The 144,179-nt window shown below is 42.2% G+C and overlaps 1 protein-coding gene and 1 long non-coding RNA gene across 2 annotated transcripts; both read right to left on the reverse strand.

The window, feature by feature from the left end:
* Positions 1-12,956: 12,956 nt before the first annotated feature.
* LOC135504977 (cadherin-11-like) lies at positions 12,957-90,485 on the reverse strand. Its single transcript, XM_064923963.1, has 12 exons — positions 90,036-90,485; positions 32,746-33,257; positions 31,605-31,899; positions 30,802-30,921; positions 28,268-28,435; positions 23,455-23,642; positions 20,467-20,720; positions 19,908-20,044; positions 19,169-19,290; positions 18,863-18,980; positions 15,031-15,282; positions 12,957-14,598 (listed from the first exon to the last, which is right to left on the reverse strand). The coding sequence occupies exons 2-12, from the start codon at positions 32,983-32,985 to the stop codon at positions 14,102-14,104; spliced, it is 2,391 nt and encodes a 796-aa protein (XP_064780035.1). The 5' UTR covers positions 32,986-33,257; positions 90,036-90,485; the 3' UTR covers positions 12,957-14,101.
* Positions 90,486-109,557: 19,072 nt separating this feature from the next.
* On the reverse strand, positions 109,558-113,620 carry LOC135554170 (uncharacterized). The gene is made up of 3 exons (XR_010457660.1): positions 113,451-113,620; positions 113,293-113,313; positions 109,558-112,324 (listed from the first exon to the last, which is right to left on the reverse strand). It is a non-coding gene; the product is annotated as an uncharacterized LOC135554170 (long non-coding RNA).
* Between the last annotated feature and the right edge of the window lie 30,559 nt (positions 113,621-144,179).

Raw genomic sequence — 144,179 nt, forward strand, 5'->3', positions numbered from 1 at the left:
TTCCCCCCCAAGCAGACACATCGATGGCTCTGAACGAACTTTATTTGACTCTTTGCAAACTGGAATCCATACATCCTGAGGCTGCATTCATTGCAGCTGGGGATTTTAACAAGGCTAATCTGAAAACAAGACTCCCTAAATTGTATCAGCATATCGATTGCGCAACCAGGGCTGGCAAAACCTTGGATCATTGTTATTCTAACTTCCGCGACGCATATAAGGCCCTGGCTCGCCCTCCTTTTCGGAAAAGCTGACCACGACTCCATTTTGTTGATCCCTGCCTACAGACAGAAACTAAAACAAGAAGCTCCCACGCTGAGGTCTGTCCAACGCTGGTCCGACCAATCTGATTCCACACTCCAAGACTGCTTCCATCACGTGGACTGGGATATGTTTTGTATTGCGTCAGACAACAACATTGACGATTACGCTGATTCGGTGTGCGAGTTCATTAGAACGTGCGTTGAAGATGTCGTTCCCATAGTAACGATTAAAACATTCCCAAACCAGAAACCGTGGATTGATGGCAGCATTCGCGTGAAACTGAAAGCGTGAACCACTGCTTTTAATCAGGGCAAGGTGACCGGAAACATGACCGAATACAAACAGTGCAGCTATTCCCTCCGCAAGGCAATCAAACAAGCTAAGCGTCAGTATAGAGACAAAGTAGAATCTCAATTCAACGGCTCAGACACAAGAGGTATGTGGCAGGGTCTACAGTCTATCACGGATTACAAACAGAAAACCAGCCCAGTCACGGACGAGGATGTCTTGCTCCCAGGCAGACTAAATAACTTTTTTGCCCGCTTTGAGGACAATACAGTGCCACTGACATGGCCTGCAACGAAAACATGCGGACTCTCCTTCACTGCAGCCGAGGTGGGTAAAACATTTAAACGTGTTAACCCCCAGACGGCATCCCCAGCCCCGCCCTCAGAGCATGCGCAGACCAGCTGGCTGGTGTGTTTACGGACATATTCAATCAATCCCTATCTCAGTCTGCTGTTCCCACATGCTTCAAGAGGGCCACCATTGTTCCTGTTCCCAAGAAAGCTAAGGTAACTGAGCTAAACGACTACGCCCCGTAGCACTCACTTCCGTCATCATGAAGTGCTTTGAGAGCCTAGTCAAGGACCATATCACCTCCACCCTACCTGACACCATAGACCCACTCCAATTTGCTTACCGCCCAAATAGGTCCACAGAGGATGCAATCTCAACCACACTGCACAATGCCATAACCCATCTGGACAAGAGGAATACATATGTGAGAATGCTGTTCATCAACTACAGCTCGGCATTTAACACCATAGTACCCTCCAAGCTCGTCATCAAGCTCGAGACCCTGGGTCTCGACCCCGCCCTGTGCAACTGGGTACTGGACTTCCTGACAGGCCGCCCCCAGGTGGTGAGGGTAGGCAACAATATCTCCACCCCGCTGATCCTCAACAATGGGGCCCCACAAGGGTGCGTTCTGAGCCCTCTCCTGTACTCCCTGTTCACCCACGACTGCGTGGCCACGCACGCCACCAACTCAATCATCAAGTTTGCGGATGACACAACAGTGGTAGGCTTGATTACCAACAACGACGAGACGCCCTACAGGGAGGAGGTGAGGGCCCTCGGAGTGTGGTGTCAGGAAAATAACCTCACACTCAACGTCAACAAAACTAAGGAGATGATTGTGGACTTCAGGAAACAGCACAGGGAACACCCCCCTATCCACATCGATGGAAAAGTAGTGGAGAGGGTAGTGAGTTTTAAGTTCCTCGGCATACACATCACAGACAAACTGAACTGGTCCACCCACACAGACAGCATTGTGAAGAAGTCGCAGCAGCGCCTCTTCAACCTCAAGAGGCTGAAGAAATTTGGCTTGTCAACCAAAAGCACTCACAGACTTCTACAGATGCACAATCGAGAGCATCCTGGCGGGCTGTATCACCGCCTGGTACGGCAACTGCTCCGCCCACAACCGTAAGGCTCTCCAGAGGGTAGTGAGGTCTGCACAACGCATCACCGGGGGCAAACTACCTGCCCTCCAGGACACCTACACCACCCGATGTTACAGGAAGGCCATAAAGATCATCAAGGACAACAACCACCTGAGCCACTGCCTGTTCACCCCGCTACCATCCAGAAGGCGAGGTCAGTACAGGTGCATCAAAGCTGGGACCGAGAGACTGAAAAACAGCTTCTATCTCAAGGCCATCAGACTGTTAAACAGCAACCACTAACATTGAGTGGCTGCTGCCAACACACTGACTCAACTCCAGCCACTTTAATAATGGGAATTGATGGGAAATGATGTAAAATATATCACTAGCCACTTTAAACAATGCTACCTAATATAATGTTTACATACCCTACATTATTCATCTCATATGTATACGTATATACTGTACTCTATATCATCTACTGCATCCTTATGTAATCTTTATGTAATACATGTATCACTAGCCACTTTAACTATGCCACTTTGTTTACATACTCATCTCATATGTATATACTGTACTCGATACCATCTACTGTATCTTGCCTATGCTGCTCTGTACCATCACTCATTCATATATCTTTATGTACATATTCTTTATCCCCTTACGCTGCCCAAGACAGAAGTGCATGCACGCGATGCATGCATACTAACCAAAGCATTGCAGGTGTTCACATGGTTTTGCGCATGTACCTGGTGATAGAAATTTAAACGGCATTGGCGCTCTAAAAAGTCAGGTAAATAATACTTCCCTGGAGATATTTTGTCTCACATTTCAAGCCACTGAAGGACCAACCGCACAGACAACCGGTAGTGTAATTTTATTCAACAGAGGGTTGAAGGGCTGGCCTTTTTAAAGGGTCAGGGCACTCAAAAACGTGATTTCCTGTTTATTTATGATATTTCCACACTTTGAGGTCAAAATGACAATCTGACATTGTGAAAATTATGATAATGCCATTTTAGTGTAAGAGCTTTTCTTTAGAAAAAAAAGAAAACACCTGGAATTTCTGCCTTTTCAAGTGGGCTGGAATTTTTGGCCCGCAGCATGACATCACAATCTGATCTGAGTATTCTGACCAATGAACAGTCATATTTTTTCTATTTTTGCATATGTATCCTCCTACTTTAAAGGATAAGCGGGGTAGGCTCTCTGGAGTCTCGACTCTAGAGGATACTGTCTGCCAATCAGGGCTGTGCACGTAAATATATTAACATTTGTATCAACATGCCCACACCATCAGTCTGAGCATTTCAATTGCATAGGGAGGCTGGAGGAAATAAATGATCATAAATAGTTTTAGTTACTTTCATGAAATAAACACACACAGTGATTTATTATGCATATATTGATGATTGAAAAAATACAATTAAAAAGACTGCATGTGGGCTTTAATATCTTTGGGAAATTCTCAATTGGTTAAAAGTTTTAGTTATATGGAATACAGTTAAAGGTAGAAGTGGCATTGTGTGGCATTGCGTAGCATGTTAGGGGAACTGAAGCAGAAGGTTGGGAGAATTAGGGTATTACGTTAGGAGAATTAACCTATCAGGTTAGGAGAATTAGGAAAAGGGTTAGAGCTAGCTAAAATGCTACAGTTGTCCCCGACCCAACTCTAACTAGCCACAACCTTCCTCTCCTCGACTCCTCCATTGTCGTCTCCTACAAGACCCAGAAATAGATAAATGGTTACCATATGTAGGAGAGAGAGAAAACCATGCACACATTTAAAAACGATACTCTACTTCCATTTTATATTTAAAATCTGGCACAACCAGCTACATTTCTTTTAACCACTTTACAGATATATTTTGTAAATGTGCCTGATGTGGAGAAGGAGAAAATCATTTCATACAAGAGCGTTGGTTTCCACATTTCCTCTCCTTCGCCTCCTCTTTTCGATTTCCTTCAACCTTTTTCAAAAGGAGAAGAGGACAAGAGGAGTTGAGCAAAACCAATTGAGAATCTCATGTCATATTTATACACTTTTATCAAATATTTGCCAGCTTCCATTCTCTAGTCTGTTGTGGTTGCTTAAAGTTAAAGTAATTTCCTGCACTAGTCAGCAGCCATGTCCCCCTCCCCTCTAACTGCCAGGTATTATGTTGAAAAGTATTCCGCTGAATGTACCGAGGGGTTTGAGACGCAAAATAAACATGTGATTGTGGCACCATGTAATGGCATGGAACACCAAATCAACACAGAGAAGAAATTTATAAAGAGAGACAAAAAATAAAACAATCAGCTGACAGTCAGTGTTATGTTCCAAGTGTGAGGTTACTCAGCTACGGTACAATGCATAATTATCTGTGAGCAATTACACACAGACTGAGTCATTTGCCTTGGTCAGATTTCATGTTGCTGTCATGTTGGTTGTGCATAATTTATTACTCTGATCTGCGGCCAGGGACAACTATAAAGATGAGACAAACAGGTTGCATTTGTAGTCTGCAAAACAAGGAGTCCCTCCGCCCTCTTGTCTACAATCTCCCACATATGACTGGATATAAAAGGTCAATTATGGGACTGCACAGAGGGCTGTCCCCTGACCCCTGCAGTACAGAGTTAGAAGTTGTCTCTAATTCCCCAAACTCCGTGGTTCTTGACACACATTTGGATGTTTCAAACATACAATGACATACTGTACTGACAAACAGGGGTGTTTTCACATTCACCTCCACTGCTTTCAATGGAGAATTTACACACGCAGAGGCACGCACACACACCCCACAAACAACAAGTGTAGCCACAAAACAAGATAATTGAATGTGTCAGAGATAGCTAATTTCAGAACTCCCTTTCTCTCCCATTCCTCCAGCCTCAGGTGGTGTTTGGGACCAACACTTAATGTCTGCAGCACCAGTGTCAGAAAGGAACTATTGATTCATGGTTCCTGAGGAAGAATCTGACACTTTTTTATGGATTCCTAGAGATAAGAGACAACCCTGCAGCCTGCTGGAGTGCATCATCTCCTCCCTCTCTGGCGCGTGGAGGAGTGAGGGAGGTCAAAGCCTGCCGCCCAATCCCTGAGAGAGGAATTAGAGAGGCCCTCTGGGGCCTTGAGGTTGCAGGATAATCACCTCAGTGGCTTGGCTAATGGAAAGAGAGTTCGGCGAGGGGCTCTCTTCAGCCTAGAGAGATGGGAGAGGTGGCAGACTGTTGGCAGGGCCACCCACAGACCTGTCACAGGTAACGGTGAGTAGGACCAGCTGCCTACTCTGCCCTCCTCACATCCATACACTCTGACACCTGATCCATACACCTCTCTCTCATACATCAAATGAAGCTTATGGGCCCCATGGTGATATCTATATTTATCCAGACATACACGTACATATTATGCTTAACAGTAGTTGTAATGTCAGGTAACCTTGGTACAGCATGCTGACCTGTAGTCTTTCTTCTAAACATGTTATTTCTCAAGTCCAACAGCATTGCATCCTGAACAGATATGGGACGTTACTCTTCGGATTTAAACAGGGTTGACGTCCTGAAACACTGAGGACACACTGTCATCTGCATTTAAAAAAACAAGGGTTAATCAGTCTCTTTCGTGAAAGGCTAACACATTATAAGGATAATAAACACAAGAAAGTGATTGACATTCATCCGAGGGCCAGAAGTACACAAATTGTAATATCATTGAAGATATTGCCGATCAGTTAACCACGGATGCTGTCTCATGCCGCTTGTACATTTGAGATTACTCTCATGTTATCATCCACTCTGACAAGATGACTGTGGTTAAGGCTTAAAGCAAACATGAAAAAAGCAATAACACCCTTTTTTGCTCTGCTGCTGTCTTCATTCTTGATACAGCTTGATATGCTGGCCTTGTTTTTGCTCTAAAAAGGAAATGGGTCAAAGGTAATCTTGCACAGTTAAAGTTGCAATATGCAGATATCTCTCTGCCAATGGTTTGCCTGAATTCAGTTTATGTGACAAAGCAAGCAGTCATTGTGTAGAGAATCATTGTACCATTTAAACCGCTGTGAAATATATTTTCCAAAACCATAAATATTGTCTTTTAAGCTGGTGTACGAAAGCAAAAGTAAATCGCACAAAAAACAAAAGCATAGAAATAGCACACATAGAACAAATCTTCAGCTTCTTAGACCTGTCGTCAAAGAGAATGACAGATATATTTTTTAAATTTTACTAGGCAAGTCAGTTAAGAACAAATTCTTATTTTCAATGACGGCCTAGGAACAGTTGGTTAAATGCCTGTTCAGGGGCAGAACAACAGATTTGTACCTTGTCAGCTCGGGGATTCAAACTTGAAAACTTTCAGTTACTAGTCCAACACTCTAACCACTAGGCTACCCTGCTGCCCCAGGTTACATATTGTCAGGCTAGGGTCAGTTTGTTATATCTGGAGTACTTCTCCTGTCCTGTCCGGTGTCCTGTGTGAATTTAAGTATGCTCTCTCTAATTCTCTCTTTCTCTCTTTCGGAGGACCATGCCTCAGGACTACCTGGCATGATGACTCCTTGCCGTCCCCAGTCCACCTGGCCGTGCTGCTGCTCCAGATTCAACTGTTCTGCCTTATTATTATTTGACCATGCTGGTCATTTATGAACATTTGAACATCTTGGCCATGTTCTTTATAATCTCCACCCGGCACAGCCAGAAGAGGACTGGCCACCCCTCATAGCCTGGTTCCTCTCTAGGTTTCTTCCTAGGTTTTGGCCTTTCTAGGGAGTTTTTCCTAGCCACCGTGCTTCTACACCTGCATTGCTTGCTGTTTGGGGTTTTTGGCTGGGTTTCTGTACAGCACTTTGAGATATCAGCTGATGTACGAAGGGCGATATAAATACATTTGATCTGATTTGATTGTAGCTTTAATATTATAATGCAAAGCCAAATGGCAATGATAACACTGGGGAAATATATATATTTATCCCAAACAACCATGATATTGAAGTACACACCTTAAGAGTTTAAAACTACAGTAATTCCAAGGTCAAAAGGCTCACATAGCGCTTTTCTCACTCACTTTAGCAAGGTCCCTGTTAGAGTAACTGAGTGTTTCTCAGTGTGTTGCCCCTCCATCAGAGGCTGATTCCCAGGCTCCTGCCAGACTCAGGTAGGGGAGGAGTAGGAGAATGAGACTCACGTAGGGGAGGAGTCTGGGTTTTCGAGGAGGTTGAGTTTCTGTTTACCTCCAGTTACCCCCCAGGGGAAATTGGTTGTAAGCCTCATTCAGGTGGAGGGAAGTAACATTTTATTCCCTCTCTTTGCCATTGTTTTTTAACACTACATATGCAGAGGCAGTCATTTTGACTGCATATGAATTTAAAATGGAAGTATCTCTGCCATTCTTAAAGTCATGCCCCCTCCGTCCTTGACCTTTCCTAAATAAATCTATTCAAGACACATACAGTACCAGTCAAACGTTTGGAAACACCTACTCATTCAAGGGTTTTTCTTTATTTTTACTATTTTATACATTGTAGACTAATAATGAAGACATCAACACTATGAAATAACACATGGAATCAGGTAGTAAACCAAAATGTGTTAAACAAATCAAAACCATCTCAATTGGGTTGAGGTCAGGTGATTGTGGAGGCCAGGTCATCTGATGCAGCACTCCATCACTCTCCTTCTTGGTCAAATAGCCCTTACACAGCCTGGAGGTGTGTTTTGGGTCATTGTCCCATTGAAAAAATAATGATAGTCCCACTAAGAACAACCCACATGGGATGGAGTATCGCTGCAGAATGCTGTGATAACCCTGCTGGCTAAGTGTTCCTTGAATTCTAAATAAATCACAGACAGTATCACCAGCAATGCACCCCCCACCATCATACCTCCTGCTCCATGCTTCACGGTGGGAACCACACATGCAGAGATCATCCGTTCACCTACTCTGCGTCTCACAATGACACGGCGGTTGAAACCAAATATCTCACATTTGGATTCCTCAGACCAAATGAAACTTTTCCACCGGTATAATTTCCATTGCTCGTGTTTCTTGGCAAAAGCAAATCTCTTTTTCTTATTGGTGTCATTTAGTAGTGGTTTACAGTGCCTTGCGAAAGTATTCAGCCCCCTTGAACTTTGCGACCTTTTGCCACATTTCACGCTTCAAACATAAAAATATAAAACTGTATTTTTTGGTGAAGAATCAACAACAAGTGGGACACAATCATGAAGTGGAACGACATTTATTGGATATTTCAAACTTTTTTAGCAAATCAAAAACTGAAAAATTGGGCGTGCAAAATTATTCAGCCCCCTTAAGTTAATACTTTGTAGCGCCACCTTTTGCTGCGATTACAGCTGTAAGTCGCTTGGGGTATGTCGCTATCAGTTTTGCACATCGAGAGACTGAAATTTTTTCCCATTCCTCCTTGCAAAACAGCTCGAGCTCAGTGAGGTTGGATGGAGAGCATTTGTGAACAGCAGTTTTCAGTTCTTTCCACAGATTCTCGATTGGATTCAGGTCTGGACTTTGACTTGGCCATTCTAACACCTGGATATGTTTATTTTTGAACCATTCCATTGTAGATTTTGCTTTATGTTTTGGATCATTGTCTTGTTGGAAGACAAATCTCCATCCCAGTCTCAGGTCTTTTGCAGACTCCATCAGGTTTTCTTCCAGAATTGTCCTGTATTTGGCTCCATCCATCTTCCCATCAATTTTAACCATCTTCCCTGTCCCTGCTGAAGAAAAGCAGGCCCAAACCATGATGCTGCCACCACCATGTTTGACAGTGGGGATGATGCGTTCAGGGTGATGTGCTGTGTTGCTTTTACGCCAAACATAACGTTTTGCATTGTTGCCAAAAAGTTCAATTTTGGTTTCATCTGACCAGAGCACCTTCTTCCACATGTTTGGTGTGTCTCCAAGGTGGCTTGTGGCAAACTTTAAACAACACTTTTTATGGATATCTTTAAGAAATGGCTTTCTTCTTGCCACTCTTCCATAAAGGCCAGATTTGTGCAATATACGACTAATTGTTGTCCTATGGACAGAGTCTCCCACCTCAGCTGTAGATCTCTGCAGTTCATCCAGAGTGATCATGGGCCTCTTGGCTGCATCTCTGATCAGTCTTCTCCTTGTATGAGCTGAAAGTTTAGAGGGACGGCCAGGTCTTGGTAGATTTGCAGTGGTCTGATACTCCTTCCATTTCAATATTATCGCTTGCACAGTGCTCCTTGGGATGTTTAAAGCTTGGGAAATATTTTTGTATCCAAATCCGGCTTTAAACTTCTTCACAACAATATCTCGGACCTGCCTGTGTGTTCCTTGTTCTTCATGATGCTCTCTGCGCTTTTAACGGACCTCTGAGACTATCACAGTGCAGGTGCATTTATACGGAGACTTGATTACACACAGGTGGATTGTATTTATCATCATTAGTCATTTAGGTCAACATTGGATCATTCAGAGATCCTCACTGAACATCTGGAGAGAGTTTGCTGCACTGAAAGTAAAGGGGCTGAATAATTTTGCACGCCCAAATTTTCAGTTTTTGATTTGTTAAAAAAGTTTGAAATATCCAATAAATGTCGTTCCACTTCATGATTGTGTCCCACTTGTTGTTAATTCTTCACAAAAAAATACAGTTTTATATCTTTATGTTTGAAGCCTGAAATGTGGCAAAAGGTCGCAAAGTTCAAGGGGGCCGAATACTTTCGCAAGGCACTGTATTTGCAGCAATTCGACCATGAAGGCCTGATTCACACAGTCTCCTCTGAACAGTTGATGTTTAGATGTGTCTGTTATTTGAACTCTTTGAAGCATTTATTTGGGCTGCAATTTCTGAGGCTGGTAAATCTAACTTATCCTCTGCAGCAGAGGTAACTCTGAGTCTTCCTATCCTGTGGTGGTCCTCATGAGAGCCAGTTTCATCATAGCGCTTGATGGTTTTTGTGACTGCTCTTGAAATGTTTTCAAAGTTCTTGACAGGATTGACTAACCTTCATGTCTTAAAGTAATGATGGTCTGTCATTTCTCTTTCCTTATTTGAGCTGTTCTTGTCATAATATGGACTTGGTCTTTTACCAAACAGGGTTATCTTCTGTATACCACCCCTATCTTGTCACAACTCAACTGATTGGCTCAAATGCAAGGAAAGGAAAGGAAAGAAATTCCACAAATTAACTTTTGACAAGGCACACCTGTTATTTGAAAAGCATTCCAGGTGACTACCTCATGAAGCTGGTTGAGTGAATATCAAGAGTGTGCAAAGCTGTCATCGAGGCAAAGGGTGGCTAATTTGAAGAATCTCAAATATATTTTGATTTGTTTAACACTTTGTTTGGTTACTATATGATTCCATGTGTTTTTTCCTAGATTTGATGCATTTACTATTATTCTACAATGTAGAAAATAGTAAAAAATTATGAAAAACTCTTGAATGATTTGGTGTGTCCAAACTTTTTACTGGTACTGTAGTTCAGTGATGGAACAAAGTAATTAACTACAATGACCATAACTAGTCAAATGATTTTGTTTGACAACTCTACAGCATGCTTAAGCAGACTAGCCTAGCTAAATAGGATGACTAAAGGAATGAACAATAATAAGTAATCATATACAAAATAAGTAACATAAACACTAAAAATTTGTATTTTATTGATGTATATCTAATGTGGATGTATACCTAAGGAGACTATGGAATATTTGTTCACTAATGTTCACTATTTTTGGCTTTGGAATTTCCAATAAAAAGCTCTAAAATCATTTTAATGTCATTATTTCATGATGCATTTAATGTTTAAAAACAATTATCTGAACCAAAATCACAAACCAGAATTTTTTAAATATAATCTAACCAAAACCGAACCGACCTCAAACAGTATTAATCAAAGCAAAAATATAATTTCCAAGAATAACCGCAGTTCCATATGCTCCACACATGGTAATGAAATTGCTAGTGTTCTTTGAAGAAAAAGTGTATCCTAATGTTACCCCAGACCTTCATAAACACAAACAAATGATTATTTGTGTTACACAGTGCTTTCAGAAAGTATTCACACCCCTTGACTTTTTACACATTTTGCTGTGTTACAAAGTGGGATAAACGTTTATTTAATTGTCCTTTTTTTGTCAACAATCTATGAAAAATTATAACATTTGTAAAAGATATATAAAAAATATAACACTAATATATTTTGATTTAATATGTTTTTAACCTCCTGAGTTAATACATGTTAGAAACACCTTTGACAGCGATTAGTCTTTCTGGATTTGTTTCTAAGAGCTTTGCACACCTGGACATTACAATATTTGCAGATTATTATTTTAAAAATTCTTTAAGCTCTTTCAAGTTGGTTGTTGGACATTGCTAGACAGCCATTTTCAAGTCTTGCCATAGATTTTCAAGACGAATTAAGTCAGAACTGTAACTAGGCCACTCAGAGACATTCTATGTCGTCTTGGTAAGCAACTCCATGGTATATTAGGTCTTGTGTTTTAGGTTATTGTCCTGCTGAAAGGTTAATTTGTCTCCCAGTTTCTGTTGGAAAGCAGACAGAACCATTTTGCCTTTGCTTAGCTCTATTCCATTTATTTTTTTATCATAAAAAACTCATCCTTGCCGTTGACAGAAGTGCAAAAGCATACCCATAACATGATGCAGCCACACCCATGCTTGAAAATATGAAGAGTGGTACTCAGTGATGTGTTGAGTTGGATTTGCCCCAAACAAAACATGTTGTATTCAGGACATTAAGTTAATTTCTTTGCCACAAGTTTTGCAGTTTTATTTTTGTGTTTTGGAATATTTTTATTCTGTATAGGCTTCCTTCTTTTCACTCTGTCAATTAGATTATTATTGTGGAGTAACTACAATGTTGTTGATCCAACCTTAGTTTTGACCTATCGCTACCATTAACCCTTTTAGTGACCTGGTGTATTGATACACCACCCAAAGTGTAATGAATAACTTCATCATGCTCAAAGGGATATTCAGTTTCTGCTTTTTTCTACCAATAGACACCCTTCTTTGCCAGGCATTGGAAAACCTCCTTGGTCTTTGTGGTTGGACCTGTGTTTGAAATTCACTGCTCAACTGAGGGACCTTACATGTACTTGTATGTGTGAGGTACAAATATGAGGTAGTCATTCAAAAAAACAAACATGTTAAACGCTATTGCACACAGAGTGAGTCCATCACTCATTATGTGATTAAAAACTTTTTTTTAAACCCTAAACTTATTTAGGCTTGCCATAACAAAGGGGTTGAATACTTATTGACTCAAGACATGAATACTTATTGACTCAAGACATGAATACTTATTGACTCAAGACATGAATACTTATTGACTCAAGACATGAATACTTATTGACTCAAGGCATTTCAGCTTTTTCATTTTTAATCAATTTGTAAACATTTCAAAAGACATAATTCCACTTTGACATTATGGGGTATTGTGTGTAGGCCAGTGACAAGTAATCTAAATGTAATACGGTTTAAATTTAGACTGTAACACAACAAAATGTGGAAAAAGTCAAAGGGTGTGAATACTTTCTGAAGGCACTGTATATGAAATGTACTTATTAGGCTGTTAGAATGTTGCTGTCAAAATGTCTCAAAGTGGGGTCCATCCAGGTCTGGCTTTTTTTTAGTGTTAAAGTGCACATTGACCTTTAGCTGGGAAGCATCCCTTGGAGAGGTTGAATAAGTTCGCTCTGGAGCAACCCTGGGATACGTTCATCTCAGGAAATGGTCAATGTGAACACTGACTGCTGGGTCCATACCAGTGAAACGCTCTATAAAGGATGTGCCGTGTGTGTGTGGGCAGTGTGTGTGGTGTGTCTGAATGTGTGTACATGTTCATGGTGTCACTGGTCTTTCTGTGTCACAGTTTGCTACTGTATATTGACCTCCTTTATTGCTCTAAGTCCTCCCAGCATCATCGAGTAGACACTGTTCAATATCATAACATAGATCACCTCTAGGGAAAGAACAGATTGCTCTTTTGCTCTTACAGATTTATTAACGTCAATCATTTTATAAAAAGCATTTATTTCAAAGTTTTTCGCTTCTTAGATAGAAGCACATAATAAAGCAACAGTACAATGTTCATAAAATATAAGGGTGATGCTGTAACATTTTCTTACATGTTGAAATACTGATATCTGCATGTGTACTAAAATAAGAACATTTTACAAATAGGTACCATAAATTCGACATAGAAATTAGGCATTATTCACTACGACAGGACAGATTGCTATTTTCTCAACGAGGGAGAATAACATACGCCAAACAAAGAAAAGAAAAAAATGAAGAGAACAAAAAAAAGAAAATCATAGTAATCATAACATAATGAAAAAATAAAAAAGATTTACAAGAACCAATAGGCGCAAGTTTGATCCTCAAGAGACATATTTGCACATTGTACTGTACATACGTTATATGGACTTCAGCTTGCTTTAGGATATACTTTTCAAGTTGCAAAAAATGCACTGTGATGCAAGAAAGTCCATTACTTAAGGCGATTTTTGAGCTCACAGGTCTTTCCTTGTGATTGATCATTGGTGAGATTGGGCTGAAAGGGGGGATTTTTCTCTGTCTCTGTTTTTGTTGAATCCATCTTCCTCAGGAAGAGGGATGTGCTACAGGAGCGACCAGTCTCAGTTTGCTGTTACTGTTTTCTCATAGGTTTTTCATTGATATAAGGCAACAATTTTCTCTTCTCCTTTGTGAGCTCATTCACAGTATCAACAATTACATGTCTCTCTGTGACCCACATTCCAACCCCAAACCGTAGTAACCTACAAAATGACTAAAAAAGTGAAATACCAAGTGTTATTTGATCTCTCACCACAAACATTAAGCATGTCTTCATTTCTCATACACACCAGTACATCCCACAGAGGTGATTTTTTAGTTTTTGTTAAGTTTTTCAGTTTTTTTATCTTTCTTTCTCTCTCGCTCTTGTCTCCTACTCCTCAATACCATCTGTCCTTCCTTACCAAACATTCCCAACAGGTATCTAGTATACTGCAAGTATACTTTACACGTACAAATAACAAAGTTTACTATAAATAAAAATGCTTGTGGTATACTTATAGTAAACTTCAAGCACCACACAGTCAGTGGAGGGTTGGAGAAAGGGCGCAAGGAGATGGTCGGGGAAATGGGTGAACGTTAAGAGTTGTCATCGGCCGAGTCTTTGGTGCCGTAAAGGTCGGCCAGCTTCTTGAAGCGCGGGCCCCAGCTTTGGAGGTAGTCGTAGTCTAGGTCTGAATCTGTGGTCACCGATTCCAGGGAGCTGAGGGATCCGGCGATGGAGCCCCGGCCCTCATAGCCATAGATCTGGATGGAGTCATAGGGAGGGGCCGTGGGGTCGCTGTCCGCGTCGTTAATGCGGGTCTTGATGAAATCATCCACGTCCACAGTGTTGGCCACGGGGTGCCCGCCAGGCCTCATCGGGTACTGGAGCTCAGGCTTGATGTCCTTACGGGGTAGGAAGCCGTTGGCACCGTCAGGGTTCTGTAGTGTAGCAATGTCGAAGGCCTCTGTGTCCTCCTCTCCACCGCCTTCATCATCATAGGTGATGATGTTCTCACGGATGTCTTCCTCCTCGAAGACGATGAGTGGCTCCTTCTTCTGACGACGCAGTGCCACAAACAGCACCACGATCGCTGCCATGAGAAACATATCAAATCAGCCAATCATGCAGAACCTCTAGCTCTTACAGCTCTTAAATACCTTTAGCATATCAAATTCCCTAATTAGCCACGCTTTGACAGATGTGGAAAATAAATCAGAGCTGCCCATAATTTGGATTAGAAGTGCAAAAATATACAGTATGTTGAATTACAGGTGGTATGAATCTGTCAACATTTTTAAACAGTGTTAATTGCAAGTTAAATAATCAATTGAGCCTGTGTACATAATCAAAACGCACACTATTAATACTCTGTCAAGCATCTGCCCATAAATACCTAAAACTATTCTGAAAACATTAAGGATAAGCACCACTCAAGATGGTATAAAATATCAAACATGAGTTAAATATTAGATCAACAACAGATTGAATGCAAGTTGATGTTTTCTTTGGCGCTGATGCTCACCCAGGAGAATGACGATACAGGCGAGTATGGCGATGAGAGCTCCGGTGCTGAGGCCTGCAGGCAGGATGTAAGGCTCCACGTTGCAGGACAGGATGGTGTCCTTACTGTCACAGCTGCACACTCGAATGGTCAGCGTGTTGGTGCTGCTCATGGGAGGGATGCCGTTGTCGTTGATCTCAATGGGAAGGAAGTAGACATCCTGGGTCATTCGGCTGAAGCCCCTCCGGGTCACATATATGCTGGCTGTGCTGTCTGTGGTGAACAAGAGGGGAGCAGAAGTGGAATAAGTACAGAGTAAAGAGGGTCCTTCAAAATGGCTCCTCTGAGGGGGGGGGGGGAGACATCTTATAGAGACATACCCCAAGAGACTTGCAGCTGTAATTGTTACAAAAGGTGGCTCTACAAAGTATTGACTTTGAGGGGGTGAATAATTATGCACGCTCAAGTTGTCTAATTTGTTGTTTGTTTCACAATAAAACATATTTTGCATCTTCAAAGCGGTAGACATGTTGTGTAAATCAAATGATACAACCCCCCCCCCCCCCAAAAAAATAATAATATTAATTTTAATTCCAGGTTGTAAGGCAACAAAATAGGAAAAATGCCAAGGGGGGGTGAATACTTTTGCAAGCCACTGTATTCCAGGTACAGACTGTACAAACTGCTTAACACGATCATAGTTATAACCGAAGAGTTTTACTTAGCCTACGAGTTCATAAGGCAGACATATAGCTGCGGGGAGGAGAAGCAATGAGCTGTGATTTTCCAGATATTGCATTATTGTAATATTGTGAACATTTATTAGCTTTTATAAGTGCAATCAAAGCTCTAGTGGAGGTAGCTGTATTGGTTTTACTTGGGGCTGGGTGAGGGTGGAAGGATGCCAAGTGTACTCTCCTGACTCTGTGCAAGGTCGCACTCAGAACAGAGATGGAGTGAGTTCATTTAGGTGCTTGTAGCTTAGTCATTTTCCCTCCCCTCTCTCACAGCGGTGTCCTCAGCCCACTATAGCTTTTTCAGAATAGGTTTCTCATGACAAAAACTATTGTGCATACAGAACAGAAGGGTGAAAGGGCTCTATGAATCCTGCGCTATTCATTATAGGTCGACCTCATAGGTTATCATTGCCTTGGTAGAGTATCTCCTAAGGGTTGAAGTAGAACACAGTCTAAAGCCATGAGAACTTAAATATCCTATATGAACAAGGTAACGTGTCTGAAAGAAGCACGTCATAAGAAGAAGCCGCTTTCAAGGAACATTTTCTTCATAAAATGATACTTATTAAGTGTTCTTACATCTGCAGTTTTGAGAGTGCAAGAAAAAAACGAAATAGCCCCCGCTGTCTCAGACAGACACCGCAAACTCTGAGAATCCAGAGAAAATCCATTGATAAATGTAGATTGGAAAGCTGTCCATTTGAAAAGGAGGCTTTTGGCTCCAGATAAACCCAACAAATCAGAGTGGCTGTAATCTTTTCTGCTCATATTGTGGGCAATTTGAAAACACTGTTGAAAAGCACTCATTTTGACCCCCCCCCCCCCGGATTTTGTGTTAAATGCTCTACAAACAAAGCTTTCTTAGTGTCCAACAAGCTTTCTCTACCCTTAACCTTGTTCTGGACACCTCCAAAACAGAAGAAGAATGCCCTTCTTCCCACAGGTGTTACTACTACCTCTGAGGGTTTAGAGCTTGAGGTAGTCACCGCATACAAGTACTTGGGAGTATGGCTAGACGGTGCACTGTCCTTCTCTCAGCAAATATCAAAGCTCTAGGCTAAAGTTAAATCTAGACTTAGTTTCCTCTATCGTAATTGCTCCTCTTTCACCCCAGGTGCCAAACTAACCCTGATTCAGATGACCATCCTACCTATGCTAGATTACAGAGACATAATTTATAGATCGGCAGGTAAGGGTGCTCTTGAGCGGCTAGATGTTCTTTACCATTCGGCTATCAGATTTGCCACCAATGCTCCTTATAGGACACATCACTGCATTCAATACTCCTCTATAAACTGGTCATCTCTGTATCCCCGTCGCAAGACCCACTGGTTGATGCTTATTTATAAAACCCTCTTAGGCCTCACTCCCCCCTATGTGAGATATATACTGCAGCCCTCATCCTCCACATACAACACCCTTTCTGACAGTCACATTCTGTTAAAGGTTCCCAAAGCACACACATCCCTGGGTCGCTCCTCTCTTCAGTTCGCTGCAGCTGGCGACTGGAACGAGCTGCAACAACGCTCAAACTGGCCAGTTTTATCTCAATCTCTTCATTCAAAGACACTCTTACTGACAGTTGTGGTGGCTTTGCATGATGTATTGTTGTCTCTACTTTATTGCCCTTTGTGCTGTTGTCTGTGCACAATAATGTTTGCACCATGTTTTGCGCTGCTACTATGTTGTGTTGCTAACATGCCGTGATGTCATGTGTTGCTGCCTTGCTATGTCTTAGAACTCTCTTTACGTAGTGTTGTGGTGTCTCTCTTGTTGTGATGTGTGTTTTGTCCTATATTTATATTTTATTTATTCTTCGTCCCAGGCTCCCCCATCCCCGCATGAGACCTTTTGGTAGACCGTCGTTGTAAATAACAATTTGTTCTTAATTAACTGACTTGCCTAGTTAAATAAAGGTACAAAAATATATATTTAAAAAAAATGAAAGCAGATCAAACGGGTAGAGAGCCGGTCCTCGTCATGCTGGCTGCTGTATAGTCACTGCAGCACTGCTTGGAACAGTTTGATATAACTTTATCTGGGGATTTTGATTTTTTTTAAATGATCCCATTAAACTGCAATTAACACATTCATTCCCCCTCATTCATTCTCCTCCATCACAGAAGCAGATATGCTTGGAAGTGGCTTGTGACCACGGCACGGTCGGGAAGAGTATTAAAGAGATGGCTGACGATGAAAAAAAGAGCTTAAGTTTATAGACTGAAAATATTGATGGATGCATGTCATTAAGAGAAGTGTCATGTAATTGCTTGTTCAAAGATGGCAATGCTGACTGAACTACTCGCAGCAGCTGTTGAATGTCTCCATCGTAGTTATTGCAATAGCTTTGTCACATGGTCCTGAGCAATCTCTATGGATATAAGCAAGTCTAATCAAGCATTTTTATGGAGTCAACACTCTGTGATTAACTTTTGCTTCTCATTATCTTTAATCCGAGAGTTTATCAACAAGGTTGATGAATGCTATTCCCATGATGAGTAATTCTCCTCTGATGAGAGATGGCATCCTCTGGGGATAAATACCGCTGTGCCTCATCTGTTGAAATGGAATGTAACAGGTACTCTTTCTGACCAGGATCGCCTAACCAGCCGCTCCATCACTGTGACTGGCAGACTGGAAAGGGCTTTGAGCTTAAGGACAGCTGGGATGAGTCACCAGCCAGGCAGGCCCCCAAACACGGCAGGCAGAAGGAAAGGTGCTCTCTCTCTCTCGCCCTCTCTCACTTCTCCACCCCTGGCTGATCAGACAGAGTGTGATGTAGGGATAACTAATGCAATCACAAGCTCCGCAAACTGATCCAACAGGCTCAGTCTCCTACGCAGCAGTTCACCGATGTAGAGGCTAGGACGCCAGAGAGACACCCATGGTAATTAATAAGTGGGGGAGCTCTATGGGATCTAGCTTCAAATCCAACTTCAGTCTACAAAGATCTGCTGAATCAATTCCGATGCATAAACAGTGCAAATGTAGAGAAACCTGATTTGATGTAAAGAAGGAAAAAGACCCAGAGTTGTTCTATCTCACTGACTGGAGTACTGGACCAAACAGAAGTCGCTCTTCTCGTTGATGGAAATAGAACGTTTGAGCCCACCCACCTCTGTTGTCTTTCAGGGAGAAGTTGTGGTTATTGACAGCCTCTGGGGCGATGCTGAAGTGGAAGTACTGTCGGTGGGCCATCTCATCCTTGTCCACCGCACTGACTGTCTCTATGAGCTGAGTTGAACAACACACACAGGAGTTAGTACAGACCGAGTTCACCAAAACACTGAACATATTCAATATATTCACTATAATATAAATATATTTTTGCACATGGTGGTTACTAGTATGCATAAAGATCTGTCTTTTCTAAATGTGACTTGGGGAAAAGTACAATATACGTTGTGAATGATTAGACTTACTTTGCCAGGGGAGGCATTTTCACACACGAGGATTTCGTTCTGTGTGGCAAACTCAGGGGCGTTGTCATTCATATCTTTGACTTTGATGTTGACACGTACTTTTGTATCTTGGTGATGTCCCCCTGTGCAGAATGACAAAAAGGAATAACAAACAAGTTAGTGATTTAGTGCACATACATGGGATTTGCCTGGCTAGAAAACAAAACCATCTCCCACTGCAAACACAATGAGAAGACAACACAGTATGAGCCTATTTATTGTATAAGAAATGATGTCGGTTGTTGAATGCTTGGAAATGATGCTGTCTGACACGTGTCATGAATAATATAACAGAACTGCTTGATCTCTAAAGTTCCAGACAACATTTTTGATGCATCAAATTATCCCTGATAGGAGAGATGAGGTATATCTGTCTCAAATATTTCCAAAACCAGACATAATCATCTGGAGTAGAATCACACAGACAGAGAACAGCAACTTAAAGATGTTTATTTCTGATTTTTTTGGGGGGGGGGGGGGTGTGGATGTTTTGCAGTAGTCTCTAGCTACTCATTTCAGTTTTTGAAAAGGCACTTTGTGGTAATCGTCTCTTAAAAACATCTTGAGGGGTGGCGACTCTAGGACCACATAAGAGCCGGGTGGGAACACAACAGTTCCTGGATTGGGAGGCATGACGTCTCTGATATTTCCAGCTACCCTCTAATTTGAAACCCGAGGTGGATATTGGAGGGTGGCGTACCAATCTCAGTGGCGCTGACAGAGATGTTGTGCCAGGGTAGTGTCTCCCGGTCCAGCGGTCTGGTGGTCTTGATGATGCCATCCTCCGGGCCGACACTGAAGAACTGCTCCACGTCCGTGTAGCGTGGAATCATGTACCTGCAGTGAACAGTAATGATAAGTAAACACGTATTCGATTAGGGCCTGGTTCCTTAGATAAATCAAAAGCCTAATTATCATTATGCTGTAGGAATGCACGTTTGCATTATTTGGATGAATGTATTCAATGGAACAATGTTTATAGTTACAACAAAGAAATGGCATGTTCATTTAAATATTTACTCCCGCAGAGCAGGAAATAATATAGGCTATTTCTTTTGTTTACTGATCAAGTAGGGCCCTGCACTATTTTATGTTGACAAGACGAGGCCTTTGAAACTGAAATCACCTACATATCAACATAACATTGGCAATTTAAAACAGAAAGGATGTATTATAACACAATGGGTCTGGGTGGGGTTGACAGCGGCGCTAAAAACAAACACAAATGAGTAACATAGAGAGTGTTCCAAGTAGCCTACCTGACAGGGTTGTTAGCCACGTCTGTGTCTTTAGCGTGTACACGGCCCACCACGGTCCCATCGTGGGCATTCTCCTCCACCTCGAAGCTGTAGCTAGTTGCCATGAAAGCAGGCGGCTCGTCTGCATCCTCCACCATAACCTTAACCGTGGCTGTGTCTTTGTAGGGCCCCCAGGCGATGAAGCGGGGGTCCACGTGTGTATTGGATGCCTCTACTCTCAGGGTGTATGCCCTCTTAGTCTCAAAGTCCACAGGCTGGAAAGAGGGAGCAGAGTGGATTTAGCAATAATACATTTCAAACTATATCATCATTAATATCTTGGGACAAAAATGAGAAGGTTGTCTAAACGTAATTCTTTCTATAATACAATTACTGCATCATAAAAATGATTTACTGTAGCTGTACACTGCTATCTAGAACCTTAGAGGGTTCTTCGGTTGTCCCCATAGGAGAACCCTTCAAAGAACCCTTTTTGGTTGCAGGTAGAACCATTTTGGTTACAGGTAGAACCCTTTTAGGTTATATGTAGAACCCTTTCTTCTGCAAAAGGGTTCTGCATGGAACCAAAGAGGGTTCTACTTAGAACCAAAAATGTTTATCCTGCCGGGACAGCCGAAGAACCGACTTGGGATGCCTTTTTTCTAAGAGGGTCAAATCAAATGTCAGTATGGGGTTGAGATGCTAGCTAGAGGGTGCTGTTGCAAAATAAGACAGTGGTTGTGGTCAACGTCAGCATGAGACAACACCAAGACATTCTTTGCTCAGTCCTTGTACCTAAGATGACCCTTGTTTCAGTTTAATGCCTTATCTAAGTCATAGCCTCAAATCACCACCAGTTCATTTACTTGCAAGAAAATGGAAAGACACTCCCAAATCCATTATGCACAAACATAGTTAATGGCCATTTAGTGTGAACAACCCTTATCCCTCTACACCCTCCTACTGCTTTCACACATCTGCATGTTTTCTTATTACCCTGTCTCACATCACTCGCATAAATTACAGAGTGAGACTTTAAAGTACCGACCGGAGTTGAGGGGGCGCCATACCAGGATGCACACACACAAACAAACACACACTTTATCTCTCTCTCTCTGCCTGTGTGGTGATTGATGTGAAGTTGTTTTCCTATCCTTCAGTATATATTTTTTGCATGTCTTTAATGAAGTGGTCAGTGGTAGGAACAGCTATGACCCAGTTCTTTCCTTTAACAGGTCGGTGAATGTTCCTCACTGACGTTGTCTCCTGAAGCTGTGGTCCCCTTGCTCTCTGTCTCACCCCCCCTTTATCTCTCTCTCTCTCCTCTCTTTCTCCCCCATCTCCATTTCTTTCTGTCTCCCTCCTCTCAACCCTCCCCCGTCTCGCTATCTCTCTCTCTGTTCTTTTATTTTGGCACTTAATAATTTGCTGCTGAAACTAATCAGCGACAGATAATATTCACAATAATGCCAGACTTCCTCTTAGCATTCAGCCTGCGCCTGGTAGCCCGCAGTTGAAACAGAATACTTGATTAAAACTCTGGCAATTCCGTCAGTCATTTCAACTTTAATTTTCAACATGTTTTGAAGAGCAAAAGGTGATGATTTCCCAAGAGGTGTATTGTGGAGGCATTATGTTATTGAGAAGAGCAGGGCTGCATCAAACTGATTGTTGTCGGCACGCTGTATTGTCCCCCCCTCCTCCACCTCCGCACACACCACACCCAGCCTAATCAGCAGACAGAATGGTCTCATTTGGGGACCTGGGTCCTGGAATTTGAGATAGCCAAACACTGTTAAGAATTAAGAACTCCCCCCCTCTACTCAGCGTCAAACCATTATTTCCCCTGATTCAATTCTTCCACTTTCCCCAGCTACAATTTCTATTATCCGACGTTCATAAGGCTCATTATTGTTGCACCTCTCTGTTATGGAAATGAGGGGGATATGCACTGAGCAGCGAAGTCTGATCCCACTTGGGTTCATGCGGCCATAGAGGAAGTTGTTTACATGCCCGTTTCCCACATTTCAATGGCCGCTGTCGTGGCTTACCTGGTATAATCCGCAGCCATGATTAATAGAACAGTGCCATTTTTCAGCACGTAGACGACACACTGGTACTCAGACTCCACAGAACTGCCAAAATTAACCAGCTTGCGTAAACCCTTGATAATGCAAAGGCCTTCCTCTCGCAGTTGTGTTATTTTTGGAGAGGAGTAGAGAGGACCGTGAGTGAGATTGCTGCTGAACTGAGTGTGAGGGAGCTTGTGCTTTGAAAGACAGTTGAGGGATTTTAAATAATAAAGCACCACCAGGTGGCAATGCTCCATCTAAGCTGCTGCTGCTGCTGCGTAGGGACTAGGGAGGTAAGCAGCGCCTCTCTCTCCCTCGCCCCTCTGGAGGCCCGGCTAAGCCTAACCATGGCAGGCAGCTCCAGGCGCAGTGGTGCCAGTGAGTACCTAGAGGCAGCCCAGGAACGGTGCAGTGCAGTGCAAGGCTGACCTCTCCAGGTCGGTAAATGTCGGCATAATCCCAGCCCCGGAGCACAGCAGAGCTGCAGCTCCACGCTAGCAGCCGACCCACAGTCGGACTGCCTCGATGAGATTCCTCTCCCAGAGAACCAGCCATGAAAGTCAATGCTCGTAATAAGAAACTGAAGCGGTGTCATTGCAATCACAGAGTGGAACGGTGAAAAATCACTCTCTCTCTCTCTCGCCACTGCTCAGTGTGTGCTTCAGTCTCACACTTTCTTTCTCCCCTTCATTCTCTCTCTACCACACATAAATTGGATATAGCCAGCTTTACACATTCAAACACGCACAGACACACACAGGTGTGTCAAGAAATGTCAAGTATTGAGGCTAGCATTTTAGTCCTCAGAACGTCAGTGAAAGGGCAGTAGCAAAAAAAGGTGATTCAATGCAGACGACCCTATACACTGTCTCACAACATTCCCTTCATTCCTCCACAATGTTTGTGGAATAGTAAATCGCCTTCACTCCCTTTTCACCTTTCTCAGTTTGATGACACCCTCGCGGGTGTCAGTGTCGGTGGTAATCTCAAACACAGTCATCCCATCGCCCTCGATGAAACGATATGACACAAGTCCATTCTCGCCCAGGTCTGGATCTTTAGCCTTCAGACGGCCCACCTCCTCACCCGAAACCTTGTCCTCTGAAACTGACATGGAGTATACACCTGTGGGGAGAAACAACAGAAACTGTTACAACTAAGAAAATATCATTCACACTTGTAGTTGACGCCCGATGCCTGGTTTGACTTACTCCGAGGTACAGAATACCATTCACCCAACTTTTCACTACATTCACGTAATCTTGTTTTAAATAAGCCCCTGCCTATCTTTGTCACTGTGGGAGCAGCTGTATATACAGGTGAAGTCGGAAGTTTACGTACAACGTAGCCAAATGCATTTAAACTCAGTTCTCTGACATTTATTCCTAGTAAAAATTCCCTGTCTTAGGTCAGTTAGGATCACCACTTTATTTTAAGAATGTGAAATGTCAGAATAATAGTAGAGAGAATGATTTATTTCAGCTTTTATTTATTTCATCACATTCCCAGTGGGTCAGAAGTGGACATACACTCAATTGGTATTTGGTAGCATTGCCTTTAAATTGTTTAACTTGGGTCAAACGTTTCGGGTAGCCTTCCACAAGCCTCCCACAATAAGTTGGGCTAATTTTGTCCCATTCCTAATGGCAGAGCTGGTGTAACTGAGTCAGGTTTGTAGGCCTCCTTGTTCACACATGCTTTTTCAGTTCTGCCAAACAATTTTTTTATAGGATTGAGGTCAGGGCTTTGTGATGGCCACTCCAAAACCTTGACTTTGTTGTCCATAAGCCATTTTACCACAACTTTGGAAGTATGCTTGGTGTCAAAATCCATTTGGAAGACCCATTTGCAACTAAACTTTAACTTCCTAACTGATATCTTGAGATGTTACTTCAATATATCCACAGAATTTTCTACCTCATGTTGCCATCTATTTTGTGAAGTGCACCAGTCCCTCCTGCAGCAAAGCACCCCCACAACATGATGCTGTCACCCTCGTGCTTCACGGTTGGGATGGTGTTCTTCGGCTTGCAAGCCTCCCCCTTTTTCCTCCAAACATAACGATGGTCATTATGGCCAAACAGTTCTATTTTTGTTTCATCAGACCAGAGGATATTTCTCCAAAAAGTACGATCTTTGTCCCCATGTGCAGTTGCAAACTGCCTAGTCTGGCTTTTTTATGGCGGTTTTGGAGCAGTGGCTTCTTCCTTGCTGAGCGCCCTTTCAGGTTATCTCGATATAGGACTCATTTTACTGTGGATATAGATACTTTTGTACCCGTTTCCTCCAGCATCTTCACAAGATCCTTTGCTGTTGTTCTGGAATTGATTTGCACTTTTCGCACCAAAGTACGTTCATCTCTCGGAGGCAGAACGCGTTTCCTTCCTGAGCGGTTTGACGGCTGCGTGGTCCCATGGTGTTTATACTTGCGTATTTGTCACGGTTTTCTGTAGGTGAAAGAGAGTCGGACCAAAATGCGGCGTGTCTATTACGATCCATGTTTAATGAAACAAAAGTAAACACGAATCAAATACAAAACAAACAAACGTAACAAGAAAACCGAAACAGCCTAATACTGGTGCAAACTAGCACACGACAGACATAAGGACAAAAAGGACAATCACCCAACAAAACCCAACACCAAACAGGATACCTAAATATGGTTCCCAATCAGAGACAATGACTAACACCTGTCTCTGATTGAGAACCATATCAGGCCAAACACAGAAACAGACAAACCAGACACACAACATAGAATGCCCACTCATATCACACCCTGACCAAACAAAACATAATAAACATACAAAGCAAACTATGGTCAGGGTGTGACAGTACTATTGCTTGTACAGATGAATGTGGTACATTCAGACGTTTGGAAATTACTCCCAAGGATGAACCAGACTTGTGGAGGTCTACACATTTTTTTTCTGACGTCGTCTTGGCTGATTTCTTTAGATTTTCCATGATGTTAAAAAAATGGCACTGAGTTTGAAGGTAGGCCTTGAAATATATCCACAGGTACACCTCCAATTGACTCAAATGATGTTTATTAGCCTATCAGAAGCTTCTAAAGCCATGACATCATTTTCTGCCGTATTCCATGCTGTTTGAAGGCACAGTCAACTTAGTGTATGTAAACGTCTGTCCCACTGGAATTGTTATAAGTGAAATAATCTGTCTGTAAACAATTGTTGGTAAAATGACTTGTGTCATGCACAAAGTAGATGTCCTAACCGACTTGCCAAAACTATAGTTTGTTAACAAGAAATTGGTGGAGTGGTTGAAAAACGAGTCTTAATGATTCCAACCTAAGTGTATGTAAACTTCCGACTTCAACTGTAGCTAGATACATGCACCGACTATACATAGCTCGGTACTAGTAAAGAGGCTCCTAGTCTTCACCCAGTAGCTCATTGTCACATTCCCTTCTCTTGCATGCCTTTAATTCTGACTCTTCCTGTATTTGGCTATAGGCTTGTGTAAATGTATGTTAGAAGAAGTTGAAGTTGTTATGGTTTTGATAGCATGATGTAACTTGCACTTTGTTTTCAGGTTTGATTGAGACAATGTATTCCCCTAACCGTATTCTTTCAATAATATTTTTTTTATTTTTTATTAATATTATATCACTTGTGTATGTCTTTCCTTATCAAATGTAAGACTATATGCCCTCGTAATATATTTTGGTGCTTATACAGTGAGCTCCAAATGTATTGAGACAGGGAAAATGTTTTGTTCATAACACTTATTATGATTGACATTTGTTTGGTATAAGCCTTTTCTTTTAAGAACTTTGCCACCGTGGACCAGTCAAAATACAAAGTGCTGGAGTACAGAGTCAAAACAACAAAAGCATTTTCACTGTCCCAATACCTTTGGAGCTCACTGTATGTGTGTTTAAAATACTATCCAGATATGAAAGTGTCTGGTCATGGAACATTCCATAGAATTCTAGAAAAATACACTGTTCACTAAAAAGGCTGTAACTCATTTACTGGAAAAGGTTTTATTCTTATTTCAGATTATCAATCCTTACAAAATAAAGAACACTAAATATGCTCTAATATTTTCTCTGTTTTCAATGGCAGTTGTTTGAGGAAAAAAAAGCATTTAAGATACACATTTTAACAGGTGTTTTTTTCTTGACTGATTGCCAGTTGATTGATTTGGTGCTATCACATGTCATATCAGTTGAAAGGGCTGTTTCTCAGCTTTCAAAATGTGTATAATGTTTTCATATATGGTTTGACACCAGCAGTCTCAGTAAATTCACAAATTCCTAAACTCTCCTACTGATGATGCAACAATACCAATATGGCGATTTACAGTTACTGTTAGCTGGTGTTCTAAAGCCTAATGTTTCCATTTGCTTTTAATTCTGTAAAACACATTTATGGTATTTTACTGTTCATTCTACAGCGTTTTACTGTTGAAATAAATTAATGGTGTGGTCCATCTTTGAAAGACATTGTATCTTTACCTGTTCTGCATTTACACCTAATTAAAGAGATTCGAGCGAGAGAGAGAGAAATATAAATGGAACACAAGAGATACCTGTGGAGTTTCAGCTGGCCAGCACCTGAGGTCCACAGCCCATGAGCAGACAGTGTTTTGTGTTTGTATTTGCATGTGTGTGTATGTCTACAGGGGTGCATACACCTGCCCATGGCCGAGGCAGAGCAGTAGGGCCATATGCCCTCTCCGCCCTGTCTGCTCCTCCTATTGAAATGTTCAGAGCCAAACACTTCAGCTGCATTTAAAAATAACGCTGACATGGGAAGGAGCCTTTAAAAAAAAGGCCTAATCATATAAAGGGCTGCTACTTCAATCAGACTACATAAAAAAACATAAGGGATCTTTTCATGAGAAAGTTACTGAATCCACCCAGTCTAAAACTGGCTCTGACCATGAGAGTTGGAAATAAATGTTAACATAATATCAGAGGTTGAAACATGTGACAATACTGATGTGAATGTCATCTCAAAAGGTAGGTCATTACTTATTGAACAATATTCCAGTTTTCATCATCTGGGAAAGAGTTGACATTATTGCACGTGGTTGAGTCAGCCCACTGACTCAGTTTTAGAAGTTTCTCACCCCACCCAGGACTAGTTTACCCCAAATATGTAGCTAATTTTCCACCCAAGAGCCGCTGTTAGCAGGGATACATCCGAGCCTCAGTGCTGATAGTAGGGGAAAGATTGGGAGCTCTCTGGGACAAATCTTCACGCTCTGCTCTCAAGAAGTAGGAGGAAATTGATGTGGACCATTTCTACTATATGAGACGTAAATCTGTGTTTAGCTCGCGGTCTAGAGCTACAAGAATCCCCCTCCATTCCCCCTCTCCGTCGAACAGAAATACTGACATTAACACGGTTAATATTTCACAACTCTTTATCGCACTTAAGATACTTGCTGTCATCACAGCTCCTATGAGCGCAATGAAACTGTTTAATAATTAAGATGTAATATCCCCCCTTTAACATCTATACCCTGTACAAACTGCGTGTTGCATGGCCTCTGGGGCCATCAGCCATCCATATTTTGAAGTGTTGAGGCTTGAGGAGCTCAGAGAGCGCTAGACTGGCTTAAAGCAGACCTGTCCCCCGTGGATGATGCTGCTCTTACCTCAGCAGAGAGGGACAGTGACGACGGGAAGAAAGACCATCTCAGGGACTAAGTCAGCTTTAGAAAACAGAAAATAAATTTAAAAAACATAGAAAAAGTGAAAGACATGACTCTTCACTTACTCTGAGGGAACTTGGGCGGGTTGTCGTTGACGTCCGTCAAGGTGATTTTCACTTCTGTTGTCCCTGACAATCCCCCCATGTGTCCCCCCATGTCCTTTGCTTGGATGACGACGTCATATTCCTGCCGAGCTTCCCTGTCCATGTTGGGCAGAGCAGTCCGGATTATCCCTGGGGACAGGAGAGAAGAAAGAGGAAAATGGCTTTAATTCAAGAGGGACCTGCCTGTGACCTTTCAGCAGCCTACTACTATGCAAGGCCTACTGGGAGGAGCAGGGCATGATTGGTCATCACTGACACGTGAGATCACATTGCCATCATCCATCGGGCTCCTTTTCTAATATTGGGGTAATTACTGTGATATGTAAAAGGGGAAAAGAAGTGGCTTATTTTCATAGAAACTGCAGAACACTACTCAGAACAGCAGTGAGGAACTCTTTTTTTAAGCCAGTTGTTTATTTAATTATTTTTTTCTGTGAGGAAACTGGCACTTCTCACATCACAGGAGAATATGATGGGGATGGTTGTTCTCTGGTGATATTTAGATGAGCCTGTGCATGAAATGCAGATAAGCCAAAAACAAATTATAAATGTGAGCATTGGACATGATCCAGTGAAATATCCAGCTTTGGTTTATTAGCAGGATTTTCTCTCTCCGATCTCTCTCTCGCTCTGAGATCTCCCTGTTTGGCTGGGGGTACTTTGGCTCCCAGGATGCTTAGAGTTCAACCAGGATATTGCTTGCCTAATCTGGCCGTGAGTTAATTCTGTTTGGCAAAGGACAGGTACACTCAGACTTTGCCTTGGAGAAATCCCAAAGCACGACAGGACTAATCCTCAACACTCACTTGGCACGTATACAAAATGTGAGAATTGACAGATTATCATAAGATACATTTAAATACATAACATTTTTGATACAAGACATACAATATATATATATATATATATATATATATATATATATATATATATAGTACCTTCAAAAGTATTCATCCCCTGGCGTTTTTCCTATTTTGTTGCATTACAACTTGTCATTTAAATTGATTTCATGTAATGGACATACACAAAATAGTCCAAATTGGTGAAGTATTTTTTTTATTTTTAACAACAATAAAAGAAAACCGCAAAAGTGGTGAGCGCATATGTATTCACCCCCTTAATTACAATATACCAAATAAGATCTGTTGCAACCAATTACCTTCAGAAGTCACATAATCTGTCACATTCTGTCACATGATCTCAGTATATATACACCTGTTCTGAAATATCCCAGAGTCTGCAACACAACTAAGCAAGGGGCACCACCAAGCAAGTGGCACCATGAAGACCAAGGAGCTCTCCAACCAGGTCAGGAATAAAGTTGTGGAGAAGTACAGATCAGGGTTGGGTTATAAAGAAATATCAGAAACGTTCAACATCCCAAGGAGCACCATTAAATCCATTATAAAAAAATTGAAAGAATATGGCACCACAACAAACCTGCCAAGAGAGGGCCGTCCACCAAAACTCATGGACCAGGCAAGGACGGTATTAATCAGAGAGGCAACAAAGGGACGAAAGATAATCCTGAAGGAGCTGCAAAGATCCACAGCGGAGATTGGAGTATCTGTCCATAGGACCACTTTAAGCCGTACACTCCACAGAGCTGGGCTTTATGGAAGAGTGCCAGAAAAAAGACATTGCTTAAATAAAAAATAAGCAAACACGTTTGGTGTTCACCAAAAGGCATGTGGGAGACTCCCAAACATATGGAAGAAGGTACTCTGGTCAGATGAGACAAAAATGTAGCATTTTGGACATCAAGAAAAACGCTATGTCTGGCGCAAACTCAACACCTCTCATCACCCCTGGAATACCATCCCAACACAAACCCAACACCACAGTGAAGCATGGTGGTGGCAGCACCATGCTGTGGGAATGCTTTTCATCAGAAGGGACTAGGGAACTGGTCAGAACTGAAGGAATGATGGATGGCGCTAAATACAGGGAAATTGCTGAGGGAAACCTGTTTCAGTCTTCCAAAGATTTGAGACTGGGACGGAGGTTCACCTTCCAGCAGGACAATGACCCTAAACTAAAGCAACACTTGAGTGCTTTAAGGGGAAATATTTAAATGTCTTGGAATGGCCTAGTCAAAGCCCAGACCTCAAAATACAATTGAGAATCTGTGGTATGACTTAAAGATTGCTGTACACCAGCGGAACCCATCCAACTTGAAGGAGCTGGAGCAGTTTTGCCTTGAGGAATGGGGGGGGGGGTGCATAGTTATGCAATAGTTATTCTGTTTTTTTACTTATTTCTTGTTTGTTTAACATTAACACATATTTGGCATCTTCAAGGTAGTAGACATGTTGTGTTAATCAAATGATACAAACCCCTCCCAAGATCTATTTTAATTCCAGGTTGTAAGGCAACAAAATAGGAAAAAATGCCAAGGAGGTGAATACATTCGCAAGCCACTTACAATAACATATATATATATATATATATATATATATATATATGAAACAAGGTGGGACAGAGAGGTTGGGTACCTGTTTGTGGTTCCACTGAGAAGTAGGGCTGGCCCTGGAGAATGCTGTACACCAGTCTGGCACTATTCCCATAGGTGGGATCATCAGCATCTGTGGCTGTTACCTGCATCACTGAGGTTCCTGGACGACACAAGAACAGCAGGTGTTATTATTTTCAACACCATTTACCCAACATAATACCTGCAATAAGAAAATCATTATGGCATTTAGCTTGAGCCAATACTATGTTTCTAAAATGAAATTCCTGCTATATACCTGATGCTGGAAGTGTTTGCCTCTCTAGAAATTGCTTATTCTTAACCGAAAATGTGGTGCAGTCAGCATCCCTCCCATGGTTATAATGTCCTTAAGTGCTCATGGTTTTGAGAGTCACACAAAGCCTAGCTGTTTCACCAGTATTTGAAATTAATTTGCCATCACAGTGGTTTCTGAACATATTTGAAGCTGGGCTGGTCTAGACTGCCGAGTCTGAGCCCTAGAAGCACCATTTGGGTTGTCAGCTGGTGGAATCGCAGGGAAATAGATTGTTACACTGACAGGCCAGCATTAAGGATGTTGTATTACATGGTGTGATCCCCCCACACATACACACTCACGCAAAAAAAAAACATTCACAAGGAAGAGGGAAATTGCAGAGCCGCAACAACAACAGCTACGCTTCCAACTTTGCCTCCCCCGGTCAGATTACAGTAATTTTGAATAATGCATGGGAAACAAGCTGTTCACTGGCAAACAGTCTGAGGAAGGGAGAATTAGACAGAGGGTAGAGAATCCTTCACGGTCCATTCCCCAGCCAGACTCACCGACGTTGGACATTTCAGGCACCCTGGCATAGTATGGCCCATGTAGGAACTCAGGTGGGTTGTCATTGATGTCCTGGACCTTGACTATGAACTCAGATGGAGGCTCCAGAGGTTTGTTGGTGGCCCTGTCCACAGCCTGGGCTGTGAGGGTGTACTGGGCCTGCTCCTCCCTGTCCAGGGTCTTGGTGGCATGGATGTTGCCTGTCTTGTCATCAATGACAAAAATGGTGCCTGCACCCTCCCCTGAGAGAATGTACTTGCAATTGCCATCCCCAGCATCAACGTCTGAGTGGAGCTGGAAACAAATGGAAAGAAAAATGTCAGCAAAATTACTTTGGAAAAAATATGTTAAAAATCATTTTAAAAATACTACCTTCCAACATGTAGTGTGATCACCAGGAGGAACATGGATAATGAGAAGCACATTCAGCCCAGGCAATCATGTAAATGTGATTACATTTAAATGCATAGCTTAGAGAAAACTGCCTTGAAACCAATATGTTTCAACATAGAGAATCAATCTATATTTACTCTGATGATAAACATTAGGTGCAACACAGCAACATTACAATTAGTGGTCTGTCACATTATCAGACAGTTAGTCACTTAGTTGATTGGTTAATTTCTGCAATTCAAAACACGCACAACTATATTCCCACAAATGCATATATGAATTGTATTTCAATTTATTTTGCAATATCTACAAACTTTTCGTTATATTCTTTGAAATATTGTTCATAGAAACCTGTCCTGCATGCATGTTGTTTTTGTTGTTGATTGATATCCCAATCCAATAATAACAAGGTACCATCTCTGTCACTGCCGGAATTAGAGGCAAATTTAGGTCCCCATTTGTAATCGTCATTTCTGTGGACCCCTAAAATTGCCTGTTTCCCAGATGTCAATGTCTTTGGGGGATGCTTTGATATTAAAAAGGAAATCTAATTTATAATCTTTAATCAAGTGGGCCACTGATTGCTTTGTGTAACAAATTGAGGATATTGCAAGGTCTCCACTGGTAATGAAAACCCCCTGTGACTTTAATTCAGCGATCAACAGATAGAGAGGAGGAAAGAATGGGAGAGAAAAGAGAGGAGAGGTAGGAAGGTGATGATGAAGAATTTAAAAACGGTGACCTTACCCTGCCCACTAACACTGGGTCTGGCCCTGTGTACTCCTCAATGACAAAGAACTGGTTCCAGACCCAGCCTCTCTTGGAGCGGTGTAGGACCTGTCCCTCCTTGCCTGTCCTCTCCCGGTGCCTGTGTAGGGAGAGGCGGCGGCGGTGGCTGTGCTCCAGGGGTGCCGAGGCGGCCCCGGCGCTGCACAGCACGGCGCCCAGGCACATCAGGAACACCTGCAGTCCCAGTCCCTCCCACATCCTGCTGCCAGCCGACCAGTGCTACTCCGCCTTCCTTTGGGCCTTGCTGCACGTGTGCCTGTGTCCCCCTGAGAGGCACAATCCAGAGATAATCCTGGGAAAACCTTCCTCTGAGGTCCTTCCTGGATGGTGGCTTCACTCCACTCACTCACTAGCCTGGGGACTTGGACCCTAAGCCTCACCGGATCCTTTGGTTTTGCTTTGTGCAGTTACTCATCACAACCCCTTTCTTCTTCTCTCTCTTCCTCCTTCTTCTCCTCCCAACGTAGGCCCTGAAATGAAACGAAAATGCACAGAGTCGGTCACAGGGGACAAAACAGTTCTGTGCAAGAGTAGTTATCGTCAGCCCACACTCCAACCAAAGTTTTAATTGACTCCTCTCTAAATCTCGACATATTAATTCATTTTGCGCCTCTGTATCTTGCTCTAATTAAGTGACAGAGGTTGTAAACTCATTTGCTCTTATTTAATTAGACATCAAGCCACTGGTGTTCTCAGATTGAAGTGTTGCCTATGTTTTGTCCCTTGTAGTATTACATTAGGTGAGTAGAGCAAAAGGGAAATAGTCTCCTTCAAAATTCTAATTTGGTACAAAATGCATCACTTCATTTTCATTCACCGACCATGCACTGATGGTCAACAAAGCGACAACGGAGCTAAAAACAGAATAGTCTAATAGTCGATTTGCACAGTCCTAACTGCAAACAAAGCAGGCTTAATCACATGCCAATAGGTTATGTTACACATCCGACAATTAACCAGATGCTGTGTTGTTGTCAGTCCCATGATTGGTTCTCATCACTTCCTGCTTGGCTGCTCATGGATGGACAGGGGAACAAATGGACCTGCGGGAGATTTTCCTATCCACTGAGCCACTAAGAACCTTCAGCCTCAGCAACGATGCTAGCTGGGAGCCCAACCACAACAATAATGCTTTAACACACTGCTTACGGTGAAACAGGGAGGGAAGAGAGAGAGGGAGAGAAGAGAAAAAAAAACAGAACAAATCTCCAGCTTGTGTGGCAGAGCTCATAAATAAAGTCCATATAAAGCACATCCACCAGTGATGTAGGGAAATGGGCACCCTAACTCAGTTGGACCTCTCCACTGTCAGCCCCCATAATGAACGCCTGATAACGCTTCATGCTTTCCAGTGTCTCGGGTTGTAAATTGGCAGCTACTCCAGAAAAAGAAGACATTCTATGCTTTTTTTTCATTATTGACTGGCCACCAAAAATGTCAGCCAACTGTGTGTGTGTAGCAGTGGTTTTATTGCCTCCGATACCCCATCATCTCAAGGGAAGTGTTTCCCATTTAAATGCCTCGGGAATCACAGGCATTCATCCGTCTTGGCTAAGACTGTGGATGTGCTGAATAAGTAGTCTGGTCCAAAGTCAGTCATTGATGGCAAGTGACTCAACAGCGATGCAAAATGTCTCATCTATTACTGTAATACAGTGATTGTGAGTCATGTATTAAGTATTCCAGTGGATGGCTAGACAGCTAAATGTTTCAATGCAGCACTACTGTGGAATGGTGTGAGAGACATCAGAGAATTTGTCAATATGGAAAAATACACTGAATACACCAAACATCTGTCACACGCTGACCATAGTTTGCTTTGTAGGTTTCTATGTTTTGTTTGGTCAGGGTGTGATATGAGTGGGCATTCCATGTTTCATGTCTAGTTTGTCTAGTTCTATGTTTGGCCTGATATGGTTCTCAATCAGAGACAGGTGTGAGTCATTGTCTCTGATTGGGAACCATATTTAGGTAGCCTGTTTGGTGTTGGGTTTTGTGGGTGATTGCTCCTGTCTTGTGTTAGTTTGCACCAGTTTAGGCTGTTTCGGTTTTCACGTTACTTTTGTATTGATTCGTGTTTACTTTGTTTCATTAAACATGAATCTCAATAGCCACGCCGCATTTTGGTCCGTCTCTCCTTCGCATAAAGAAAGCCGTTACAACATCAGAAACACCTTCCTAATATTGAGTTGCACCCCCCCCCCCCACCCCATCCCTCTTTTGCCCTCAGAAGAGCCTCAATTCATTGGGGCATGGGCTCTACAAGGTGTCAAAAGCCTTTCACATGGATGCTGGCCATGTTGACAACAATGCTTCCCACAGTTGTGTCAAGTTGGCTGGATGTCCTTTTGGTGGTGGACCATTCTTGATACAAATGGGACACAGTTGAGCATGAAAAACCCAGCAGTGTTCCAGTCCTTGACACAAACCGGGGCGCCTGGCACCTACCTTTTGTTTTGCCCATTCTCTGAATATTATACATACACAATCCATGGCTCAGTTGTCTCAAGGCTTACAAATCCTTCTTTAACCCGTCTCCTCCCCTTCATCTACACTGATTGAAGTGGATTTAAGAAGTGACATCAATAAGGGATCACAGCGTTCTTAATGATTGTCTGTTCAGCGTATATCAACACTCTATAGCACCTTGTAAATATTGTAAAGGGGTGGATAGGCCATAGCTGTAGACACTAATATATGCAGGTTTACTGTCATGGGTCTTGCCCTAGAGGCAGAACTGAGCGATTGCCGCAAGATGGAGAAGCTGCAAAGTGAAAATTGGCTATGTTGTAAACATTTATGAAAACAAAAAAAATTGCTTTTTGGTCTTAATTTAAGGTTAAGTGTAATGAATGCGCTGAGAGTCGGGAAGCAAGTACAGGGAGTGAGTGTTTTAATTAATTAATAAATAAAACAAACACGAAACACAAAGCACCGACATGAAACAGAGGCAATAACACCTGAGGAAAGAACCAAGGGGAGTGACAGATACAGGAAAGATAATCAAGGAGGTGATGGAGTCCAGGTGAGTGTCACGAGGCGCTGGTGCGCTTGACGATAGTGACAGGTGTGAGGGATAATCAGCAGCCTGATGACCTAGAGGCCGGAGAGGGAGCGTACGTGACATTAAGGTTAGGTTTATCAGATGTTGCCTCCAGAACAAGACTCATGAGGAAAAACGCGGAAAACGAGGAAAAAAACGAGGAAAAACGCAAACCTGCGCAATATAAGTGGAAGTGTTTCATGTTCCTCTTGAATAAATAAATAATGGTTACATATCATGTTACTTAATGAGGGGTAAGATAATGCCACAGCTGCTTGTAAGTGCAAAATTGTTACTGAGACTTGGAGAAAATAATTATCGAATAAAGGGGAGAAAAAAATAGCTTGTGCTTCAGAAGAAATGAAATGGCCAGCTACAAATATCCGTGGCCTTAATTGTAGTGTGTGAATCCAGCTCTATCTCCACTGTTCTAGCCCAGGCATGGACAGTGGTGGAGAGGGGATGTCTGAGGAGAAATGGAGTGACCTGACAGTGAGGGACAATTAAAACAATCCCTCTTAGTCTTTCTCCAAGTCTCCGCTAAAAGCAGCCAGTAACTTCACACTGTCGCAGCCATGAAAAGTGAAGATCAGGAGAGAGGCACCGGGCAGATAAATCCTCCCTGTCTTTTTGACACCAAGCAAGTGTCTTCAATATCTCATTGTGGCGCTGTAACAGCACATGTGTTACTGCTCTGCCGACATTACTATTTTAAATTGAACACAGGGTCAAAGTTGAAGAATTAAGTTCCATGCCGATGTTTAATATTGAGTACCGACACATCAATAGACTCTAAAAGGCATACGATCCCACACCATTTGATCGAGGGGAACACCAAAAAGCACTTATCAGCTCAGTGGGGCTCTTACATAATTGAACTCTAACCAGTAAGCATAGTCCTCAAAGGAAATATCATTAAGCAGTGAATACAAATCAAATGTTATTGGTTCTTTCAATGCAGGGCCTCATTCGGGTTATGATGAGAACCTAAATGATGTCCTAAATAAGTAAACCATTTCTTCAGCCACTGAAGGTGCATGTGGGGGTTGAGATTTGTTTTTTATAGCTGGGAGATGTGTTCTTCCTTGTACAATTATTCTGATTATTTTTTAAGTAGGGAATGCAATCGCTCCCCAATGGTTATTGGAGCAATCATAAAAAAACAAACAAACAGCAGACAGAGTATGGAACTGTGCTCAAATCTGAACCTCCCCGTGCAGAGGGGCTCAGCTTTGTCTTGCGTGACTGACCATTAACATTGTACAAGAAAAGCAAAGAGAAGCTCCCTCTCTCTCCCTCCCTCTCTCTCTGGCTCTCTTGTATTCTCTAGTGCCAGTTTAATTCTGTAAGGTCCAGTCGCACGTACAAGATGAAGTCGGTCTAAAGCAATACGGGTGATTCATGTCTGAGTAGATGTGATATATGCCCCTGTCTTCCACAACCCTGGAGGCTCCACCCGTCTGTTTTCACAAGTGTTTATGACCGTATGGTGTGTGTGTGTGTGTGTGTGTGTGTGTGTGTGGGTGGGTGCACAAAGTATGTCCATTGTGTGCACATGTACTGATTTGTGTGAATTGTGTGTGCAAACAGCTTATTTATTGGGTGGTGTTGTTATACAATGAGTCACCTATGCTGTCTGGGCACGGGAAATGTTTATTTAATTATTTTATTGATCCTTTATTTAACTGGGAAAGTCAGTTAAGAACACGTTATTGTTTACAATGACGGCCTACCAAGAGGCAGAAGGACTCCTGCGGGGCGATGTCTTGGGATTAAAAATAAAAATATGGGTCAAAACACACATCACGACAAAAGAGAGGCCTTTGGTGGCAAAATAATAAAATACAGTTTATCCAGTGTGTCTATGCATTTAACTAAAGTCACGTGATGTACTGATAAGATGTGCTCCCTCTGCTAGAACACTTCCCCTTTGTCTGCGTGTCTGACCCATGGTTCTGGACTCACTTACAAAGTGCTGTTATTCCCTTTTTAGCAGTAGACTGAACTAAGCTGTAACAGACGAGCAGGACAAATGGTTTTGGCTTCTTTTAGAAACAGTGTGGAGACAATGAGCATTGAGAAATGGCACAACATATCTTGACAACAACAAAAAACTCACCTCAGGCCAACCTCAGTTTCTCAGTTCCGTAGTCCTTTAAGGTCACCAACCAGTACATCCTCACGGCTATTGCTCTGTTTGTTTGTCACACCACCCAAAATGGGGGCTGTAATTTCCTTATATAAACTGAGACCCAACTCGTGAAGAAGGCGCAGCAGCGCCTCTTCAACCTCAGGAGGCTGAAGAAATTCGGCTTGTCACCAAAAGCACTCACAAACTTCTGCAGAGGGTAGTGAGGTCTGCACAACGCATCACCGGGGGCAAACTACCTGCCCTCCAGGACACCTACACCACCCGATGTTACAGGAAGGCCATAAAGAGCCACTGCCTATTCACCCCGCTATCATCCAGAAGGCGAGGTCAGTACAGTTGCCGAGATGGGACCGAGAGACTGAAAAACAGCTTCTATCTCAAGGCCATCAGACTGTTAAACAGCCACCACTAACATTGAGTGGCTGCTGCCAACACACTGACTCAACTCCAGCCACTTTAATAATGGGAATTGATGGGAAATGATGTAAAATATATCACTAGCCACTTCAAACAATGCTACCTAATATAATGTTTCCATACCCTACATTATTCATCTCATATGTATACGTATATACTGTACTCTATATCATCTACCGCATCTTTATGTAATACATGTATCACTAGCCACTTTAACTATGCCACTTTGTTTACACACTCATCTCATATGTATATACTGTACTCGATACCATCTACTGTATCTTGCCTATGCGGCTCTGTACCATCACTCATTCATATATCTTTATGTACATATTCTTTATCCCCTTACACTTGTGTGTATAAGACAGTAGTTGTCACACGCCTTGGTCTTAGTATTTTGTGTTTTAGTTAATTAGTTGGTCAGGCCAGGGTGTGACATGGGTTTATGTTATTATGTTGTCGTATTGGGGTTTTTGTAGGCATTGGGATTGTGGTTGATTAGGGGTGGGTTTAGTTTAGGTTTGGCTGCCTGAGGCGGTTCTCAATCAGAGTCAGGTGATTCTTGTTGTCTCTGATGGGGAACCGTATTTAGGTAGCCTGGGTTTCACTGTGTATTTCGTGGGTGATTGTTCCTGTCTCTGTGTAGTTTCACCAGATAGACTGTAATTAGGTTTCACGTTCCGTTTTGTTGTTATTTATTTATATCAGTTATTTCAAAAAAAAACGGGGTATGAGTAACCACCACGCTGCATTTCGGTCCGACTCTCTTTCGACAAATGAAGAACGCCGTTACAGTAGTTTGGAATTGTTAGTTAGATTACTTGTTGGTTATTACTGCATTGTCGGAACTAGAAGCACAAGCATTTCGCTACACTCGCATTAACATCTGCTAACCATGTGTATGTGACAAATAAAATTTGATTTGATTTTGATTTGATTTTCTTCATTGGGCTTTTAACATTTCACTTTATGTGATTCCCTCCATACTGCAATTCTTATCTAATAAAGAAAATATGTCTATTGAATGTCAGAGTCTCTCTCATTTGGTTGGAATTTCCATGGCAGACACCACAACACTACATAAAGAGAGACCTAAGACAACAACGCAGCATGGCAGCAACACATGACAAGACAGCATGGTAGCAGTGTATAGTGTTTTTCTGCGAGAGAGAGAGAGAGAGAGAGTGACAGAGAAAGAAAGAGAAAAAAGAAAGAGTGAGGGATAGAGGGAAAGAGAGAAATAGAGGTGACAGTCTAGCGTTATAAATGGGGTTGCTGCGAGGGATGCAGCATCTTTGGAATGAATTCTCCACGTGCCGCCTGCATCCTGGCCTTCCCATTTCCTGACCAGCTTTGATGCACTTACTGGAGCAGTGGAGGAGGCTTTAGTGCTTGGTTGACTGTGCAGCTTGAGGGGATGTAAAAGAGCGGAGGTATTGCTGCTCTAAGAATGGCATGTGTGACTTACTTTCGCACCGCTTGAATGCGATATTGAATGATTTCTCCGTATGATGACCTAATCTACATGGAATAAAATAATTTACGATTACAACAATAACAAAGATCATTAAATACATAGCTGAATGTATTTTCATTCAATTTCCAATACATTATACCTCTAAAAAGTAGGCTATGCCTCCTTTCAAGATACAAGCATGGTACTGTACAGGTTATACTGATAAGACCATGTTTTCACTCAACGCAAAGTGGCCATATGATCACGGCAGATTGCTCGACAGACCATATCATAATGAAAGTAAACCACCCTTCTAAGCCCTCCACATGTTCTGTAATCCACCACTTTCATGGAAAACCAGGCGCAGTGCAGTCTGTATATTACACCATAGGCGCCGAATGTTTTCCTTTAACAATGCTGCATTTTGGAGCATGACCCCTGTATCCACCTGAGTGGTGGTTCTATTCCTAGGAATCGGGCTTTCTCTGAATTTTACCCCTTGCACACATATAAATCTTTGTTTGGATAAAAAAAGAAGAAGAGAGAAATAACACCACCGTCGCCACCTCATTCTCACAGCGTTGAAAGAAGCCGATCAGGGTCAAGTGATCGGGACTGTAGTCTTGTGTAGTCCTCAGAGCTCCACCATGCTGCTTCTCACTCTGATAGGTAATTGCTCCAACACTACTACCACAGAGGACTCTGAGATCAGGAGGTTCTCTGCTATTCTCTCACTCGTTTTAGAGAGAGAATTTTGTTTGTTTTAAAGCAAGCTTTCTGCAATTCTACCCATTTTGCTATGGGGGGAGCAAAAACTTTGCAATTCTACCCATTTTGCCATGGGGGGAGCAAACACTTTGCAATTCTACACATTTTGCTATGCAGTGTAGAGAACATTTTTCCCAAAACGTATGCCATGTTAATAACAGCTGAGTGAGAGTGACTAACAAAATCAGTGGGGGCCCCCTGGCAGTCAGGGCCCCTGGGAACCTGCCCTGCATGCCTGGGCCCAATTCGGACATGATAACTACAAGTTTAGTTCGATGGCTCGACTAATTTACCAAGCTAAACATTGTTAGCTCACATGCTAATTTAGTGACTGTCAGTGACTGACATATCAACAGAAAAACTGCTGAAGCACAATCACATTTCGAAAAAATTGCACCTTTTGTGTTCAACAGTAAGTTGAGACGCCGACTGAGTCCCTAGCGGCCGGGGGCCCAAAGTGACCACTTGTGTCGCATATACCTGGTGCCGGCCCTGCTGACAAGTTTATTAACATTGTTCAGGGACTTTGAATATACTGTCCTGTGTTTACCTTTTGTATACGATATGGCTTCTGTAAATCAATGCCTCACAACAAAGACCTGCTAGATTATCTGCAAAGATATAGCATGCATGGCGTTGACAGACTTAACTCTTTTAAAAGAAGACATAAGAGAGGATAAACAACTAGGAATAAAAACGATTTTCTACTCAATACGACTGCATGGAAAGAGGCTTTGAAGCCACACTGCAAGGAGGAAAAGTGGTCTTTGGTTTCTGGTTACTGTGGGTTGATTCCTGTGGCTTTTAAAAGCGACAAAATAGAGAAAAGAAACAAACGATTGTGCTCCCAGGGCGTAACCTGACTCTTAATTGCCATTCAATTACACAGACTAATCGGTATAGGTGTTTCACAAACAAAATACCCCAGTCTGGCTTTCTGCACTTCAGAGCCAAAGAGGTCATTAGTATTCTAACAGGAGAGTGATGCACCCGCTTTTTTTTTCTTCTCTCTGAGCAGACAGAGTCATGAATAATATGCTAATGCCATCATCCACAATTTGCCGCCACAGCTACAGGTGAAGGAAGAGTGCATGTACAGAAGATACTGTTACAGCTGCTACAGGCTTTGCATGCTGTTGTTCATGTTGCTGTCGATGCCGTTGCTCAGAGGGATGTCAAAGAGCCATGGAAAACGACTGATTCCATGGATAGCAGCCAGTCATTTGCACTATGCGGGTAAGGGAAAGCAACCGAAAAAAGAGCGAGGGAGAGGATGCAGAGGATGCAGCTGAGCTTGAAGCGATGGTAGGAGTCTCGTTACCGAGACGGCTGGCTGTGGGATGGAGATGGAAATGGTGGAGGAGGTATGTATCACAGAGGAGCTGCACTCAAAGTGATGATATTTCAGCTCAGCCCTAGGCTTCTTTCCTCTCTGGTGTGCTCAGGAAGGCAGTGCATGCCCTTGGAGTTGAAAGGTTTATAACTGAGTATCATTTTACTGTGGCAAACAAGGCTCAGCACTCAGGTTAAGTTACCTTGACATATTTGAAGGTTAGAAGCCCTGCACAGGTCAACCACAATGCCTCTTCTGCATACCTGGCTACAGGAGTGTGGGTGGGAAGGGTTTTGATAGGGCAGTGTGAAGGTAGGATGCACCTGTCACTCAAACTGGAAGGAATGCGAGATGGAGAGTACGAGAAGAAGCTACAGCTGAGAGAAGCTACAGCTGAGACAGTGCAGTACATACACAGCCTGAACAAAGGGCAGTCACAGACAAACCCACAAAGGGAAGGATACGGTTCAGCGAGACACACATGATTGTTCCACTTCACACCAGCTTCTGACTATGTGTGTTCATGTGTGCATCTGGTGGAGTAGGGGGTATCTGATCTCTCTTAACCCACTACAAAAAGTTAAGGGGGAATTATGAACTACAAGTACCCACATCAGCTTGTTCATAGACTAGTCATCCGTATCACGAGGCATCCTCACTCAGAGGACATGAGTACACACTGTATTATGTATATGAACCCATACAGCATTAACAATTGGCCTATCTAGGAATCTCTAAAGGTAAGTTAGTCATACCAGTATCCCCAACCTCGGTCGTATTAAATGTATCTTCAACTCAAAATGAACAAATGCAGAGAAAGACTCTCTTTGCAAAAATGACAAAAAAATTGTAAGATGCAAACAGAAGCTACACATCTGGTTCATTAACACTTACTGCAGTCAGCAAGAACTGAATTAATGTTGCAATTGTACAACAATACCATTAACCAAAGAGTTTGTGTCATTAAGAAAACTGTTCGGCTCAAAAATATCATTTCTAAACAGCCGAGAATACAGTTAAAGAAACAAAAGAGAAGCAAGTCATTTGAATCGGAAATAGCACAAATGGACTGTGATTGCAAGCACCGATCTGACATCTTTCCACTGAATGTGAAACCAAATGGCTTTGTACTCCAAACCTTCACAAAGGATCTCTACTACTGACAACCAGCAGACGTCAGGAGGCAATGTATGCTATAGTGGTGCCTCCAATTAGTAAGAACCAGGGTTTCTCTTTTTGTGTCACATCCATAACATAATAATTATGTCTTCGGTTGTTATGCAAGTCTAATTGCTATGCCACATTGCTGTGTATCCAAGAATGTTAATGAAAAAGAAGAACAAAAATAATTGAAGACTGCATCTGCATCTCTTCGGCTATTCAATCTATTAAACCATGTGAGGTTTATTGTAACAAAAAATCCAGTCTTTTCCCTTTCGTCTAGCAACGAAATGCTAGTATTTTAGTCACAAAAAGAGGAATTGCCAGCATAATGTATTGTTACAGCTACACTCAAACTGTGGAACAGTGGAACAGTCGGCTTCCAAAGCCCCAAACTCCCCAAGCCTTCTCCTATTCCTGGAAATGAAGGAGTAGCTGGAGTTTCAGATGGCCCAGTCCAGCCAGCCTGATCTAGGGAGCAGGAAACTGCAGTGTCTGGAATTGATTTGAGGCAAAGGGAAAAGGGATGGGGGGACAGGAGACTTTCAGATCCAGATCCCAACCATTATGGTTGGAGGATGACACACGAGGAGGTTGGAGCAAAGTCAGGCACTGCAATAGAGTGTCTGTGGGTTTTGTTAGTTAATTCTGCGTTGAAATGCCCAGAAGGAGAATGGAGACCAAAAATACACAGAGGGTACACAGAAGGGAAAAAATACACAGAAGGGAGAAAAAATATACACAGAAGGGAAAAAATACCAATTTTTGGGGGGGAGGGAGACGACCTTTTCACCAGACAGGCTGTATGAACAGACTTTACTTTTAAAAATTTGTCATACTTGAACTTCATTAATCTGATTTTATTTTTAAAGATTATCTTCTGTGAAATGTATTCCCTTGCTGAACAAATTGATTGACCGCTTTCCTATTTTGATTTTCTATAATGATAGAAAAGCTCGTCTCGCATTAAAGAGGTAATCCGCGTTTGAAACAACAACAAAGCATCTCCCTACCACTTTTCTTCGGGAAAAAGCTGAGGGACGGGGGCTCGAAAAATGCAACCAATCAAATGCATTGACAGAGCTCTGGATGCAAGGACTGACCATCCATGAAATCAAAAGTATGGTTTTAATGTCATAGACGGCATTATAAGTCATTTTAGCCATTGCTAAAAGGAAGTAACTCGTCAGTGGTAATGGATCTGCCAGGTTGAATAATGATATAGAAGATAGTCTACACTGTGGGTTATGTATCAGCAGATTGTATCAGTAAAACCCATAGAGAATCTTACAAACCATCGAGCTACCACCGGCTGGTAATCTGCCTTTGCAGTAGCGAAAAGAGAAGAAAAAAAACATTACTAAACTCACAATTTCATAGCCACTGAACTGATTTCTTTCATGGGCAAGAGCAGCAGACCTGAAACAGTCTCCATGGTTGTTAAACAAACACAGAAGACGTCAAGGTGATGAGTGAGAGAGAGAAAGGAAGAGAGAGACAGAGAGAGCAAAGTGAACAAGATGAGCAAAGAGAAATCAAAGGGAAAGCACACAGAATGTCAGGGACCACTTCAGTGCTTCACAGTTCCCCTTATCGATGATGAAGACAACAATGTCAATTCACAGAAAGAGATTTAAAATTGAATGCATACCACTAGTGTCCAGATCAGAGCTCAGTTGACCCATAAAATACACTGACCTTGTTGGCTTTTTACATCAGCCGTTGTCACAAACCACTGGACACAAACTGGTTGAATCAATGTTGTTTCCAATGTTGTTTCCAAGTCATTTCAACCAAAAGGATGTTGAATTAATGTGGAAAACTGATCGGATTTGAAAAAAGTCATCAACAGGGGGAATTTCGTATTTTTTCTCAACCAACGTTTTACCTAAATCCAATGACATGTTGATTTCACATTGAATTCACGTTAGATGACAACTCAACCAAATGTAAATCCAAACGAGACATTGAACTGAAGTCTGTGCCCAGTGGGAAAGTGCTTTACAGATACTCAGCCTAAATTCCCAAAGAGCAAACAATGCAGATGTCGAAGCATCTAGGAAAAACTCCCTAGAAGGCAAGAACCTAGGAAGAAACATTGATAGGAGCCAGTCCTCTTCTGGCTGTACCGGGTGGTCATTTATGAGTACATTATGGATGGGATTCTTCATGTCATCATTCTGAAGAAAAATGTACTCTTGACGGGTGTTCACAAGTATTCCCAAACAACACGAATTTTGGCGTCAAATGTATAGGCTATTTACCGGATGTTATACCATTAAAAACCCATAACAATTAGGGCTGGGACTTGCCAAGGACCTCAGAATATGATATTATCAGGTGCCGATACGATATGTATTGCGATTCTCACAATTCTATATGTATTGCGATTCGATGTCTGCTGCAGAGAGACAAGCGAGAGCATGAGAAAACGAGTTTTGATCAGTCAGGTAAATAAAAGTTCTAAAAAGATGTTGGCTCACTACTTAAAAAGAAGATGGAGAACAAGCCAGAGTTTTGGCGCATGTACAGCCGACTATAGCTTTAGCTAGCTAGCTAACTATTTTACAAATCCATACTTGGGAGTCAAATATTGATATAATATCATATTCAAATAATATTGCGATATGTTACTGTATTGATTTTTCACCCCCAATGCACAACCACATCTGTCTAAACAGAGATGGGACTACTGTTCAAGTCCTACTACAACCGTACATTGCTGACTAAACTGACCATATCTGCCTTAAGAAACATTAGGGTGGCAACAACAGTTGACAGGCTTAGTCCTTTCTTCTGATTCAGTGAAAGTGATTAAAAATGAGCAACGCAAGAGGATAATAACTCTTAGACACAACAGAGTGGCCAACAGGGGAAATAAACAAAGGAAGGAAGATAGAAGAGAGGAAATGTGATCCCACATGTTATCAATCTTACCGGGTCTTGGCGGTTCAGCCCAGCCACCATTAATTAGCAATATACTTTACGTCCGGGACTGATATGTCTATTTGTGAATAAAAACCCCATAGATCATCTATCCCACAGACACATGTTAATGAGTCACATTCCAAAGACAATTATATCCAACTCAAGCCGGTGGGAGTCACCAGTGAGGAAATTACCCATCACCCTCTCCTCTCATAGCACATGATTGTGTGGACTAATTGGAGAGAAAATGAACGATGGTGTGTTGTGACCTGTCTCTAAAGATCCTGTGAAGATTGAGCACCGGCAGGAAATCTGCTCATTTAAAATGAGATATAGACAGAGATGTTCAACTCCATCAAGGTCCTCAAGAGATAATTGTGTCAGTTCAGAGCAGTGGTATGACAACGGGGTATTTAAACTATAACACATAGACCAATAATGGACAAGGGCCTCTCATCATATCAGGATCAGCACCATGTCCTGGGCCTAAATCAACAAACATGCTCTGCTTCTGAATACGACACATGGAGGAAAAGTGAATACTGTATATTACACAGTACAGTGTGCTACAAAAACCCAAAGCATGAATGGACACATTGATAACACAGCAATGACGATGATCTGTATGCACCCTTAACCCCTGTCTCGAAAGGAGTTGGCCATGGGGGAAAAAACATCTCATGTCTCTGCAGCCTGTGACAGCAGTGACCTTTGGCAGTGTTGTGAGGTGGAAGGCGATATAGCGTTATCATCAGGGCTATCTCCCAGAGCTTCAGAGTTCTAGGCTAGGTATTCTCTGGGTTTAATCCAACATTCAATGCAGCATTACTGTATCTGTATCTTGGCCATGGCTTTATCCGTTTCCCTTTATATAAAGTGCTCTTTTTTCTGCAGGGAAAGGAAGGAGGGGGAAAAACAGGCCTACACACAATCCGCCATTTCAGGTACCACACAAAGGAGACAAAAAATAAATGTAGCCATGGCTCACTTTGACCAGAGCTGTCTAGGCTCTGATGCACAGAGCTATGCTTTATCCCATAAATTGCAGAAATTAATCAATTATTAATATGACAGGTATCAAAGGAAGAAGGGAAATCCTCTTTTTCATTCTTGCAAGTAGAGAATTTAGATTGTTAATCCTCCAGGGCTTACATTTGTTTTCTGTATCTCTGAGTTTGATTCCTTTGGGATTTAAAAACCATGGTAATCCCACAGGAAGTGAGTTCATCTTTTTTCCCCTTTGCACTGGGACAGCATCAATATTGCTTTGAGCTGTGTCACTGGAGCCTGGCAAACATTTGTGGGACATTTGGGTTTGATTTGGGCACCCAGACACAATTCCAATTTTTCCAGGTGGCCTTGATGCCCAGTCGATCAGAGTATCGAGGCATAGTTTCACCGTTTGACCTTGCTGTCAGGTTTGGATGTAGATGATGGATTGTTGCAAGTATTGCAATGCCCTACGTGCCAAGAAAGACGGAAACTTAGAATGAATTGTAGCATTGTAGAAATGAATATCTGCTGCTACTTTAAACTGTACCATTATTGATTTGTCACTTTTACACCCTACATTTGTTCAAACCTCCTGGTAACAATCAATAATGTTAGGGGGTATAAAACACAGCAGTGGCACAGGAAAGATCCCAGCAAATCATCCACAAACAAGGAGGTGGATTTAGCAATGGCAGTCAGAACCAGGTCTTCAAACAGAGGGAGGCTGTTTATCTACTTATAGACTTATAGTGACAAACTAAAAACTAAAAGAAAATCAGTCTCCTAGCATGGCAACAAGACAATACATCTAGTCATTGTGTAGAGGGGCTATGGGTAAACCGGTAATCTGCAGCTGAAAACCCTGACGCTAAGTGCTTTTATCCCTGTCTGGGATGTGCACAGAACTGATGCTCCACCCTTCAGTTAAATGTGTCTGCGAAGAATGGAAATAATCTGCATATTCAAAGGAGTTAAGGCTGAAATCAAAGCCCCTATATCTCTGATGGATCTGGCTTTAAGACAGGGGTCAGGGTGTAGAGCTAAGAGGGGGAGGCCGTCTGCCGGAGATGTTACTGACATCCTACTGCCTTGCCTTGTAGTTAAAACAGCCGCCATGCTGGCTGTCTTTTTCTCACACTGCAGGACTTTTCTAGGATTAGAGACTCGGGTACTCTCTGCCATAAGGTCACCCAGGGACACAATCACAATAACCACATCTCACGGAGATAAATATTTGTAAAATCATACATTATTTTAAATAAATACATTTAAAAAAGATATAATACATGTGTTTCTTAAATTAGTGTTGCTCACAGAGGGGGTGGGAGGCAACATGTCTCCTCTGATTCTATTCAGTGTGGAAAAAGTGACTTTGAATAATTCTATACGGCTGTCTGAGTAGTGTGTGTCACAGACAATTTACACGCTTTTTGATTTCAAAGCACCAAGGGATGTTATAAAGCACAGTTTCCACATATTTCCACATAATACAAGTCAGTTATAATCAAACAATGTTTATTCTGTGGCTTTCTATTTATGGATTCCATGTGACAGGAGAATCACATAGCATCAGTCAACCAACCCCATGAAATGGTCATGATGTCCATAACAAATCTGGAAAATTAATAAGTGGACCCTCAAACATGTTACAGCACTGCAGAGAATCCACAAAGCTGTATATTTTAATAAGGTCAAATCACTCACTCTTTTTTAGACATGGGCATTTCCGTGTAAAAAGCCCTATGAGGACAAACATGTAAAGTTCACAGGAGCACATACAATTTGGTGTCAAATGAAAGCTAAGAGTCTATTTTTTTTACATTTATTAAGGCATATATACACTGAACAAAAATATAAAATGCAACAAGTGTTGGTCCTCATGAGCGAAAATAAAAGATCCCAGAAATTGTTATTTCATTTTATTTATCTCAAATGTTCTGCACAAATTTGTTTACATCCCTGTTAGTGAACATTTCTCCTTTGCCAAGATAATCTATCCACCTGACAGGTGTGGCATATCAAGAAGCTGATTAAACAGCGTGATCATTCCACAGGTGCACCTTGTGCTGGGGCCAATAAAAGGCCAGTCTAAAATGTGCAGTTTTGTCACACAACACAATGCCACAGATCACTCATGTTTTGAGGGAGCGTGCAATTGGCACACTGACTGCAGGAATGTCCACCAGAGCTGTTGCCAGACAATTGAATGTTCATTTCTATACCATAAGCTGCCTCCAACGTCGTTTTAGAGAATTTAGTAGTATGTCCAACCATCCTCACAACTGCAGACCATGTGTATTTCGTTGTGTGGGCGAGCAGTTTGCTGATGTCAACGTTGTGTAAAGAGTGCCCCATGGTGGCGGTAGGGTTATGGTATGGGCAGGCTTAAGCTACGGACAACGAACACAATTGCATTTTCATCGACGGCAATTCGAATGCACAGCGATACCGTAACGAGGTCATGGGGCCCATTGTCGTGCCATTCAATCAAATGTATTTATAATCAATCAATCACATTTATTTATAAAGCGCTTTTTACATCAGCCGATGTCACAAAGTGCTATACAGATACCCAGCCTAAAACCCCAAACAGCAAGCAATGCAGATTTAGAAGCATCTGCCGCCATCACCTCATGTTTCAGCATGACAAAGCACGGCCCCAAGGTCACAAGGACCTGTACACAATTTCTGAAAGCTGAAAACGTCCCTTTCTATGATTCATTTAGTGATTAAAACATGTCATTCTGTTACCCCCAAAAAAGTGTAACAGAATGACTGCAAGTGAATTGGCTACAACGGGAATTGATAGTAGTCACAAACAACAGTTGGGTCACCTGCTACTGTCCTCCCTTCCAGTGGCATACTGTTGTGTTCAGCTTATAAATGATTCATTTATCGTTCTGTCACGTGATGGTCAAAGCAAGAGTGTGAAAACAGTCTGGACAACCCGTCCCTCTCTCTGTGGTCTTGTTTGGGGGGTGGAGCTAAGAATTATACCCAAACATGCAAAGGAGGATATACAGTACAAATGTTCTACCTTTGTGTACCTTTCAGGATGTATCACCATGAAGATAATGACATTCACAATTGTTAATTTCTGTATAGTACAGATCAGGGACCCGTGATGAAATTCTCTTACCGCCATTCTGTTACCGGGTGTTAATCCACTTCACTTGCTGTCGTTCGATAACCAAAATAGATTTTTTTTTCAAACTCAAGGTATCCTATCATAGCTGACACCCCCTTCTTTCTTCAGACATCTTTGAATCTTAATTTGGAGAAGCTACTTAATTAAGAAAACATAGTCACATACAAAATGGATGAAGAGTTTACCGCCAGTCTGTTGTCAAACCTTACATCTGCACTGTTTGAGTAAATCTATTTTTGTAAAATGTTCTATGGAAATGATAAAAAAAAGTATTATTGTGCATAGAGCTGTATGCTTTAAAAACAAACTATGCAAGCAATGGGTGTTGTTTGGCATACTTTTAAAGTGAAAAAGCAGAGCCTCGGCGTCATTCTGTTACCGATGAAACCCTCTAGGTTTTGATTCTCCGTAATGACTTATCATGAACGGCTTCTCTCTAAGATACACAAAATGAAGCTGTTTAATAAAAGTTGTCCTGTGATTGAGTGTTCAGTAACTGAATGCTCCAACAGTCGACATTACATTATATCAGGTTGAATACCAGAAAGTCTTGTTTATACATTCTTACACTTCATTTTATTAGTCAGATTAAAACATCTCCCCTTCACATACTTGCCTTTTTTCCACTGTAATTCTGTAAAACGGGCATATACTATTTATGACAGCAGTTAGGGAGGAATTCTTATTGTACCAATGAAATAAATTGCATTAAGCTGCAAGGACATATGGAAAGGATTTGATTATATCTCTCTTTCTTTTTCATCCCAAGGAACTGTTACACAACACTGACTTCCCCCTACAGCAGTCATAATTCCTCGCTCTGTCTTTTAAAACACTGCAAAGTCAGACTATTTCCACACAATGACACACAGACCTATCAAATCCATAACGGGTTTCATTTCCCCCTTGATGGGAACATCATCAGCCTTACAGACAACATCAATCAGACACCATGGAATCTCTTCGGTGCACTGTTGCATGCCCATGGACATTCACGCTCATCAAATCAAATCAAAGTTTATTTGTCACGTACGCCGAATACAAAAGGTGTAGACCTTACAGTGAAATGCTTACTTACAGGCTCTAACCAATAGTGCAAAAAAGGTATTAGGTGAACAATAGGTAAGTAAAGAAATAAAAGAACAGTAAAAAAAAGACAGGCTATATACAGTAGCGAGGCTATAAAAGTAGCGAGGCTACATACAAACACAGGATAGTCAGGCTGATTGAGGTAGTATGTACATGTAGATATGGTTAAAGTGACTATGCATATATGATGAGCAGAGAGTAGCAGCAGAGTAAGAGAGGGGTTGGCGGGTGGTGGGTGGTGGGTGGCGGGTGGCGGGACACAATGCATATAGCCATGTTAGCCAATGTGCGGGAGCACTGGTTGGTCAGCCCAATTGAGTTAGTATGTACATGAATGTATAGTTAAAGTGACTATGCATATATGATAAACAGAGAGTAGCAGCAGCGTAAAAGAGGGGTTGAGGGGGACACAATGCAAATAGTCCGGGTACCTGTTCAGGAGTCTTATGGCTTTGGGGTAAAAACTGATGAGAAGTATTTTTGTCTAGACTTGGCACTCCGGTACCACTTGCCATGCGCTAGTAGAGAGAACAGTCTATGACTGGCGTGGCTGGGATCTTTGACAATTTTTAGGGCCTTCCTCTGACACCGCCTGGTGTAGAGGTCCTAGATGGCAGGCAGCTTAGCTCCAGTGATGTACTGGGCCATACGCACTACCCTCTGTAGTGCCTTGCGGTCAGAGGCCGAGCAATTGCCGTACCAAGCAGTGATGCAACCAGTCAGGATGCTCTCAATGTTGCAGCTGTGGAACCTTTTGAGGATCTCAGGACCCATGCCAAATCTTTTTAGTTTCCTGATGGGGCAATACGCTTTGTCGTGCCCTCTTCACTACTGTCTTGGTGTGTTTGGACCATTCTAGTTTGTTGTTGATGTGGACACCAAGGATCTTTAAGTTCTCAACCTGCTCCACTACAGCCCCGTCGATGGGAATGGGGGCGTGCTCGGTCCTCCTTTTCCTGTAGTCCACAATCATCTCCTTAGTCTTGGTTACGTTGAGGGATAGATTGTTATTCTGGCACCACCCGGCCAGGTCATCTCATCATTGTCGGTGACCAGGCCTACCACTATTGTGTTGTCTGCAAACTTAATGATGGAGTTGGAGTCGTGCCTGGCCATGCAGTCGTGGGTGAACAGGGAGTACAGGAGGGGACTGAGCACGCAACCCTGGGGAGTTCCAGTGTTGAGGATCAGTGTGGCAGATGTGTTGCTACCTACCCTCACCACCTGGGGGCGGCCTGTCAGGAAGTCCAGGATCCAGTTGCAGAGGGAGGTGTTTAGAGACCACAGAAAAGCTTCCACACTGAAATGCAGCACAATTCTATCAGTTAAGCACCTCCATCTGAGAAACTTTTTTTTAAATGTTTTAAAAATGTCAAAGTTATCTTTCACATCTGTCATTCTTTGAGATCCTGCGATGACAATGATCTGCCTACAAGCACTGGTACCAATTCTCCAAGCTCTGTCAAGTTGGTTGTTGATCATTACTAGACAGCCATTTTCAAGTCTTGCCATAGATTATCAAGCAGATTTAAGTCAAAACTGTAACTAGGCCTCAGAAACATTCAATGTCATCTTTGTAAGCAACTCCAGTGTATATTTGGCCTTGTGTTGTAGGATATTGACCTGCTGAAAACGTGAATTTGTCTCCCAGTGTCTGTTGGAAAGCAGACTGAATCAGGTATTCCTCTAGGATTTTTCTGTGCTTAACTCTATTCCATTTATTTTTGTCCTAAAAAACTCCCTAGTCCTTGCCCATAACATGATGTAGCCACCACCATGCTTGAAAATATGAAGAGTGGTACTCAGTAATGTGTTGTCTTGGTTTTGCCCCAAACATAACGATTCGTATTCAAGACATAAAATTAAGTTACCACATTTTTTGCGGTTTTTCTTTAGTGCCTTATTGCAAACAGGATGCACAATTTGGAATATTTGTATTCTGTACAGGCTTCCTTCTTTTCAATGTCAAATAGGTTAGTATTGTGGAGTAACTACAATGTGCTTGATCCATCCTCAGTTTTCTCCTATCATATCCGTTCAACTCTGTAATTACAGTGATGAGGTAGTATTTAAAAAATAATGTTAAACACTATTATTACACACAGAGTGAGTCCATGAAAGGTAATGTGACATTTTTACTCACAAACTTATTTAGGCTTGCCATAAGAAAGAGATAGAATACTTATTGACTAGCTTTTCCTTTTTAATGAATTTGCACCAATTTCGAAAAACATAATTACACTTTGACATTACGGGGTATTGTGTGTACCATTTTAAATTCAGGCCGTAACACAACAAAACGGGGAAAAAGTCGAGGGGTGTGAATACTTTCATCACGGTGTCACGCCCTGGCCTTAGTTATCTTTGTTTTCTTTATTATTTTGGTTAGGTCAAGGTGTGACATGGGGGATTTATGGGCTGTTTCCTTCCTAGGACGTTTTGTATGTTTATGGGGCTGTGTCCTTTCTAGGTAGTTGTGTATGTTTATGTGCTTTCACTTGTCTAGGTAGTTTTGTATGTTTATGGGGCTGCCCCCTGTCTAGGTAAATTGTATGTCTATGGTTGCCTGGATTGGTTCTCTAGGTAGTTTTGTATGTTTATGGGGCTGCTCCCTGTCTAGGTAAATTGTATGTCTATGGTTGCCTGGATTGGTTCTCAATTAGAGGCAGCTGTCTATCGTTGTCTCTGATTGGAAACCATATTTAGGCAGCCATATTCTTTGGGTATTTTGTGGGTGATTGTTTCCTGTCTTTGTGTTTTCTGCACCAGTTAGGACTGTTTCGGTTTTGCCACGTTTATTGTTTTGTATTCTGTTCATGTTGAGTTACCTTGTTAAAATAACATGAACTCTAACCACGCTGCGTTTTGGTCCGCCTCTCCTTCCCAGGAAGAAAGCTGTTACACACGGTGATCAGCACATCATCGTGCTGATCCTCTTCAACATAAGAATACTATTGTTAGTGAATCTCTGGTCGCTGATTCACTCTGACAACACAAAGCCACGACAGATGTTCATGGATGGTGTGGTATAGGCTCCTTTAGAAAAACATTCACACAACACAGTGAACGTAGGTGTATGTCTCTGTATGTTTTTTGCCACTAAGACCTCCCGATGTCAACTCATCCTGGTCTGCGATTCTGCAAATCCTCTACTGTGAGATAGGGATTACTAGCAAAGTAGCAGTCTATAAGGCTGACAGAGCAATTATTATAAGAAGGAACAAGATATTCTTCAAATAAGGTTTGTTTTTGGTCAGATCTGTTATAGGTGACTGCTACTGTAGAACATAAGAGAGGGCAAACAAATTACTGTCACAAATTACAAATTTCTACTGTCTTGGTGTGTTTGGACGTGTTATTTCTTACATTAGTACCCCAGGTCATCTTAGGTTTCATTACATACAGTCGAGAAGAACTACTGAATATAAGATCAGCATCAACTCACCATCAGTACGACCAAGAATATGACTTTCGTGAAGCGGATCCTGTGTTCTGCCTTTCACCCAGGACAACGGAATGGATCCCAGCCGGCGACCCCAAAAAAATGACTCCGTAAAAGCGGGAAACGAGGCGGTCTTCTGGTCAGACTCCGGAGACGGGCACATCGTGCACCACTCCCTAACATTCTTCTTGCCAATGTCCAGTCTCTTGACAACAAGGTTGATGAAATCCGAGCAAGGGTAGCATTCCAGAGGGACATCAGAGACTGTAACGTTCTTTGCTTCACGGAAACATGGCTCACTGGAGAGACGCTATCGGAGTCGGTGCAGCCAGCGGGTTTCTCCACGCATCGCGCCGACAGAAACAAACATCTTTCTGGTAAGAAGAGGGGCGGGGGCGTATGCCTTATGGCTAACGAGACGTGGTGTAATCACAGAAACATACAGGAACTCAAATCCTTCTGTTCACCTGATTTAGAATTCCTCACAATCAAATGTCGACGGCATTATCTACCAAGAGAATTCTCTTCGATTATAATCACAGCCGTATATATTCACCCCCAAGCAGACACATCGATGGCTCTGAACAAACTTTATTTGACTCTTTGCAAACTGGAATCCATACATCCTGAGGCTGCATTCATTGTAGCTGGGGATTTTAACAAGGCTAATCTGAAAACAAGACTCCCTAAATTGTATTAGCATATCGATTGCGCTACCAGGGCTGGCAAAACCTTGGACTGAGCACGCACCCCTGGGGAGTTCCAGTGTTGAGGATCAGTGTGGCAGATGTGTTGCTACCTACCCTCACCGCCTGGGGGCGGCTTGTCAGGAAGTCCAAGATCCAGTTGCAGAGGGAGGTGTTTAGAGACCACAGAAAAGCAGCACAATTCTATCAGCTAAGCACCTCCATCTGAGAAACTTAAAAAAAATGTTATCTTTCACATCTCAGTCATTCATGCTACTGTAGAACATAGGAGAGGGCACACAAATTAAATTGAGAGCTATGTCCCTAGAATTATGCAGCAGCAGCATTCTTTCAGGCCTTGGTATTCAACCTAAACTCTGATACTGTGAGAACAGGAGCAGTGCTTGTGGACCCAACCTATACTCTACTCTGCTCTTACCAATGATGCATGGCTGCATGACCAGAATCAATGAGAGGGCGTTCAGGCAGAGCATAAGCAGCTAGAATTATACCAGCTTTCGGGAGGATTTTGCAAGCCACAGCTGTGTGGAATTGACAGGTGGCAACGATGCCAATGTTTCGAAGTCAATTACACACACACGCCCAACATAGCTGAACAGGGCCAAAATGACATGAAAAAATGCCAGCAAGACTGGGTTCATCTGTTCTGAAAGTCTAATTAAGATGACTGTGTCAAACAATGCCAGGCAGAGCTGCATGAAGGACACAACTTCCTCCTGGGGCACTAAGGCCAGTATTTACCCCAGATAACCGTTTCCCACTTCCCCTACATTTGATGTTGTTCATTCTAGTCACACACATGCACACACATATACCACTGACCATATCTCAAATCAAATCAAAGTTTATTTGTCACGTGCGCCGAATACAACTGGTATAGACCTTACAGTGAAATGCTTACTTACAGGCTCTAACCAATAGTGCAAAAAAAGGTATTAGGTGAACAATAGGTAGGTAAAGAAATAAAACAACAGTTAAAAGACAGGCTATATGCAGTAGTGATGCTACATACAGACATCGGTTAGTCAGGCTGATTGAGGACACATTCCTGGATTACTTACATATAAATCAGAGGCTAGTCTGAAATGTCCTCCAACTTCTCACATTTTTCACAATATCCTATTCAAACCAGTTTCTTTGGTAAAGCCACTGTAAGAGAAGCTAATAGAAAAGACTAATGATGTCTTGTTGAACATAAGCAGATATTTTGCAACTTATTGCTTTGTCCAACTCATTCCGTGGAGGGCCTAGGGTCTGCTGCTTTTTGTTTTTTCCTTTCAATTAAGACCTAGACAACCAGGTGAGGGGAGTTCCCTACTAATTAGTGACCTTAATTCCTCAAGTTCAAAAGGAGAAGCGGAAACCTGCAGACACTCAGCCTTGTGTGTATTGAGTTTGACACGTGCTTTACAAGAACACCAGCCCACATCATGTGTTCTGCAAGAAAAATGTACATGTGGACATAAAATATAGATATATAGAAAAATAACAGATAACAGACTGCCAAAATAACAGACTGCCAAAGTCAATATAAATGCAAAGTAACACAAAAATAAATCACCTTAGCCATCTGACAGGACTATCGAGTAGAGGAGGGCCAGAGAGTTTGTCCAATGCAGAATCCCCCAAAAATAAACGACAGTTTACATTTTCTATTACACATCGCTGGACGAAGAATATGGTGGCTCAAAAACAAGCTTGGATGAAATCCAAGTATTCAGAGCGGATCGGCTTAATACCAGTCCCCAGCAGAAAACATGTCATCCTAGCCAGGGATCAAACATAAGGTCATTGGAGAGAAAAGCCAATCGGAACATCAGCTTTTGACAAGCATCATTCACCCACTCTTCCTTTCAGAGCCACCTATTTGACTCATCCATTGAGCTGTCGATAACGACAAATTACATTATTCAAGTCAACTCTGCTGTCACTCTTTTCAGCAGCTATGTTTTCTTTTACCTGTCCTTTCAAAACATGAAATATGTGAGATGGAGGGAAAGGGAGATGAATCACCTAGTCTTTAGCAACACCCCGGCAGCTTTTTATTTTGCATTTTGTATGAATTATACAATAGCAGCACACCCTCGTAATGAGTTTCAGTGCCATTTATTCGACCTTCCCCATTCCTTATCAAAGATACTCGGCATTTTTCCATGGTTGAAGAGAAGATTACCTAGCCAAGGTGAGCGAGTCTGTGTGTGTAACGACAGCAGGAGAGCCAGAGTGGAATTGCACAGCTAATACATTTGGAGTAGTGAGAGGTTGGAGTGGGAGTAGGGAGGAGGGGGGACATAAAGTAGGCCTGGACAGTTAAGGGAAAAAACCGCTCATTCCCCGAGCCTGAATCTTTTCCCCTGTATGTTGATATTCAGAGCAGTGCTCACCTCTTGTGGATGATGTTTATGGATAAGCTGTTGAATATGTATTTGCCTGATTATGAGCCTTTGCCACCAAACGACCGTCCTTTATTTATCCAGATAGAGGTCGCTGACCTCCTCTGCTGACGCTCACCCTACTTGTGCCCAAATTAAATCCCTCCACTTTGCCTCCTTGACTGGTGATTCATTCTGAAGGAGATGCTGCCACCGCATCGTATTACCTGTATAGAAAACCAGCAATTGAGGGAAATTCAATATGCTTTTAACGTACATTTAGCCTCAGCAGCATGGGTGTCCGATTCAAAATCTATGTTTCAGCCAGGAGGAAAAAATAAACATCAAATCATTTAAGTCCGTCTTTCAGTTTATAAACCATACTACTTGACTTCGCAACTCAAAGCAAATGATTTAGTCTCTCACCAGTGCTGACTAATAGGACTTGCAATGCCAGATATTAGATTGCATCAATCTATCTCCATACATCTTCAAACTGCATAGGAGTAAAGTATATGCTGTGAAAATGATCAAATGCTATTTAAACATTGGTATTTGTTCGTTTATGATACTGCAGCTCTCTCAGGGGAGGAGATTCCTTCTGATAAAAATAGCATAGAATTGAATAGCCATGCAATACATAATAGATCATTAGTGTAGTGGAGGACGTTTGAAGAACTCGCCCTATTTAAGTTAAAGCAACTGCATTTCATGAGATAAGCCCTTGGGTAATCTGCCATACTCTAAATTCCTGAACTTCGCCTTACACCATTTCAATAGTCAATATTGCATGATTTGAATGAATATTTCCACCATTCTCTCCACTTGTAAGGAGCCTGTTTCTAACGCCAGGCTGAAACTACCAGTCCTAAGGGATAAGGCATCTTCCTCTTCTAATGATAAGGAAGTGCAATTTCTCTTCTTTGCTTTTTTTTGTTGTCATTGGTAAGTAACCTATAGTATTTCTTTTTTATTTCCTGGAGTAGTCAAAAGAGCTGGGCCACTGAATGGTTATCTTGATAAGAGTAAGCCCTGAGCTAGCCGCGCTGAGACAGCCTCCAATGAATATCAAGTGACATGAGTCAGAGTGGGAGAAGCTCCGGAAAATAAATGCTCTTCTATTAGAGTCGCCTTCTCCATTTAAACAGCCATTACTTCACAGCACACTGGCCAGAGGTGAGGTGGGAGGTGTTGACATACACCCGCTGTCGCTTGCCAAATTAAAAGAGGCTCAGGCCTACTTTGGTGAATACTAAACATAGCTTGGCTCACTCTCTATGCCACTGATTCATTCCCTCCGATTGGACGTTCACAATTTGTCCGCACAGTGAAAACTCCCCTCAAACTTTGTTACATGGGTGGGAGAAATCGATAACCTTGAATCATTTCATAAATAAGCCTTTGGCAGGGGCTTATTTACGGGTGTTAAGAGTCATTGGTGCGGACGAACTTGGCTGCAGCAGTGGCAAGGATGCTAAAGGACTCTCTCCTCCAACCACCCCTCCCTCCCCCACCTCCTTCTCTCCCTCTCTCTCCCTTTCTCTCCCTTTCTCTCTCCCTTTCTCTCTCCCTCTGTGCCAGCCTCTACGCTGCAAAATCGGACCCAGTTGGGGCCCATTCATCAATGTTGGCTGCTCTCCTCCCCTCACACACGCCCACTCACTGAGGGGACCAGGAGATGCAGGTTTTCCCACTGTATGCTCCGCTCTGCCAGTAATGACTAAATCTGTCATTTTCAACATTATGAGGATTTCTGTGCGTTCTGCCTACAACTCCATCATGGCTGATTAGTTCCGGTGAGCTAGATCCAGTGTGAAATAAGCTCCTCGCTTTCAGACTCGACCTCCCTCACTCTCTGTCCCCTCTCTCTTCCTTTTCAGTCTCAATAACTCCCTCGCATACATTCTCCCTCTCGCTATCTCTCACTCTTTCACCATGGCCCTTGATTATTGCACAGACTACAATGTGAAATAATTCATATCATAATGAAAATGGTTTGAGCCAGCCAGCTCGACTCCTCACTATTTAAATAATGCATCATTCAATCATTTCCATTCAACGTGCCCTGCTCTCCAGCTTCAGATGCTTAATGGTTGCGTATGAACTTTTTCTTGCAACACAATAGGGTAAGTTAAATTGGATAACTTCTGAAGTAAACACAATTCATTACAGTTCTGGAAAATGTCATAATTGCTTCAGTGAGGGGACATGTTTGTATTATTACTAGTCCAATATATATGCCAGATGTGTATACCCTCATTTACATTTGATCTTCATTGTTTACCTACAAGTAAATAATGGCAACACTTGTGCAAATGAGGGATGCAAATTATATACACACAGGTGTGGTTCCTGAGTTAATAATCAATTAACATCCCATCACGATTAGGGTCATGTATAAAAATGCTGGGCAGGCGATGCCCCGATAGGATAATAACGCCCCATTAACAGGGTTTTGATGAGCATGAAAATGATGTAAACCATATGCCATATGCCGCTAGATCTCAACCCAAATGAACAAGTATGGGAGATTCTGAAGTGGCGCCTGAGACCGCATTTTCCACCACCATCAACAAAACACCAAATAATGGAATTTCTTGTGGAAGAATGGTGTCGCTTTAAGTCACTTTATGCCAGCGTTTCCCTTTTGGCAGTTACTGTACCTGTAAATAATGGGCCTGATTCCGACCTGAGTTAAGCGGGCATAAATGGAACATATCGTAATTCCCTTTCTATGCACTTTTGTCTCAATGCGAATTCTGACCATGAACAAGCATGAGAATAGCATGCTATTCACCTGCTATTCATTTTGATCGTGTGGAGATCTAATAATTTACGGTGTGGCAGAGGTGTGTTTACAGATACGCTGTATTCTGACCTTGACTTAATTTCCTAGTAATTCCACCACCTTTACGTGTAAGGAAACCATGAATAAGGCCGAGCGAACCTACCGGTTCCAAGTGGGGAAAAAAAGAACAATTGAGTCATCTGTTCGGATAAGGGATTTGTATATATATATATATATATATTGTACAGGTATGTTTGTTTTAATATACCCTACAGACAAATGTGAAACCAGTCATATGTACAGATAAACTTAAGCACATCAATATATCAACTTCCCATAATAAACTTAATGAAATTCCATTATGCAAAATTTAAATGTTATAGCTTTTTAACTTCCTGGAATAGGCAACAACAGATTCAACTGCCAATTGACTATTAGTTCCCTTCAGTTGGTAGGGCCTACATTATCATTCCATTTAATTACGTTGTTTCGTTTACTTTCATCTGCTTCCTCTGTAAACGATGTCGCAGCCATGTGGTTGTTACAGAGGATCATTAGTAACATTTGATCATGTAAAAAAAAGAAAAGGATGCTAATTAAATCGGATCGCAGACCAAGCCGTAACAGTTTGAACCCGACATGTGGCCCAATACTTGGCTGTGTCACCACACAGTTCCATAGTTAGTGCGGGCAATAGACAAGGGTATATCCTACTATCGTACACTATTCTCCCTATTATAATTCTATGAACACGAATCGTTCAACATCACAATGGGTTAAATAACTAAATGTGGCAATGTTCCGAATTAATCAAACCAGCGTTTTCTTTCTTTCGTGTGTAAAGGCTCTCCAATCCTGTTTTTATTGATTCATAAACATTTACATTACATTTAAGTCATTTAGCAGACGCTCTTATCCAGAGCGACTTACAAATTGGATAAAGACTTTCCTAACCCTAAACAATCTGCTGAAACAGAGTATTTTCAAATATACCAACAGGTGCTGAAACGGAGACAAATATTTAGATGGCTTTCTTACATTGATTCCTAATATTCTGAAACAGTTCTCTCGATATATTCTTGTGAGTCTGTCGACAAAAATTCAAACTTAAGTGTACACAATATTTAAAGGGATGGCTTGAAATAAATGTACTGAAAACCCTATTGATTGAAAACTCCACAAGAAAATCTGCAAGAGTTTTAAGCAGTTGAAATTACATTTATTCAGTGCGTGCAAGGGAATCATGCCTGCAAAGCCCGTTACGCACCTTCCTAAATTAAGTCTGAATACCAACTACTGAGAAGTGCGGAGGATAGATTTGCGTAAGAAAGGCGTAATTCCCTAAGTCTGAATGAAAGCCCTATATGCTAAGGCATGTGTGAACAGAAATGTGACCCGATTCAGGAAACTAGGCATATTACTTTATCTAAATGCGTTTTTTGGCAGAAATGCCTTCTCGAACATGTGAACTTTCATTTGCCTTAATATCAAACTTGTATGCCATCTGTAAATATGAATAAATTACATGGTTAAATGGTTAAAACACAAGCCTAGTTGGATTAGCTAAATAATCGTAGCCATGATTGGCTTAGATAATGAGTGGGCTGGACATGCCGAGATGAGTTTGGATTGTTCTGCCACATAGCATTCGTTTGTCTATTGGAGCTGATCGTTATGTCTAGGTAATTGTGTAAACGCGGCTTTAAAAAAATATATTGCGTAGTGAAACTGCATAAACCTAATGTCAAGTTAAAGTATACTGTTAGCTAGCTAACTTTAGCTGGCTGGCTCGCTAGCTAATGTTATGTGTATGCTCTCCACTTTCTGAAGGACCGAGTTAAGAAGATGGAGGAAACACCAGTCTGGATTACATCAAACTAAGGGCAACCAACTTATGGCCTCAGACAGGAGACGCGTCCAACCGTGTTGTACAGTGGCTTGTGAAAGTATTCACCCCTTTGGCATTTTTCCTATTTTGTTGCCTTACAACCTGGAATTAAAGTGGATTTTTTGGAGATTTGTATTTTTTATTTATTCCACCTTTATTTAACCAGATCAGCAAGTTGAGAACAAGTTCTCATTTACAACTGCGACCTGGACAAGATAAAGCAAAGCAGTGCAACACAAAGAACAACACAGAGATACACATGGAATAAACAACACAATAACACAATAGAAAAAAAGAAAGTCTATATACAGTGTGTGCAAATGGCGTGAGAAGGTAAGGCAATGAATAGGCCATAGTAGCGAAGGAATTAAAGTTTAGCAAATTAACACTGGAGTGATAGATGAGCAGTTGATGACGTGCAAGTAGAAATACTGGTGTGCAAAAGAGCAGAAAAGTCAATAAAAACAATATGGGGATGAGGTAGGTAGATTGGGTGGGCTTTTTACAGATGGGCTATGTACAGCTGCAGTGATCAGTTAGCTGCTCAGATAGCTGATGTTTCAAGCTAGTGAGGGAAATATAAGTCTCCAGCTTCAGCGATTTTTGCAATTTGTTCCAGTCATTGGCAGCAGAGAACTGGAAGGAAAGGCGGCCAAAATAGGAGTTAGCTTTGGGGATGACCAGTGAACTATACCTGCTGGAGTGCGTGGGTGTTGTTATCGTGACCAGTGAGCTGAGATAAGGTGGAGCTTTACCTAGCATAGACTTATAGATTACCTGGAGCCAGTGGTTCTGGTGACGAATATGTAGCGAGGGCCAGCCGACTCGAGCATACAGGTCACAGTGGTGGGTGGTATAAGGGGCTTTGGTGAAAAAACAGACGGCACTGTGATAGACTGCATCCAGTTTGCTGAGTAAAGTATTGGAAGCTATTTTGTAAATGACATCACCGAAGTCGAGGATAGGTAGGGTAGTCAGTTTTACGAGGGTATGTTTGGAGGTGTGAGTGAAGGAGGCTTTGTTGCGAAATAGGAAGCCAAATATAGATTTAACTTCGGATTGGAAGTCTATGCTAGGTAAAGCTTAATATTTTATTTTACCAGGCAAGTCAGTTAAGAATAAATTCTTATTTTCAATGACGGCCTAGGAACAGTGGGTTACCTGCCTGTTCAGGGGCAGAACGACAGATTTGTACCTTGTCAGCTCAGGGGTTTGAACTTGCAACTTTCCGGTTACTAGTCCAAAGCTCTAACCACTAGGCTACCCTGCCGCCCCATGAGTCTGGAAGGAGTGGTTACATTCTAGTCAGACACCTAGGTATTTGTAGATGTCCACATATTCTAAGTCAGAACCGTCCAGAGTAGTGATGCTAGTTGGGTGCGGGCAGCGAACGGTTGAAAAGCATGCATTTGGTTTTACTAGCGTTTAAGAGCAGTTGGAGGCCATGGAAGGAGTGGTGTATGGCATTGAAGCTCGGCTTTTTTAACTTGGCTTTCAAAGACTTTAGAAAGGCAGGGCAGGATGGAAATAGGTCTATAACAGTTTGGGTCTAGAGTGTCAATCCCTTTGAAGAGGGCGATACGAAAGAGAGGTTGAACAGACTGGTAATCGGGGTTGCAACAATGGCGGTGGATAATTTTAGAAAGTGAGGGTCCAGATTGTCTCGCCCAGCTGATTTGTACGGTTCCAGGTTTTGCAGCTCTTTCAGAACATCTGCTATTTGGATTTGGGTGAATATGAAGCTAAGGAGGCTTGGGCAAGTAACTGCGGGGGGTGCAGAGCTGTTGGCAGGGGTTGGGGTAGCCAGGAGGAAAGCATGGCCAGCCATAGAGAAATGCTTTTTGAAATTCTCGATTATCGTGGATTTATCGGTGGTGACAGTGTTACCTATCCTCAGTGCAGTGGGAAGCTGGGGGGAGGTGCTCTTATTCTCCATGGACTTTACAGTGTCCCAAAACGTTTTGGAGTTAGAGCTACAGGATGCAAATTTCTGTTTGAAAAAGCTAGCGTGTATTGGTTCCTGATTTCCCTGAAAAGTTGCATATCGCGGGGACTATTCGATGCTAGTGCAGTCCGCCACAGGATGTTTTGTGCTGGCCATGGGCAGTCAGGTCTGGAGTGAACCAAGGTCTATATCTGTTCTTAGTTCTACATTTTTTGAAAGGTGCATGCTTATTTAAGATAGGTGAAGGAATTACTTTTAAAGGACGACCAGGTATCCTCAACTGACGGGATGAGGTCAATATCCTTCCAGGATACCCGGGCCAGGTCGATTAGAAAGGCCTGCTCGCAGAAGTATTTTAGAGAGCGTTTGACAGTGATGAGGGGTGGTCGTTTCACCACGGACCCATAGCGGATGGAGGTAATGAGGCAGTGATCGCTGAGATCCTGGTTGAAAACAGCAGAGGTGTATTTGAAGGGGAAGTTGGTCAGGATAATATTTATGAGGGTGCCCATGTTTACAGATTTAGGGTTGTACCTGGTGGGTTCCTTGATAATTTGTGTGAGATTGAGGGCATATATCTTAGATTGTAGGACTGCTGTGGTGTTAAGCATATCCCAGTTTAGGTCACTTAGCAGAACAAACTCTGAAGATAGATGGGGTGCAATCATTTCACATATGGTGCCCAGGGCAAAGCTGGGAGTTGAGTGGGGTCTATAACAGGTGGTAACAGTGAGAGACTTATTTCTGGAGAGATTCATTTTTAAAATTAGAAGCTCGAACTTTGGGCATAGATAGACCTGGAAAGTATTACAGAACTTTGCAGGCTATCTCTGCAGTAGATTGCAACTCCTCTCCCTTTGACAGTTCTATCTTGACGGAAAATGTTGTAGTTGGGGATGGTAATCTCAGAATTTTGTGGCCTTCCTTAGCCAGGATTCTGACACAGCAAGGACATCAGGGTTGGCGGAGTGTGCTAAAGCAGTGAGTAAAACAAACTTAGGGGGGAGGCGTCTGATGTTAACATGCATGATACCAAGGCCTTTTCTGTTACAGAAGTCAACAAATGAGAGTGCCTGGGGACATGCAGGGCCTGGGTTAACCTCCACATCACGAGGGTACGGCTAAAGGCTATCAAAACTGTCCGTCTAGTGCGTTGGGGACATAGAATAAAAGGAGCAGATTTCTGGGTGTGGTAGAATAGATTCAGGGCACAATGTACAGACAGGGATATGGTGGGGTGTGGATACAGTGGAGGTAAACCCAGGCACAGAGTGATGACAACAGAGGTTGCATCTCTGCACGGGCTAGTTATGCTAGGTAAGGTCATCACATGTGTGGGAGGTGGGACAAAGGAGGTATCTGAGGTATGTTGAGTGGGACTAGGGGCTCCGCAGTAAACTAAGATAATAATATTTATCCTAAACAACAGTGTGCAGGGCATATTGACATTTGAGAGTGACATGAGAGTGACATGAAGCAATCACAGGTGTTGATTGGGAGAGCTAGCTAAGGCAACAATGGGTAAGACAACAACAGCTAATCAGCTAAGACAACAACAACAGGTAAAATGGCGATGAATGGGTAGAGAAGGTCGGTTAACTACACACGGCCTGAGTTGGGGCCGGCAGATAAACAAAAAATAAACAAAATGGAATACAGTGATTAATGAACAGTCCAGTAGGCATCAGCTATGTAGCCCAGGGATCATAGGTCCAGTGAACAGCAATAGATGGAACAAGGAAGCCATGGGGTAGTCGTTACTACGCTAGCACATGGGAGACACGGTATTTAAAGTTAGCAGGCCGGGGTAAGTAGAAGCGTCTGCTCCGACGTCCAGCGAAGGCCGGTTGAGGGCACAGAGGATGGAGTTAAGTCTGCAGACCAGTCGTGGTGGTACGGCGGGGCGCCGTGTTGACAAAGGGTCCAGACCAGATGGCGAAAGAGGTAATTGTAGTTGTAGTAATTTCGTTTGTTAGTCGGAAGATGCGCCTGGCTCTCAGCTAAATGGTGCTAGCTTCGGAGCAGGGACGTTAGCCACAATAGCCACGCATTAGCAGCGATGATCCGATGCACAGGTCCAGAGCTTACGGCAAGTATCTGGTGGAGTGGCGGATTCTACCCGTGTTGGGGTAGAGGCCATCATTTGATTTACACAACATTCATTTGATTTACACAACATGCCCACAACCTGGAAGATGCAACATATTTTGGGGGGGTGAAACACAAGAAAGAAGACCAAAAAAAACGAATCGCCCCCCACACCCCCCAAAAGTCAATAATTTGTAGAGCCACCTTTTGCAGCAATTACAGCTGCAAGTCTCTTGGGGTATGTCTCTATAAGCTTGACACATCTAGCCACTGGGACTTCTGCCCATTCTTCAAGGCAAAACTGCTCCAGCTCCTTCAAGTTGGATTGGTTCCGCTGGTCTACAGCAATCTTTAAGTCATACCACAGATTTTCAATTGGACTGAGGTCTGGGCTTTGACTAGGCCATTCCAAGACATTTAAATGTTTCCCCTTAAACCACTTGAGTGTTGCTTTAGCAGTATCATTAGAGTCATTGTACTGCTGGAAGGTGAACCTCCGTCCCAGTCTCAAATCTCTGGAAGACTGAAACAGGATTCCCTCAAGAATTTCCCTGTATTTAGCGCCAACGACCATTCCTTCAATTCTGACCAGTTTCCCAGTCCCCGCTGATGAAAAACATCCCCACAGCAAGATGCTGCCACCACCATGCTTCACTATGAGGATGGTGTTCTCTGGTGATGAGAGGTGTTGGTTTTGCGCCAGACATAGCGTTTTCCTTTTTATAACCTAACCCTGATCTGTACTTCTCCACAACTTTGTCCCTGACCTGTTTGGAGAGCTCCTTGGTCTTCATGGTGCAGCTTGCTTCGTGGTGCTCCTTGCTTAGTGGTGTTGCAGACTCTGGGGCCTTTCAGAACAGGTGTATATATACTGGTGATGAGTCACAAATGTGAATGGAATTATAGGACCTCTATGGGCACAGACACAGATTCCAAATGTTTGATGTTTGCACAAATGTTTGCACCCAGACAGCACAGAGCCGCTCTCAGACAGACAGACAGACAGACAGACAGACAGACAGACAGACAGACAGACAGACAGACAGACACACACACACACACACACACACACACACACACACACACACACACACACACACACACACAATGTGGAGCCCTGTCTACATAGCAATACTGGAAAGTCCCAGTCTCAACCATACTCCCACAGTGACTAAACTTTCCGTCCATTATTTTTTTTCCTCAATCTTAGTTTTTTCAAGTCAATCCCTAGACTTCGAGAACTGCCACTGGCCAGTCATAATCTGTTATTGTTTCCATTAAACCATGTGCGATTATTATTAAAAACATTTATTCTAAATGAACTATTCAGGCTGATTTGACATTGGGCGCTATGATGGAGCTGCACTATAAATGGTTTATGTCATATGTTTTGTCAAGTTCCTTTCTCTTGCAGTTCCACTTTGTCATTGAAAAGCCATTTCAGAATAAGGTGGGTCAGGGGGACAAACCAGCTAAGGTTGCTACATTCAGAACACTAACATCGGGGAAAATGGGCGTTGTGCGGCACTGGTTAACTTTATTTGACACTTTACCAAAGCAGGGGCTCGCAAAACCCAGATACCAACTGAACCCAGCAAGTCTCACTGGATGCATGTATGCTTATGTATCAGCTAAGTTAGAGTAAGATGGAGTATAATCATTTTTACAATGGCTCTTTTGAAAAACACCTGTGAATAGCCTGCCAGACAGGATTGGGAGGTGCAGGAGAAAAAAATTAGGTCAGTTTAGTATCAATGTCATATCTGTGCAAATCCATTCAGAAATCTCAATCGAGGCCGAGCAGCTTCACTTTCTAATGGCTTCGGCAGACATGCACATTCCAGTCTGACCCTCGATCTCTCTGTCTCTCCCTCTTCCTCCCATCTCTCTTTCTTCCTTTACCTCAGTCTTTCACCCTCCTGCACAGGCCCCCAGGTGCTGCTTTGCTTGCAGAGCGACGGCGGGTGATAAATGGCCACATCTGCCTGTTCTTACTGCCAAGTGCAGCTCCAGCTTCAGTCCCTAATGTAGCCACACACAGTATCACAGGGCCACTTATCAACCCATGCAAACACCCAAGAGACTCAACTAAATCCCCAAAACTGAGATCTCAAATTCTAGTCAGGCATGTAATTGCTCATATTAAGTGCCAGTGGTAGTCCAAGTGCTGTGCTGTTTAGTGGCTTGTGAATGGGGAAAGGAAGTCAATCTGTGTGCTCACCTCAGCATAACCCCTGATCATTTATACCCACATTTTTCATGGATTTAAAAATATATAGCCATCAGTATGAGCTACTATACACCTGGCATATTTATGGGCCTAACAGGTGAGCCTTTACATTTTTATCGAATTGTGCCCTTTAGCTATTTCTACGGCAACCTGCCAAGCCCTGAGCAGGAGATGGGAGCAGATAAAGGCGCCAAGGACGAGGGTACAAGAAACGTCAGCGTTTCCGCCAAACACAAATCTAACTGTGAGGCATGCAAGCGGCCCCTCTTTCAAAGCCGCATTGGCAAATTGTTTTTTACATGCTTTATTCAGGTGGATGTGCTGAGACCAAGGCTGTTGCACCTCTCTCGGAACAACAGAAGACACTGGCTGTGTCTGAATATCCATACTAGTGTGCTATATACTTAAATTGTATTCCATGTACTCATTGTCGCATACGTTTTAGCACGTACTGTTTTAGCAAAAAGCATGCAGTACGCCACAGCCGCAACTCATTTCCAATTTGATAAGAAGTCTCTAAACTCTGAATAGAATAGGAATGGAGTTATAGGCTGATTATAGGCAGAGTATCACATTCGACCTATATCATGGCCCATACAGCCAATCTATCCTATTTAAAAAAGGACAGAAGACAGAAACAGATCATTAGGTTCCACTTCAACATACAATATTCATCCATGAAATCTAAGCGCTGTAACCTAAGTACCAGTCAAAAGTTTGGACACACCTACTCATTCAAGGGTTTTTCCCCTTATCTTTACTATTTTCTACGTTGTAGACTAATAGTGAAGACTTCAAAACTGCAAAATAACACATATGGAATCATGTAGTAATCAAAAAAGTATTAAACAAATCAAAATATATTTTAGATTTTAGATTCTTCAAAGGAGCCACTCTTCGGGCTCCTGAGTGGCGCAGCGGTCTAAGGCACTGCATTTCAGTTCACGAGGCGTCACTACAGTCCCTAGTTCGAATTCAGGCTGTTCAGGCTGTATCACATCTGGCCGTGATTGGGAGTCCCGTAGGGCGGCGCACAATTGACCCAGCGTAGTCCGGGTTTGGCCGGGGTAGGCTCTCTCTCTCATTGTAAATAAGAATTTGTTCTTAACTGACTTGCCTGGTTTAATAAAGGTTACACATGGCCTAAGATGAAGTCTTAAGTTTACAGTGCACTGCATAGTCATCACTTAGGAAGCCATTGAATAAACCAGAGCTCTGCTGTAACTAAGGAGAGTAGTTCAAATGGAAGCAGCTGTCAGGCCTGCAATAATGCATCTGGTCTTCAAAAGAAAAGTAGGTTTCCTCCCAGTGTAAAGTAATTAAAAGGTGAATGGTTTGATTGTTGGGAAAGGAGGGCTAAGTACTAACAGGAATGAGCATTTTGGGCAGCACATGAAAATACTACCGTTTTGCATTATAGAAAATAGAAACTGGGGCCTGTTTGCTCCCTTGTGTGTATTGGTGGGTGTGTCGGGGTGACAGGGTTTAATATGGTATGGGGCCTGGTGTTCTGGTAGAAGGCACAGCAAGAGAAATGCCTTCCCATCTCCCACTCCTGTCCTCCATTACGATCAGGCCCTCGTTTACTACACCCATCTGAGTGTCATGTTAATGACAGCCCTGCTGGAGATTACAGCCCCCATGTCCTTGCGGGAGTGACAAACATCTTTCAGCCCACAGTCGTTCCCATTGAGCAGGTCATGACACACCTGGTCCTCCACTGGTTGTGCTGCTCATACTCAACTGCCTCAATTAGAATGGGAAAATAATATATTTCCTTGAAGGAATACTTCAGGATTTTGGCAATGAAGCCCTTTATCTACAGTACCAGTCAAAGTTTGGACACACCTACTCATTCCAGGGTTATTCTTTATTTCTTCTATTTTCTACATTGTCGAATAACAGTGAAGACATCAAATATGAGATAACACATATGGAATCATGTAGTAACCAAAAAAGTGTTAAACAAATCAATATATATGTTATATTTGAGATTCTTCACAGTAGCCACCTTTTGCCTTGATGACAGCTTGGCACACTAACAAGTTCATTTGTGGAATTTATTTCCTTCTTAATGCGTTTGAGCCAATCAGTTGTGTTGTGACAAGGTAGGGGTGGTATACAGAAGATGGCCATATTTGGTAAAAGACTATATTATGGCAAGAACAGCTCAAATAAGCAAAGGGAAATGACAGTCCATCATTACTTTAAGACATGAAGGTCAGTCACGGAACATTTCAAGAACTTTGAAAGTGCAGTCGCAAAAACCATCAAGCGCTATAATGAATCTGGCTATCAGAACCAGAGTTCATTAGAGTTAACAGCCTCTGAAATTGCAGGCCAAATAAATGCTTCACAGAGTTCAAGTAACAGACACATATCAACAGCAACTGTTCAAAAGAGACTGCATGAATCAGGCCTTTATGGTTTAATTGCTGCAAAGAAACCACTACTAAAGGACACCAATAAGAAGAAGAGACATGCTTGGGCCAAGAAACATGAGCAATGGACATTAGACCGGTTGAAATCTGTCCTTTGGTCTGATGAGTCCAAATTTGAGATTTTTGATTCCAACCGCCGTGTCTTGGTGAAACGCAGAGTAGGTGAACAGATGATCTACGCATGTGTGGTTCCCACTGTGAAGCATGGAGGAGGAGGTGTGATGGTGTGGGGTGTTTTGCTGGCGACACTATCTGTGATTTATTTAGAATTCAAGGCACAATTAAGCAGCATGGCTACCACAGATTTCTGCAGCGATACGCCATCCCAGGTTTGTGCTTGGTGGGAATGTCATTTGTTTTCACCAGGAAAATGACCCAACACACCTCCAGGCTGTACAAGGGCTATTTGAACAAGAAGGAGAGTGATGGAGTGTTGATTCAGATGACCTGGCCTCAACAATCACCGACCTCAACCAAATTGAGATGGTTTGGGATGAGTTGGACCACAGAGTGAAGGAAAATCTGCTAACAAGTGCTCAGCATATGTGGGAACTCCTTCAAGACTGTTGGAAAAGCATATGCAAAGCTGTCATCAAGACAAAGGGCTTACTACATGATTCCATGTGTGCTATTTCATAGTTTTGATGTCTTCACTACTATTATACATTGTAGAAAATAATAAAAATAAAGAAAAACCCTTGAATAAGTAAGACGAACTCGTGGACACCATGTTTTATTTCTGCGTGCAATTTGAAGGAAGTTGCTAACTAGTGTTAGTGCAATGACTGGAAGTCTATGGTAACACCAAGCATGCTATTAGATACCATAGACTTCCAGTCATTGTGCTAATGCTAGTTAGCATTGGGATGCAAAACTACCTCTAACTTCCTTCATACTGGATGCAGAGACATAAAAATGGTGTCCATGAGTTTGTCTGACTCTGGGGAAGTTGACGGCCAAAATCCCAAAGTAGCCCTTTAATGGACACCTACCCCTGGGCCACCCACAATGTCAGCCACTTAACCCATGTAGTAATAAATTCTTCCCTGCTGTAAAACTTATCCCAAGAATCAAAGGCCATGGAAAGATTGCCAAACTGCTTTCAATTACCTACAATATAATCTCAAGACTTTCAATTATTCTCAGAATATTTTTTTCAAAGTAACAGTTATAAAGATATCCGTAGATATGAGGGAGTTAACAGAGGTAGGAAATTAGCTGAAACTTGGCCTCACACCAATCAGTGGGGCCTAAAATACTTTAATTCACTTTCCAAACACACAGAATGAGAAATGACCCAGAGGGGCCTCCAGTCACGGAAAAGCCATCTCATTGGAGACTGACAAACAGCCCTGGGACAGAAATCAAAATGGCTTCCCTGCAGACACAGTGAAGGAGCTGGTGGGGTCTAATAGGTGCCAATTCCAGAGTGGTGAATGGGTTCACTGATGCAAAGCTACCCTGACAGTTTGAAACAACCCAAGCGAACAATACATAATAGATGCAAGAGGAAAACTTTTTATTTAATTCTTTTCTCTCTTTTTTCCCTCTTTCAATTTTAGCATTGTCTGCCATACTACCCATGGAGTCAAATGGAAAGTGACAACATACTTCAAACTCTTTCAGACAGTGCCCGAGTGTGCTGCTGTCCAGGGGAAGAGTGTAGTCAGTATTGACCAGTCCCCTTTCCAGTGTTCTGAATCAAGGGGTCTGGCTCAGGAGAAGAGAAGGAGGGCCTCAAACCTTCATTGTTGCGAGCTGATAAAGAGATTAGGGCACTGTGAAAAGAGGCAGGACTGAATATCCCAGCATCTGAGATGCCTGTATGAAAGGGCCATTGTGGCCCTGGTACACATCCTGCCTTCCCTTTAACACTTGACAACCAAAACAGTGGACAAGAGAATTCCTGTGTCAGACAAAACACTCCTTTTTCGCACCAAAGGTTTATCAGCCACATTTACAAATGTATGCCTTTGTGACCAAATAATTCCCCATTAGCAAAGCTACTAGAAGCAGAACTAAATCAATTATTCACAGATTCGCTGGTCTTAATGGTTAAACAAAGAAATAAAACCGTCTTCAAGACCACATGACTGAGTGCAGAAAAATACGTTGATCAAAAAGTGCCACAGCATCAGTATGAAAACATGTGGTGGCAAGGTTTTTTCCTCTAGCCTTTGTGTGTCACTGTGTTTGACTGGTTTGTGTGGTTAGAATCTGCACGTCAAAAGCAGAGAAACCATTTGAGTGGGCCACCAGATGTTCCATTGCAATGGGATTCACATGCATACAGCCTCTTCCCCCTTCCCTATTCATTCCCATACAATTTCCCCTGGAGGAAATTAGAACGTTAGATGTGCAAATTTAAATAAACAAATGAAATCAATGATACTCCATTTCCTTATTATAATGACAAATAAAATAAAAAATGAGAAACGGGAGAAAATAATTTGTATACCTATACAATTTTAATGCATACAGGATGGAAACGAAGACCAAATTATACCACAGTACATAGCCTGCATCCTTCTTCCACACGAAGTAAACTGCATGAATCAGGCCGCGGGGGGGCGGGTATTTTAGTTTCATAATTCATATGAGACAGATTTCGTTCCATGGATAATTCTGAAGCTCAGAAGATCGCTGGAACAAAGCTGTGAATGCCAAAGACCACAAGAAAAGGTTTTCAATGAGTCAACAGACAATGAGTTCATCTGGTCTCCTTGGTTCACCCCAGTATGTTAAGGCGTATAACGCCCTAACAGCTGCTACAGTATGTGCTGACTGCACTTCCCTTTACATGTGTGGTAACTTTCCGATGAATTCAAAAACCTTTGTCTCACCAACTCCCTTTCCTCTGAAATACATGCTCACTCTTGGAACATATGCAGCCAGTCCAAGGTTTACATCATAGTTTATTTTTACATCAGTAACACTACATTACATTCTCCAGACAATTCCTAATGGGTCTTTGGATAGAGCCTTTTATTTCAACTTGTAGAGCTGATCCCTTTGTGTAACCTTCTGCTGACATTGTGACCCCTTCTGAGGCAGAGGGTGACCAAAGGACTGAGACCACTGGGAGCAGAACCTGATTATTCACGCTCCAAGGAATTGTCTGAAGGCAGGATCGAAAGTATTAGTATACATTTCCAAAGTTTTTAAGACCACGTATATCTCAGTTATAGCATGGAGGTCTTAGGGCCCTGTTGTGTATTACTGTCCTTCAGCTGTGACTGATAAGATGACGCCTGGTCAAAGTGATCTTGGATTACCCAAGGAAGACAGGCCTACATCACACAGACACATTTAATTCAGTATTTAAAAAAAAAAGATTTGTGAAAGGTGCTGAGAGGAGAGCCTGGCTGACTGGTGGTGTGCTAACAGACTGATGAGGGATAATACCAACAGAAGAGGCTGATAGAGCTGCTGCTGAGCTCTGAGAGGAGGGGGAGGCCTGAGATGAAGAGTGAAGGAAAAGCAGCCAACAAGTGCTCAGCATGTGTGGGAACTCCTTCAAGACTGTTGGAAAAGCATTCCAGGTGAAGCTGGATGAGAGAATGCCAAGAGTGTCCAAAACTGTCAGCAGGACAAATGGTGGCTACTTTGAAGAATATAAAATATATTTTAACACTTTTTGGTTACTACATGATTCCATATGTGTTATTTCCTAGTTTTGGTTTCTTCACTATTATTCTACAATGTAGAAAAGAGTAACAAATTAAGAAAAACACTTGAATGGAAGGGTGTGTCCAAACTTGACTGGTTCTGTCCTTCCCCAGAGTAAGATGAACCATTTTTATGTTTCTGTGTGCAATGTGAAGGAAGTTGCTAACTAGTGCAATGACTGGAAGTCTATGGTAACTGCAAGTAAGCTAGTAGATACTATAGACTTCCAGTCATTGTGCTAATCCTAGTTGGTATTGGCTCACAAAACTACAGTATCTCTAACTTCCTTCATACTGGATGCAGAGAAATAAAAATGGTATCCCGGAGATTATTTGACTCTGGGGAAGTAGACGGCCAAAATCCCAAAGTATCCCTTTAAAGGACACCTACCCCTGGGCCACCCACAATGTCAACCACTTAACCCATGTAAGTAATAATGTCTGCCCTGCTGTAAAACTCATCCCAAGAAACAAAGACCATTGAAAGATTGCCAAACTGCTTTCAATTACCTACAATATAATCTCAAGACATTATTCTGTGCATTATTCTCAGAAGAAAAGTTTTCAACTAACAGTTATAAAGAAATCTCTAGAATTCTGACTGAAGTTTGCAGAGAGCTAGAGGTAGTGAGGTAGCAGGTGGACAACACTAAGAAAGGCCAGGCAGCCTGAGATGAATAGGGAGAAGTTTCACAATCCTTTATTACAGATAGTGTGACATTTACAGTCCCTACTCTGAGGGGAGAACACGCCGGACACAGCTTTTGGCCTTCACTTTATTACAAGCAGCACCTCCACAATATACACTCACCGGAGGGTTTATTAGGTACACCAACCCATTCACGAAAATGGATCTCCCCTACAGACAGTGAGTCACGTGGCTGTGGCTTGCTATACAGTATAGAGCAGGCAGACAGGCATTGAGGCATTCAGTTACTCTTCGATTGAAAATTAGAATGGGCAAAACGAGTGAGCGAAATGTCTTTGAGAGTGGTATGATCGCCGGTGCCAGGCGTGCAAGGATCCAGTATCTCAGAAACAACCGCCCTCCTGGGTTTTTCATGCAAGACAGTGTCTAGGATTTACAGAGAATGGTGCGACAATCTAAAAACGTCCAGTCAGTGGCAGTCCAGTGGGCGAAAACAGCTCGTTGATGAGAGAGGTCGTAGTAGAATGGCAAGAATCGTGCAAGCGGGCTACAAACAGACAAATAACAGCACAGTGGTGTGCAGAAGGGCATCTCGAAATGCACAACTCGTCGGTCCTTGTCACGGATGAACTACTGCAAGCTGACGACCACACCACGTTCCACTCCTATCAGCTTTAAAACGAGAAGAAGAGGCTCCAGTGGGCATGCGATCACCAACACTGGGCAATTGAGGAGTGGAAAAACATTGCCTGGAACATGACAGTGAGTTCAGTTTACTTGAGTGGCCTGCGCAGGACACAGACCTCAACCCCATAGAGCATCTTCGGGATGAGATGGAACGGGCTGTTTGCAGCATGAATGTACCACCATTAAATCTGCAGCAACTGCGTGATTCCATCACGTCAGCATGGACCAACATCCCTGCGGAACGTTTGAGACACCTTGTGGAATGCCAGTTCTGGAGGCAAAGGGGGGTCCGACCCTGTACAATGGGCGTACCTAATAAACAGACACAATGAAGAAAATAAGGACAGTGAAAATGAAAAGGCCTATTGAAATATGTGTTGCCTCTTACAGTCTCAATCTATCAAGCTTCCAATCCAATTTCATACGTTCTATTGCGTTTCCAATGTTACTCTCAAAACCCTGCTTTCCCCAGAGAAACACATTATTTATCCTAGCTACAGTACCTCCCATGGAGTAGCCCAGAAAGTTGGTGAAAATAAGACCCTTTTCAAAGTGTTTTCAGACAGTATGGGAGGACTTTTCCAAATATAAGCCAGCATCTCATTCAAAATGACATACAAACGAATGCAAAAGAACCAGACACTGTGAAACACTGTTATTTCCACCTGCCATTCTCTGTTACTTTGCTAAATTCAGCTAATTTCACAGGCTGCTGAAGCAACTGATTCACATTCAAAGATGGAATATGCATCCATGATTAACATGGTCTCTTTTCATATCTACAGACACAACTTTCGAATAGCTACACATCAACAAAAATTTGAACAACAAGCAGGTTGTGATTCTCAGTTTGGTTTCATTCATTCTTTCATAATCCTCCAAGATTTATAATTAGACCATATAACGATGAGTGCACATCTCTGCAAAGTTTAATTGCCCTGAATCTCACACTGCCAATAGGCACAGCAAAGGATAAAAGGAAGGAAGCTAGAGTATGCATTAGCTGATTATGCAAATGTGCCACCATATGCCAGCAAATACTGAATGAACCCGGTGCTCTTAGCACTCTGATTGCAGACTACGGGTGATTTATAAATCAAAAAGATGTTATCTTAGCATTAGAGCACGGGGGGAGGATGGGCTGCACAGTTAGTGACTGTGTGTTCCATCTTCGTGGTTCCTTTTAAACAGGAACGCTTTCCCCTTTGAGCTCTTTCTGTTTAGGTGCTTTCTGTTGTTGACTGGGCTGGTGTAGGGGCAACCAACAATTAGGGTTATTGCAGATGTAGAGTGGGTGTAATGGAGCCTGTCATTGCTAATCAATTCCTCCTCCACCCCTTACCAGGCTAAAAAGGAAAGTAAGAGGTTGAGGTTGATTACAAGGTGCACCTCCGAGATCCTTAAGATGATTGTTTTCAACCAGGGGTCGGCATTTATACTTCGGTCTTCGGTCAATGCAACAGTGTTTTCTGTATACGTTTAGCTGTCAGCCTTTCCATAGTAAACCAACACCGTAATGACATACTGCATAGCTGTGCTGAATGAATGGAATCCTCTGTGCAATAGTATATTATTAAAAATGTCAAAAGCACCATTGTTCAGCTAGCTCCTTTATTTGTCCCTTCCCTCGCTCCTCTCGGGGCCCTTGCTTATTTAACCTACAGTACAATGGCATTAGATGTCAAGTGCAAAGTCCTAGCACAATTATGCACGACACGTCTGCTAATGAATTGGAGCAACAGTGCAGAAAAGCACCATGCAGTGACTGTCAGTTGTCAGTGAAAAACAAACCGACTGTACCCAACAAACTGCATATACACTTTTATAATCTTTGAAATGGAAAAGCTATGCTAGTCACCTCTGCTCTAAGGAAAGTAGGGCTAAGAAGGTATCCTAAGGCCTGGGAGAGAACTCAGCCATATTACCATACAGTATATTGAAGCTAAATCCCTTATGGACTGTGTTTTATTTTAAAAGGTCAGCTTGTCCATGGCTCTTCTCAAAGCAGTGTCTTTCGATTATGCCATGAGAAAATTGATTTAGGAATCAAGTTTGAACTGAAAATACAGGACGTATTGCATACATTCATACCGTACATTTTCTATTCATGGACTAGTGGTGGGATGCAAGCATAATATATCAGAGAATATTGTCAATGCCTATTGTCTTTTTCTTGGAAGACAAAACATTGTGGTAGTGACTTCAGCAGTGGTACAGATATGTACATACAGTGCATTCGGAAAGTATTCAGACTCCTTCCCCTTTTCCACATTTTGTTACGTTACAGCCTATTCTAAAATGGATTAAATAAAACAATCCTCATCAATCTGCACACAATACCCCATAATGAAAAAGGCTTTTAGATTTTATTGCACATGAAAAAAATATATATAATCCTTATATACAGAAGTATTCAACCCCTTTGCTATGTGACTCAAAATTGAGCTCAGGTGCATCCTGTTTCCATTGATCATCCTTGAGATGTTTCTACAACTTGATTGGAGTCCACCTACTGTAAATCCAATTGATTGGACATGATTTGGAAAGGCGCACACATGTCTATATAGGGTCTCACAGTTGACAGTGCATGTAAGAGCAAAAACCAAGCCATGAGGTCGAAGGAATTGTCCATCGAGCTCCGAGACAAGATTGTGTCGAGGCACAGATCTGGGGAAGGGTACCAAAACATTTCTGCAGTATTGAAGGTCCCAGAGAACACAGTGGCCTCCATCATTCTTAAATGTAAGAAGTTTAGAACCACCAAGACTCTTCCTAGAGCTGGCCACCCTCCCGACCACCCTCCCAAACTGAGTAATTGGGGGATGGACACTCTGATGGAGCTCCAGAGTTTCAGAGATGGGAGAAGCTTCCAGAGATGGGAGAACCTTCCAAAAATACAACCATCTCTGCAGCACTACACCAATCAGGCCTATAAGGTAGAGTGGCCAGATGGAAGCCACTCCTCAGTAAACACACATGACAGTGGAGTTGCAAAGTTAAGCCTGGGAATTTGGGGAATTTTACTTACAATCATCAAAAAAGTTAGCTTATAAGAGTGAACCTTTTTTGTGGGATACACATAAGGCAATTCTGGTCTTGTGGCATATTTTGGTTAAACTATCCCCAAATCAATGGAATTGCAACCCTCTGCATACACAGCGCATTCGTCCATCACATGTGCAGTGCACTCTTCCAGCTGATTCTCAAGATCTTGCAGACTAATGAGATGCTATTGAGCCCACACTACTACACTGTCTGAGCCAAGGACTACATGCTTTCTGGTGAGTTTCGATTACAATACTGGGTGGGGTGAATATATTTTATAGGACATACATGATTTTTTGTTAACTAGTAAATAGTAGTCCTACAGCAAAGTGCATTTAAATCATTTCTAACTTGATAACAATTTCTGCAAATTAGCTTTTGCTTCCATGTGGGTTTTAGCTTGCTTGAGCCTGCTAACTGAGGAGTGTTAATTCACCTGTTACCATTCATGTTTCATTTTAAAACATTTATCTTACAAAGTAGTTGTTTAATCTAACTGCTTAACTATTTATCTGTACATGGATTTTTTAATTTTTTAAATTTTTTTTACTCTTTTTTTTCATCTTTACTGGAAAATGCCACAGGCACTATATGATCTTTGGAGACATTTCACTGCAGCTAATGTAGAAGGAAAAGCTGTGTGCATTTGCAAATACTGTTCCAAATCATATGTGAAGAATGCAAAAAAGATGCAGAAAAATCTGGCCAAGTGCATAAAGTTCCTCAGTGCTCACAAGAAGCAACATCTGACAAAAGTCCCTCTACTTCTATTAGAGGTGAAAATCATGAATCAGACACCTAATCGAGAGCAACAGCTCATGTTCCTCCTGGAATCAGAAGTTTTTTTGACTCAATGGAGGAATGTAGTCAGAGAAATGCTGATGAATGTCTTGCTTGAGCTGTGCATGCAACTGGTTTACCTCTGATGCTCACAGTCAATGTGTATTGGAAGATATTTCTGAATGTTCTTCACCCAACATACACCCCTCCAACCAGACATGCTTTATCTACTAATTTGCTGGACGCATAGGTCAACAGAGTTTAAGTAAAGGTCAAGCAAATCATAGAGAAAGCAGACTGTATTGCAATCATCTCTGATGGGTGGTCAAATGTTTGTGGGCAAGGAACACTTAACTACATCTCCACCCCTCAACCAATATTCTACAAGAGCACAGACACAATGGGCAACAGACACACCGGTCTCTACATTGCAGATGATCTGCAGAAGGCAGTCATCAATGACCTTGGACCACTGAAGGTATTTGCACTGGTGACAGACAATGCTGTGAACATGAAGGCTGCTTGGTCTAAAGTGGAGGAGTCCTACCCTCACATCACACCCATTGGCTGTGCTGCTCGTGCATTGAATCTGCTCCTCAATGACATCATGGCACTGAAAACAATGTATACACTCTACAAGAGAGCCAAGGAAATGGTTACGTATGTGAAGGGTCATCAAGTTATAGCAGCATTCTACCTCACCAAGCAGTGAGAAGAATAAGAGCACCACACCCATTGGGGTGTTGTTGTCATCATGTTTGACAGTCTTCTGGAGGGGAAGTAGTCTCTCCAAGAAATGGCCATATCACAGTCTGCCAATATGGACAGCCCCATCAAGAGGATCCTCCTGGATGATGTATTTTGGGAGAGAGTGGTAAGCAGCCTGAAACTACTGAAACCTATAGCAGTAGCCATTGCACGGATTGAGGGAGACAATGCCATCCTGTCTGATGTTCAGACTCTGCTTGCAGATGTAAGAGAAGAAATCTGTACTGCCTTGCCCACTTCACTGTTGCGCCAAGCAGAGGAAACCGCAGTTCTGAAATACATAAAAAAGTGTGAAGACTTCTGCCTGAAGCCCATACACGCCGCAGTGTGCATGTTGGACCCCAAGTATGCTGGCAAGAGCATCCTGTCTGAGCAGAGATCAACAAGGCCTATGTTTTCATCACTACCATGTCTCGCCACCTTGGCCTGGATGAGGCCAAGGTTCTTGGCAGTCTGGCGAAATTCACTTCCAAGCAAGGGCTTTGAGATGGAGATGGGCTATGGCAGTCATGCCAACATATCTCATCAGCCACCTGGTGGAAGGGACTTTGTGGATCTGAGGCTCTTTCCCCTGTTACCTCCATCATCCTCCAAATCCCACCAACATCAGCCTCCTCAGAGTGCAACTGGTCCTTGTTTGGGAACACATACCAAGGCACGCAACAGGCTGACCAATACAAGGGTTGAAAAATTGGTGGCCATCCATGGCAAATTTGAGGCTAATTGAGCCTGACAACAAGCCATCCTCAACAAAGTTGGAAAGTGACAGTGATGAAGCCTCGGAGTCTGATGTTCAAGAGGTGGACATTGAGGAGGTCCAGGGAGAAGACATGGAAGCCTGAGAGGAAGCTTTAGTTTCTAGACTATCATTTTACAGATGTATATTGAAAACGTTTTTGGGAGATGCGAAGGATCATTGGGGATCATTCAATATTCCCTTTCTTTTGTTGTTCAGTGAAATCATCCCATGTGAAGAGTCAACTAATTTCATTACAGTTCAACTAAAAAAAATTGTTTTCTTTCTATTGGAAGTATTTAATAATTTGCAATTAAGTCAAGGTTTAGGTTTCTGTCTCCATATGATATGGTAAATACATCCAATGCAAAAAATGTCTACATTTAAATTAATTAATTTGCATATAATTCCGTTAATTCCCATATATTCCCGTTAATTCCCATAGAAAGTTTCCACCTCTGAATATTCCCCTAATTGTGCAAACCTACATGACAGCCCGCTTGGAGTTTGCTAAATGGCACTTAAAGGACTTTTAGAGAAACAAGAATATCTGGTCTGATGAAACCAAGATTGAACTCCTTGGCCTGAATGCCAAACAAACAGCCAAGACAATGCAAGAGTGGCTTCGTGACAAGTCTCTGAATGTCCTTGTGCAGTCCAGCCAGAGCACAGACTTGAACCCAATCGAACATATCTGGGTAGACCTGAACATCACAATGTGTTTGTCACTTGAACGTACAGTGAAATGCTTACTTACAAGCCCTTAACCAACAATGCAATTTTAAGAGAAATACCCCCAAAAAAACAAAGAAATAAAACAACAAATAATTAAAGAGCAGCAGTAAAATAACAATAGTGAGGGTATATTTACAGGGAGTACCAGTACAGGGGAACCGGTTAGACAAGGTAATTGAGGTAATATGTACATGTAGGTCGAGTTATTAAGGTGACTATCCATAGATAATAACAGAGTTATTAGTAAGGGTGGAGGGGGGGGGGGCAATGCAAATAGTCTGGGGGAGCCATTTGATTAGATGTTCAGGAGTCTTATGGCTTGGGGGTAGAAGCTGTTTAGAAACCTCTTGGACCTAGACTTGGCGCTCCGGGTACCACTTGCCATGTGGTAGCAGAGAGAACAGTCTATGACTAGGGTGGCTGGAGTCTTTGACAATTTTTAGGGCCTTCCTCTGACAACGCCTGGTATAGAGGTCCTGGAAGCTTGGCCCCGGTGATGTACTGGGCCATACGCACTATCCTCTGTAGCGCCTTGCGATCAGAGGCCAAGCAGTTTCCATATCAGGCAATTATCAAACCTGTCAGGATGCTCTCGATGGTGCAGCTGTAGAACCTTTTAAGGATCTGAGGACCCATGCCAAATATTTTCAGTTTCCTGAGGGGGAATAGGTTTTTTTATGCCCTCTTCACGACTGTCTTGGTGTGCTTGGACCATGTTAGTTTGATGGTGATGTGAACACCAAGGAACTTGAAGCTCTAAACCTGCTCTACTATAGCCCAGTCGATGAGAATGGAGGTGTGCTCGTTCCTTATTTTTCTGGAGTCCACAATCATCTCCTTTGTCTTGATCACGTTGAGGGAGAGGTTGTGGTACTTGCACCATACGGTCAGGTCTCTGACCTCCTCCCTATAGGCTGTCTCATCGTTGTCAGTGATCAGGCCTACTACTGTTGTGTCATCTGCACACTTAATGATGGTTTTGGAGTCTTGCCTGGCCGTGCAGTCATGAGTGAACAGGGAGGACAGGAGGGGACTGAGCACACACCTCTGAAGGGACCCCATATTGAGGATCAGCATGGAGGATGTGTTGTTACCTACCCTTACCACCTTGGGGGCGGCCCGCCAGGAAGTCCAGCATCCAGTTGCAGAGTGGGGTGTTTAGTCCCAGGGTCCTTAGCTTAGTGATGAGCTTTGAGGGCACTATGGTGTGGAACGCTGAGCTGTAGTCAATGAATAGTATTCTCACATACGTAGGTGTTCCTTTTTGTCCAGGTGTGGAGTGCAATAGAGATTGCATCATCTGTGGATCTGTTGGGGCGGTATGCAAATTGGAGTGGGTCTAGGGTTTCTGGGATAATGTCAGCCATGACCAGCTTTTCAAAGCACTTCATGGCTACAGACGTGAGTGCTACCGGTTGGTAGTCATTTAGGCAGGTTACCTTAGTGTTCTTGGGCACAGGGACTATGGTGTTCTGCTTGAAACATGTTGGTATTACAGACTGAGACAGGGAGAAGTTGAAAATGTCAGTGAAGACACTTGCCAGTTGGTCAGCGCACACTCACAGTACACGTCCTGGTAATCCATCTGGCCCTGCGGCCTTGTGAACGTTGACCTGTGTATAGGTCTTACTCACATCGTCTGCGGAGAGCGTGAACACGCAGTCGTCCGGAACAGCTGATGCTGTCATGCATGTTTCAGTGTTACTTGCCTCGAAGCGAGCATAGAAGTAATTTTGCTCGTCTGGTAGGCTCGTGTCACTTGGCAGCTCTCGGCTGTACTACCCTTTGTAGTCTGTAATAGTTTGCGAGCCCTGCCACATCCGACGTGCATCCGAGCCGGTGTAGTAAGATTCGATCTTAGTCCTGTATTGATGCTTTGCCTGTTTGATGGTTCGTCGGAGGGCATAGTGGGATTTCTTATAAGCTTCCGGGTTAGAGTCCCGCTCCTTGAAAGCGGCAGCTCTACCCTTTAGCTCAGTGTGGATGTTGCCTGCTGTGCAGCGACGCTACCCATCAAACCTGACAGAGCTTTGAAAGGATCTGTAGAGAAGAATGGGAGAAACTCCCCAAACACAGGTGTGCCAACCTTGTAGCGTCATACCTAAGACTCAAGGCTGTAATCGCTGCCAAAGATGTTTCAACAAAGTGCTGAGATAAGGGTCTGAATACTTTTGTAAATGTGATATTTCATTTTTTTTTTATTTTTTTTATTATAATTCAAACATTTCTTAAAACCTGTTTTTGCTTTGTCCTTATGGGGGTATTGTGTGTAGATTCATGAGGGAAACATCAATTGAATCCATTTTAGAATAAGGCTGTAACGTAACAAATCTTGGAAAAAGTCAAGGGGTCTGAATACTTTCCGAATGCACTGTATATTCCATGAAAGTTTCTCCATGAGCAGGCTCATTCTTACACAAAAAAGAGCCTGCCCTGAATCCACATGAATTGTGTCCTTACATGAAAGAGGGAAGATAGATGAAGCGTCAAAGAATGTTGAAAGAATGCAGATATATTGTGCAGCACAAGCTGATTGCAGAGTTATACATTAGTAGCCTTAGCCTGCCAAGGATGTTAAAGATAGATACTGTCTCCACCATTGTCTATTAAGAAGAATGCACTAACCGTAAGTCGCTCTGGATAAAAGAGTCTTCTAAATGACTAGAATGTAAATGTAATAGGAAAGTCTGTCATTAGGTTTTCGAAGGTCAGGGTGAAATTCAGCCAAACCCTCTTGTGACAAAAAGCCTTCCAGTTGACAAAAGATACTCAAGGCAAATGTACAGTACAACACTTGCCATTCTCAAACGATTATGGAATTGTATCATTTTGTGTGACTTTTACCCCCTTTTCCCAAGTGCATATGATCCAAAAAATGGATAGACACAGAAGTTATGAGGGGGAATTTGTTAGAACATCATATGACAAGCATCAAGCTTAAAGAAAAGCAATAGGATAATACGCCATTTGATCAAAGTGTGAATGGTACATCAGAGAAAGACTGTGCATGTTGCTGCCAGACATCCAATCCAGTTCAGCCAACATGTCCCCTACAGGAAACAGGAAGGTTAATAAAGGCATTAAAATGTTCCTGAGAGGCCTGGTTTAATGAGTGGATAATTCAGACTGCAACGCTGGTAGTGTAAATGAGGCCCTACCTAAATCAACCCCATAATCAGTTAAGCTTACATGCAGCATTTGGCAAGTTGGCCTTCAGTAATGTTAAAGCTTGTGCTTTTGACACACATATGGACACAGTTTGAGCATGTGTCCACATATCCACACTCACATAGATGCTAATGCTCATATCATACACACAGCTTGTGCACAGCTTCAGAGTTGATCACCAGCAATAAGGCGTGACATATTCCCGTGCACTTTCAAAGCTACCCTTCTATACACAAGCTCCAGAGAGTATTATAAACTGGGTGGTTTGAGCCCTGAATTATGATTGGCTGGTATGACAAAAAGTTTAGTTGTACTGCTCTAATTACGTTAGAGCAGTAAATGATCTAATTACGGACTTAATAAAGGTATCAGTAGTCACTTTAAATGACGCCACTTTAATAGTGTTTACATAGAGGTATCACTTGTTTATGTGATAATGTGTACATATCCTACATTACTCATCTCGTATGTATATACAGTATTCTACACCATTTCCTGCATCTTGCCTATGCCGCACGCCATTGCTCATCCATATATTTATTTGTACATATTATTATTCATCCCTTTACGTGTGTGTACTTGTGTATATAAGGTAGTTGTTGTGAATTTGTTCGATTGCGTAGTCAGAACTAGAAGCACAAGCATTTCGCTACACTCGCATTAACATCTGCCAACCATGTGTATGTGACCAATAAAATGTGATTTGATTTGGTAACCAGTTTATAATAGCAATAAGGCTCCTCGGGGCTTGTGATATATGGCCAATATACCACGGCTAAGGGCTGTGTCCAGGCACTCCGCATTGTGTCGTGGGTAAGAACAGCACTTGGCCGTGAAATATTGGCCATATACCACACCTCCTCGGGCCATATTGCTTAATTAGGACTCCTCCGGTATGTTAATCAGAAGCATTGCATTAAAATACAATGTTAGAAAGCAAAACATATTTCTACACAAGTTAATGTCATGAAAAGGCACCCCAAGGAGAAGGTGGCCTCCATGTTGACACCCTTGAAATAGACATTGACTCACACATAGCCTTGCACTTAAGGGTGAAGATAGAAACTAAATACTTGATATGGCCTTACGAAGAGTCCTTTCAGGTTACAATGTTGTACACTAAAGGTGGCATGGAAGGAACATGGTGTTCTGGTCTTGTATTAAGCATCTTTACACACTCCGGGTCAAGTCTACCAGCCCAAGTGCTCCTGTTTTTCTTGTACAAAGGTGTAATTTATGTCATTTACTTGGACATTCCTACATGTGCTATTATTGTCTTATTCAGCAACACAACAAGTATGTACATAAGTAGAAATAAGTCATGTTAATATCGCTTGAACATGAAATCACTATCAATGATGCTCTTGAGGGTAAGTGACAGTGTTCTGTGCGCCCACATAGCGATTTACCCAGCAATATGCGGAGTGCAACAACAAGGACTGCTTTGAATAGACTTAGCCACGGTCCTACTTTCATCAGTGTCAAGCAATATTAGTACTGCATAATTCTGTAACTGTTTATTAAATCTCTAATATGTCCATCCACTATCGATGCTGTAATTAGTTTCTGGAAATATATATAAACACTATTCAAGATTATTCTTTGTCCAGAATGCTTCGTTAAATGAGACCTGGTGGTTATTCTATTACTTGACTATTACTATCTTAATTCATCCTCAAAGTCATCGTAAATGTCCATCTAAAAAAAGTCCAAGAATAATGTTCAACCAGCAATGCTGTAATACCTTGCTTTCATGTCCCATTGCCTGTGCGATAGATGGCGTGGGCATATCATGACTGCCTAAAAGCCACGTCGCCTGACCTTAATGTCTGTCACATGACCTGAACGACATGTAAACGACATAAACGCACAGGGAATGTAAAGAAGCCCAAGCAGTAGACACCGAATATCTTCTGTCTTGGATTGTGAAATGGTGGGGTAACCTAATCTAGGTCCCACGGCATGAGGAATGTGATTCAATCCAATCTGTCACCCGACTAGCTTCTGATGGAGGGACACAGACGTCCCATATCAGCACACTATTGGACATTAACAGGGAAGCAGGGGTAAGAAAAGGGGTCACGTATTCAGATAACTTGACGTCTTAATTAGGCTGCCATGCACCCCCAGGGGGTCCAAGGTCTAGGTGACATCCACTAATAATTATCCAGGTACTGTGTGTTTAAAAATTGTCATATTGTCAAGTCAAGTAATTTGTAGACTACCTTATGATTAGAATCCATACTAAAAGACAAGGCCAAACAAGACTTTGTGCTTTACTGCCAAAATGTATGACAATATTCAAATATTTCTTTCAGCTCAAGGTCGGCAAACTGAGCGCTGTTTATTTCCATTTAGCTGATGGCTGTGCATGGAGTCTACATTTTAAAAAGGGCAAACTTTGAAGTCCTTCCTTTTTTTCCGAAGTAGAAAAATAACTCATTGAAAAGCTCCAGTTGGCAGTCAAAATAACAAATGCCTTTATTCATTGAAAATGATGGAGTTTCTTCCTCGATCGACCCACAGTAATGTGGAATTGGAATAGCACAGCGTGGAGCAGAGCAGGAAACCGGTGCCCCATTTTTCTCCCCTCCCCAGAACTCCAAGGTGGTAACGTGACACCGAAGGTAACAGAAGCCACTGAAAGATGTTAATCCTGACAAAGTGCCACAGCATTAGCCAGAGCCTCTGTTAGATTGAATTCACCATCCCCTGGGACCATGGGCAACACCGGTGGTGGCGCTCCATCTTTTTGAGTGGCCCTCAGAGACTCGTGCCGAGGTACTGTAAGCAAACCGGGCCAGCTGTCCACAGAACAACAGCACCCTCTATTGATTCCTTGAAAACATTTATTTTCTTCCTCTGGAGGTTTCAAGACTGTTGCCTGTACCTGTAGTTATCGAGGTCCATTCGGTTTTGTCATTCAACTATTTAAGTCTGGTCAGTCAGAAACTAAACCGATTATTCAGAGAATTGTACAGTTAACAGGTAGGCTAACTATGATTCTGATTATTATTATTTTTTTCAAAACTGATTTTAAAATGTTTTAGTGAATTTGAAATAGGCTATAGAATAAGCGATGAAGCAATCTATGCGATTCTTTGATCTATGTATATGTCAACTATTTTCAGCAGTCAAGTCACACACCAATGCCTCAGAGTTGTGATTGGACTTAAGCCTCCTCTGATGTGACTCATTCCCTTCTGGTTGTGCTGCTCAAAAGATTTCACCATCAAGCATTATTACACTTTCTTTTAAAATTAATTCATTATTGTTTCAACAAATTAAGCATTGGGAATTTATTTGAGGGTTAAAACCACCATGAAGTACAATTAATTCAATTATAAAACCCTACGGTGTGCATTCTTTCTTTTCAATGCCTTGTTAGGGCATAACACAGATCAATAATATCAGTAAAAGCATGTTCAATAAGAAGAACGTTAAATTAGTATGGTTCCTACAGGAGCACATGAAGGGAAGCAGAGCATACATTTCGCTGAGCAACAGTGCGGTGGGGATATAGAGGGGGAGCGGGTGGAGGGGAGATTATTTTCATCTTGAAAGCAGCAATCTTGAGCTGTGGACGTGAATACTGAGGGTTCTGTGAATACATACAGTCGATGCAATGGACCAGCTACAAACGCTGATTTCTTTAGGCTACCTTCTCCCTATGAATAAAACATATTGAAAACATTTTACAATGCCTGTGAATTCTGAAATTCACATTTCACATGAATTGCTGAGTAGTTGAGCAGAAAATGTGCACAAGGCTATATCGCCTTGGTTAGAGACGCAACAAGGGGAAATTGTTTTTGCCCCATTCCGTTTGTATTCAGCTGTAAATGATACACCAACCTGTTATCACTAAAACTGTTACTCAGAAGTAGGCTAAACTAAATATTCAAACGACTGCTATCAAAGGGCAATAAATACAAAAAATACACAATTTAAGAAATTAAACTGACTAAAATATAATATAATAAATTACGAAAAAAACGTATTATGAATGGAGGCAGGAGAGAAAGTGTAATATCGTCCAGCATTAAAATAAATAGAATATAAATTATATTTGGCCATCCATCCAATTCAGGTCAATTAGCTATTTAACTACAAACTCTTGATAGGAAATGTATGTCCGTATACCCTACACTTCCAGAGAAAGTTACCGTGTATGCTATTCGTCACAAAAACTTGAAAATGGATTGGTGGGGCGCAAATATGTAGTACAGCCTACCCGTGTCAAACTAGCCGTGAATAGTCCATGTGTCATTGGACCGACAGGTTACCGATTAGAAACGGAGGATGTATGAAAAAGTGAACGACACGAGATAATTCGATATAGGCTTTGTTTACAGTCCTGATGAGAATCAAAATACCCCCCAAAATAACCCCAATTTACTGCATTTAAAGTGCTGGACATACAATGGACACAGTCCACTCAGATTACGTATTACATGTATAAAAAATGTCGCATCTGAGGGGTAGGCTTTATAATTTGGAAAAGCAATTCCGGTCCAATCGCATGACTATCACAATTTCCAGTTGAAATCACTCCAGAAATTGCACAACACAACTGTACTAAAATACTTGGATAGGACGAAAACTATGGGCTAAATCCCTTACCTTGCTTGGAGTGAAACCAGACTCAATGTTGTCAGTCCACTGTTTGTCCCATTAGCAGCTCCAGACTATGACCACTTCTTTATGGCTATGAACATCCAACTCGACCCGTCCTTGCGATATCACTCCTGGTCCAAGCGCCTCTCCTCCAGTCAGTTCCACTGGATAAGAGAAATAGAGTGGACCGTTTGTGAAGACAGTGGAACTAGACGCCTAGGGCGAGTGTGGTATCAAGAGAAAAGGAATAAACCCGTAGCATCCCCAACGAACAATCCGGTGCAGCCGTTTAGGAACGCACGTCCTCTCCAGCTTTCTAGTGAAACGAAATGAAGCTCGCAGATCTTAGTAGCAATGCAAGCAGGATGTCTTGCCGAGGGCGCCTAAGTAGAATCACCCCCCTTTTCCACTTCCTTGCGATACCAGATGGAAGCAGTTTCGCATCTGTCGCACGTTTCCAGACCCAAACAGTGCAAGAGAACAGCACGAATGGTTACACTAGGTTTAGAAATCTTCGTCCAATCAAAAGAGGCGGATGGAAGTAAAGCCCTCCCTGGAAACCGAGGACACTCTAGGGAGATGGAGACAAAACTCATCTTCAAAATAAATGTACATCAAATGAAAACAAAAACTTTCAGGGTGAATAAAGTGAAATAGTTACAATGCGAAACAGTTTTGCTTCCAATTACAGGTTAGCTTCCCTTCATTATTACCCCTACTAACCTTAACAGCCCACTGTACTACGGCCTATGCTGCAATGGTTGAGCCATTGTTTAATCAGGCTGCAGGGAAATACAACCAAATTAAAGGAAAACTGTAGCTTATGGTAGCACATAACATTACGTTGCTATTAGTTAATAAAACTGTAAGCGGATACCATTTTAGTATTAGCTTTTTAACTGCATAGAAACGTTGTGAGCTGTGGTAAAGTAGCTGACATGGGTGTCTCACGGCCAAGGGAGGTGGCATGTAGGTGCTGGACAAGTCTTTTAGGAGAAGTCAGGTGTTTTATTTAAAGCCAGTTGATTTGTGTTTAGCAGTCAAATTGAATATACACAAATGGATCCAGAAAATATTTGTACAAAACTTGATGTCTACCTCCTAACTCTCACCCTAAGGTCTGAAACAGACGGTCATAAATAGGCTTACCGGTTGTCAACCCTTGTACCTGGATTCAGTCATACCGACTCACTTCTCAAGAGAGGTGATGTTACGTGCATCGCTCTAAAATCCAATGAAATCCAATTGTGTTTGACACATGCTTCGGAGACAACAGGTGTCGACTAACAGTGAAATGCTGGGTCCTTTTACAACAATGCAGAGTTACAGTGGGGCAAAAAAGTATTTAGTCAGCCACCAATTGTGCAAGTTCTCCCACTTAAAAAGATGAGAGAGGCCTGTAATCTTCATCGTAGGTACACTTCAACTTTGACAGACAAAATGAGAAACAAAATCCAGAAAATCACATTGTAGGATTTTTAATGAATTTATTTGCAAATTATGGTGGAAAATAAGTATTTTTTTTGCCCCACTGTAAAGGTAATATAAAAATAAAAATAAATACAATTTTGAAATAGTGACACGAAAGACATCACACAGCAGACCTATTACACTCATAACCATGGCATGACATTCCAAGCTGAATCAGCATAGAACAAATTGTGCATACCTCAAAGCAGAAATAATGAAGAGCTCATACGTTTATATTCTCAGAATAACAAACAGGGAGATATTAAACCCCTGCTGGAAACATTGTAACAACTGGTAGATACGTTGGCAAAGTGAGTAATATAATACTTTTAATTACCGCAAAATGTATAATAATTAGCGGACCATGTACACTAAGTGCTGACAATGTTTCATAAACCGAATGCTTGTATGAAAGTTGGCTAAGGTCTAGGCTACCACCGAAACAAGTTGAATGAAGCTGTGCATATCTCCAACCACAATAGGCTTAGCACTGAAAGTGGTTAGAATGACTTTAATAGTGTTGCTGTTTCAAGTAGCTACTGGCATAGCTGTGGGAAGTGGAGGTGCTGAGGGTTGTGCAGCACCCCCTGAAAAAAAAAATACATATTAATACTAAGGGACTTTCAACGTGGCACCATCATAGGATGCCACCTTTCCAACAAGTCAGTTTGTCAAATGTATGCCCTGTTCGAGCTGCCCTGGTCAACTGTAAGTGCTGTTATTGTGAAGTGGAAACGTCTAGGAGCAACAATGGGACCGCCGAGTACTGAAGATCATCTGTCCTCAGTTGCAACACTCAACGTATTTGGGTTTCCATGGCTGAGCAGCCACACACAAGCCTAAGATCACATTTACAAATCTGTTGCATTTCCAAGTGTCGGCTGGAATGGTGTAAAGCTCGCCGTCATTGGACTCTGGGGCAGTGGAAACTCGTTCTCTGGAGTGATGAATCACGCTTCACCATCTGGCATTCTGACAGAGGAATCTGGGTTTGGCGGATGCCAGAAGAACGTTACCTGCCAGAATGCATAGTGCCAACTGTAAAGTTTGTTAGAGGATAAATAATGGTCTGGGGCAGTTTTTCAAAGTTTGGCCCCTTAGTTCCACTGAAGGGAAATCTTAATGCTATAGCATACAATGACATTCTAGGATGATTCTGTACTTCCAACTTTGAGGCAATAGTTTTGGGAAGGCCCTATTCTGTTTCAGCTTGATAATGGTTTGTCGAGATCGGTGTGAAAGAACTTGACTTGATATATATATAGTATGTACTATTAGTACTAGTATATATATATTAGTATGTGGACACTTGTTTGTCGGACATCTCATTCCAAAATCATGGGCATTAATATGGAGTTGGTCCCCACAGTGCAGCAATGCTCCCCATCCAACCTGACAGAGCTTGAGAGGATCTGCAGAGAAGAATAGGATAAACTCCTCAAGTACAGGTGTGCCAAGCTTGTAGCGTCATACCCAAGAAGACTCGAGGCTGTAATCGCTACATAAAGGTGCTTCAATAAAGTACTGTGTAAAGGGTCTGAATAATTATGTAAATGTGATATTTCTAAAAAACAGTTTTTACTTTGTCATTATGTATTGTGTGTAGATTGATGAGGAAACAAAACAATTTAATCAATTTTAGAATAAGGATGTAACGTAACAAAATGTGTAAAAAGTCAAGGGGTCTGCATACTTTCTGAATGCACCATACATATATGATATGTTTCTTCATTTGTAGCATTATGTTGTGATTTCCATCTATCCACGTTGAGATTAGCACAGCAGGGCCTTCGGCAAACGTGTGGGGAGCTTGCATTTGTCTCAACACCTTTGATTCGGTGTAATAAAAATATTGACACAATAGCGTTGAGAAGAGGCTCAAAGTATAGTTCTTTTGTCATGACTTGTCAACTCAGTGCGCCTACTGATTACAACCTGGCCAGAGGAAACGAGGCGGTAACGTCATGCATTTATAGGTTAAGCTATCTATTCATATCCTAAAATAGGCCTATTTATTTGTGTTAAGCGACAATGTGAATGTGATCTAATTTTGGTATACAGTACCAGTCAAAAGATTGGACACACCTACTCATTCAAAGGTTTTTCTTTATTTTTTAAAACTATTTTCTACATAGTAGAATAATAGTAACGACATCAAAACTATGAAATAACACATATGCATTCATGTAGCAACCAAAAAAAGTGTTAAACAAATCCAAATGTATTTTATGTTTAAGATTCTTGAAATTAGCCACCCTTTGCCTTGATGACAGCTTTGCACATTCTTGGCATTCTCTCAACCAGCTTCATCCAGGCTGTATCACATCCGGCCGTGATTGGGAGTCGCATAGGGCGGCGCACAATTGGCCCAGTGTCGTCCGGTTTTGTCCGGGGTGGGCAGTCATTATAAATAAGAATTTGCTCTTAGCTGACTTGCCTAGTTAAATAAAGGTTACCGTTGTCACCTGGAATGCAAGTCAGAAATATCTTTCCTGCTTAATGCGTTTAAGCCAATCAGTTGTGTAGTGACAAGGTAAGGGTGGTATACAGAAGATAGCCCTATTTGGTAAAATACCAAGTCCATATTATGGTAACACCCCAAATAAGCAAAGAGAAATGACATTTAAAAAATATATATATTTCGCCTTTATTTCACCAGGTAGGCTAGTTGAGAACAAGTTCTCATTTACAACTGTGACCTGGCCAAGAATAAAGCAAAGCAGTTCGACACATACATCAACACAGAGTTACACATGGAATAAACAAACATACAGTCAATAATACAGTAGAAAAAAGTCTATATACAGTGTGTTAGATAAATGAGGTAAGATAAGGGAGGTAAGGCAATAAATAGGCCTTGGTGGTGAAGTAATTACAATATACCAATTAAACACTGGAGTGAATGATGTGCAGAAGATGAATGTGCAAGTAGAGATACTTTGGTGCAAAGGAGCACAATAAATAAATAAATACAGTATGGGGATTAGGTAGTTGGATGGGCTATTTACAGATGGGCTACTTACAGGTGCAGTGATCTGCGAGCTGCTCTGACTGCTGGTGCTTAAAGCTAGTGAGGGAGATATGAATCTCCAGCTTCAGTGTTGAAGAGTGTTGAAGGCTATTTCCTAAATGACATCGTCGAAGTCAAGGTTTGGTAGGATGGTCAGTTTTACGAGGGTATGTTTGGCAGCATGAGTGAAGGATGCTTTGTTGTGAAATAGGAAGCCAATTCTAGATTTAATTTTGGATTGGAGATGCTCAATGTGAGTCTGGAAGGAGAGTTTACAGTCTAACCAGACACCTAGGTATCTGTAAGTCAGAATCGTCCAGAGTAGTGATGCTGGACGGGCGGGCAGGTTGAAGAGCATGCATTTAGTTTTACTTGCATTTAAGAGCAGTTGAAGGCAACGGAAGGAGAGTTGTATGGCATTGAAGCTCATCTGGAGGTTAGTTAACACAGTGTGCAAAGAAGGGCCAGAAGTATACAGAATGGTGTCGTCTGCATAGAGGTGGATCAGAGAATCACCAAGAGCAAGAACAACATCATTGATGTATACAGAGAAGAGAGTCGGCCCGAGAATTGAGCCCTGTGTCACCCCATAGAGACTGCCAGAAGTCCAGACAACAGGCCCTCCGATTTGACACATTGAACTCTATCAGAAAAGTAGTTGGTGAACCAGGCGAGGCAGTTATTTGAGAAACCAAGGCTGTTGAGACTGCCAATAAGAATGTGGTGATTGACAGAGTTGAAAGCCTTGGCCAGGTCGATGAATACGGCTGCACAGTAATGTCTCTTATCGGTGGCGGTTATGATATCATTTAGGACCTTGATCGTGACTGAGTTGCACCCATGACCAGCTCGGAAACCAGATTGCATTGCGTTGAAGGTACAGTGGAATTTGAAATGGTCGGTAATCTGTTTGTTAACTTGGCTTTCGAAGACCTTAGAAAGGCAGGGTAGGATAGATGTAGGTCTGTCCCAGTGTGGGTCAAGAGTGTCTTCCTCTTTGAAGAGGGGAATGATCATGGCAGCTTTCCAATCTTTGGGAATCTCAGACAATACAAAAGAGAGGTTGAACAGGCTAGTTATAGGGGTTGCAGGTGGAAAGCATGTCCAACCGTGGAAAAATGCTAATTGAAATTCTCAATTATTGTGGATTTATCGGTGGTGACAATGTTTCCTAGCCTCAGTGCAGTGGGCAGCTTGGAGGAGGTGCTCTTATGCTCCAGAACTTTTTGAGTTTGTGCTACAGGATGCACATTTCTGTTTGAAAAAGCTAGTCTTAGCTTTCCAAACTGCCTATGTAGTTTTCAAAACTGTCTAACTTCCCTGAAAAGTTGCATATCACAGGGCTATTCGATGCTAATAAAGTACGCCACAGGATGTTTTTGTGCTGGTCAAGGGCAGTCAGGTCTGGAGTTTATCTGTTCCTGGTTCATACATTTTTGAATGGAGCATGCTTATTTAACATGGTGAGGGAGGCACTTTTAAAGAATAACCAGGCATCCTCTACTGACGGGATGAGGTCAATATCATTCCAGGATACCCCAGCCAGGTCGATTAGAAGTGCTCACTGAAGTGTTTTAGGGAGCGTTTGACAGTGATGAGGGAAGGATGTTTGACTGCAAACCCATTACGGATGCAGGCAATGAGGCAGTGATCGCTGAAATCTTGGTTGAAAACAGCAGAGGTGTATTTGGAGGGCAAGTTGGTTAGGATGATATCTATGAGGCTGCCCGTGTTTACTGATTTGGGGTTGTTCCTGGTAGATTCATTGATAATTTGTGTGAGATTGAGGACATCAAGCTTAGATTGTAGGATGGCCGGTTAAGCATGTCCCAGTTTATGTCACCTAGCAGCACTAGCTGTGAAGATAGATGGGGGGCAATCTATTCACATATGGTGTCCAGGACACATCTGGGGGCAGAGGTTGGTCTATAGCAAGCGGCAATGGTGAGAGACTTGTTTCTGGAAAGGTGGATTTTTAGAAGTAGAAGCTTGAATTGTTTGGGTACAGACCTGGATAGTAAGACAGAATCTACAGGCTATCTCTGCAGTAGATTGCAACTCTTCCCCCTTTGGCAGTTCTATCTTGGCAGAAAATGTTACAGTTAGGGATGGAAATTTCAGGGATTTAGGTGGTCTTCCAAAGCTAGGATTCAGACACGGCTAAGACATCCTGGTTGGCAGAGTGTGCTAAAGCAGTGAATAAAACAAAATGAGGGCGGATGCTTCTAATCTGTCCTTGGTCCGATGAGTCCAAATTTGAGATGATCGGTTTCAACCGCTGTGTCTTTGTGAGACGCAGAGTAGGTAAACGGATGATCTCTGCATGTGTGGTTCCCACCGTGAAGCATGGATGAACAAAGTGGATTTAGCAAGTGAAATCAATAAGGGATCATACATTTCACCTGGATTCACCTAATCAGTCAATATCATGGAAGTACAGGTGTTCCTAACATTTTTTACACTTTAGTGTAACTCACCACTTTTGCATTGGGACAAAAAACGACTTTGTACGAGTTTGTACGAACATGTTGATCTTGTCCTTTGGGTACAACATGTAAAAAGATGCCTGTAGCCTAACTCGCCTCCTGAATAAAAAGAACATGAAATCAAGCGTATGCTTAATGACCTGCTGAGGCATGGAATGCAGTAGTTAGAACATGTCAATCAAAAGTCCTTTGTGTACAACATGAAGATTGTAGGCTACAGCAGACAAAGGCGTTCATCGCTGATCAAGAAACCTCTGTATTTTTTTGCCACGGAAAATCAGGTTTCCAGATAATCTGGAACTGTAGCCACCCCGTTTAGAAAAAAAAACAACATATGACCTGATTAGAAAGAATCTGGTCCCATCATAGCCCACATAACACGGTTTTACAGCTGATTTATTACTTTGTCATACCCTACAACTAGGATCCAGAGTTTTCCCTGGTTAGTTTAGCCTACCAGATCAGGGAAAACTCTGAGCCCAAATTGGTGGCGGGAATGGCCTTCCGTAGGAACAAATATATTTTCTGCATGAGGGAGGACCAATCATGTAAAGCAAAGACTCTGATTTTTTTTCTTCTACATTGGACATACAATGTAATAAACATAGCCTAATCAAACAATGGGTGGTGAAAGCTCATTTTCAGCCACAGAGTTCTATTCCTATCCTACAGCAAGGCATTTCAAACATGATCCTTCCTGCGTTGGCCATTTGAATGGGAATATAGTGAACGATCAATTCCGTCAGATTATTAGTCCGTCTAATAATTGAATTTGGCTGTCGCTGGGGTAATGGATTCACTGTTCATACAGCCGCATTTAGCAGGCTAAAGCAGGGAGAGGGAAGGAAAAACAGATACCATGTCTGAGGTGACACTGGTGGATGGCATAGCAATCAGCAAGTGTGGCAGGTTTGAATCAGTTCTCTAAAAGCACAAATTAGTCATTGGGTGAGAACAACACCTTCCTTCTCTCCTTTTATTGGCTGTGATGTGAACCACCATTTTGTTTCTCTTTTGAGTCTGGTGGGAACTGGGCCAGTGATCTAAGTAAAACAATACACATCAGACATTGCTCTATATATATAACCAATTATAATTTCAACAAATAAGGTATGGGGCAAATAACTTTGCACTAACACATATGCTGTATGACAAAACACTTGAAGAATAGTGATTGGCTTATGTAGGCTAACCATCTTTGTGACTCCCAGAGATCAGGAATCAAAATGTCCTACAATCCGAATTCTGAAGAATATAGCTATGAATTACGGCAATGAATATAGTTTCTGAAGAATATAAAGGTAAATATGGTGTTTGGTTCTGTCTGGTCCTATTTAAAAGTCTCCACTCTAAAAGATTGATTTCTGCTGCAAAATCTGAGGCATATACAGGCAGCGCACGGAGCATGTTATAGATGATGATTCAAATGCTTTGATGCTGTGGGAGAACAGGTTAAAACTAAAACAGAGCAGCTCCCATCATGGAGAGCAAGATATCTGATATCAGTCGGTGGGCATTGGAGCACGGACTGTTTTTCCTGAGAGAGAGAGAGAGAGAGAGAGAGAGGGAGAGAGGGGGAGAGAGAGAGAGAGGAGAGGAGAGAGAGAGAGAGAGAGAGAGAGAGAGAGGGAGAGGGAGGGAGAGAGAGAGAGAGAGAGAGAGAGAGAGAGACAGAGAGAGAGAGAGAGAGAGAGAGAGAGAGATGGACAAGTCAGGGTACCCCGCTGTGCTTAGAGACAGTTAAAACACAAACTTTACTGCATCATTTACCTAATCACACCAGGACGTAATTGCTAAAGAAAAATGAGAGAAGAGTAGGCAAAGAAGATGAGCAGAATGTGGTTTATTAAAAAGCCAACCAATATGACTTTCTTCTCACATTATTTTGTAACTAAGGCCATTTGAGTTTTTCCTGGTTATAACCGCATTGTACATTTTGAAGTTATTAAACAATTATTCACAGAGCAATGCCTCTCCACGGGAACACCAATAAATGTTAGGCTCTGAAACAATTTATCTGAAGGAGTGTACAAAATACAGGGTATATGAATAATTAAATGCAAACATTATTAGCAGGGCTTATCATGCTGGTGTCTATGATGTTCTTTTTCTGATGATGTCAGCCTTTTTTGATCAAACTCAAGCTAATTAGTGTCTGAGTTGTTAAATATATGCCGTGTTAGACAGATGTATCAGTATAGGCTCTTCTTAGATATTGTCATTGGAAGAAAGACACCACATTTCTGAATACATTAATGTTTAATTTGTACCCTTATTTAACTAGGCAAGTCAGTTAAGAACAAATTCTTATTTTCAATGACAGCCAAGGAACAGTGGGTTAACTGCCTTGTTCAGGGGTAGAACAACATATTTTTTCCTTGTCAGCTCAGGGATTTGATCTTGCAACCTTTTGGTTACTAGTCCAACCTGCTAACCACTAGGCTACCCTGCCAAGGAAAACCTTAACTCAAGTTAATGCTATAGCATCCTTAACATAAAAAGTAGACTCATTTTGTAATCAAAGAAATCCACATACACAAAAAAAGGTTTGATTTAATCTGATGTTTGATTTAGTATAACTATTGACACTCGTTGAAAGAAGAATCATGTTTGATTGTAATGACTAGGGCAGCAACAATGTTAAACTTGAGTAAAAAGACAGTATTGGTTGTGAGAGTGCCTTTGTCTCTTGTTCTCGCTTCTCTTTATTCTTATAGGTGACAGATCCTACATTTGAATGGGGATACTCAGTGGTGCCTTGGACAGTTGGCGTGATAAGGCAGCGGGGATGGATGGTCTGGCTGGCGGTGCAATGCTGGGGAGCAGGGGAGCCATTGGCACGTACAGCGGATGTAATTGAATCAACGTGGGCCTGTGCTGCGCCAGCTAATGGAAAGGAAACAAGCTGCTGGGCAGAAATGAGAATCTCACAGACCAAACAGAGGGTGTGGGCCAGGCGGGCGGCGGGGGCTGCTGCGTCGGTGATATCCAGTACATAGGATAGAGCCTTGCAGGGATCTGCCTGCTGGATCAGGGGCAGGCGGCCGGACCCTTAGATGGACCTTTTAGAGGGAAACCTATTCCAGTCCATCTCCCATATACTGTGTCTACTATCTCCTCCTCCTTTTGACATGTGTGGCCTGCTAATCTGATCTCCTGTGGTGTGATAGCCCAAACATAACCTCCGTCTATTGACAAAGGATGGACGGTCACTGAAATACATGCAGTACTGTATTTGATGTTTATTAATTATTATGACTTGGCTCATATGATATGCACACTGTAAAAAAGTTGGATATGTCAGTAAGCTGTCTATCTATTCTGCACTCTTGTGTATTAACACATGCAGACAATTATAAAACCATAATCATTTGCATTCTCACCTCTCTCTGAACCCCATGATAAGAGACAAACAAATCCCCCACTTCAGTAAACAAAGTTTTGAAGCATCTCCACACAAGGGACAAACAAAGCTACACACATGATTTGTTTTAGTCAGTGGCAGATCTTATTTAGTTTGATGAAATCCAGACCTAGACGTGCAGCTTAAACACAACAAAACCATAGGGAAAGCTGTTCCACCCCTCTACCACCAAGAGTTTTATCACTATTTCCCAAGGTCACATTCATTAATTCCCATATTTATTCATATCTCCACAGATGCCTGATATGTGGTGGTGGGCTTCCTGCCACAAAATGGACACAGTCGCTGTTACATCACCCTGTCTGTTACATTATATAGTGGATGAAGTCTGTTCCCCCTTTGCAAAGTGCTATATAAATCCTATCTGTCTAAAATGTGCTACTGCAGTAATTATGTAAGAAGTGACTAAAGTAGCTTTCAGTCATTGATATGCTAAGTAAAACAAAGAAACGATCATTCCCTGTTTTTTCAAATGTATTACAACCTTGGAGAATCATTTTCTCACTCTGCTAGAAGCAATCTTAATCAGCCCAAACATCACCTGAGCCATACCTGTCAATAACTGGCCCTCTGTTTAGACAGAGGCAGAGACGTTTTCCTTCCCAGTTGGGGACCCTGGACTGGGCCACATTAGGCCCTGGCATTGCCCCTCACCCTACCCCATCCATCACACTCACAATAATGTGCCACACATATTGCAACATGATACCTCCTCCACATTGTTACAAGAAGAAATCCTATTCCAGGCCGACAACAGCCTTTTTCTTTCTCTGTCATATCCAATGTGGCCAAGTAATCTGACACACCCATCATGACCTCTGCAGCTCTGTTTAATACAAACCTCACTGGAGACAGTGTCCAAGCCCCATGCATCATTAAGGTCTCTATAAATATTTACACTGCAATTTCTCAAGACTTTTCACAATGGATTCTCTACAGCGTTGAAATGGGCTCTTGTTTAGGGATTTGAAGGGGTTTTATGGGGTATGACCATAGTTTCCTTTTTCTTTCTTTTACTGCCTTTAGTTATTCTTAGTTATCCATAACATATCCTTGTCTGTTGGTTGAGTACACTGAAATCCCAACTTAGTGGACCCAACTTAGTGGACAGCTGGCTTACTCTGAAGCCTGTCTTTGCTGCCAACAAGGGGCCAGAGCGTCTCACCAGCAACAATACATGGCCTCCATGACAAAGCATCGTGCCACATTGTATTAATAGCAGCTCAAGAGTTAATCATCAGACTTGTTTGTTTTTTACCCAGCAAATGCTTTTTACACACCTGTGCTCCAGGCCCCCTGGAATGAACGCGACTCCCGAGTGGTGCAGCAGTCTAAGGCACTGCATCTCAGAGCAAGCGGTGATGCTACAGTCGCTGGTTTCAATCCAGGCTGAATCAAATCCAGCCGTGATTGGGAGTCCCATAGGCCGCGCACAATTGGCCCAGCGTCGTCCAGGGTAACGCTGTCATTGTAATTAAGAATTTGTTCAAAACTGACTTACCTAGATAAATAAAAAATGAATTTACACTCATCTAATGACTCAGAATTCTGTATCAGTTTTGCAGAATAATCTGAACTCTGTTCATGTCAAATTAAGCAAGGCTATTCAGAGAATTCTTCCCACTTTACCTCTACACAAATGACACAAATGACTTTAAGATTAGATAATGGTTTAAGGGTGATCTGAGACACGAGACATGAGCCAGTGCGACAACAATGCTGGATTTGCACATATCACTTCGCTTTGATGTGATAGGGACGAGGTGGGGATGGAAGCTGTCAAATGTCAAACCCAAAGAGATTAAATAGCTCATGAACAGGGACCACACTCCACTCTGCACTACATATGTTAATATAGATGTAGTAGGATTTCGTGGACCAGAAACAACAACAAAAAAAGGAATTAATTCCAGATAACATTTGCTTGGAAATAAATATGCAATTTATTGTTATGCATTAAATATTTCCCTCACTTATCAAGAATGCTGGAATAGATAAAAAAAATACATATACAAACTGTTTAACCCTTCCTATTAGCAACAAGGGAATAAAACTACAAAAAAATTCTAAAGAACTGCAACAGATTTCGAAAATGTGGACAATTGCCAAACTCACCGTATTTCAGTGCACATAAGCAGGAAAATCATTTAATAATTCATCGATGAATATCATTGCCTGGGAGCTATGAGCCAGATACAGGAAGTTTGTTTTGCTGGGTCGTACTGAAATAATTTGAGGAACACTATTTGGCAGATGACCAACTTTATTTTGCTTTTATTTGTAACCACATTTTGAGGGATAGCCATTTCATGGATTAGACTTGAGAAACAGTCTCCAGGAAGTGTTAGTCATATCCATCTGTCTCCCCAACCAACCCCTTTAGTCACTGACTAAGTTTGAAAGGACTGATGTTCTATATTTAGGGCTTGTGTGTGTAATGATTTTGTTTTATGTGCACCATTCAAACACAGAAGGAAATCTCATATATTCTATGCCATTGCTCATTCTCAGTTCTCCTTTGTTATATTTGTAACACCTGCATAATGCTCTTAACTTCCACTGCAGTGGGATGCATTAATGGAAAAGGCATGCCACTGAGCTATGCTTTTAATGGTGGCAGCTTAAGACATACAGTGCCTTCAGAATGTATTCAGACCCCTTGACTTTTCCCACAATTTGTTAGGTTACAACCTTATTCTAAAATACAATACCCCATGATGACAAAGCAAAAACAGGATTTTAGAAATGTTAGAACAACTGAAAATCACATTTACATAAGTATTCAGATGCTTTACTCAGTACTTTGTTGAGGCACCTTTGGCAGCGACTACAGCCTCGAGTCTTCTTGGGTATGACACCTCAAGCTTGTCACACCTGTACTCGGCGAGTTTCCCCATTCTTCCCTGCAGATCCTCTCAAGCTCTGTCGGGTTGGATGGGGAGCGTTGCTGCACAGCTATTTTCAGGTCTCTCCAGAGATGTTCGATAGGGTTCAAGTCCGGGCTCTGGCTGGACCACTCAAGGACATTCAGAGACTTGTCCCGAAAGCCACTCCCACATTGTCTTGGCTGTGTTCTTCGGGTCGGTGTCCTGTTGGAAGGTGAACCTTCACTCCAGTCTGAGGTCCTGAGCGCTCTGGAGCAGATTTTCATCAAGGATCTCTCTGTACTTTGATCCGTTCATCTTTGCCTCGGTCCTGACTAGTCTCTCAGTTCCTGCCGCTGAAAAACATCACCACAGCTGCCACCACCATGCTTCACCATAAGGATGGTGCCAAGTTCCCTCCAGAAGTGATGCTTGGCATTCAAGCCAAAGAGTTAAATCTTGGTTTCATCGGACCAGAGTATCTTGTTTCTCATGGTCTGAGAGTCTTTAGGTGCCTTTTGGCTAACTCCAATCGGGCTGTCATGTGCCTTTTACTGAGGAGTGGCTTCCATCTGGCCACTCTACCATAAAGGCCTGATTGGTAAAGTTCTGCAGAGATGGTTGTCCTTCTGGAAGGTTCTCCCATCTCCACAGAGGAACTCTAGAGCTCTGTCAGAGTGACCATTGGATTCTTGTTCACCTCCCTGACCAAGGCCCTTCTCCCCCAATTGCTCAGTTTGGCCGGCTCTAGGAAGAGTCTTTGTGGTTCCAAAGTTCTTCCATTTAAGTATGATGTAGTGTTCTTGGGGACTTTCAATGCTGCAGACATTTTTTGGTACACTTTCCAGATGTGTACCTCACATTCCTGTCTTGAACCTCTACAGACAATTCCTTCGACCTCATGGCTTGGTTTTTGCAATGGCATACACTGTCAACTGTTGGACCTTTGTACAGTTGAAGTCAGAAGTTTACATACACTTAGTTTGGAGTCATTAAAACTCGTTTTTCAACCATTCCACAAATGTCTTGTTAACAAACTATAGTTTCGGCAATTTGTTAGGACATCTACTTTGTGCATGACAGAAGTAATTTTTCCAACAATTGTTTACAGACAGATTATTTCACTTATAATTCAATGTATCACAATTCCAGTGGGTCAGACGTTTCCATACACTAAGTTGACTGTGCCTTTAAACAACTTGGAAAATTCCAGAAAATCTTGTCACGGCTTTAGAAGCATCTGATAGGCTAATTGACATCATTTGAGTAAATTGGAGGTTTACCTGTGGATGTATTTCAAGGCCTACCTTCAAACTCAATGAATCTTTGCTTGACATCATGGGAAAATCAAAAGAAATCAGCCAAGACCTCAGAATTTCTTTTGTAGACCTCCACAAGTCTGGTCCATCCTTGGGCGCAATTTTCAAACGCCTGAAGGTACCACGTTCATCTGTACAATCAATAGTTTGCAAGTATAAACACAATGGGACCATGCAGCCATCATACCACTCAGGAAGGAGATGCGTTCTGTCTCCTAGAGATGAACGTACTTTGATGCGGAAAGTGCAAATCAATCCCAGAACAACGGCAAAGGACCTTGTGAAGATGCTGGAGGAAACAGGTACAAAAGTATCTATATCCACAGTAAAATGAGTCCTATGTCGACATAACCTGAAAGGCCACTCAGCAAGGAAGAAGCCACTACTCCAAAACCACCATAAAATAGCCAGACTACAGTTTGCAACTGCACATGGGGACAAAGATTGTACTTTTTGAAGAAATGTACTCTGGTCTGATGAAACAAAAATAGAACTGTTTGACCATAATGACAATCATTTTGGAGGAAAAAGGGGGCGTCTTGCAAGCCGAAGAACACCATTCCAACCGTGAAGCACGAGGGTGGAAACATCATGTTGTGGGGGTGCTTTGCTGCAGGACAGACTGGTGCACTTCACAAAATAGATGGCATCATGAGGTAGAAAATTATGTGGATATATAGAAGCAACATCTCAAGTCATCAGTCAGGAAGTTAAAGCTTGGTCGCAAATGGGTCTTCCAAATGGACAATGACCCCAAGAATACTTCCAAAGTTGTGACAAAATGGCTTAAGGACAACAATTCAAGGTATTGGAGTGGCCGTCACAAAGCCCTGACCTCAATCCCATAGTAAATTTGTGGGCAGAACTGAAAAAGTGTGTGCGAGCAAGGAGGCCTACAAACCTGACTCAGTTACACCAGCTCTGTCAGGAGGAATGGGACAAAATTTACCCAACTTAATGTGGGAGGCTTGTGGAAGGCTACACAAAACATTTGACCCAAGTTAAACAATTAAGGCAATGCTACCAAATACTAATTGAGTGAATGTAAACATCTGACCCACTGGGGATGTGATGAGATAAATAAAAGCTGAAATAAATCATTCTCTGTACTATTATTCTGACATTTCACTTTCTTAAAATAAAGTGGTGATCCTAACTGACCTAAAACAAGGAATTATTACTAGGATTAAATGTCAGTAATTGTGAAAAACTGAGTTGAAATGTATTTGGCTAAGGTGTATGTAAACTTCTGATTTCAACTGTAAATTATGTAAATATGTATATATTTTTTTATAAATTTGCAAAAATGTCTAAAAACTTGTTTCACTTTGTCTTTATGGTGTATTGTGTGTAGACTGTTTTTATGGTGTCTGTGTGTAGATTGTTGAGGATTGTATTTATTTAATCCATTTTATATTAAGGCTTTAACCTAACTAAATGTGAAAAAGTCAAGAGTTCTGTATTCTTTCCGAAAGCAGTGTATGGTAGAAATGAATGCCATGCACCAGAAAAATGGCTTATGTGGAGTGAAACAGACTGGAAATTCTAACAGTGTATCAAAGCTTCAACTGTGTAATTGTTCACTGGTGTGTGTGACTGTTCATGTGTCGTGAGAATACTGTAGTTGTTTCATCTGTGCTCGAGTTGGTTGTGTTTATGTTGCTGCCAAGTTTGTTGTTTGATCATTGTGCATTTTTTGAAAGAGCATCTTGATCTCTTCTGGTCACCTGCTTCCCTAATCACTCAATCACCATAATTAGGGGTCAAAGACTAAGAAGTCGACTTTGATTGCTCACAGGCAATTATTGCTACAACAGATGTGTGTAAGTGGGGCTTTGAATTGTGCATGGCTTTCCACTAGAAAATGTGCATTAAGATTCTCAACCAGGAATGGGCAACTTGGATGGGGGTGGGGGCCACCAAAAATCATGCGGGGGCCGCAGCATCTTGCATACCCACATCCATACCCACACATGCAGTCAGAGCTGGCCCTAGCCTAAGCGACATGTTGTTGCCATAAGGTGGAGAGAAATGTTTTCAGTTTTCAATATAATATCTGTGTGACTAACAAAATCAATGGGGCCCGCCCAGTTGGTAAATCGACCATGATTACTACAAGTTAAGATAGCTGGCCGCTAGACTAATTGACCAATCCCCAAACATTTGCTGACATGGGCTAATTGAGTGACTGTCAGTGACTGACATAAGAAGAGGAAAACTGCCGATGCCGAACCAAATGTCAAAATTGTGCCTTGTGTATTCTACGATTCTGAGATCCACATTTGGAAATTGATCCAGAGGCCTACAAAAGGGGGTCATTTGGCCCGCGGCCCGCTAGTTGCCCATCCCTGTTCTAAACAAACCCAAATAATGTCAATGTTGCCAATGATTACAAATTTTAAGTCTGAATATACCAAACATGCTATATGGCAACTTATATCTAGAAAACTATGGCAAGTAGTGTGATATAATGTAGGATCTGCAGTATTTCACATCTTGCAGCAGTGAGTGAGACAGCCACTGTGTCCTTCTGGCTTGTAGTTACAGCACAAAAAGGAAGTCAAGGAAGTCTCTAAAGAGCCCTTTCTAAAATAAATATGTTCAACCCCTTTCAATATGTCCAATGGCAGGTCCAGATATACACAGTGCTCCAGGGACTGTGGTCATCTGAGTGGAGAGAGGACACTAATGTCACAGATGTCTGCCTGTTTGTTTGAGAGGCAAGTTGACTCTAATGGCATTGCAGAGAGAAAGGGCTCCGTCTCCACTGTGCTCTCCGGAGGGCTTCTATCAGCATTCACCGCCGGGGAAGGGTCAAGTAGATGATTTCTTCACACAGAAGATCATACCAGAGACAGAGAGGAAGAGCTCAGAGACTTTCTTGTTGTGGATTGTGTGTCACATTTGAGAACTTTTTGCATTTGACTCCAAGGGTGTTTGGGTTTATGTTCTAAAATGTATTTACCACGTATGTGCCTCAAATGTTTTGCTACCCCGAGGCTGCATTGGAGTTTTCCTTTCATCAGGTTACAAAACAAAACAATTGGAATATGTGAATTACTTTCAGGGACACTCAAATCAGTCCAATCTATCAATGTCTCAGGACCTTGTTAACTGGCCTTTGTGTTTAATTCTGTTTTCCTGGATTGACAGGGAACTTGAGAGGCACATGGTTAAGTGACACAAAAGCAGCTTTTTCAGGCTCCTGCAATGCATGCATGCTGCAAGTCCAGTGTATTCTGGACACTACCCTTACAACAAAGGTACACAAGCAATTTTAATTAAGTAGATGTAGAAAAATAGCTGCTCTTTTCTTTTTTTTAAAGATAGCTTTTAAGAATTGTTGTGCAACTGTTTACAGGAAGTCCAATGAGGGAAGACAGAAATGGGCTACACCAGCAGAGAGGGGGGGAGTTCTGATCCTGAGATCTGCTGACCAAGGTTGATTTAGCACTTTTCAATCACCCACACTGTCATGACTAGATAGCGGAAAACCTTAAATGCAAAGCTGTTTACAATACACACGGACTCATTCAGACTGCTGTCTGTACACACTGGCGTGAATGACATTCTCACTGTGTCAAGAAGCCTGAAGACATCATCAGTACATATAACAATTATGATGATTCCTACCATCTGGGTTTAGGTGAAGCAGCAGATTCTCAGAGTTGCTGCCTGGTCCAAATATTAAAGCTTGGATTGCCTGGGGCCCTATCCTGTAGGAACAAATCTGATCACAGGGTCTATCTTCTGGGAGATACCACAGCTATAAACACAAAGCTCTGAACTCCCATTCACTTATCCATGGCTCTCTGGTCTTAATCATAGTCAAATGATCCTTTTCCATTTGCCCCCCTCTTCTGCTATGCTTTGGTAAATGGATTTCTCTGTAATAATTCTGACTGTCTACACACCAGGCATCGGGATCTTGTTAGTGGGGCAGGAACTAGGGGCTTCTTGCTATTTTAAGGACATTGTATTTAGAATAGAACAGAGAAACGGATAGCATTACAAAACTGCTACTATTGCAACCTGATAGTCTACTACAGTATGGCTACCATCTTGTTGTGGCTACCATTACATTGACTTTTACAACTACCACCATAAGTGATCCTGCTACAACCACCAGTATAACCACCATCTTTGAGATTGATGTGACACAGACACCTTCTTTATAATGACATTTTGAAATCAATTCGAAATCTAAACGGACGCTACTCTGGCAGGTGATGATGTCACCCAATCCCAGAGCATGAAAGGGTTAGAGAGTGAGATATTTCATATTGGCTATGCCTAACAGATAATATAAATTGCGAAGCTATGTCTCAGACAGTAGGACACCAGTCTAGGAGATTGGTATCAGACTGGGAGGTTGACATGTTGCATTTCCAGCGGACATTTACAAGACAAACTAAACAAATTGTGCATAAGGTTGGCCTTCTATTTCATGTTAGAGACAAGGCTATTGACAGGAATATTTTGTCTCTCATCCAGCCCCCTAACTAAGCCTCCCTCATTCTTATTTAAGAGGAAAAGGCAAAACACCACTTGTGGCCCACAGCACTTTGAAGTGAATGGATGGCTCATAACAAATGAGAGAATGTCAGTGTGGGAAATAGGCTGGCAGAGATGATTAGTGTTCTACTACAGTCTGGTAAGGTTTGACCTTTCAGGGCTACCATAATAATTCCCTGCGCAAGTTATAGTGTGTGAAGATAGCTAGTTGAGAACAAAACAATACACAATACACCCAAATCACAGTAGATTACACACAATTATGTTGTTTAGGTAGTTTAGGTAGGAAAATATTCCCATTCAAGGACTGGACAGCAGAAGACACTGTGGTATATCTGTCACGTCTTTTGTAATAATGGTCAGACCAAGGTGCAGCTTATGTAGAGTTCCACATATTTATTAGAAAAAACAAAACAATAAAGAATAAAAACGAACCGTGACGACAATGCAGTGCTAACAGGCAAATAAACATAAACAATATTGAATAAAAATGCAACTTAAGTATGATCCCCAATTAGAGACAACGATTACCAGCTGCCTCTAATTGGGAATCACACACAAACCCCAACATAGAAAATTAAACCTAGAACCCCACATAGAAATAATAAACTAGACTAAAACCCCTAGTCACGCCCTGACCTATTCTACCATAGAAAACAATATCAAACGTATGGTACACCAGAATATATGTTTGTTTCACAGTGTCCACTTTATGAATAAGGATAACCCATGTGATAGTTAGAGGATTAATTAATTTGGGATTCTGATTGTAGTCTATATTGTACTTGGATGAGGCCTATTTGTCAAATCCACAACCAAGGTAAGCAATTGTATAGTAACATGGATAGAGAGGTGGTTTTAGGCCAAAAATCATCAACTAGATTTTTTTCTTGAGAGGATGATCGGGGGGGGGGGGGGAACATAACAACAAATAATTTGTAGACTACAAATTGACTGCAATAAACCCAAACAGATATATTTGACTAAAACATCATTTTCATAATATCTTGCTCACATTTGTATACGTTCACGTGTCTCTCTATTACGCGTGTGCATTCTTGGGAACAGATTTCCTCAATTTAAATCACTTGGAGCCGATTTCCTGGTGTCATTCACAGTATGTCCAACAATGAAAATGCTAAAAAATAAATACAATTTGCTCAGAAAACCACCTGCTGTCACGCCCTGGTCATAGTATATTGTGTTTGTCTTTATTTATTTGGTCTGGCCGGGGTGTGACATGGGTTTATTGTGGTGTGTTTTGTCTTGGGGTGTTGTTAGGTGTTGGGTGTGTGGCTTAGTGAGGGGTATCTAGCATAGTCTATGGCTGTCTGGAGTGGTTCTCAATCAAGGGCAGGTGTTTATCGTTGTCTCTGATTGGGAACCATATTTAGGCAGCCATATTCTTTGAGTATTTTGTGGGTGATTGTTCCTGTCTCTGTGTTTGTGTTCACCAGATAGGCTGTATAGGTTTTCGCGTTCGTTCTTTGTTTTGTTCGTTATTTCATGTCTCGTTCATTTCATTAAAGAACATGAATAACCACCACGCTGCATTTTGGTCCGCTTCTCCTTCGACAGACGAGAACCGTTACACCTGCGTGCCACAATCGGCTCGCAACCCTGTTTTTAGAACATGCAAAGTATGCTAGTATGCTTGTATGCTGAAACAAACACTGTTTTTAGAACATGCAAAGTATGCTAGTATGCTTGTATGCTGAAACAAACAGAAACATGTGAGGCATGTCTGTTATCATGGTGGCTCTGATAAACACAGGCTCCTTGCCAGCATCAATTTACTGAACATGGTAACGTGGGTTTTGATATTACTCATTCGTTGCCTCGCAGCCAGCTGCGAGCGCTGGGATAACAGAGATTCTTCTGTGACACAAACAGCAGTACACTCAGTGGAAGATGGACGCTGCATGCCTCGGCCTTTGCCAGTGTTAATTGCTTTAAATTATTAAATTGTATCCGACGCCGACGAAGACACAGAGCACTTCTCCAGTGTGCGCTTGCTGGGCACACAGCTGCTAAGGAGATGTCACGTGCATGCGTGGCCCCCATTCACATTCAAAGACCGACCACACTCTTCATTACACTATGAAGTGGCTTAATGTGAGTGGGCAGCATGGCTGATCTGGTTAAATCCCACAGTAAAACAAGCATCACTAAAACATGTGAAGGTCTGTCAAAATACATTCAAGCCATCATAAGTCTTAGGTTAGTGATTTGCCTGGCTCATGTGTTTGTCCTTGATGCTCTCTCTCATAGATTACATTTCACATGTCACAAAACCATTTGTGTGAAGGAAATACATATATATATATATATATATATATATATATATATATATATATATATATATATATATATATATATATATTGCATCGTCCGATACCACAAACTACTAGGGATGTCTAGGGATAAAAGGATGCAAGATGCAACACCTTTTGCAATGTTTTCACCCCGCAACCTAGAGGCACAATAATGTATTCTTATGAGAATTTCATATTACTTAAACAGTCAGGTCTTTCAGGGCCGACACACACGGGCACACGCGCACACACACAGACACACACAGACACAGCCACACACACACACACACACACACACACACACACACACACACACACACACACACACACACACACACACACACACACACACACACACAGACACACACACACACACACACACACACACACACACACACACACACACACACACACACACACACACACACACACAAAGAGCACTTAAGAAACTCTTCAAATGTAATATCTGGATCTAAAGCCCTCTTTCACTCTCAAACACAGAGGACTTTAGTGGGATAAAGGCACAGGCAATCTATAATAACCATTGTATGTATAGTATTGTAAGCACATTTCAAATGTATGTGTGGTATTTTTTCCAGCAGTATAAATACGGTAAGAGAAAAAGGGAAATGTTTTATCACTTTCTCACTCCCATTATGTGAGTATGCTAGGAGATACAAACCGAATCATACATGATTAATTGGATCGGTTTGGGACTGAGTGTTGGGGTTGTGTTGGCCCATTGTGTATGATGACTTCCTCTGTTCTCGGAACATCAGACGGCCTCCTTTGATGCTTTAATGCCATGGAAGCTGGAGTCTTCCCCTGACAGGCTTTCAGGACACAGCGAAAACAGCTCCAGATAGGCAGAATCTCCAAACCAGCATGGAAACTGGAGGGAAGAAAAATAGAGGGGAAGATAGTAATGGGTTAGGCTGGGTTGGAGTGGTGAACCGAGGTGATCCAGATAGTAGCTCTAACAGGGGTGATATGACGGTTGATTACCATAGTAAAACCTTTATCAGAAGTTTAAAGAAATACTTGGCCTCCTTGAACAGATTTCACATTCTGTTGCCTTAGAGCCTGTTATTTTGATGCATTCAATGAGAATTTTATTTCACAGCTTGTGGCAATTGCACATTTGACGGCTGAATCAGGCTGCCCATTTCAGTGCTGCTCCCTCGCATGTAAGAGCCTCTTCTGCAGCAGTTCACCAAGACCCTAAGTTTCAGGAATAGCACTGCTTGTTGGTTGTCACATCTCTCCTCGTCTCTTCATCTGTTTTTTCCCCCTAGGCAGCTGAGTGGAAGGGGGAGGTGGGGTGTCCTCCGATGAGACCACAGGCACCCTGTCCAGTGTGAAGTCCCCACCTCTTCACCAGGAATAAGCTTTTTGCGACCTGTCACCAGATATGTCACAGCTTTCCTATTCCACATTTTGTATTTGTTGTTAAAAGAAACAACTCTCCCACTATTGAGCGTCAACATGTCTTGGCTGATGGGAGTTCCCCCCTCTCCATAATATCACTGAACGTGTATTTACTCAAGTGACATGATGGATGTAATATATGCTGTGTTGTCTTTTTTACATGTGTACCTGAGGTAGGCCTACGTCTTTCAACGTCATATTATCGGTAGAAAAATCCATACATAGCCAATGAATAACTCAACGAGCAGGGGACTGAATGATAACTGTCAGCTTAAGTTGAGTCTTTTGGGTTGATATGGCTTTCCTGGCGTCTTGTATAGGGAGTGCCACTGTCTGCCAGCATGATGAAATGGGTTACAGACAGGAAACAGGAAGCCACAGACATATCCAACAGAAGCCTGGCAATCCGACAACAAGGTATTCGTCACTCACCAGGGACTATTTGTCGTGCGTCTGAAAGTGAGAGGATACGTCTGGATAAGCTACGGTGGCACATCATCAATTTGAGTAAAATAAATAGTGACAGTCAGGTATATCCAGAAAGTCACTTGAAAAAGTCTGATCTGATTCTGTCAAGCTGGAGCACTTACCCTCACAGTGGGGTTATCACCAGCTGATCTCCTTCCTAGCTGCAGAAGACAATGATGATTTTCTCACTCCTCTAAAGACTCCTCTAATAGACAAACAACTGTAAATTCCCAACGGGCTGCAGAATTATTCGGATTGTTGTCTCTGTCTTTGCCACACAGTTAAAAGAAGAGCCAGATTCATGCAACACATGAACTAAACAGGAAGAACATTTCGAAACCAAACAGACCGAAAGGTTTTGTAGGAACAAAACTGCTTTTTTCCCCTCTAACATTTTACAATTACAAGCTAGTTGGTCATTGATCCCCCAAGCACACACACAAATACACATACAGTGGCTTGCGAAAGTATTCAACCCCCTTGGCATTTTTCCTATTTTGTTGCCTTACAAACTAGAATTACAATGGATTTTTTTTTGGGTGGGGGGGTGTATAATTTGATTTACACAACATGTCTACCAGTTTGAAGATGCAAAATATGTTTAATTGTGAAACAAACATCTTGAGCGTGCATACCTATTGTAGAGCCACCTTTTGCAGCAATTTAGGCCTCAAGTCTCTTGGGGTATGTCTGTATAAGCTTGGCACATCTAGCCACTGGGATTTCTGGTCATTCCTCAAGACAAAACTGCTCCGCTTCAAGTTGGATGGGTTCTGCTGGTGTACAGCAATCTTTAAGTCATACCACAGATTCTAGGCCATTCCAAGACATCTAAATGTTTCCCCTTAAACCACTTGAGTGTTGCTTTAGCAGTATGCTTAGTCACATTGTCCTGCTGGAAGGTGAACCTCCGACCCAGCCTCAAATTTCTGGAAGACTGAAACAGGTTTCCCTCAAGAAATTCCCTGAATTTAGCACCATCCATCATTCTTTCAATTCTGACCAGTTTCCCAGTCCCTGCCGATGAAAAATATCCCCACAGCATGATGCTGCCACCACCATGCTTCACTGATGCTATTATCGGGGTGATGAAAGGTGTTGGGTTTGCGCCAGACATTTTCCTTGATGGTCAAAAAGCTCAATTTTAGTCTCATCTGACTAGAGTACCTTCTTCCATATGTCTGGGGAGTCTCCTACATGCCTTTCGGAGGAAAACACAAAAGGGGTTTGCTTATTTTTTTCTTTAAGCAATAGGAATTTTTTTCTGTCCACTCTTCTGTAAAGCCCAGCTCTGTGGAGTGTACGGCTTAAAGTGCTCCTATGGACAGATACTCCAATCTCCGCTGTGGAGATTTGCAGCTTCTTCAGGGTTATCTTTGGTCTCTTTGTTGCCTCTTTGATTAATGCCCTCATTGCCTGGTCCATGAGTTTTGGTGGTTGGCCCTCTCTTGACAGGTTTGTTGTGGTGCCATATTCTATCCATTTTTTAATGATGGATTTAATGGTGCTCCGTTGGATGTTGAAAGTTTCTGATATTTTCTTTATAACCCAACCCTGATCTGTACTTCTCCATAAATGTGTCCCTGACCTGATTGGAGTGCTCCATAGTCTTCATGGTGCCCCTTGCTTAATGGTGTTGTAGACTCTAGGGCCTTTCAGAACAGGTGTATATTTCCTGAGATCATGTGACCGATCATGTGACACGTAGATTGCACACAGGTGGACTTTATTTAACTAATTATGTGTCATTTTTTCAATTCCACTTCACCAATTTTGACTATTTTGTGTATGTCCATTACATGAAATCCAATGGAAAATCTATTTAAATTACAGGTTGTAATGCAACAAAATAGGAAAAACATCAAAGGGGATGAATACTTTTGCTAGGCACTGTACACACACAGAGAGAGAGAGAGAGAGAGAGAGAGAGAGAGAGAGAGAGAGAGACACACAAACATAGCATATCATGTTCTCAAAACATCTCTCTCCACAGAATTTTTCATCTTTATCACCATCTGTGTCTGACAGATTTTGAGGCAACACTGTGGGGCCATTCACTACCAAACAACCTGTTAATTAGAAACAATCGTGTTTAGTTACTTTATCCCAAATGCATTACTCAAGCTTTCAGAAATCAAATTTGAAGTTAAAAGTGTATAGTGTTATGAATATGATGGTTGATAATAAAGTGTTCTCCATTAAAATCTCCAGTAGACTCGCATCAGGTGAATTTTGATCATAATGGCTTAATCAAGAATGTTTTGGTCTGCACTATATATTTCCAGAAGTATATGGACACCCCTTCAAATTAGTGGATTTGGCTATTTCAGCCACACCTGTTGTTGACAGTTGTATAAAATCGAGCACAATGCCATGCAATCTCAATAGCCAAACATTGGCAGTAAAATGGCCTTACTGACGAGCTCAGTGACTTTCAACGGGGCACTGTAATAGGATGCCACCTTTCCAGTTCGTCAAATTTCTGCCCTGCTAGAGCTGCACCGGCGTAGTATGTAAAAATAAAATCATTGCAACACTCACTACCTAAAATCTGGCTTTCAAAGATAATTCGTAAAAATCCAAATAAATTCACAGATCTTCATTGTAAAGGGTTTAAACACTGTTTCCCATTTCAGTTTGTCCGTGATGTGTACGCCAAGGAACTGGAAGCGTTCCATCTTCTCAACTGCAGTCCATTTGATGTTTCTTACCTTCACCACCAGGAGGCAGCCCGACAGGAATTCCAAGACCCAGGGCCTCGAGCTTAATGATGAGCTTGGAGGGTATTAGCATATGTTGAATGCTGATCTGTAGTCAATAAACAGGATTGTTACATAGGTATTCCTCTTGTCCAGATGGGATAGGGCAGTGTGCAGAGTGATGGCGATTGCATCGTCTGTGAATCTATTGGGCGGTAAGCAAATTGAAGTAGGTCTAGGGTGGCAGGTAAGGTAGAGGTGATATAGTCTCTCAAAGCACTTCATGATGACCGAGGTGAGTGCTACGGGAGATAGTCATTAAGTTCAGTAACCTTTACATTCTTGGGTACAGGAACAATGGTAGCCATCTTTAAGCATGTGGGGACAGCAGACTGGGATAGGGAGAGATTGAATATGCCCGTAAACACACAGGTCAGCGGCAAGGGATACCGTTTGGGTTGACACGTTTAAATGTTTTACTCTCTTCGGCCCCGGAGCGGGAGAGCCTACAGTCCTTGGTAGCGGGTCCCGTCGGTGGTATTGTGTTATCCTCAAAGCGTGCAATGAATGGGTTTAGCCTGTCTTGAAGGAAGACATCGGTCTCGTCGTCGTGGCTGGTTTTCCTTTTGTAGTCCGTGATTGTCTGTAGTCCCTACCACATACGTCTCGTGTCTGAGCCGTTGAATTGCAACTCCAAATAATTGTTTGTCCTTAGTTGCAACACTCACTACTTAGTTCCAAACTGCTTCTGGAAGCAATGTAAGCAAAATAACTGTTTGTCAGGAGCTTCATTAAATGGGTTTCCATGGCCGAGCAGCCGCACATGGTTCGGGCTAGACCCCTTAGTTCCAGTGAAGGGAAATCTTAACGCTACAGCATACAATGACATTCTAGACGATTCTGTGCTCCCAATTTTGTGGCAACAGTTTGGGGAAGGCCCTTTCCTGTTTCAGCATAACAATGCCCCCTGCACAAAGCGAGGTCCATACAGAAATTCTTTGTTGAAATCGTTGTAGAAGAACTTGACTGGTCTGCACAGAGCCCTGACCTCAACCCTATAGATCACTGTTGGGTTGAATTGTAACGCTGCCTGCGAGCCAGGCCTAATAGCCTTCCCAGAAGAGTGGAGGCTGTTCTAACAGCAAAGGGGAGACCAACTCCATATTAATGCCCATGATTTTGGAATGAAATGTTCGACAAGCAGGTGTCCACATACATTACATGACCAAAAGAATCTTGTGATTACTGTTATCGTTAAAGTAATCCCACCATTCTACCAATACCATAATCCATCAGTGATCGGAATCACCAATTCTCCTTTTAAATGTACATGTCCTCTTCCCACTCCTCACCCTACCAATGGGGCCCTGTGGCTGAGTAATCTTGGGCTCATCTATCGATTTCAGTTCTCCAATGTAAAGGGAACCAGTGGGTTGACCATGGGCCACAGTTTTGATTCACTATGTCTGGTATTGAAACCTAGGCGCTGGTGTCCTATATGAATTACATCTATAGGGAACCATCAACCATGTTTGAAGCCTTTTCTGCTGAGGCTAAGAAAACACTCTGTAATCTCATCCACTATTGCCTACCTTTGCGATGGTCTCACTCTTTGCATTTGAAACCTGTGCATAAGGATATTTAATAATTTATAGTCTGGACACTGTTACAGCCCTATTTAACACAGCACACCTACTTGTGCATGCAAAGAATCTCTTTGAAAAGATATCAGGGTGCTAACATCACTAGCCATCACACCCTTTCATGGTGGGTGCATGACCATGGGTGAGGGGTGTAGGGGTAAGTGATGAGAGGCAGACAGAGATGTCATGATGCACAGCAGCAGGCTAGCAGGCCAGTGGGAGCCAGGGGTAGAGAAGAGCAGAGCAGCATATCCCTCCTGGGCTCAGGGGATCAGCAGCAGGGGACAGGAGACAAATGGAGAGGCGCCCAGGTGGAACTACCGCAAGGTGATCAATGGCCATGCTCGAAAGATTCACCAGTGATGCCAAGGCAATCATGACGGGAATACTAAGAGCCTGAGACAAAGACAACGTTTAGAAGTGAAACATATTTACCTACTGTGTTTGTCACGTACTGTGCCACATGTTTCATGTCTCACTGTCATGTAAGAAAACAGTGAAATGAGCTTTGCGTAGTTGAATAGGGTAAAACTGTATTGAAATGACATGACGGTAGTGTAAGTAAAGTTTTATGACCCATAAGAAGTGATATAATAGTTATTAGTTTTGTAATAGGTAGGTGATATTGTCACGACTCCCGCCCCGCCACCGATCCCTTTCCCTTGTCTGTTGGTTTAGTCTTATTAGTTGCACCTGTTTCTTTTATGTTTCTTGATTTCTGGTCTATGTAAGCCTGTTAGGCCCGCTGGGGTTTGTGCGGGATTATTTTGTGTTCACTGTCAGTGTTGGATGTATTTTCTCTCCGGATCGTTTTGCCCTGTGTGCTCGGGCGGGTCAATGTTTCTGCGCCCTGTGTTTGGTGTGACCGTTTTTTGTGCCGGAGAAAATAAATCATCTATTATTGAACCCTCTGCTCTCTGCGCCTGACTCCTACCATCCACGCCTAGTAACCCGTGACAGACATGTTATAAATGTCCATCTTACATATCCTTACTCAAACGCGTATCCGAAGAACAGTATTTAACTGACGTGGTTGTTGCAGTAAGTTATTGTCCAGTGTCATTTTTTTCTCTCCACTTGAGGTTGAGTGTTTTAGATAGGAACACACTTGAGTATAGGAATGGTCTTGGCCATGCAATCCTAACACCCTGATATCCCATGGGCTCTATTGCCATATGCCTTCAATCTTAACTGAAATAAAATATACATAATCTACAGCCCCAGAGCAAGAAGTGATAGAAAAAGAGGGATGAAGGTCTATGCACTTGGGAATTTAAGCAGATTTGAAACACAGTGACGTAGAGCCATTTGCTTTTTCCTGCAGGGGCTGGCTGGCTATCGTCGAAGGTCGAAATTGTAGCTAATGTAGGATGTCCACATGTCCTTTTTTGTAAGACAGAAGAATCCAAGGCAAGATAATAGTTTACAAATGTGTTATTGTCAAGAGTGAAATTGTGATTTTGTAGGCGGTGGAAATGTGTCCAAAACGGATTGTTTTGCCATGGCCATTTAACAGCAATCTGTTTAATTTCCTCTGTAACGTATGCTGCCTAACAACAGCTCCATCGTTTGAAATGGGATCCTTTTTATGAGGCTGTCAAGCTTCTGAGGGAGGACCTTGCCATGCAATTTCAACAATTAGTGTGCCATGATTGAAATACGTTTCATCATGTAGCCAGGCCTTTGGCAAAGAGAGAGAGAGGAACAAGCTCTAGGGGGCATAAAAATCAAAACAAGCGTATAATCGGAAGATGTCTACCAAGAGAAGGCTTCTTTTCCACTGCCCTATGCTGCTCCTTCTGCAACCTTGTCCACGAATGGCTGTGCACACTTCGAAGAATAAACAGAGATGGAAGGAGGTGGACTCATTCTGCACTCATCTTCTCTTGTTGGTCTTCCACTTTGAAAGCAAATATCACTTTTAAAGGATCTGATTTAATGGACCACAGGCTCCCTCATGTCCAGATAGGATGAGGAATCGTCTTGCCATTTTATTCTGGCGTATAAAAAATGCATGGTGAAATCTGATGCGAAGCATATGTCACGTATACAGCGTTGAATTAATCATCTGTTTGTAGACCTCTCACAAAAGTCAATGGCTATGCAAAGAATTTTATTTTATTTTATAGAATTGGAAATGCAGTATGTTTTAAATGCCAAGATATCGTACTCATTTCAGGTTATCATCTAGTAGAATTCGCTATTGACTAATGAGGAAGAGAAGAATCTTTCGAGAACCTTGTGTGTTTGGACGCAATGTACCAAAATGAATGAACGGGGGTAATCAACGTAATTGTGCATTATATGGCGCATTCTCAGTAGGATGGACCTAGTATGCTGATATTTGTCGGTTACTGTTTTCGTTTTGACTAAACACTACTTTCTAAATAGTATGTAGTACGATAAGTACACAGCATGCAGTTTAATACTGTAAGTAAGTAGTATGCAAGCCAGATTTCGGACACGGCCAATAATATAACATACAACATTCATCATTGACCATTGTTCAACACAAGTAGTCATTGTGTTCGGAGTAGATTCATTGCTTTTCAATTGGATATGAATGGCTCCCTTTTTTATTCAGTTGTTATTCAATGCCATGCTGTGTAACGACTCAACAATAACCTGCAAGAGATATTGTTGCGATGTATGGTACAATCTTTATTCGTTTTCTTTCTTAGTTGCTTGTTAAAATACAATCCACACAAATCAAATCAAATGTTATAAGTCATATGTGCTGAATGCCAATAGGTGTAGTAGACCTTACAGTGAAATGCTTACTTAAGAGCCCCTAAACAACAATGTGGTTAAAAAAAAATCAGAATAAGAAATTAAAGTAACAGGTAATTAAAGAGCAGCAGTAAAATAACAGTAGCGAGAATATATACAGGGGTGTACCGGTACAGAGTCAATGTGTGGTGGGGGCACCGGTTTGAAGAGGTAATATGTACATGTAGGTAGAGTTATTAAAGTGACTATGCATAGATGATAACAACATAGAGTAGCTGCAATGTAGAAGAGGGGGGGAGCAATGCAAATAGTCTGGGTGGCAGGAAGTCCTGGATGGCAGGAAGCTTGGCCCCAGTGATGTACTGGGCCACACACACTACCCTCTGTAGTGCCTTGCGGTCGGAGGCCATACCAGTCAGGATGCTCTCGATGGTGCAGCTGTAGAACCTTTTGATGATCTGAGGATCCATGCCAAATATTTTCACTGACCTCCTCCCTACAGGCTGTCTCGTCATTGTTGGTGATCAGGCCTACCACTGTATTTGTGTCATCGGCAAATTTAATGATGGTGTTGGAGTCCTGCCTGGCCGTACAGTCATGAGTGAACAGGGAGTACAGGAGGGGACTGAGCATGCATCCACGAGGGGCCCCTGTGTTGAGGATCAGCGTGGCGGATGTGTTGTTATCTACCCTTACCACCTGGGGGCGGCCCGTCAGGAAGTCCAGAATCCATTTGCAGAGGGAGGTGTTTCATCCCAGGGTGCTTAGCTTATTGATGAGCTTTGAGAGCACTATGATGTTTTTGGTTACTACATGATTCCATATGTGTTATTTCATAGTTTTGATGTCTTCACTATTATTACACAATTTATAAAATAGTAAAAATTAACCCTTGAATGAGTACGTGTTCCAAAACTTTTGACCAGTTGTGTAAGTACATATGGTCACTGTGGGAACAACATCATTTATTGAGGAAGCCAATGACTGATGTGGTGTGCTCCTGAATGGGATCGGAGGAATCCCGGAACATATTCCAGTCTGTGCTAGCAAAACAGTCCTGAAGCTTAGCATCTGCTCAATCTGACCACATTTTTATTGATCAAGTCACTGGTGCTTCCTGCTTTAATTTTTGCTTCTAAGCAGGAGTCAGGAGGATAGAATTATGGTTTGCCAAATGGAAGACGAGGGAGATCTTTGTATTCATCTCTGTGTGTGGAGTAAAGGTGGTCCAGAGTTTTTTCCCTCTGGTTGCACATTTCAAATAAAATCCAATCATATTTTATTGGTCACGTACTAATGTTTAGTAGATGCTAATGCCAGTGTAGCGAAATGCTTGTGCTTCTAGTTCCTACAGTGCAGTAATATCTAAAAAGTAATCTAACAATTCCCCAACAACTACCTAATACACACATTTCTAAAGGGGTGAATGAGAATATGCACATACAAGTATATGGATGAGCGCTGGCCGAGCGGCAGAGGCAAGGTGCAATAGATGGTATAAAATACAGTATATACATGTGCTATGAGTAATGTAAGATATGTAAACATTATTAACGCAGCATTATTTAAAGTGGCATTGTTTGAAGTGACGAGTGATTGGGCTCAATGTAGGCAGCAGCCTCTCTGAGTTAGTGATTGCTGTTTAGCAGTCTGTTGGCCTTGACATAGAAGCTGTTTTTTCAATCTCTCGGGCCCAGCTTTGATGCACCTGTACTGACCTCGCCTTCTGGATGGTAGCGGTGTGAACAGGCAGTGGTTTTTGGTGGTTGTTGTCCTTGACAATCCTTTTGGCCTTCCGGTGCTGTAGGTGTCATGAATGGCAGGTAGTTTGCCCCCGGTGATGCATTGTGCAGACCGCAACACCCTCTGGAGAGCCTTGCGGTTGCTGGCGGTGCAGTTGCTGTACCAGGCTATGATAAAGCCCGACAGGATCCTTTCGATTGCGCATCTGTAAATGTTTGTCAGGGTTTTCGGTAACAAGCCAAATTTCTTCAGCCTCTTGAGGTTGGGCTGTATCATTGTCTGTGTGGGTGGACTATTTCAATTTGTCTGTGATGTGTACGCCAAGGAACTGGTTAACTTTCCACCTTCTCCACTGCTGTCCCTTTGATTTGGATAGGGGGGTGCTCCCTCTTGTCACGCCTTGGTCTTAGTATTTTGTGTTTTCGTTAATTAGTTGGTCAGGCCAGGTTGTGACATGGGTTTATGTTGTTGTATTTCATATTGGGGTTTTGTAGTTATTGGGATTGCGGCTGAGTAGGGGTGTTGCATAGGCTTGGCTGCCTGAGGCGGTTCTCAATCAGAGTCAGGTGATTCTCGTTGTCTCTGATTGGGAACCGTATTTAGGTAGCCTGGGTTTCACTTTGTATTTCGTGGGTGATTGTTCCTGTCTCTGTGTAGTGTTCACCAGATAGGCTGTAATTAGTTTTCACGTTCCGTTTGTTGTTTTGTATTTATTTAAGTTATTTCATGTATCGCTATCTTCTACATTAAAGACATGAGTAACCACCACGCTGCATTTCGGTCCGACTCTCTTTCAACAAACGAAGAACGCCGTTACACCTCTGCTATTTCCTGAAGTCCACCATCATCTCCTTTGTTTTGTTGACGTTGAGTGTGAGGTTATTTTCCTGACACCACACTCCGCGTGCCCTCACCTCCTCCCTGTAGGCTTTCACGTCTTTTTTGGTAATCAATCCCAATGCTCTTGTGTCATATGCAAACTTGATGATTGAGTTGGAGGTGTGCATGGCCACACAGTCATGGGTGAACAGGGAGTACAGGAGAGGGCTAAGCATGCACCTTTGTGGAGACCCAGTGTTGAGGGTCAGCGAAGTGGAGATGTTGATTCCTACCTTCACCACCTGGGGACGGCCCGTCAGAAAGTCCAGGACCCAATTGGTCTTAGTGCCAGCATCAGTCTGTGGTGGTATGTAGACAGCTACGAAAAATACAGATGAAAACTCTCTAGGTAGATAGTGTGGTCTGCAGCTTATCATGAAACACTCTACCTCAGGCGAGAAAAACCTCAAGACTTCCTTAGATATCGTGCACTAGCTGATATTTACAAAAATACATAGTCCACCACCCCTTGTCTTACCAGACGCCGTTGTTCAATTCTGCCGATGCAGCCTATAACCAGCCAACTGTATGTTGATAATGTCGTCGTTCAGCCACAACTCCGTGAAGCATAAGATATTACAGTTTTGAATGTCCCATTGGTAGTTTAATGTTCTGCGTGGGTCATAGATTTTATTTTCCAAAGATTGCCCGTTTGCTAGCAGAATGGAAGGAATCGCAGTTCTGATGTCTAGAAGTTATTTTTGGTCATAAGGGACGGTGGCTGCAACATTATGTATAAAATAAGTAAAAACATTTGTTACAAACAACGCAAAGAAACAAACAAAAACACATTTGGTTAGGAATACGTAAAACGTCAGCCTTGTTCTCCAGCGCAATCTTGTCCTTCTTATCAACAGATTTTGTATGGGTGGACTTTTGGCTTGCCTGATGACATCACCAGGCTGTATACATTAATAGATCAATAACAAAGAGAGTTCCAAACCTAACTGCCAATAAACAGCTAGTTTTCAGGTTACATACCCCTCCCATTGGGCCCCTTCACTCTGGTGATTAACTATGGTTAATGCACTTCTTTGATTCTTTTTGACCATTTTAATGGAAAAATATTACAGTCAGTTACTTTTTGTTACCCACAAATGATTTGATATTGAGATAAAAACAACTGCACTGGGCCTTTAAGACAGAGCACAGAAAATAAGCTTAATAGAAAGTTCCCTTTCTAGACAAATGCATATTTCAGAATTAATCACTGGGAAAAGTGTTTTCTACCTGTACTCACTTACATAACTGTGAGGGGAAATAACAGCAAGTTTGTCTATGCCGTCTCACAGACCCAACTTGGGGAAATGTATTTCTTGTTGTTCAGAAGTCACATAAATCCACCGTCTTGAATAATTCACCACAGTGAAGCAGTGATTTAATACACCCTTTCTAGCTTTAAGTGTTATCTCTGTGACCAACTGAGTTTGAAAGAATCACTCTGTGCTTAGAATATCAAAAGGGTGTATAGGTGATCACAACGAACAGTGGCCTTATAAATAAGCAGCAAAGTCTGACGTGACAATTAAGTTTAGGTCTGGATGTTCCCTTGCCTGGCATGACCTACATCGATTTATCAATGCAGAGATTTTATAATCAAGTAACTAGTTAACTCTGTCATGTTTTGACCTTAGTTCCTTTGTTTTGTCTTTTGTTTTAGTATGGTCAGGGTGTGAGTTGGGTGGGTTGTCTATGTTAGTTTGTCTATGATTTTCTATTTCTGTGTTTGGCCTGGTATGGTTCTCAATCAGACGCAGCTGTCAATCGTTGTCCCTGATTGAGAACCATATAGCCTGTTTATAGCCTGTTTTCCATTGTGTTTTGTGGGTGGTTATTTTCTGTCTTTGTGTATGTCGCCAGACAGGACTGTTTCGGTTTTCGTTCGTTCACGTTTTTGTATTTCAGTGTTCAGTTTGATATATTAAATATTACATCATGAACACTTACCACGCTGCAAATTGGTCCTCTGATCCTTTTCGCTACTCCTCAGAAGAAGAGGAGGACGATATCCATTACAAACTCAGTGTTGCCACTTGCCAGTGTTGAACAACTTGCCCCTATAATAGTGGGTCACTCAGACGAAGCAGAAAAAGTAATGATAAATAACAAAGGCAATTCCTTAGAGGTGCTATCTTGTGCACTTTCATTATTTACCTTCAGCAATTTAGTCAAAAAGAGTTACAATGTGTGAACAACCAAAGTGGACAAAAGTGTTTTCTAGGGATGGACAATTTGCTCGTCGTTAAAGGGCCAGCCTCAAAGTTGAGCTGGAGCGCTTGCCGACATACCGCTCTACAGTACTTTCTCATTGTAGGAACTTCAATCTTTGGAACTTAAAGTGTTAGTTTTTTTATCAGTGACCGTTCTACCTTTTAATCACTGATTCCTGCTTGCACTGTGGTAATCACCTGTACTTTCAATAGAAAAAATGTCCTGGTCTGTAGTTTTCAAAGAGCATGTTGGATAAACTGTATGACAGTATGAAGATTGACCTTTGTGGTGTGATTGATGATGTATAAATGCAACATGGACAGACACATGAGTCAAAGATGGTGAAAGTGATTGTATGCTAATATAATCTAGTTGGGTCTGCCTTGAATACTGCCTGCAGCCTCTAAAAATGTGAGATTGGCACAGACCAGTGAATCATCATCCACTGTAATTGAATCAAGTGGCCCGCTTCATGAGTTCTATTTAGAGCAGCCAGTTGGAGACACAGGCCATGTTATCCAATCAGAACACTTGAAAGGCTCATTTTTTCACACTGGCTGCGTGAAGTTGTCTCCCAGAACCCAAACCCTACTTGTGTTTTTCCTCTAGATCCTGTATCTTGCCATGTTGCATTAACCCCAGCAACTAATGTATACTCTGAGTCCAGATGTGGAAAAACTATTCAATTGTCATACTTGAGTGAAAGTAAAGATTCCTTAATAGAAAATGTAGTAAAAGTGAAAGTCACCCAGTAAAATACTACTTGAGTAAAAGTCTAAAAGTATCAGGTTTTAAATGTACTTAAAGTATAGTTGTGGAAAAAGTGTTACATTGTGATACTTGAGTAAAAGTACATTTTGAATTTGACCATATTGCTGTCCTGCCTGAGCATTAGAAATGTAACAAGTACTTCTGGGTGTCAGGGAAAATGTATGGAGTAAAAAGTACATTTTTTCTTTAGAAACGTAGTGGAGCAAAAGTGCATGTTGTCAAAAATATCAATAGTAAAGTAAACTATAGACACACCAAAAAGTACTTTAAAGTATGTTTACTTAAGTACTTGACACCACTGTCTGAATCTAACATAAAACACCCTAAATTATATAGGCCTAGACATCTAAAATCAAGATTCATAGGCTACAAAAATATAGATAACCTGCGGCACTGTTAGGGATGTAAAAGGGAAATGCATTTACACCGAAACGTCAGGTCAGTGATACCGATAAACCTGATAGAAACAGACATTCCTCACATTATTATCTCTGTAATCTGTGGCTGTGACATGTACAAATAGATCTTGGTCTCATGACAAAGTTATCTGTTACTTAACATGGCCCATTGGATAAAATCCGTACAAACAAATGTAGAACCATTTCAGGCCAATCCATATAATATGATATATGTTGTATACATCTCTGAGAGTTCTCTCCAACTTCCTCATAGTAAGAGCTCTTTCTGAGAAATTACTCCTCTACCATGTCATCCTTTCGAGTGGGTGGCATGGCAACATTTATCACTCAGATCAGTGTGACATCTGCCATGACTGATAAAGTCAGAGAGAGAGGGGAGTACATTTCTCACAAAAGTCTCTTCTTGTCTATACTTTTTTTGGTGAATAGTGTCAGTAAAACAAAAATTAATACCTAAGGGTGAAGTCAAGTTGTATAGTAATTGAACTTGTATGCAAGTCACATACTAGGTAACGAACACAAATCAAGAGCACAAACAACTGTTGTCTTTAAAAGAGGACTTTAACGTACGCTTGCTGGTTCACATAGCAGACGAGGTGACGTCCCACAATGTTAGGTTTATTCAGCCTATATGTCTCGGGTTAGCATTGATTACAGTTGTAAAATGTGTATATTTTATATTTAGACATTCTGTAGCTGACTGTCCAAACGTCTCTGATTTGTAGGCCTTAAATCCCTGGCAGGGATGTTTTCTTGTGGTTGCAGGACAGGATCTGTAGCTTAGGTGCAGTCTTCCAATCAGCATGTGGAAACCAGCTGAAAGCTTCCTGAGCCGTGGCCATCAATGAGTCTCAGGGACTGGGCTCAGAATGGGGGGGGCTGAACATCCGCGCATTAAGCGATTAAAACTGTGTTGTGAAAAACTTCCATTAATAAGATATGTACATTATAGACAAGAGCATCAGCTCAGCTTGAAATCCAAAAATGCATACCGAGGAGAGAAAGCCTGCAGAAAAGCGCCTCCTGAAATAAAACACGGACCCTTGGAGGCACATTAGCGGTATCAATAAATCAGGACATATAAGGCAAGTTTCAAGTGAAAAAAAATGGCAGTTCCCTTGCTTATCCCCTGCAGGTACAGTAGAAAAAGTAGGAAAATGTATGCACTCAATACTGAGTGTCTGCTAAATTACTAAAATGTTGATGTACTCTGATCTCTGAGATGTTCAATTAAATCCAATAGAGGCCTAGACTTTTTTTTCTGTTCACCCTGTCTCAGGCTTACAGGAGACAACTGGATGTAAATATTTTACTTCCTACTCAGACGCAAACTGTATTTCTCTTTAGTTTTAGGTACATTATACGAGATGAACTCATCCAACAACAAGTATTTCTTCCATAAATTATGCAATAGGTATTTAATATCAAACAGAAAACACTTTAAAGACTAACAATTATGAAACTGCTCTCAGCTACTGCTATTATGTGCTAGACATCACTAAATGATTTACTAAGTGCATAGCATTTGCAGAGAACATTATAATCTCTGAGCAATTATGCTTTAGAATAATTAAGACACTCATAATTGTTCATTGATTGCAAAGTAATCAATAAGTATTAGTGCTATTGTCTATATTCATGTGCTTATATTACTAATATGCAAAATAGCTGACTCGGAAATCATTTACAGAAATCAGTGAAGGAAAACAGGCAATTCAAAGGATAAGTTGTCCAAGCCAAAGTATGTCTGGAGGGTATCACTACAGCTAAGAGTTATAAACAACAAGAGAGAAGTAAGGGAGCTCTTAATGGCGCTGCAGGGCCATGCCGGGCCTTGAATATCAGGGTTCCTGTTTCATTTCCATTTGTCCATGGCCCGCTTGATGCAGGATCAGGATACTGACCTTAAACCATGTAGGCCGGTGGGTGGGGTTACAAATGGCTCAATGACTGGTCTCACGCCATAACGTAACAGCGTTGTGTATGCTGTTAATAGGTACGGTACAAAAACGGTACAAGCCACAGACAGAACTTGGTACAGCTACACTAACGAATAACTCTAAAGTTTAAACTGATTCATGGAAGCAGCAAACTGGTCAGTTGTAGATGTCCACATGCTTTTGATCACCTGGGCAGACTCTTCCACCAGGAATGAAAAGGTCTTCAAAAACCTCAAACAAGAATATACAAAGATAAAAGACTGCACAACAGCAAAGGTGTATCAGAAAGCAGTTTTTGAAGCCACGATGACGGCGAGCAGTGATGATCAGCACGGTAATACATTGTGTTTAGCCAAATTATTGTCTAGTTAGCTGCCAATGTCTACCAAGCATATTATAGCTAGCTGCAGCGTGTGAGAGTGAGCACCGCGAGAGACGTGAACCAGGTTTGACAGCTTGTCATAAACGTCCATGGAAGGACAATGCCGTGGACCAAGCTACATGTTTGACGTTAGCCGGAGAATCCAACTTTACAATATACAAACACACTTCTACTTTTCAGAGGACATTCCAACCTACAGACTCAGAGGAAGCTGCCTGCTTGAATTGTGAAGCCACAACCTCAAAGCCCTGCACCACCAGACACTCAGGGTTCATTGACACAGTCAATGCTCCTGTAACCCCTGGGTCCATTTTTGGTTGGGTAACAATTCACTGTCAATTGATTGTCATGTTCACTTGTTTAGCCCTAATCACACCATTTAGCTGTCTTCAACAGCGGTGGGCAATCTCATCCATGGAGGGCTTTTGTCATGACAGTGTTATGTTCCTAACCATTATTCAAGGAGACTGTGTGCATGTAGGAATTTACATATAAAACTGTCATACTTATTCAACTAATCAAATTCTGACCAATGACTTTTATTTTTTGCGTCAGTGGTGTATCTGGTTGGTAGATCTGGTTGGCCCCACACTGGCCTTTGATGAATAATATTCCATAGATATAAGGAGAAAATACATGATTGGAGAACAAAACTGCACTCACTCTGGCTGCCCTCAGGTTTACTTTGGATTCTGTACCTTATCATTCCTGTACTGTACATGCCAACCTCTGCCTATATATTTTCCTAAGGAAGAGAAAACACACTGCGAGCACAACCAGCAAATACCTGAATTTCATGAGGGAGGCCGAAGCCTCACACCTGGAGACACTTGAGGCCCAGCGTCAGCAGCAGGATCAGCACTTCAATTAGCTGTGTGAAGATGAGGCAGCAGCCAGCGCAGCAGACAGGACAGCCAGGGTGGCTGCGATGGCACAGACAGCGTCATTTACAACAGCTTCATAGGTGTGTTTGGAAAGTTTGTCCAAGCCATAAAAGGACACCAGACACCAGCAGCAGACATGACACTCGACTAAACCCGCTGAAGTTCATATTTTAAAAAACATTTTTTTTATCCACTTAAAATTGCACTACACCAAAAGCATTTTGAATGTGGCTTTCAATTATTGTTAATTTAATTTAGCCTACTGTTAAACAACGGAAATAATGTACATTTTGCCAATTTTGATAAGCATGCTTACTTGTGTGTTGATTTTAAATGTATTAAAAAAAAGATAGGATATAATATCATTTACACACTTTTACAAAACAACAATCAAACATTGGTTGAAGATAGAATATTCAATTGTGTAGTAGGGTATTCACAGGGGGTAAAAAAAAGAAAGTTCTAAGAACATACAGTACCTGTCAAAAGTTTGGACACACCTACTCATTCCAGGGGTTTTCTTTATTTTTTACTATTTTCTACATGCTAGAATAATAGTGAAGACATCAAACTGTGAAATAACACGTATGGATTTATGTGGAAACCAAAAAAGTGCTAAACAAATCCAAATATAATTTGAGATTCTTCAAAGTAGCCACCTTGATGACAGCTTTGCACACTCTTGGCCTTCTCCATACCTCCTTTATGAGGTAGTCACCTGGAATGCATTTCAATTAACAGGTGTGCCTTGTTAAAAGCTAAATAGTGGAATTTATTTCCTTATTAATGCGTTTGAGACAATCAGTTGTGTTGTGACAAGGTAGGGGTGGTATACAGAACATAGCCCTATTTGGTAAAAGACCAAGTCCATATTCTGGCAAGAACAACTCAAATTGCAAAGAGAAACAACAGTCCATCATTACTTTAAGACATGTAAGTCAGTCAATATGGAACATTTCAAGTGCAATCAAAAAAAACATCAAGCTCTATGACAAAACTGTCTCTCATGAGGACCGCCACAGGAAAGGAAGACCCAGAGTTACCTCTGCTGCAGAGGATAAGTTCATTAGAATTAGCAGCCTCAGAAATTGCAGCCCAAATAAATGCTTCACAGAGTTCAAGTAACAGACACATCTCATCACATCAACTGTTCAGAGGGGACTGCGTGAATCAGGCCTTCATGGTCGAATTGCTACAAATAAACCACTACTAAAGGACACCAATAATAAGAAGAGACTTGCTTGGGCCAAGAGACACGAGCAATGGACATTAGACCGGTGGAAATCTGTCCTTTGGTCTGATGAGTCCAAATTTGTGATTTTTGGTTCCAACCACCGCGTCATTGTGAGACACAGAGTTTGTGAACAGATGATCTCCGCATGTGTGGTTCCCACCATGAAGCATGGATGAGGAGGTGTGATGTGAGGTGCTTTACTGGTGACACTGTCTGTGATTTATCTAGAATTCAAGGCACACTTAATTAAACAGCATGGCTACCATAGCATCCTGCAGCAATATGCCATCCAATCTGGTTTGTGGTTAGTGGGACTATCATTTGTTTTTCAACAGGAGAATGACACAAATCACACCTCCAGGCTGTGTAAGGGCTATTTGACCATGAAGGAGAATGGTGGAGTGCTGCATCAGATGACCTGGCTTCCACAATCACCCGACCTTAAACCAATTGAGATCTTTTGGGACGAGTTGGACTACAGAGTGAAGGAAAAGCAGCCAACAAGTGCTCAGCATATGTGAGATCTCCTTCAAGACTGTTGGAAAAGAATTCCAGGTGAAGCTGGTTGAGAGAATGCCAAGAATGTGCAAAGCTGTCATCAAGGCAAAGAGTGGTTACCGTACTTTGAAGAATCTAAAACGTAAAATATATTTTGATTTTTGTAAATACTCTTTTGGTTACGACATGATTCCACGTGTTATTTCATAGTTTTCAATGTAGAAAATAGTATTTAAAAAACTAAGAAGTACCCTTGAATGAGTAGGTTTGTCCAAACTGTTGTTTGTCACAGGACATGTTTGGTAACCCACACAAACAAATGTAAGTATGGAGGTGCCAACGACAATAAGGCATTAAATACGTGTCAAATGTTGTTATACATATTTCCTAAGTTTGGTACCAGGCTTGGTCTGTCATGCTAGTAGTTCCGTTGTTCATAGGGTGTTGGTTGAGTTTGGTGCCTGTGAAAGTGAGGAAATCACAAAGCCAGAAAAAAAGAGAAGATCTGTTGTTAAACATTGTGTTTATTTGTCAAAGGGACACACATCAACACCATAGCATAGGTATAGGTAATATAGTTGATTGTGTTGGTTAATTATTACCTGATGTAGGTCAGGAAGTGTCTCTCATAAGAGTGTTCTGCTAAATGACTCTTGCAGTATCGAATGAGGACAACTAGCTATTACACCTGCAATAAAGTGCAGTCCTGCAATATTACTCTTGCAGTATGTCGTGTTTGATGTAGGCCTACAGTAGGTACAGTATGTACAATGTGTACACTATATATACAAGTTAGTTCATTCGGCTATTTCAGCCACACCCGTGCATACAATCAAGCACACAGCCATAACATCTCCATAGACAAACATTGACAGTGGAATGGTCTTACTGAAAAGCTCAGGGAATTTCAACGTGGTATGTCATAGGATACCACCTTTCCAATAAGTCAGTTCTTCAAAAGTCTGCCCTGCTGTTATTGTGAAGTGGAAACATCTAGGAGCAATAATGGCTCAGCTGGGAAGTGGTAGGCCACACTAGCTCACAGAACGGGGCCGCCAAGTGCTGAAGCGTGTAACGCGTAAAATGTTTCTGTCCTTGGTTGCAACACTCACTCATGAGTTCCAAACTGCCTCTGGAAGCAATGTCAGCACAATAACTGTTCATCGGGAGCTTCATGAAATGGGTTTCCATGGCCGAGCAGCCACACACAAGCCTAAAATCATCACTGGCAATGCAAAGCGTCGGCTGGAGTGGTGTAAAGTTCACCGCCATTAGGTCCTGTAGCACTGGAAATGTGTTCTCTGGAGTGATGAATAAAGCTTCAACATCTGGCACTCCGATGGATAAATCTGGGCTTGGCAGATGCCAGGAGAACACTGCCTGTCCCAATGTATAGTGCGAACTGTAAAGTTTGTTGGAGGAAGAATGATGGTCTGTGGCTATTTTTCATGGTTTGTTCCAGTGAAGGGAAACCTTAACGCTACACCATACAATGACATTCTTGAAGATTCTGTGCTTCCAACTTTGTGGCAACAGTTTGGGGAAGGCCCTTTCCCATTTCAGCATGACAATGCCCCAGTGCACAACACCAGATCGGTGTGGAAGAACACGACTGGACTGCACAGAGCCCTGACCTCAACCCAATCGAACACCTTTGGGATGAATTGGAATGCTGAATGCAAGCCAGGCCTAATCGCACAACATCAGTGCCCAACCTCACGAATGCTCTTGTGGCTGAATGGAAGCAATTCCCCTCAGCAATGTTCTAATCTAACATCTAGTGGAAAGCCTTTGCAGAAGAGTAGAGGTTGTTAAAGCAGCAAAGGGGGGACCAACTTCATGATAATGCCCATGATTTTGAAATGAGATGTTCGACGAGCAGGTGTCCACATACCTTTGTGTAGTTACCTCGCTAAACAAAGCAAAGGAGGTGATTGTGGACTTCAGGAAAAAGCGGAGGGAGCATCTCCCCATCCACATCGAGGGGACAGTAGTTGAGAAGGCGGAAAGTTTTAAGTTCCTGGGGCGTACACATTGCAGACAAACTGAAATGGTCCACCCACACAGACAGCGTGGTGAAGAAGGTGCAACAGCGCCTCTTCAACCTCAGGAGGCTGAAGAAACTTGGCTTGTCACCTAAAACACACACTCCTGTCGGGCTGTATCACCGCCTGGTACGGCAACTCCCCCCGCCTACAACCCCCAGTCTCTCCAGAGGGTAGTGCGGTCTGCACAACACATCACTACTACCTGCCCTCACAAACTACCTGCCCTCCAGGACACTTACAGCACCTGATGTCACAAGAAGGCCAAAAAGATGTGTTTCCAGAAGGCGAGGTTAGTACAGGTGCATCAAAGCTGGGACAGAGACTGAAAAACAGCTACTATCTCCAGGCCATCAGACTGTTAAACAGCCATCACTAACATAGGGTAGCTGCTGCCAATTTACAGACTCAAATTTCTGGCCACTTTAATAAACATAATAATGGACTTGAAAAAGTATCACTAGTCACTTTAAATAAATTACACCACTTTAATAATGTCTACATATCCTACATTACTTATCTCGTATGTATATACAGTATTCTATACCATCTACTGCATCTTGCCTATACGGCCATTGCTCATCCATAGATTTATATGTACATATTCTTATTCATCCCTTTACAGTTGTCTGTATGAGGTAGTCGTTGTGAATTTGTTACATTACTTGTTAGATATTACTACACTGTCGGAACTGGAAGCACAAACATTTCGCTACGCTCGCATTAACATCTGCTAACAATGTGTTTGGTGCCTGTGAAAGTGAGAAAATCACAAAAAAGCCAGAAAAAAGAGAAGATCTGTTATTAAACATTGTGTTGATTTGTCAAAGGGACACACATCAACACCATAGCATAGGTATAGGTAATATACTGTAGTTGATTGTGTTGATTCATTATTATCTGATATAGGTCAGGAAGTGTCTCTCTTAAGAGTGTTCTGCTAACTGACTTTTGCAGTATCGAATGAGGACAACTAGCTATTACACCTGCAATGAAGTGCAGTCCTTCAATATTACTATTGCAGTATGTCGTGTTTGATGTAGGCCTACATTAGGTACAGTATGTACAATGTGTACACTATATATACAAGTTAGTGGATTCGGCTATTTCAGCCACACCTGTTGCTGACAGGTGCATAAAATCAAGCACACAACCATACAATCTCCATAGACAAACATTGACAGTGGAATGGTCTTACTGAAAAGCTCAGGGAATTTCTATGTGGCACGTCATAGAACACCACCTTTCCAACAAGTCAGTCCTTCAAAAGTCTGCCCTGCTGTTATTGTGAAGTGGAAACATCTAGGAGCAATAATGGCTCAGCTGGGAAGTGGTAGGCCACACTAGCTCACAGAACGGGGCCGCCAAGTGCTGAAGCGTGTAACGCGTAAAATGTTTCTGTCCTTGGTTGCAACACTCACTCATGAGTTCCAAACTGCCTCTGGAAGCAATGTCAGCACAATAACTGTTCATCGGGAGCTTCATGAAATGGGTTTCCATGGCCGAGCAGCCACACACAAGCCTAAAATCATCACTGGCAATGCAAAGCGTCGGCTGGAGTGGTGTAAAGTTCACCGCCATTAGGTCCTGTAGCACTGGAAATGTGTTCTCTGGAGTGATGAATAAAGCTTCAACATCTGGCACTCCGATGGATAAATCTGGGCTTGGCAGATGCCAGGAGAACACTGCCTGTCCCAATGTATAGTGCGAACTGTAAAGTTTGTTGGAGGAAGAATGATGGTCTGTGGCTATTTTTCATGGTTTGTTCCAGTGAAGGGAAACCTTAACGCTACACCATACAATGACATTCTTGAAGATTCTGTGCTTCCAACTTTGTGGCAACAGTTTGGGGAAGGCCCTTTCCCATTTCAGCATGACAATGCCCCAGTGCACAACACCAGATCGGTGTGGAAGAACACGACTGGACTGCACAGAGCCCTGACCTCAACCCAATCGAACACCTTTGGGATGAATTGGAATGCTGACTGCGAGCAATGCCTAATCGCACAACATCAGTGCCCAACCTCACGAATGCTCTTGTGGCTGAATGGAAGCAATTCCCCTCAGCAATGTTCTAATCTAACATCTAGTGGAAAGCCTTTGCAGAAGAGTAGAGGTTGTTAAAGCAGCAAAGGGGGGACCAACTTCATGATAATGCCCATGATTTTGAAATGAGATGTTCGACGAGCAGGTGTCCACATACCTTTGTGTAGTTACCTCGCTAAACAAAGCAAAGGAGGTGATCGTGGACTTCAGGAAAAAGCGGAGGGAGCATCTCCCCATCCACATCGAGGGGACAGTAGTTGAGAAGGCGGAAAGTTTTAAGTTCCTGGGGCGTACACATTGCAGACAAACTGAAATGGTCCACCCACACAGACAGCGTGGTGAAGAAGGTGCAACAGCGCCTCTTCAACCTCAGGAGGCTGAAGAAACTTGGCTTGTCACCTAAAACACACACTCCTGTCGGGCTGTATCACCGCCTGGTACGGCAACTCCCCCCGCCTACAACCCCCAGTCTCTCCAGAGGGTAGTGCGGTCTGCACAACACATCACTACTACCTGCCCTCACAAACTACCTGCCCTCCAGGACACTTACAGCACCTGATGTCACAAGAAGGCCAAAAAGATGTGTTTCCAGAAGGTGAGGTTAGTACAGGTGCATCAAAGCTGGGACAGAGACTGAAAAACAGCTACTATCTCCAGGCCATCAGACTGTTAAACAGCCATCACTAACATAGGGTAGCTGCTGCCAATTTACAGACTCAAATTTCTGGCCACTTTAATAAACATAATAATGGACTTGAAAAAGTATCACTAGTCACTTTAAATAAATTACACCACTTTAATAATGTCTACATATCCTACATTACTTATCTCGTATGTATATACAGTATTCTATACCATCTACTGCATCTTGCCTATACGGCCATTGCTCATCCATAGATTTATATGTACATATTCTTATTCATCCCTTTACAGTTGTCTGTATGAGGTAGTCGTTGTGAATTTGTTACATTACTTGTTAGATATTACTACACTGTCGGAACTGGAAGCACAAACATTTCGCTACGCTCGCATTAACATCTGCTAACAATGTGTTTGGTGCCTGTGAAAGTGAGAAAATCACAAAAAAGCCAGAAAAAGAGAAGATCTGTTATTAAACATTGTGTTGATTTGTCAAAGGGACACACATCAACACCATAGCATAGGTATAGGTAATATACTGTAGTTGATTGTGTTGATTCATTATTATCTGATATAGGTCAGGAAGTGTCTCTCTTAAGAGTGTTCTGCTAACTGACTTTTGCAGTATCGAATGAGGACAACTAGCTATTACACCTGCAATGAAGTGCAGTCCTTCAATATTACTATTGCAGTATGTCGTGTTTGATGTAGGCCTACATTAGGTACAGTATGTACAATGTGTACACTATATATACAAGTTAGTGGATTCGGCTATTTCAGCCACACCTGTTGCTGACAGGTGCATAAAATCAAGCACACAACCATACAATCTCCATAGACAAACATTGACAGTGGAATGGTCTTACTGAAAAGGTCAGGGAATTTCTATGTGGCACGTCATAGAACACCACCTTTCCAACAAGTCAGTCCTTCAAAAGTCTGCCCTGCTGTTATTGTGAAGTGGAAACATCTAGGAGCAATAATGGCTCAGCTGGGAAGTGGTAGGCCACACTAGCTCACAGAACGTGGCCGCCAAGTGCTGTAGCGCATAACACGTAAAATGTGTCTGTCCTTGGTAGCAACACTCACTCATAAGTTCCAAACTGCCTCTGGAAGCAACGTCAGCACAAGAACTGTTCATCGGGAGCTTCATGAAATGGCTTTCCATGGCCGAGCAGCCACACACAAGCCTAAAATCATCACTGGTAATGCCAAGCGTCAGCTGGAGTGGTGTAAAGTTCACCGCCATTAGGTCCTGAAGCACTGGAAATGTTTTCTCTGGAGTGATGAATCAAGCTTCAACATCTGGCACTCCGATGGAAGAATCTGGGTTTGGCGGATGCCAGGAGAACGCTGCCTGCCCCAATGCATGGTGCCAACTGTAAAGTTTGTTGAAGGAAGAATGATGGTCTGTGGCTATTTTTCATGGTTTGTTCCAGTGAAGGGAAACCTTAACGCTACACCATACAATGACATTCTAGAAGATTCTGTGCTTCCAACTTTGTGGCAACAGTTTGTGGAAGGCCCTTTCCCATTTCAGCATGACAATGCCCCAGTGCACAACACAAGATTGGTGTGGAAGAACACGACTGGACTGCACAGAGACCTGACCTCAACCCAATCGAACACCTTTGGGATGAATTGGAATGCTGAATGCAAGCCAGGCCTAATCGCACAACATCAGTGCCCAACCTCACTAATGCTCTTGTGGCTGAATGGAAGCAATTCCCCACAGCAATGTTCTAATCTAACATCTAGTGGAAAGCCTTTGCAGAAGAGTGGAGGTTGTTAAAGCAGCAAAGGGGGGACCAACTCCATGATAATGCCCATGATTTTGAAATGAGATGTTCGACGAGCAGGTGTCCACATACCTTTGTGTAGTTACCTCGCTAAACAAAGCAAAGGAGGTGATCATGGACTTCAGGAAAAAGTGGAGGGAGCATCTCCCCATCCACATCGAGGGGACAGTAGTTGAGAAGGTGGAAAGTTTTAAGTTCCTGGGGCGTACACATTGCAGACAAACTGAAATGGTCCACCCACACAGACAGCGTGGTGAAGAAGGTGCAACAGCGCCTCTTCAACCTCAGGAGGCTGAAGAAACTTGGCTTGTCACCTAAAACACTCACTCCTGTCGGGCTGTATCACCGCCTGGTACGGCAACTGCTCCGCCTACAACCTCAAGGCTCTCCAGAGGGTAGTGTGGTCTGCACAACACATCACTACTACCTGCCCTCACAAACTACCTGCCCTCCAGGACACTTACAGCACCCGATGTCACAGGAAGGCCAAAAGATGTGTTTCCAGAAGGCGAGGTTAGTACAGGTGCATCAAAGCTGGGACAGAGTTAAACTGACTGTTAAACAGCCATCACTAACATAGGGTAGCTGCTGCCAATTTACAGACTCAAATTTCTGGCCACTTGAGTAAACGTAATAATGGACTTGATAAAGTATCACTAGTCACTTTAAATAACACCACTTTAATAATGTCTACATATCCTACATTACTTATCTCGTATGTATATGCAGTATTCTATACCATCTACTGCATCTTGCTAGATTTATATGTACATATTCTTATTCATCCCTTTACATTTGTTTGTATGAGGTAGTCGTTGTGAATTTGTTACATTACTTGTTAGATATTACTACACTGTCGGAACTAGAAGCACAAGCATTTCGCTACGCTCGCATTAACATCTGCTAACTATGTGTATGTGACCAATAAAATTATTTGATTTTGCATACCTCCTAGGGGCCTATCACACAGCTTATTGCAAGAGTAATACCATATTTGCAGAATTGTACCTTATTGAAAGAAACTGTAATACTGTAGCTGTCCTCATTCCAAATAAGTTTTGAACAATTGACAACGACAGATACACAACAGCCAGCTAAACAGATAAACATCTTTCTCCTGAGCATTTCTTCTTGACGCATAAGCTGGTCTTTCAACTGGCTGAAGTGATCGTCTCATCACGTGATGATACTTTGTGTATTTCTCTGTCTCTGTTCAGCTGTCTCCTCTTGTTTCCTGCCCAACAAACAAAAATGAAAAGGATGGCACAAAATAGCCAGGCTAACTCCACCGTACATCTCCCTCCATACATAAAAATTGCCCGTCACTCGCAGCTTATCCAGCGAGAAACCTAGTCCTGTTTCCAGTTCCACTGCAAATGGAAAACAACCAAGAACCAACGAGGCTAGTTAGTGCTGGCTCCGGCACGGCCCAGCACGGTTTGGTTCCTCTGGTGGAATTGCGCCATAAGTTGCAGAGTGATAACCGAGTCATCACTATCAGGTGATTATTGCAGATCCCCCATCTTCAGAAGCCAGGTATACAGGCCCTCCTGTGGTTATTTACGGTGGTCTATCTCAACTTACCCAGCTGGAGGTGAGATGCATCAATGCACCAGTGAGCTTTGAAAATCTCTCTTCTCCTTCATACTACCTCCCACCAAATTCTCCATGGGTTTTATCAGCGGGGTTTGGCAGACACTATGCCTCCTGCCAAGAGTTGGCTGTAGGCTCAATAGCAGCTGAGCTGAGCTGGGGAGGGGGTAGGGAGAATTCTAAAGTGTGGGGACAACTTGAGAGTGTTGACCAAAGTGATGACCAGAGATGCCCCATTGTCATATTTACATTGGCCCTGATATTCATTAAGTTTTCCCTTTTGTCCCTTCCCTCCGTGGCGCTCTTAAGATGATGTGATAGGCCTGTCTTTGATCCTGGAGCACGGAGAAAGTCCAGCCGTCGATGTGTCACTCAGAGCAGAGCCAAACAGGCAGCTAGCCAGGCGCTTCAGAGACATTCTTTGGCGGAGCCACCTCATGTCACCCGACATGCTAAAGTCCCTCCCAGCATGTAATTACTGATGCAGCCTGGGATATCATTTCATTTCCCTTCAGAGTGTATAATTTCCCTTTACACTCTTTTACATGGATCCCCTCACTGGGCCACCATCACATGATGGCTGTTATTCACGACACATGAAAAAAAACTCCAGTTCGTAGTCGTAGAAAAATGTAATGCTATCGCCAGTTTCTAAATTACATAGAAGGTCTCAATGGACCCCATACTAAACATGCAATCAAGGCGTAGAAGAATTCAAGACTCACAGCAATTATGCAGAAGAAGCCATTTATGTCCCAGTGGTTCCACTAGCACTATTTACAGGCTTCTTTGAAATTGCTTCTTACAGATGCACATACAAATCAAACTCTTGTTTTTGTCTCATGCACATAACTGCAGGTTCAGCTACCTCTCACAATGTCAATAGCAGCTAATACACTAAGTACACATGCAGTATGTCACAGTAGTGGTGTCCTAGGGCATCCTATCTTTCTACCCTTCTATGACAATACTGTAACTCACCCACAGACATATAATCAATGTACATTATTGTCACTTAAGTGTTGGTTGAAATGTGTTAGGCAATTAACTTTATTGAAAAATCAACCGTTTACACAGTACAGGGATACTGCAACCTTATATCTGGGGTTTGGGCTTAGCTATGAGTCCAGTGTCATCATCCAGGTCATTCATATTAAAGATATGTTACTAGTATTGCTGCTGCTTCCAATTGGCTCATTCATCCCCCCCTCCTCTCCCCTGTAACTATTCCCCAGGTGATTGCTGTGAATGATAATGTGTTCTCACTCAACTTACCTGGTAAAATAACGCTAAAATATATATTTTTAAGAGAAATCATTCTGAAGCCTTATTCTGACCTTTGGGTGTTTTACCTTTTTTTTCAGCCACTGATTTAGTTACAATTTCCAAGAAAAGCTATAGATACTCCTCCGGCCCTCCCTGCTGCATGTGATGCGTTAGTGGACAGGGTTAAGAGCTAAGTAGTGTGCTAGAATGTCCTCTTTCATCTCCTCCATCTACTCCTTCAACTGAGTTATATGCTTGTTAAAGTTAAGGTTTGTTCTTTATATTTCATGAACACGGAGGGAACAGATATTTTATAAACAGTCCAACGAATATGGCAAGCTGGCGCAGATTCACTAGAGGAGAGTAAAGACTGAATGAAAATGAAAAACTGTGTTATATATTTTTTTTAAAGTAAACGTCTCGCATGGGACAATTACTATTTAAACGTCTGTGGTGACAGCACTTTTATGAAATAACTGTATTATATTATGTGCTCCCATCTTCAAGGAACATCTAGATACTTGCCAGTACTTCAGAACATACTGGGTTTTGGGCGAATTCTAACATTTCATCTGACAAGATCTGTAATCTCTGAAATTGCAGTTCAGTCAGCTGTATGGAAAATAGAGCATTTATTTGGGAGGAGGAGATTATTCCCCTGATAACCTTGCAAAAGGCAAAGTACATTTTAATAACGATCGCCTGTTTGAGTGTGTGTGATGCCTTGCCACATCTCTCCCTACTGCAATACGTGATTTCACACCAAAATAGTGTTCTCATAGTGTACTCCTGACTGCCTCCTGTCCGCTTCACCGTGGCACTCCCAAACATGTCTTAGAAATCGTCTAACTCTGTGTTTTCATAAACACTGCTCTTTCTATGCGCAGTGCACTCTCAGTACAGCCACTGTGAGTTCAAGAGCTATTAACAGTAGGACACTGAAATAAACAAGAGCTGAAACATATCTTGGGTACACGTTACAGTCATAGTAAAATGTTGACAGGTTCACTGCAGCGAGACAGGAGCTGACATATAAAATATGCTTATTTGGGTAGGGTTATAACAACGAGAGGCCCAGAAGGCTCTGTTATGCATACAGAGTGTCATACCACTCAAATGAAGAGGTATCTTAGCACACTATGGAATTAAAAAAATATACCTCTTTCCTCTGACACAGACTTTGCTTTGCTGCAGGCACAGGGTTATACAAACCAGCATTCATTTCTGCCAGTGTGTCAAAGCAAGATCCCGAGCTGCCACTGTAGAACAACATCTGTAGACAACAAACTTCTCTTCATCCTTTTCACTTCTTTCACAGAGTGATAGAACCTAGACCTAAGACAGAAAGGTCGTCTGATTGCATTATGGGTTACGTAATGAGCCAGTGTTATAGATCCAGGGTTCTGCTGGCACCAGTTGCCTTTAGTAATGCAGTAACACAAAGTCATTACCTGTGTCATTTAGTTTAATGTCCCACATCTCAGTGCTCTTAGAAGGCTTTTACACTGATTAAAGCCTTGACTGGCACAGACCTTAATACTGCTGTTTCGCTTGTCTGCAGATTACTACAATTATTTAAATTCAGTATACTTAGCTTTTTGAACTTACCAAAACTATATGGTATAAAGGAGAAGCATTGCCTCTTGCACTTTACTTAGTAACAGCAGTGATTCTTTTAGACCAGTGCTTACATCATTTTTTTTGCAAAACAAGTAGCTAGACATTTCGACTTGAACAATGGAATGCGCTGAGATCCCTCATCTAACTACAGTACTACTTATTTGGAATATTCAAAACATGTGACATGTGCTCACCCATGACCTCGTATCTGGGTTGTTGACAAAACATAACACTGACATAGAGATTGAGATAACCATCTCTCTGAATCGCACTTCTTCAAACAATTCCACAATGTTTGGAACGTGACTTCAAGACGAAGATTGTGTCACGCCCTGATCTGTTTCACCTGTCCTTGTGATTCCCCCCCCCCTCCAGGTGCCGCACATCTTCTCCATTACCCCCATGGCGGTGTGGGAGAGACAATCTGCCGTCTGCCTCAGTCTGGAGGTATTCGAGGCGGAGGTGAGAAACATTTTTGAGGCTCCGGTGTCCGGAAGAGAGGCTGCTCAGAGGTTATTCCAGCTTCGGCAGGACACCCACAGTGTGGCAGACTATGCGGAGGGTTCTGCAAACCCGGAAGCGCTGTTAGACACATTCCTGCACGAAGGAAGTTAAGGACAGGCTTGCAGCCCCGGAACTACCGATGGATCTTGACTGACTCATCACTTTGACCATTCGGATCGATGGACGGCTACGGGAACATAGATGGGAGAAGAGGTCTGATTGCGGTTCCAAACACTCCAAGGAACCCACCTTGCATCTGATGGACTCTGGAAGTCCCCGCCATCTACGTCCATGAGAGGATCCGAGCTTACCCGAGTTCCTCCAAGAGCCGCCGAAGACTGCCGATTTAACTCTTCCCGAGCCGATGCAGCTCGGCAGTGCTAGGCTCTCTCTAGCCAAACACGTACGCAGACTTAACAACCAGAGTTGCCTGTATTGCAGTACTGCCGGACATTATGTGTCTACCTGTCCCTTCAAGAGACCTAATTCATTGGTAGGAATGAGTACTCTGGTGGGTCCTAAGGACAATTTTGTTTCTCCCCCTACTCACCCCGCTCTCCATGCCACCCTGCTGTGGGGCGACCAGTCCAAGTCTCTCCAGATACTCATCAACTCGGGGGCCGATATGAGTCTCATGGACATTACCCTAGCGTCCGAGCTGGGCATCCCACTCAACCCTTCTCCTTTCACATGAATGTTAGAGCGCTGGACGGGCGTTCTATAAGCCTGAAATCAGCTCTGATGGGGGCTTGGTAATTGCCCTGGACCTCTCCGCCATTCCCACAGGGTATCAGGACCTTCGGGAGGAGGCCCGGGCCACTTCGCTTCCGCAAAACCGACTGGTACCCAAGGATGTTAAGCCGGATGTGCTGGCATGCTGCTATAGCTCCGCGGCTACACCCCTGGAAGCGAAACCTTTCCCCTCTGCTCCAAGATCATTAGCCCCTCTGCTGTTCATCCTCTGTTGCCCCATACCCTCTGTATACTTCCTAACTGTCAAGTGTCTAGATGTAAACCCATATCTTACGGCCCTTTGTCTCCTGTTCCCAGGCCCACCCTCTCCCCCGTCTCATCGACAGCCAACCGGCTGACAGGGTGAGACGTCTCCTGAAGGTTCGACCTCTGAACAGGGGTTTCCAGGACCTGGTTGACTGGGAGGGTTATGGCCCTGGAGGAGAGGTACTGAGTCTCCGCTAGGGACATCCTTGACCCAGGCCTCATCTCTGAATTCCAACGCCGGCACTCCGCTCAACCAGGTATGCGCCCAGAGGGGGGGGGGGGTACTGTCTGTTTCACCTGTCATTGT

This window comes from Oncorhynchus masou, chromosome 2 (genome assembly GCF_036934945.1).
Source record: "Oncorhynchus masou masou isolate Uvic2021 chromosome 2, UVic_Omas_1.1, whole genome shotgun sequence".
Classification (NCBI taxonomy): domain Eukaryota; kingdom Metazoa; phylum Chordata; class Actinopteri; order Salmoniformes; family Salmonidae; genus Oncorhynchus; species Oncorhynchus masou.

What these genes read in the sequence shown, in the direction of transcription:
- LOC135504977 (XM_064923963.1), bottom strand. Translation starts at nt 32,985, where the DNA reads ATGTGGGAGGGACTGGGACTGCAGGTGTTCCTGATGTGCCTGGGCGCC. An exon ending in ACCCAGTGTTAGTGGGCAGG is followed by an intron (nt 31,900 to 32,745) that starts GTAAGGTCACCG and finishes ATTTGTTTCCAG; the next exon opens with CTCCACTCAGACGTTGATGC. An exon ending in AAAATGCCTCCCCTGGCAAA is followed by an intron (nt 18,981 to 19,168) that starts GTAAGTCTAATC and finishes TGTTCAACTCAG; the next exon opens with CTCATAGAGACAGTCAGTGC.